Source organism: Enhydra lutris, unplaced genomic scaffold (assembly GCF_002288905.1).
Source record: "Enhydra lutris kenyoni isolate GAN:26980312 unplaced genomic scaffold, ASM228890v2 scaffoldscaffold22, whole genome shotgun sequence".
NCBI classification, from domain to species: domain Eukaryota; kingdom Metazoa; phylum Chordata; class Mammalia; order Carnivora; family Mustelidae; genus Enhydra; species Enhydra lutris.
The window spans coordinates 17,658,453-17,795,888 of record NW_019154106.1 but is presented as its reverse complement, the minus strand read 5'-3'; the positions used below and the strand labels follow the sequence as shown (position 1 = coordinate 17,795,888).

The window sequence follows — 137,436 nt, the reverse complement described above, 5'->3', positions numbered from 1 at the left end:
CTGAACAAAATCCCAGCAATTTTTTTTGTAGAAATTGGCAAGCTGAAGTCAAACTCACTCTTTCTAGATGACATGATACTCTATGTGGAAAACCCAAAAGACCCCACCCTAAAATTGCTAGAGCTCACACAGAAATTCAGAAAAGTGACAGGATATAAAATCAATGCACAGAAATCGGTTGCATTTCCATACACAAACAATAAGACAGAAGAAAGAGAAATTAAGGAGTCAATCCCATTTACAACTGCGTACAAAACTATAAGATACCTAGGAATAAACCTAACCAAAGAGGCAAAGTATCCGTACTCAGAAAACTACAGAACATTCATGAAAGAAACTGAGAAAGACACAAAGAAATGGAAAAAAGTTCCATGCTCATGGATTGGAAGAACAAATATTGTTAAAATGTCTATGCTATCTAGAGCAATCTACACATTCAATGCATTCCCTATCAAAATACCATCAACTTTTTCTACAGAATGGGAACAACTAATCCTAAAATTTGTATGGAATGAGAAAAGACTGCGAATAGCCAAAAGAATGTTGAAAAAGAAAACCAAAGCTGAGGGTATCACAATTCCAGACTTCAAGCTTTATTACAAAGCTATAATCATCAAGACAGTATGGCCCTAGCATAAAATCAGACAATAAATCAATGGAACAGAACTGAGAACCCAGAAATGGACTTTCAACTCTATGGTCAACTAATCCTCGACAAAACAGGAAAGAATATCCAATGGAAAAAAGACAGTCTCTTCAACAAATGGCATTGGACAGCTACATGCAGAAGAATGAAACTGGACCATTTCTACACCATACACAAAAATAGACTCAAAATGGATGAAAGACCTAAATGTGAGATATGAATCCATCAAAATCCTAGGGGAGAACACAGGCACTAACCTGTCAACTGTGGACAAAGCAACTTTTTCCAAGACACACCTCTAAAGTCAAGGGAAACAAAAGTAAAACTGAACCATTGGGATTTCATCAAGATAAAAAGCTTCTGCACAGCAAAGGAAACAATCAACAAAACTAAAAGGCAACCTACGAAATGGGAGAACATATTTGCCAATGACATTACAGATAAAGGGCTAATATCCAAGATCTATAAAGAACTTCCCAAAATCACACCCAAAGAACAAATAATCCAATCAAGAAATGGGCAGAAGACATGAACAGACATTACTGCAAAGAAGACATCCAAATGGCCAACAGACACATGAAAAAGTGCTCCACATCACTCAGTATCAGGGAAATACAAATCAAAACCACAGAGAGAGATACCACCTCACACCAGTCAGAATAGCTAAAATTAGCAAGTCAGGAAAGACAGGTGTTGGCAAGAATGCAGAGAAAAGGGAGCCCTCCTACACTGTTGGCAGGAATGCAAGCTGGTGCAGCCACTCTGGAAAACAGTATGGAGGATCCTCAAAAAGTTGAAAATAGAGCTACCCTACAACCCAGCAATTGCACTACTGGGTATTTACCCTAAAGATACAAATGTAGTGATCTGAAGGGGCACGTGCACCCGAATGTTTATAGCAGCAATGTCCACAATAGCCAAACTATGGAAAGAGTCCAGATGTCTATCGACAGATGAACGTATAAAGAAGATATGGTATACACACACACACACACACACACACACATACACTGGAATATTACAAAGCCATCAAAAAATGAAATCTTGCCATTTGCAACGACAGGGATGGAACTAGAGGGTAATTATGCTACATGAAATAACTCATTCAGAAAAAAACAACTATCATATGATCTCACTGATATGTGGAATTTAAGAAATGAAACAGAGGATCATAGGGGCAAAAAGGAAAAAAATAAGATGAAACCAGAGAGGGAGACAAACCACAAGAGACTGGGTAGCTAGGTGATGGCCATTAAGGAAGGCATGTGATGTAATGAGCACTGGGTGATATATAAGACTGTTAAATCATAGACCTTATCTCTGAAACCAATAGTACATTATATGTTAATTTAAAAAAAAAGAAATTGGCAAGCTAATTCTCAAATTTATATGAGAAAGTAAAGGATATAGCCTAGTCAAACGTTGTTTAAACAGGAGTCAGAATTGGAGGGTTCACAGTGCCTGACTTTAAGATTTAAGATAAAGCTGCAGAAATCAGCTTTATATTATTTATTATAAATATAATAAATTATTATTATTTATGGTGAAAGGATAACCCCCTCCAAACTGGAGACAACCCAGAAGTCCACAACATGACTGTACGATCAAATTATGGCACACGGTCCAACTGTTGATGCAAACAACATGGTAAAAGCATTATGCTAAGTGGAAGTCAGGCACAAAAGGCTATTTATGCTATGATTTCATTTGTGTTCTGGAAAATTCTGGAAAAAAAACTTCTGGAAGAAAACAAAATGATAGGGACAGATATCAGTTCACCAATGACCAGAAGGAACTTTCTGCACATTTGCTACACGAAGTAGTCTCTCGCTTTCAACTGAGCTTTAAGGGAAGAGCAAAATATTTGTATTTATAAGGGGGATAGCTCCTTATTTTTAACCACCTTCCCTCTCCTTCATACTTTTTATATTCTTTATCATGTGTGAATGGAAATCAACTTATCACCGATTTTCTTGCATTTGATAGTAGAATTTTTCTTGTAAAATTCTACAAAAACAGCCATTTTGATTTTAATTGATACCACACAACATGAATAATTCCCAAATTGACATTTTCTTGAAAGATTAATAGTCTAAATGAAATTAAATAACTACAAATTAAATACAGTTCTTAGAAGTTACTTTATTTAATGATAAAAATGCTGTTCTGCCAAACAATTCCATAAAGATTGGAATTATAAAAGATAATTGAAACTCTATTATTCTGCCTATTACTCTTATTTAAATTTGTACAAACATTTACTGGTTCCAAAAGAATGAAAAGTTCCTAAAGTCGCCTAGCTAACACATTGTCTTTTAACATGCATATGAGTCTATTTTCCTACCAGTCTATTTTTTATTTATTTAAATATTTGAAACTTAGCAATTATTTTGCGCCTAAAATTAACATCTTCCAATTATCACTCATCATTGTATTATTTTACCCTAGAATAATACATATATGTGTATTCATGTACTGATTGAGATAAATTCAATATATAAAGCACAATAAAAGATTTTTCAGTTTGAGTTTCTTCCAAAATGTTTACCTATGTTTGAAAATGTTTGACAATTAATAATAAATTCAAATGACCCACCTTGTTTGCATTCCTGATGTAATTACACTGGTTCCGTATGATGTCTGTCTCCTAATCATAGGAACATGGATAGCGCATGGTCTCCCAGATCTCAGGAACCACCCTCAAATAAGATTCAACTAGTTGGCCTTCCAGAGACTGAAGCCCAGATCGGAGAGGAGAGCCTGGCTGAGTCAGAATGCTGAAATGGAACCTGGGTGCATGCTGAGTTACCACAGTTCTCTTCTGGGCTGCGATGTCTCTTACAGGAAATCGACAGGGCACTTGGCTCGCCAGCATACTGGAAACAGATCTACAGCCCGGCAACAAATCTTTATCAAAAGCCACCCCATGCCAAGCTCTGTGCAAGGCGCCAGGGTACCGTGGAAACAAGAGAGCCCGGTTGGAGAGAGAGAAGTCACCTGTTAAAGTGCGGTGTGCAGGATAGACGTGGTGTATCCCGGCCCCAATGTGTGCCACCGGCGTACCAGCCTAAGTTGTCCCATAAATCCTATGGGAACTGAAAAGTGAGCCCAACAGAGGGGAGGGGCCGAAGCCAGGGCTCCTACACAAAGACCATTCAGAAGATGTTTGCTAAATAAACCAATTTCAAATTCCAAGGTAGCCACACGGGCCCACTTCAGCACTGCTGTGTACCCCCTGCTGGGTGGAGCGCAAAGACCCAAAGAAAGAAACCACCCTTGTCTGCATCCGCCTGCAGCACCCTTCTGCAAACATGCCGGTGTTTACACATCCAGTCTATACTTCCTGCTGTCCTGCCCTTTTCCTTTCCCCACCCTGCTCTTGGAACCCCAGCACTTGGGGGGAGAAATGGGATTATGGAAACGAGATTTATTCCCTGGAGCTGGCTGGTTCCTACCCTGACCCCTCTTCTTGGACAGAAGGAAATGCCCACAGTAGCGCTCAGGGTTCTCTGACTACAAGCAACAGATACGGACTCCAGCCAACGTGCATGAAGAGGGCCTTGGAAGACTGCAGGGTCGCTTGCAGAACTGAGGGAAAAGCAGCACGGGGTTGGGAAGGAACAGCGGGCAGGGAGGCTCTGGGGCAGGAAACCAGGCTTTCGGCGGTGGCAACTACCATCCATCCCAGGTAGCCAATTTTAGGTCTTGTGGTGGAGGTGGCTGTTTCTGCGCCAGGCTCCATTTCAAATGAAAAATCAACAGGTTCACTGGCCTGGCCTGTGTTGTGTACCCTTTGGCTGGAGGAAAGCAAGCTTGTGAACTGATGGACTCCCCTCCCCACCAAGAATGCAAAAGCCAGAGGAGGTGGATGCACTTCTAAAGTGAGACCGGGACGTTCTCGCTCAAAAAGAGAATCATTGCCAGTAGTGTATGTCTCTTCGCATCTCAGCGACAGAGGGGAACAGCAGGAGTGCGTGTCAGGGGGATCTTCTCTAACTGGAAGGTCCCCTGTGGAGGTCAGGTCTGCACTGAGTCCTGCAGGAGAAGAACTTAGCCAGGTTTGGGGTGAGTGTGGGAGAGCCCTGAACAAAGCGGAACCACAGGAGCGGAGGAGGGAAGAAATCCACGCAACCTTCCTGATACCCTGTCCCCCATCCAGTCCTGGCGCCGCACTGCGCACCTTGGTCACTTGCCAGCATCCATCTCTCTTCTTCAGACAATACCGCCCAAATTTCAGTTCCAGAGCCATCGTCTCCCCACCCTCACACCACCTCTGTGGGGCCAAGGGCTGGAGCCTGCGATGCCCGGCTTCAGCCAGAGTCTGGGTTTGTTCAACTGACTGCAGTGATTAGTCAAGAGTCATTAGATGACATGAGCCAGACCACTCAGAGTTAACCTCATGGCTTCTGAGAGACGGTGAATTCTTTTTTCCCCACTGGACTAAAACACCTGAATGTCGGGGAAAATGGGAAATCTCTGTACCTTTTGCTCGGTTTTGCTGTGAACCTTAAACTGCTCTTAAAAATAATCTGTTTAGGGCACTGGGAAAATCATTTTTAAAAATAGCCTGGGTGGCTCAGTGGGTTAAGCCGCTGCCTTCGGCTCAGGTCATGATCTCAAGGTCCTGGGATCGAGCCCCGCATCGGGCTCTCTGCTCAGCAGGGAGCCTGCTTCCTCCTCTCTGTCTGCCTGCCTCTCTGCCTGCTTGTGAACTCTCTCTGTCAAATAAATAAATAAATAAATCTTTAAAAAATAAAATAAAATAAAATAAAATAAAATAAAAATAGTCTACTTAAACACAGACAAATAGGGGCACTTGGGTGGCTCAGTCGTTAAGCGTCTGCCTTTGGCTCAGGTCATGATCCCAGTTCCTGGGATCGGGCCCTGTATTGGGCTCCCTGCTCCTCGGGAAGCCTGCTTCTCCCTCTCCCACTGCCCCTGCTTGTGTTCCCTCTCTCACTGTGTCTCTCTCTGTCAAATAAATAAATAAAATCTTTTAAATACATACATACAGACAGACAAATAAACAACAACAACAAAATTCTAAGTGCTGAGGGTGCCCGGGTGGCTCAGCTGTTAAGCGTCTGCCTTCGGCTCAGGTATGATCCCAGGGTCCTAGGATGGAGCCCCACATCAGGTCCCCTGCTCGGTGGGGAGTCTGCTTCTCCCTCTCTCTCCCCACTGTCCCCCCTGCTTATGCTCTCTCAGTCTGTCAAATAAATAAATACATAAATAATCTTAAAAAAAAAACAACAACTCTGAATGCTATAAGCTCTGGAAGGCTTGAAACCATTTTGCCATCACAGGGAGCCTGAAAACAGGCCAATCCTTCGAGAAGGGCCCAGACCAGGATCTATCTGATGACATTTTTGAGCTGCCGGGTCAAGCTGCACTTAAAGCCAGGATTCCCCCTGGACTTTCCAATGACCTGAGCCAGTAAATTCCATTTTGCTTCAACAAGCTCTCCCCTGTCGCTGGAGTGAGAATCAGAGCCTTTTGCCTTTGAAACCAGGGATCCAGGACACCGACCGGAAAACCTGGGCTCAGGATGAGCTGAGTTCATGCAGCAGGACGAACTTGAGCTCAGCCGTCAGACTGGGCTGGGTTCAGACCTGATTCTCACTTCCTTCCTGGGTGGCCTTGGGCTAGTGAATCAACATCTCTGGGTCTCAGTTTCCTCATCTGTAAAATAGGGGTGATAATGAGACAGCCCCTAATAACAGCATTGTAAGAACTGATGTGTTGCATATAAAACAAAGGGACTGACCGTGGTTCTCAATCCCCACAGATAAACTCCTAATCTGGGGGAGACCGCAAGCCTGCTCGTAGATTACACAGATGCATATTACAGGGGCTTTGGAGAGCAACACTTTTGTCTGCTCTAGATCTCACAAAAACAAGAAGGCCAGCACAGTCCAAAGCTAGATGATTTCCAGAAGCCAGAGCAGACATTTTTTCTTAAAGAACAGCTAGCTCTTTGCTAATCCTCTGAAGTTTTCCTGCTTTTTTCCCATGTGAGGACCTCCTTTTTGCTGACAAGCTCTCATCCCTGGCCAGGCACCCCCAAGGTTTGGGATCCGCCTATCCTGATATTGGCTCTTCTGCTCCTCATGCTTCTCCAGCAAATGGGCTCTGTCTTCGGACTTCTCCACCGCACCGCCAGCTCTGCAGGTTGGCTTTACTCCCTGATATTTGTGTCCCCTACATTGTTGGCTCAGACCCAGTACCAGCCAATCCCAAGCCTTTCCGGAACCTTACGCATGCGTTCCAGCAACAATGAATTACACATTAGAGCACTATCGCAATTGGGACTATGGTTGCCTGCCAAAGACTGAGCACCGCGCTGCAACGGCTCGTGTTGATAGCGACGGTTTGTTCATCTTCTACAATAAGGAACAGGCAGCCAAGGGCTGTGATGACAGCTCATCTGCCACCCTTAGCTTTCCTCCTCAGAGCTTTTGTCTCATGGTGACAAGATAGCTGCTGCCCTTCCAGAACTCAGGTGTGCATTAAAGACAGAACACATGGGGCGCCTGGGTGGCTCAGTGGGTTAAGCATCTGCCTCTGGCTCAGGTCATGATCTCAGGGTCCTGGGATGGAGGCCCACGTGGGGTTCTCTGTCCAGCGGGGAGTCTGCTTCTCCCTGTCACTCTCCCTCTGTGCTTTCCCACTCTCTCTCAAATAAACAAAATCTTAAACACACACACACACATACACACACACACACACACACACACACACACAGAACATATAAGAAAAAGAAGCAACAAAGACTATATTTATATCCAAAAAGAAAAGCTTTCCCAGAAATCCTCAACTTATGACTCACTGGCTAAAAGTATCCAGCCTCCCTTGTGGGGAGGTGAACCATGTGACTTAATGGCTGGTAAAAGGAGGTGATACATGCTACTTTCCAGCAAGAAGGACTCTGAAAAGTAGATATTCTTAGGGGGAAACACGACATACAAATAAAATATGGTGACATTACTAGGAAAAAAGGAGAAATTAATATAGGGTAAAATGGGGTCAGCAAACTACAGGCAGTGAACCACATCTGGCCCATGGCCTATCTTTGTAAATAAAGTTTTATTGAAACACAGCCGCACCCATTTATTTACAACACTATGACAGCAGTGTTGATCAGCTGCTACAGAGACTGTATGGATCACAGAGTCTAAAATTTTTACTCTCTGGTCATCTACAGAAAAAGTTTGCCAGCTCCTAGGGTAAATAATTAGTAGTGTCTACATCAAGTACCAGCAAAGGAAAGTTATATTTTTTTCTGGAAAGATTATATTATTTTCCAAAAAAATCCCAATCTTCATAAGAAAAATCAGATATGGAAAGAGCCCGGATGTCCACTGACAGATGAACGGATAATAAAGATGTGGTATGTATATACAGGGGAATATTACTCAGCCCTCAGAAGGAATGAAATTTTACCATTTGCAACAATGTGAATGGAACTAAGGGGTATTATGCTAAGCAAAATAAGTCAGAGAGGGGCGCCTAGGTGGCTCAGGGGGTTAAAGCCTCTGCCTTCAGCTCAGGTCATGATCCCAGGGTCCTGGGATCGAGCCCCACATCAGGCTCTCTGCTCACCGGGGAGCCTGATTCCTCCTCTCTCTCTGCCTGCCTCTCTGCCTACTTGTGATCTCTCTCTGTCAAGTAAATGAACAAAATCTTTAAAAAAAAAAAAAAGTTAAAAAGAATAAGTCAGAGAAAGACAATTATTATATTATTTCACTCCAGTGAAATGGAATTTAAGTATGGAATTTAAGAAACAAAACAGATGAACATAGGGGAATGGAAGGAAAAATAAGATAAAAACAGAAAGGGAAGCAAACCATAAGAGACTGTTAACCACAGTGAACAAACTGAGGGTGGCTGGAGGGGAGGGGAGGGGGTAATTCGATGATGGGTATTAAGGAGGGCACGTGATGTAACACTGGGTGTAACACTGGGTGTTACATACAACTGATGAATCACTAAATTCTACCCCTGAAACCAATAAGACACTACATGTTAACTAAATTGAGTTTAAATTTTAAAAATTTAAAAAAAGGAAAAATCAGAACACTTTTTGCTCTGCTTACATTTATTTTACAGTTTAGCATTAATTTTTAATTTTGAATTACACATAGGATACATGAGGAGCCTCGTCCACTTTCAGGGCTTAGGGACAATAAAGGTCTTAAACTGGCCTTGATTTTCAAGCACTTCTTCTGGTGGTCTGACTTCCATTCATTCCACAAATAGGTACTGAGCAACCACTATGGCAGGTGTGTGCCAGGTTCCAGATAAGGACAGGATGGATGAATGGATGGATGGATGGAGGGAGGGATAGATAATAGACTGAGAGAGAGCAAGAGAGAGAGAGTCAGAGATCATTATAATTATGTCATGCCTTCTCAATTTTGCCTATAGAATATGTATATAAAAAGAAAGGAATACAGACTACAATGGGTATGTGGCTAAAGGCAGAGCTGCTGTAACAGAGATCCCTTTGTAATCACACAGGTGCATAAAGAACATAAGCTGATCTCCCTCTCGTTTAACAGTTTCAGTGTAGGCAGTCCACGCTGGTGAATGTCTCTGCTCTACACAATCAGGGACCCTGGCTTTTTCCATCATATTGCTCCCAGAGCACCCAAGACATTCACCTGGCCTGCATGGTCACAGCTGGACTGTAGACATATTCGGGTCCCATGTTATGGGGAGGGGAGACAAGAGCATGGAAGAGCACACACCTGAAGTCATAGGGCTCAGACCTGGAAAGTAGCATGTATCACCTCCTTTTACCATCCGTTAAGTCACATGGTTCACCTCCCCACAAGGGAGGCTGAGAAATGTAATCTCTGGCTGGGCAACCACGTGATCGGCTACCGTCCAATTATCTGAGTCAAATGGGAGAATGAATTTTGGTAGACAACTCATAGTGTCCACCACCACAAAATAGGCTCATGAGTCCTTGTTCCTTGTTGAACTCAGGGGTGAGATAGTTGACATCTGTGTGTTCCCAGAAACTCTCGGGCCGTACTGATACAGATCCACTGTCCCCTACACCTGGGAGGTTAGTTCCGGTCACTCTGTCTGGAAGAGATTACCTTCTGAGGTCATTAGTGGCTCCCAGCCAAGGCAAGAACTCCCCGCTTAAGGGACCCTCCTTCCTGGATTATTACAGCATTCTGCCTGCCACGCTGATGACCTTGTGTTCTGCCTCACACCAAGTTCACACACTGGGTAATGACTCTTGACGAGACCTAAAACCTCATCCTTGATGAATGGTTTCAACAATTAAGAATCCTTAAGAAAAAATAAAAAGCAAATCAATGGTGCAAAGAGTGTACTTCCCAGGGACTTAGGCCCCCTAAAAAACACACCCCTCTTCCCTTTCCCTCATGAGGAACAGAAAGGATTGGAGTCTGGGAAACTTGCCCTACTGGCATATTACAACCTTAATGCAGGAGACTGAGGCTAATGGTGGAATTTCAGGTAAAATGTAAGGAGAGAGATTGGAGACAGGGATACATGTGGAGACCCCAGGCTGTGCCCCACATACCCAGCAGGGACTGCCCCTGGTCTCTCTCAGTGAAGAGCGTCTGTCCTATATACAGCCTGCATCTCTTCCCTAGGGGCTCAAAGTGGCAACACATTCATCAGATAAATTAATTCTGTTAAATGTGCCAAGGAGAAGGGCCCTTCCAGGAAACCAGGGCCTCTCGCAGACAAGTTTGCCCTGTTTGTCATTAAATTATTTGTCATAGGGACACAGAAGAGCAAAGAGGCATTGATTTGCTCTTAACAAACCGAAGCCCACAGCCTTCAAAGTTTGGCCCTGGAATGAGACTCTTCAAGTAAGATTCTGATGACCAGTCCCTTTCAGTCCTTCCACCCCAGAAATTTGATCCCCAAGGTGACAAATTAACCAGATGGCAATCTTCACCAGGAGACCAGCCCATAACTAGGAATCAGGAAGTTCCAGCTCTGGAGGAAGGGGGAGTAGCACAGCTCCCAGAGAGTAAGGGCCAGAGGCCTGATGATGGAAGAGGGTAGGCCTGGGGCAGAGCTCACTCTGGGGCGTTTGCAACTGCCTTGCGGCTTGCGGATGGTGCTAATTTCCCTGTAACCCCTCCAGTTCGCATAGCCCACCAAGGGCTGTGTTAAACTGGGCCCAGGGTTTATCAGTTAGCACGTGAGACTTTAAATGTATCCCATAGGTTTTATCCTCTTATGGAAATTTTCAAATGTACACAAAAGTGAAATGACTCTTATAAAATTATCGACATTTTGCCTATCTTGTTTTACTTATCTATCCGCGTCGCTCTCGCTCCCTGGTGAGTATTCTGAGTATTTTAAAGCAGATCTAAGACATCTCACCTGTAAATTAAATGGTACTAATTAAATGGTGTTTGAAATACTATGAACAGATGGTAGTCCCTACTTTCAACCAAACCAGCCAGAGTAGCAAGGACGTTGGAACTCCCTGGAATTGTCCTGCCAGCCCCCTCCTTTTTACAACAAAGAGAACTCAGAGGTGAGCCGCCCAACGCTGGTGCTAGAGGAAGAACCAGGGTGAAGTCGGCCCTCCAGGCTGCCAGGTGAGTGACCCACCCGGACTGGTGCAGACTTCCCAGGCCCGGTTCCTGGAGGAGGGCAGAGAACCCTCCGCTTACTAAGAGCAGGAAGCGGTTCCCGCGCGCTCTCCTGTAAGCGCTGGCGGGGCGCGGGGCGCGCGGCAGGCCAGGGATGAAGCCGGGTCCCGGGACGTGGAAGCGGCGGTAATTGGAGTGGGGTATCCCTGGCGGGCCGGGCAAGGGTACTGGGCCTCGGGTGGCCTTAGAAACAGAAGGACCCGTGCTCCCACGACTGGCTGAACAGCCCGGGGTCAAGGTCAGGCTGGGGCCAAGGTCAGGCTGGGGCCCGGGTCTTCCCGCCGCCACCTGCGGGGCCCACATGGGGAGCAGGCGGGGGAGTTTGGCTGGGCGCCCGCGCCCGGGGCGGGGAGCAGGAAGTCTTCTCCCGCGGGAGCGCCCTAGGCGCGGTGCTGCAGGTGTGGCGCTGCAGGTGCAGCGCTCAGCAGTGCCGGCGGGAGGCCAGTGCCTTAGAGGAGGTGAGCGCTGGGTCCCCACGGAGGCCGGGGAACGCCAGCCCTGGGGCCCGAACTAGCGGCTGGGCCCCTCTTGAAGAAAGGGTTTTTTAGAAGGAGGATGGAGCCGGGGGGTGTGTTGCCTCGAGGCTCGCATATGGCTGTTCTCAGATTTGGGGGGGAGGGGCGGAGAGCTAGCGCAGACTGATTGAAGTAAGTCCAGAAGGGGTACTGTGTCCTTCGGCCTCCGGGAGCGCCACGGGGTTGGGGGGGTCGGTCCTCAGGTTTGGAAGAGGGATGGGGGAAGTGAAAGTAAGGGAAAGGAATGGAATGCGACAAGGGAGAGTGAGCTAGGGCTAATAGAGGGATGGGGGGCTGGTAGGGGTTGTCTAGGCGCCCAGGGACGCGAGGCGCTGCCGAGGCTCTGGGGGTGAGGTCGGGCCCGGGATGGGAGAGGGGGCGGCGGACCTGCAGGTGAGCGGAGTCGGGGGTTAGCTTCTGGTGGAGACAGAGCTGGGGTTGGGGGAGGGCTTTCAGGAAGGTGGCCGAGGCTCAAGCACCTATAGGAACCTTCTGCGGAGGCCGATCGTCCCCCACCATCCCCGAGCTAGGGGCGCGCAAGAGCGGAGAGGCGGTTGGGGGCCCACACGCAAGCCTGACTCTGAAGGCTGATTCTCGCGGGCTGTGGCTTTAAGGGTGACGCCAGGCGTGCGGGCCCTTTAAGGAGGGGTCGGGGGCGTGTCAGGAAATGAGTCCTGGGCCCGCCTCGCGGGGGAGCGCGGCCTCGGATGTCCGGAGGCTCCGCCGCTGAACTGGAGCTGGGGATCCGGAGGATTGCCCGCTGCGGGCTTGGGCCGGCCCGGCCTCCTCCTGCGTCCTTCAGACCCGGCCCTGAGCACCTCTGACCTTCCCCGCACCCCTCTTTCCCAACGCCCCCGAACGCCCTCCTTCCATTCAGCTTCCTGCATGCCTCCCCTTTCTCCCTGCAGACGCCCAAGACTCCCTCTCTCCCCCAGGCTGTCCTCCGCCCTTCTTCAGCACCTTCGCCCTGCCTTCCTCCTCCTCCCCTTCTTCCTTCCCTCTCCCCTCCCTTCTTCCTGAGACTCATCCCTACCAGGCACGAGGCCCTTCTCTCCTGACAAGTCTTCTAACCTAGCCCATTCCTCACCCCTCCCCGTGTCTTGTCTCATGCGCCCCCTCAGAGCGGGAGCAGGTTGTGGGGCCCCCCAAAACAGAACCTCTGGATGGGGAGGCCTCTAGGCTACCCCCCATGTGACAGTTGAGGGCTGTGGCTGGCAGATAGCAGGCAGGAGTGGACTGCCCAGTACTCTAGTTCTGGCGGTAGGGTGACCCAGTTCCTCTGCTATCATGAACAGGGCCCCTCTGAAGCGGTCCCGGATCCTGCACATGGCACTAATGGGGACCTCCGACCCCTCGGGCGAGGCAGAGGCCAGCAAGGAGAAGCCCTTCCTGCTGCGGGCACTGCAGATCGCCCTGGTGGTGTCACTCTACTGGGCCACCTCTATCTCCATGGTGTTCCTTAACAAGTACCTGCTGGACAGCCCTTCCCTACAGCTGGACACCCCCATCTTCGTCACCTTCTACCAGTGCCTGGTGACCACAGTGCTATGCAAGAGCCTCAGCACCCTGGCCACACTCTGCCCCGGCACCTTGGACTTTCCCTCCCTGCGCCTGGACCTCAGGGTGGCCCGCAGCGTCCTGCCCCTGTCCGTGGTCTTCATCGGCATGATCACATTCAACAACCTGTGCCTCAAGTACGTCGGGGTGGCCTTCTACAACGTGGGCCGCTCACTTACCACCGTCTTCAACGTGCTGCTTTCCTACTTGCTGCTCAAGCAGACCACCTCCTTCTATGCCTTGCTCACCTGCGGGGTCATCATCGGTGAGTAGCCAGCCGGGGCCACGGGGAGGGAGGGGGGCACAGGGGACCAAAACCCCAAAGAGCAACCCTGCCAAGCATCTTTGGACTTTATCTGTCCCGGTTCCCTTGCCCAGAGTCATGTGAGGAAGAGCCTGGGGCCCAGAGAGAATAAGCTTCCTGAGGTCGCCCAGCAACTTAGGGGCCCAGCATGGGCCCCTCATAACGAGATGGGATTATAATCTACATCGCACAGAGTGGGGGAAAAAACCAAGGTAGAGAGAAGTCCAGTAATCTGTTGAAGATCACACAGCTAATAAGCGGCAGAGCTGGGATTTGACCTCAAGCAGTCTGGCTCTCTATGCTTGACCACTGTGTTGCTTCTCAAGGGTCCAAGTGCCCTGACCGCCCCCCCCATCCAGTGCTATTTCCAGAGGAGAATACATCTTGCACTAAATATACCATCACCCTCTGACCTTGCAGGCTTGTAGTAATGGCTAAGAGAGTAGAAAATAAGCTTTGAAAGGTCTTAGCTGTCTTTTGACACTTGGCCCTGAGAAAGGAAGAATTATCGACGGGGACATTGTGCTGATCATTCCCACAAAGCATCTCCTGTGTTCCCCAGAGGTTCTCTGAGTGGTAACATCACCCTCATCAACTCCAGACCAACAAGGAAACTGAAGCTCAGAGAGGTTAAGTTACTTGTCCAAGGCCATACAGCAAGCAAGTAGCCAGGCAGGGGCATAAACCTGGATTGGCCAGACTCCGAGGCCTATGTTTTTAACCCCTCTGCTCTGTTCTTGTGCCCTAGGATTGCAGCTGCACTAGCCAGCACACTAGCCACTGACCACATGTGACTATTTCAAAGTTCATTCAAATGCAGTGACATTTTTAAAATTCAGTTCTTCAGGGAGGCACCAGGGTAGCTCAGCGGGTTAAGCCTCTGCTCAGGTCATGATCTCAGGGTCCTGGGATCAAGCTCCGCATCGGGCTCTCTGCTCAGCGGGGAGCCTGCTTCCCCCTCACTCTCTGCCTGCCTCTCTGCCTGCTTGTGATCTCTCTCTGTCAAATAAATAAATAAAGATCTTTTTTTAAAAAATAAATAAATAATTAAATAAAATTCAGTTCTTTAGTTGCAGGTGTTATAACCTGATTCCGTAGCCACGTTTCAAGTGCCCAGTAGCCTCATGTGGCCAGTGGCTACTGTATTGGACGGCACGGATGGTAGAATATTTCCATGATCACAGAATGGTTTTTTGCGGCATTCTGGGTAAAGGAGCACCCACTTCCCTCAGAATCCGCCCAGTGCTCTGTCACCCAGGAATGTGGCCTTTTCTTCGAACCTGTTTTTCCTGGTGCTGTAAAGTTCGTGTTGATTGACCTACATATTCTTTGCTGGCATCTCAGAGTCCCAGGCCGAGGGCCCCTCCCCCGCCACCCGTCCTAGAAAATGTCACCCTCATTGAGCAGCTGCTGGGTCTCAGACTCTTCTGTCCAGCCCCAAGATGGGAGAGGGGAGAAGGCTGAGGTTAGAGCAGAAGGAGCTGCTGAGGCCCCTAGCAGATTATCAGCTGCCTGCACTCCCCCCCCCACAACTCCGCAAAGCCGGTCCCTCCAGAGCTGATGCAGAGTTCCAGGCCTCATTTAGCCAAATGCCCCAGGAATCTCCAGTTGAGCCCTAAGGACCTCAGGAGGTGGGGTATGGGGTGTGGGGAATCTGGGATGGGAAGGAAATTTGCATACCGAAAGGTGAAGTCGCTAGGGAAACTGGGCCCAAGTCCTAAAAGTAATCAAAGTAGCTGATGACGTGATAGCTCCTAAGAAAGGTCATATTCGCTGGTCATACCGATGGGGCCGAGCTGGGGCAGCTGGTGCTCCCTGCGGGCCCCAGACCCGGCCCCCTCTCGGCTGGGCTCCCCCTTAAGTTGGGTTTCCAGTGACTATTCCTAGGCCCTTGCTCCTTTCATAGTACTTTTCAGAGCTCCTTCTGGGTGCGAGCCCCTCTAGGATGCAGAAACTTGTGGGTGTCCCTCCTGGACTCGGAAAGTAGTGAGCAGAAGGACGGAGGGTGCCCTGGGCAACCCTCCACACCCCCGGAGCAGGTGTACAGATACTGTTTGCCAAGAAAGAGAGTACCACACATGAGGGCCTACACTGTAGTAGACGCCTGATCTCCTTCAGCCCTCAAAGCCACCTCCGGAACAACCTCTATTCCTGTGGTCACTCAGTCAGTCAACAAACACTAACTGACAGCCGGGCACATGCCAGAGATCATGCCAAACTTTGGGGATACGAATCTGGCAAAGGTGGACGGGCATGGTGGTGATGCCTGGCCATGAGTTCTGCTGCAGGGGTGAGGCTGTGATTGGGGTGTAGAAGAGAACCTGGTGGGGGTGGAAAGGAGGATGGCATCGGGAATGCGGTAATCCAAGCAGGCGTTCTGGAGGAAGTACTAGATGGGTATAAGGAAGGAGTGAGGAGAGAATGTTCTAGACAGAAAAAAGTACCAATGCATTTCTTCCTGTTTGGGCCAGAGTGGGACTCCCCAGACAGGAGGCTGCCCAAGTTAAGTGAGTCTGGAAGGTTTCCTGAGGGTAGTAGGCGAGGAAGGGCTTTAAGCAGATCTATCTGTACTTTAGGAGGATCATTCTGGTTGCAAGTGGGAAGTAGTTTGGTTGGAGGAGGGGGTCAAGAAAATGACCCAGGTCTCTCCAGATGAAGGAAATGGGAGCTTAGAAAACTTTAGCCAACTTTCCTCAGGCCACCCAGCCTCTCAACGGCAGAAGCCGATTAGAGCCCAAATCTCGCTGACACCAGGATTCAGCCCCTGCCTCCCCAGAAGGTGGGGTCTCGCTAAAGAGATGGTATAGTCGTCCCCAAGGGCAGACGCCTAACAGCTCAGGACAGACAAGGGGTCTTGGCAGGGAAGCCCAGGCAGGAAGAGGCCAAAGGGAGGTCTGGCATTAAGAAAGACTTACTCCCTGGAGGGGATGGCTCTGACCTTGACGCTTGAGTAGAATCCCTCAGAAAGAAGGACGAAGGCGTTTCTGGTGCAGGACACAAACAAGGACACTGCGTCCCAGTGTGAGAGGCAGGAAGATGAGAGAGACAACTTGGAACAATCATGGGACAGAGACAGGCAAAGGTCCAGGAAGGCCAGTGTGCCAGGTGGAAGAGTGCAGTCTTGGGGGGCAATGGGGAGCCATGGAGGCTCTGTGAGCAGGAGGTAACACAGACCGAGTGTCCAAAAGAGTGGACTGTCCCCAAAGACCTCAGGCCACAAGTGACTCAAACTCATTACAGGCTCCCATTCTACAGACAAGGAAGCCGAGACTCTGGGACCTGAAGTCACTTGGCCCAAGTCACCTTAACCACGAAGCGCTCAACCCTTTGGAGCTCATTTCCAACGTAACTTTCCAGATGCCTCAAGCCAGCACAGTCGTGGATTATGGGTTCTCAGAGCACACTGCACTGTTTTATGGCCCTCATTACAATTGTAATTAAAGAAATAATTGGGAAATGAATTGTTTTAATGTCTTCCCGCTCTGCTAGAATGGAAGCTCCTGAGAAAGCGTTCGGTCCTGGGCCACTTCCCAGCCCTCGTATGGTGCTTTGCATGTATTCGAGCATTTGGACGCCTCTGTTGCAGACGGCAGGGAGGGATGGGAGCGATGGGAGGGTGAGGACTGCATTACACTCTGTGAACTCCAGTGGCAAAATTCTCTGTCCTTCTTCCTCCCTGTCCTCATCCCCCTTGACCCTCCCCTCTCCCCCCTGCAGGTGGCTTCTGGCTTGGTGTGGACCAGGAGGGGGCAGAGGGTACCCTGTCTTGGACGGGCACCCTCTTCGGCGTGCTGGCCAGCCTCTGTGTCTCGCTCAACGCCATCTACACCAAGAAGGTGCTCCCGGCCGTGGATGGCAGCATCTGGCGCCTGACCTTCTACAACAATGTCAATGCCTGCGTCCTCTTCCTGCCCCTGCTCCTGCTGCTGGGGGAGCTGCAGGCACTCCGCGACTTTTCCCAGCTGGGCAGCGCCCACTTCTGGGGCATGATGACCCTGGGCGGCCTGTTCGGCTTTGCCATCGGCTACGTGACCGGTCTACAGATCAAGTTCACCAGCCCTCTGACCCATAACGTGTCCGGCACGGCCAAAGCCTGTGCCCAGACGGTGCTGGCGGTGCTCTACTACGAGGAGACCAAGAGCTTCCTCTGGTGGACCAGCAACATGATGGTGCTGGGGGGCTCCTCTGCCTACACCTGGGTCCGGGGCTGGGAGATGAAGAAGATTCAGGAGGAGCCCAGCCCCAAAGAGGAGGAGAAGAGCAGCATGGGGGTGTGAGCTGCTCCAGGGACCTGGGGATGGCCCAGTCAGGGAAAAGGCCCAGGGTAGGGCCCAAATAGCCATGAAGACATTTCTCTGGACCCTGAGAAGGGGGTCTGGAGGGGGTATTGTTTACAAACCCGATCACAGTCTGGTGGTTAAAATGAAACCAGTGTTGTCAAGGGATGTCAGAAAGTGGCCAAACCTATCGCAACCCCATGCCTATTTCTGGGTTTTGTCCTCCTCTAGGGAGGATGGGACCCCATGGGAACGGCCACTTGGGTTCTCTGGAAGAACCCTCACTTTCAGGGAGGCAGCACCCCTTCCTGTCCCCCTTCCAGGGCTTTCTACCTCCACGTGACCTTTGGAGTTGGGGACAAGCCACAACCATTTAGGGACAGCAGTAAGTCTTCATTTGCACCCAGGGGAGATGGGGGTGTGACCCCACCACAGACCAACTAAAGGGATTGGGGAAACCTCATCTATCTGAGTCCCAAGACAAGGAGTGAAGTTTTGATCCCACCAATCAGCTGCCTTCTACAGGAAAGTGTGGACAGGGCTGAGGGAGGAAACTGACAAGTGTTCCCTCTTCTCTGCGTCCAGCCCAGCAGGCCCCATGGAAGGGCACAGAGGATCATTTGTCCCCGACCCCGGCCCTGGGCCCCCCAGGGCCTGCTGGGAATAGGCCTGGGAATGAGGTACCTCATGGGAAAGCGCCCTTTTCCCACCATCTGTTCCCTGTGTTCCCAGCTTTTGGACACAGGGGAGCCACACAGCTTGAAGAGGTTAAGCAGGGCCATTAACAACCACCCCAATCCCTGACACAAGGAAGTGTCCTTCCTCCCCTCCGGAGGGGCACCTGGCCCAGGTAAGACCTCCCAGCTTGGCCTTCTCAGAGCTGCATCCCCAAGGGGGCTGCTAGAGCAAGGGTCCTGGCTCTGAGCCCCGCCCCACCCCCGCTCCCCTGCGGTGCTTTGCCATCCCCAGATCCTGATCCCTGTGCAGGGGTTGCAACCTGGCTCTGATGAAGGAGATAAACTACCTTGTTTCTTCCCTGAGGTTAGGGCTGAAAGAAGCTTCTCCTCCCCTCACCCCTGCCCCGTGACCTCATGCCGGCCTTCACAGTCCCTGTCCTTTCTGTTGCACTCTGTTCCATCTCCTTGGGATAATGCCCTCATGTTTTTAGTCGTCACGGGGGAAAAGTTGGGGAGGGCGGGTTTCTAACTCAAGGTGGTTTCTAAGGAAGTGAGTAAGGCCTGATGCCCTGAATGGAAACGGGAGTAAGACACTGTAGAGTAAACCCCCCACCGCTGGGGTCTTTTCTTTTCTGCAAAGCAAGTGCCTGACTTAGCTCTGAGGGCTGAAGCAGCCACAATCAGAGATCGCCAGCCACTGCACAAGACAGAGCCAGGCCGCCTTCCCCATCAGAGGCCCCTTGGTTTTTAAGTTATTGGTTGATTTCAGTAACTGATCATTTGGGCCACTTGTTTGTTTTTTTCTCCTCCTTCGCTTTAAATTTCCACTCCTATGTTTCGAACTCACCAATAAAGAGGGAGCCCACAAAACCCTTGACCCCCCAATAAAAGCAGAACCCCAGGCCTGCGTGTGCTCTCTCATTCTCTCTCCCTGTCCCCCCCACCACCACCACCTCGCTGTGTGGCCCCCGGTGTGCTGTGTGGTTTCCAGATCCTATAAGTAATAAACCTTTATTTTTGCGAAGTTTCTGATGGTTATTGCTGAAGGGTGTCTTGTAATCACAAGAACCGCAGGGGCCAGTCCCATGGCCACATGGCCTGTTGACGGGCTGAGACCACCACAAAACAACCAGTGTGGCTGGCAGGGCTGCGTGATTACCCTTGCAATCAACCAAGGGGAATGCGCTTGTTACCCGTGGCCTGCTTACCAACCACCCAGGTCAGGCAGGTGACACCATCTGGAAAAGGAACACAGCTTGCTGGAGAGTCTGTCACACTGCCAAGGACTGTCTCATACTGCCTCTGCGGTGTGTGGCCTGAGGTAGCCCCACCCAACAGTTCGAGGCTGCCATGATGATCCAATGATCTCCCCAGAGTGGCTTGATCAAGGCCATATGGTCTAATGAGCCGATTAGACCACTAATTGCAAAGGCTTTAACTGGCTATTAATGCTCATAAGGGTCTTGCAGACTCAAGGCCGAGGAGAGCTAAGGAGGGTGGGTTGGATAGCAAGACTACTGTCACTACCTAAAAAAATAATAATAATGGGCTTATAAATGTCCTCAACATCTGTTTCAGTGCCTCCTAAGTGCCCCAAGGAGATACAGCAGCTCCTTGACAAGTGCAGGTCCTCATGGGTGCTGTATGTCGTTCTAGGTGTCATTCAGTGCCCATACCACCAAGCCTAGACTTTGCGATTGGGCTCCAGAGGCCTGGGGGCTTTTCCCAAAGTCCAGGTGTGCACTGCGCTAGTAGAAGGAGATCCTAATCCTGGAGAGGTCGATTGGGACACCCTGGAAAGGAAAGTGGCCGTTTACGAAGAGGGTTCACTGTGACATCATCCAAAATTTTCCAGTAACAACAAGTAAGGTTAAGGTAATAGTTTTAAAAACAAGAAGCAGAGGGTGCCTGGGTGTCTCAGTCACTTAAGCGTCTGGCTTGAGCTCAGGTCATGATCTCAGGGTCCTGAGATCAAGTCCTACATCCGGCGGGGGTGGGGAGGGGGTTGTCCCCTGCTCAGCGGGGAGTCTACTTCTCCCTTAATCCTTCCCCCTGCTCATGATCTCTCTCTCTCTGTCACACATGCTCTCCTTCAAATAAATAAAAATCTTTTTTAAAAAAGGAGAAGCGGAAACTGAGGTCAAAAACTATACCTGAACTGAAATTCAAACCTTTCCTAAAGATTTCATGCCCAAGGAGAGAGGAGAACGAATCCGCTATTGTGGGTTTTCTTGTTCATTTGGAATCAGCTCTGAATTGTTACAGCTGCCAAAAGATGTCAACTGACTGATATCTCCCAAGCCCCCAAATTCATAACTTTCTTAAAGATCCATCTTAGTGGGATGTCTGGATGACTCAGTTGGTTAAGCGTCTGACTTTGGATCAGGTCATGATCCCAGGGTCCTGGGACTGACCCCCACAAGGGACTCCTTGCTCAGCGGGGAGCTTGTTTCTCCCTCTTCCTGCTGCTCCCCCTCTTGTGCTCTCTCTCTCTCTCTCTCTCTCTGAAAAATAAACATAATCTTAAAAAAAAAAAAAAAAGCTTAGCTATGTGCTTGGAAGAGACCCCAGAGATCCTGAGCCCTTTCGGCTTTCCCCTGAACTGGGCAGAACTAAAGGCATGCCTCCTGAGGCTTCCCTGCCACCCCGGGGAAATTTGGCAGGGATATTGGTTTCTTTTTTTTAACCCTATTATCAACATCAACCAGGTGCCACCTCTTTACTGAGTGCTAATCATGCCCCATGCACTAGGGAGACAAGCAGCAACGAAGACATTATAAATAATCAGATCCATGCAGTGCGGTAAGAACAAAGGAGAAGACAAACAAACAAAGAGCCAAAATGGAGACTATCAGAGAGGAAAGTCTTCTGGATAGAATAATCAGAGAAGGCCTCTCAGTGAACACAATTCTTTTTTTTTTTTTTAAGATTTATTTATTTATTTATTTATCTGAGAGAGAGTGAGAGCAGTGGGGAGGGGCAGAGCGAGAGGGAGAGAGAGTTCTAAGCAGACTCCATGCTGTGCGAGGAGCCTGATGCTGGGCTAGATCTCATGAGTCCCTGAGATCATGACCTGCGCAGAAACCAAGACTCAACCTCTGTAACCGACAGGGCCATCCAGGTGCCTCTATGAGCACAACTTTTAACCCCAGACTCAAATGACAGAAAGGAGCCAGTCATACGAAGGGCTAGAGAAATGGTGTTCAGGCAGAGCTTACAGCCCATGCAAAGGTCCTGAGGAGGGCAAAGAGCTGGGCATGGTCAAAGACCAGAGTGAAGACCAGGGTAGCAGGAACAGAGCTAGGGAACCCAATTAGTCATTCCCACTGGGTTCCTCCTCACAGGGAAAGGAAGACAAAATCCCAGACATGGGAAAAGGGGTAGAAGCAGATTTAGCAACTTCCTGACATTACTGGGAAACACTGGTTCCTTTTGGTTCTACTCACCCAGGGGAGGAGTAGAAAGAGAGGAGTCAGAGGCCAAGCTCCGGCCAGAGAGCAGGTTACTGACCACGGTGATGTTACTTTTATTCTCAGTACCATGGACAACCACTGGGGGCGCCATGACTTGATTTACATTTTAAGGCAATCCCAGGTGGGAGAATGGGAGAAATAGGTGAAGGGGGTTAGAGAGGACACATATAGTGATGAGTGCAGAGCAATATATAGAATTGTTGAATCAGTATATTGTACACCGGAAACTACTGTAACACTGTATGCTAACTACACTGGAATTAAAATTTAAAAAGCAAGAAAATGCTAAACAAACAAATAAATAAAACTTTAAAAATAACAAATCCCTCTGGCTGTTATGAAGAGAATGGATGGGCACAAAAGGCAAGGGCTGCAAAGGCACAGTCAAGGACTCAGGGTGACCAGTCGGGAGTCTGCAGTGGTGGCCAGGGATGATGATGATGATGGCCTAGGCCAGGGTGGTGACCCTAGGGAAGGGGAGAGGACAAGTTTGAGATGCGTTTTGGAGGTAAAGCCAATAGACCTTTCAGAGGGATTGGATGTGGAGTTGAGAAATTCAAGGGAGAATTCTTGAATAAAGGGAGAATTCAAGAACAATGCCCAGACCCTGGCTTACAGAACTGGGAAAGCAAGTGCCATTTATTAGACAGGGAAGATGAAGGGTTAGAGGTGGGCTTGGGACCAGAAGTTTATTTGGGGGCATGTTAAGTCCAAGAGGTCAGATGGTTGGTGGGAACAAGACATCATCCAGTGGGGAATGTCAAGTAGAATGTGGGACATTAGTACTCTAGAAGTTTCTGGGAAGCGGAAAGCACCAAAGAAACAACCTATCTCACTTAAGTATTGATCTGCACAGGCCTCTCCAGTGTGGTGGTCTCAGGGTGGTGTGACCCCTTGCTGGTTACTGGCTTCCACCAGAGCTCATGGTCCAAGAAGAGTAGGTAAGATGTTAGCTGGCTTTTTCTGATCCAGCCTTGGAAGTCATGTCATGGCACTTCTGCCTTTCGCTATTGGTTAAAACAATTACAAGCCCACTCAGATCCAAGGGTAGGAGACAGGGTCCCCACTTTCCATGGGAGGAGAGTCCAAGACCACTGGGGATACGCATTACCACCACACAGCCCTTCTTACAGCTGTCCATTGACAACAGTCCCTTGGTAACCTATGAGGTATAGGGAATACAGATGACACACACGTGTTTATTCCTGCAGCTCAGTGAGGAACCCCATTCGATCACAGGTATAATGAACACCCATGCCCCATCCTTCACAGAACTGCCCAGCGCACTCTCAGTCGTAATAACTAGGTGTTTATATCTCACCTTTAGATCTTGAAAGCACTTTGAATACCACTTATAGTCATGGACTAGCAGAACTGGAAAGGGTGAGAGTCATTGAGATTATCCAGCCTTGGTGTGAGCTCCCTGCATCACCTCCTGGAATCATCTGTCATGTCATTTAAGCTGCCTCTCATCACAACTCTTTGCATATTAATAGTATAATGTCTAAAAAGCATGAAATTCATTCTTTCGGTAACTGAGTACTTACCATGAGCCAGGCATATGTCAGAGATCCAGACAGACCACGGGGCTGGCACTCTTGGAGCTTGCTGAGAAAAGAACAATAGTAAACAAAAAGGCAAAAAATAAATAATAGAGAGTAGGTGCCATGAAGAAGATAAGGTCTAATTAGGGCACTGGCAATGTCAGGGGTGGGACTAGTTCAGAGATCAGAAAAGACCTTTCTGAGTAAAGATGTAAGTAAAGATCTAAAAGTAACAAAGGAGCAGTCAGAAGAAGATCTGGGGTCCAGAGGGATCAGCAAGTGCAAAGGCCCTGGGGTGGGAGTGCGGTTGGTGTGAGTGAAGGCAAGGCCCCAGTGGCTGAGAGGTGGTGAGAAATGAAATCAGAGTGCTCTAGGTGGGAATATGTAAATCATAAGATATATTACTTATGTTTCTTTCGTCTGCAACTAAGAAATCCGCTGCAGCTAGTTATGGTTTTTGTCTGCACACCCAACACCTTTTATTCCTCCCACCCACAATGCACACACTGCATCTCCTATCAAGAGTTGGGGTCCATTGAGGGCGCCTGGATGGCTCAGTGGGTTAAGCCGCTGCCTTCGGCTCAGGTCATGATCTCGGGGTCCTGGGATCGAGGCCCGCATCGGGCTCTCTGCTCAGCGGGGAGCCTGGTTCCCTCTCTCTGCCTGCCTCTCTGCCTACTTGTGATCGCTCTCTCTGTGTGTGTCAAATAAATAAATAAATTTTTTTTAAAAAAAAAGAGTTGGGTTCCATTGAGTCCTCAAATCAGGTCCGAACTTGTGACTGGCTCTGACCAAAAGAATACAGGAAAAGCAATATTTTGGGGCTCTCGAGGCCAGGCTTTGACTAGACTTCTGTTTTTGTCCCTGGCAATCCGGAGACCACCCTCGGGAGGCCTAAGCTAGCCATATGGGAAGGTCCCAGGGAAGAGAACTAAGGCACCCCAGCCAACAGCCCTGCCTACTCACCAGGTGAATACAGCCACACGAGTGACCCTAAGGTCAGCCTAAGGGCCACCCAGCCAAAGAGCCACCTAGTCAAACTGAAGAATCTAGAGAAACAAGAAATTGGTATTTTAAGCCTCTAAATCATGGGGTGATTGATTATGTAGCAATAAATAACTGGTAGGGCAGCCTAAGTAAATGGGGGAGAGGTGATATTTGAATTTCGGGAATTCAAGATAGGCCAAGCCTGAGAAATGATAGGAAACATGGGGTGCCCTGGGTGGCTCAGGTCATGATCCCAGGGTCCTGGGATTGAACCCCACATCAGGCTCCCTGCTCAGCCTGCTTTGCCCTCTTCCTCTCCTCCTCACTCTCTGTCTCTCTCTCTCTCAAATAAATAAATAAAATCTCAAAAAAAAAAAAAAAAACCCCGCAGGAACCAGAACCCAACAGCTACCTAAGCAGGAATTCATGACCTTTCTGCCTGAACACTACCCATAATATGACTCAGTCTCCCTTTGGGGTCCGCTTCCGCAATTCCTGGTATGACTGGGTCGGGTAAAGTCACATACATTATCCAGACCATTGCTATGGGGCCCCCGGGCGGGGGGGAATCCACAGGTGCTGGGACAGCAGCCCAGGCAGCATCTTCTACACTGAAATATTCTCCCTGATAGATGGAAATAGATAAGAAGATGTGATCAAAACAGTTTTGATGTTTTTAAAAAAAATGCTGCTCATCGATGAACTTGTCCAAGCTCCTCATTTTGTAGCTAAGGAAACTAAGGCTCAGAAAGTTTAAAGGAGGTCCCTGAGGGCACAGAACAAATTAGTGGCTGAGCCCAAAGTGGAACACGGGTGTCCTGGTCCTGATCTAGAGTGGGTTTGTTTTTTTTTTTACATGCTTGAGCTCTGATTGGCAGGGGAGCTATCTTATTAATTCAGTAATACTTAAATAAATTTTACTAAGTGTCAGGCACTGCTGAGAGTGTTTTTACACATATTAATTTATTTAATCCTCATAACAACTCTGTGTGGGTCCAATTATCATCTCCCATCACACAGATGAGAAAAACTGAGGCACAGAGAGGTTAAGCAATTTGTCTGAGGTCACGTTGCTAATACTCGACAGAACTAGGATTCAAACCCAGGCAGTCTGTCTCTCAACCATAAAACCATGGCTTCTACTTTCCATCTAAAGATAAAAAGGAAAAAAAAATAAGGATAAAAGGAGATTAGACCTGGGGGTTAAAAGATGACTCGAATAAAACACTAGTTGTGTGGGTTGAGCTAAATCACTTAACCTCTCTGAGCGTTTCCTCATAGGAAAGAAGAGAAAGCTATTTTAATTGAAGAGATAACGTGATGATTTAAAAAGTCAACCTACATGAAATTTAGCTGCTAGATAAGAAAACTGAGGCCGATAAGGGTCCAAAGACGTGCCCAAGCCAATGACAAGGTCAAGCGTGGCTCTCAGCCCTCCTGACCCTGCTTACCTCTCACAGCACCAGTCAGGTGGGGAAGCTTCGTCCCCAGACACAGCCCTCACTCTCGCCCTGCCCCCACCACAAACCATGGTTTCCGTGAAAGAGCCAAATTTAGGGTCTGAAACTAGCTGAAATGGGGCCCGCAGAGTCCGCTGAGCTGGAGCACCTGGCGGAGTGCGGGGAGGAAGGCTGTGTGGGTATGGGGGAGGGGAAGCATCGATGGCGATGGGCGACAGCAGGAGCCTCCAGTGGAGAATTTATAATGGAAATGAGAATCCAGCCCTAGATTCCACAGACAAGCCTGTGGCTGGGAGACTGTGACTGGTTTGCCCAAGGTCACAGCAACATGGGACAGAATCCAGACTACTGCCCTTCCATGGAACACCATCATAATAATTTTTCAGTAAGAATTACTATTATTATTATTATTCCTAACATTTGTTGGATACTCACCACATGCCCGGTGCTCTTCTAAACACTTCCCATGTATTAACATCTGAGGCAAGTACTATTAGCATGCCCATTTCACAGATGGGGAAACCGAGGCATGGAGCATCATGGTCATGGAACTGAACCTGAACTTGAACCTGAACTCTAACCATATTCCATTGATCTCTGTCCCCAACTCCCAGAAAGCCTGGTGGGGTGGGGTCGACAAAAGTGAACGCAGACCTCCACATCTGTCCTAGAACCAAGAGCTCTAAGTCATCTGAGCTGGACTCTGCCGGGAGGCTGGAGAACATGGAAAGGACACGAAGGTTGTCATCTTCTCCAGAGGCCAAGAAAGTAACACGCGTAAGGGAAGAGGCCAGGTGCGAATCACAGGTATTGGTGGGACCTGTGGCAAACGGAACCAGGAAGCCCCCAGCAAAGGGCAAAAAGTTCCTTATTTCCAAAAATACTGCTGGCCAAACCAGCATGCCCCCAGCTTTCGACTTCAAGGCTTTGGAGTCGATTGGACCTGAGCTGGAACGCCAGCCCCACCATCTGTTGGCTGGGTGTCCTCAGCTGAGTGAGTTCACCTCACTCGTCTCAGCTTCCTGTCCACTTCCTTGCTGTGTGACCCTAGGCAGGTGATTGATGTCTCTGAGCCTTGCTGGCCTAATATGTGGAGTGAGGACGATAAGAGTTGCTACTCCCAGGGGCTACTACGATAACTGGGTGAAACAGTGCACAGTGCACGCTGAGCACACCATCCAGTACACACACAGCAGGTGTGATCGCTCGCAGCAGAAAGAAGGGTGCAACTCTGTCCCTCTGCCACATGGGCCTGGGATTCAGCTCTGAGGCCCGCCCAGAGCAGCCTTCCAGCCTGCTGGGTGGGAGAGAGCTGCCCTGGCAGGAGCTGGAGAGGCTGGGAACCTGGACTGCCTCTCTCTCTGCTGCCCACATCTTCTCAATGGATCTCTGCTCCTTCCCTCCCGCTGCATTTGCAGGGAAGATGAAAACAACCACTTCTTCTTCTCCTTCTTCTTCTTCTTCTCCTTCTCCTTCTCCTTCTCCTTCTCCTTCTCCTTCTTCTTTTCTTCTCCTTCTCCTTCTCCTTCTTCTTCTTCTTCTTCTTAATCACAGGAGTGAACTCTTCATGAAAGCACCAGCAGGGACAACCAGGAAAACCAGGAATGTAAATGAGAACGGGGAGCTGGCCAGCAGAGGTGGGGAGAGGGGGGCAGGGGGGCACTGTGATGGAGCATTGTAAACAAGGGGCTCACAACACAGTTCCCATCAATTGTTGCCATTGGGGAGTGAGGGCTTGTATCGCTAGAATGTCAACTTTCGCCAAAGAAGGTGGAAATCTGAACCTTTACGTGCAAGCTCCTTTTTTTTAAACAGTGGTTCAAATTTATAAGCTGCCACATGGGCTCTGTGGCTCCTGCTTGCATTGGATTCAGCCTCGGGCCACCTTTCACACCTCTTCCTTAGCGTATAACTTCTTTAGCAGCCTGTCACCCCTGTGAGAGGTTGACAGGACATGGGATCCATGGGCGGAGATGGCGGTATCCCTGTGAACTGGAGCTAACGGCATTGCCCCTTTGCCTGTCCCTGTTAAAGCAGCCTTCTTTCCCATCTCCCCCAACACCAGCTTCCCCAAGGGGGTCTCTCTGGCTGTTTCCACCACTTGCCAGCAGCAATGAATATCATAAACGTTTAGGGGTCTTGGAGCAGGTGAAAGATTTCACCATGCGCCCCCCCCACCCGCCACCCTGTCTTTGCCAAAGGAAAGGGAAGCAGGAGCGCACTTAGTGGGCTCTAGGGGGCTTTGGCTACTACAGATAATAGCAATGGTTACATACCAGTCATAATAGTAACAAAGCCTTCTGCTACTGTAAGGAACTTTTGCATGCAATTTCCTAGTTTATTTTGAGAGATTGCAAGAGTCAGTTCCCTCCCATCAGCTTCCTCCCGAAATTCCTCAGTTTCATAATCATGTTCACAGCAGATGCAAATGGCAGCCACTCCCTGAGTCCATGTCCCAAGGGCGAATTGTGATTGGTCTAAATCATGACAGTAATGGAGTAGTCTGGGCAAGAGCATGTATGTAATTCTGACCAATGAGACCCAGGGGCAGGTCTGGCTGGGTGCTTCCCTAAAGACTTTTCCTCTCTGCTACAAAGGAGCAAGAGGAAGGGTTCCATAAGGTGTGTAGAGCGCTGAAGCCATTTTGCCACCGTGAAGAAAGCAGCCAACATCTGAGGACAGATAAGTGGAAAGATAGGGGGAACCGGCTGCTTGACCTGGAGCTTATTTATCTTAACATCTAATCTTTTAGTTCCTCAAGTGCTCAGTGCTCCCACCCACCTCAGGACCTTAGTACATGTTGTTCCCTCTACCTGCCACACTATTCTTCCTTTCTTCGTAGAGCTGCACCTGCTACCCGCTCTGATCTCAGCTCCAATGTTGTCCAGTACAAATAAAATCTGGGGGCACCTGGGTGGCTCAGTGGGCTAAGCCTCTGCCTTCATTCAGCTCAGGTCATGATCGCAGGGTCCTGGGATCGAGCCCCATGTGAGGCTCCTCACTCAGCAGGGAGGCTGCTTCCCCCCTCTCTCTATCTGCCTGCCTCTCTGCCTACTTGTGATCTCTGTCTGTCAAATAAATAAATAAAATCTTAAAAAAACAAAACAAAACAAAATCTGGACATAGATAGGGAGATACTTTTATTAGAGACTATTGCAAAAGAGAGGGCACATCTGTCTCAGAAATATGTAAGCATCTCAATATCCAGCAGAAAAAAAGTTTTCTTTTATAGGATAAAGGAGGAGGCAAGCAGACTCTCTAGAGGGAAAGACAGGCAGGCAATGAGAAATGACCAGTGGGGTCTGATAGGAGCAGGGTCTTGGCTGTGGTCAGCACATTTCCAGAAGCTGATAAGGGGAGACACATTCTACTATTTTGTGCTTGCTCAGGCTTGGGACAAGCAGAGTTCACGGGCCTGTAGGCAAGAGAGAAGCCTGACTATAGTTTGGTCAACACAACAGAGAGTGAGAAATGCAGAACTGTGAACCCTTGGTCGACATCAGTTCCTCAGAGAAGCCCTCCTTTACCCACCCAACTTGGATGCTGGAACTGGACTGCCTGGATTAAATCCCAGCTCTGCCTCACTGTGTGACCTTACCTGAGTGCCTTAACCTCTCTGTGCACTGGTTTCCTCATCTGTCAAGTAGCAATAACATAATGATCCATCTCACAAACGGTCTTGAGGATCACGTGAGTTGAGCAGGTCTCTGGGACACAGTTAGCACTTAATAATCATTAACTCTTGTGACATGATCTCTGTGTCCCTATGCTCTTCCTCCATGGGGAGGAAAGCGTCTACCCCACTGGACCGTAAGGTCCTTGAAGGCAGCAATGGAGCCTCTCCTGCTCCAGTCTGAATCCCCAGCCCCGGGAACAGGACTAAGGTGGCCCTTCGTAAGTATCATGTAAATAACCCCCAGCCTGCAGGCAGCTGATAGCAACCTAGGAAGAAGATAAGAGAGCCCTGGGGAATTGTTTGCTGTCTCAGGATGTTCCAAGTTTCGCTGAGAAGTTGAGCGGAACCACCTCTCTGACTCCAGCATCTGGGGCCTACAGAAGCTTTTGCCCCTAAGAGAAACTTCACTGACTTTTTTGCTTATTTTTCCGCGGGAAAGGCCAATGCAGTTCCTATAACAAGCCTCTCCCCTGTAGCTTTCACCATATCGTTTAGGGCCCCAAGCGATCATCACCTGGTAGAGAAGGTCACTTCTCCTGTTGAGGGGCTCTGCCTCCTGGCTCCCCAGACATGGGGGCTTGCCTGCACAGCGTTTCTCTTCCTGGCTGGTTGGGAGACTGCTCTCCTCTACAGTTCGGACTCGAGAGTGGTGGCTTTTGTTGATCTGGGCTCTTGGCACCAATTTCTCCTTCTTTTATTCTTTCTCTTTAAGGACGTTTCTCAGCGTAGGTGCCAAAAAATAACAAACAACAACACAACGATGATGACGATAAAACCCAATTTACAACTCAAAATACCTAAATCAGGAGTCTGCAAACTTTTTCTATAAAGGGCTGGATAGTAACCAGTTTTTGTTGTTTTTGTTTTTTTTTTTTAAGATTTTGTTTACTTGAGAGAGAAAGAGAGAATGGGAGAGGAGGGTCAGAAGGAGAAGCAGACATCCCATAGAGCGGGGACCCCCATGTGGGACTCGATCCCAGGACTCCAGGATCATGACCTGAGCCGAAGGCAGTCGCCTAACCAACTGAGCCACCCAGGCACTCCTGGATAGTAACTGTTTTTGGCTTTCCTATCCATAGTGTCTGTGACAACTCTGCCTTTATAACTCAAAGCATGCACTGACCATATGTAAACAAGTGAGCAGGACTGGGTTCTAAGGACATTTTACTTACAAAACAAGTAGCAATGGAGGAAACTTAAAAACTTTATGCTCCATGGGCCGCACCTGGGTGGCTCAGTTGGTTGGGCATTTGACTCTTGATTTTGTCTCAGGTCATGATCTCAGGGTCATGGGGTCAGGCTCTGAGCTCAGTGAGTCTGCTTGAGATTCTCTCTCTCCCTCCCCTTCTACGGCACCCTCCCTCAGATAAATAAATAAATCTTTTTTGAAAAATGATGCTAAATGCAAGAAGTCAGGTATAAAAGTCCACATAATATATGATTCCATTTATATGAAATGTCCAGACCAGGCAAATCTCTTGAGACAGGAAAGAGATCCGTGGCAGCTCAGGGCTAGGGTCAGGGGTAAGGGCACGGGAAATGATATCTAATGGGTTTGGGGGCTTCTTTTAGGAGTCAGTCAGGAAAAATGTTCTAAAATCAGACTATGGTATGGGGCGCCTGGGTGGCTCAGTAGGTTAAGTGTCTGCCTTCAGCTCAGGTCACGATCCTGGTGTCCTGGGATTGTGTGTATGTATGAGGCTGAGTATTACTCAGCCTTGAACAGGAATACAATTCTGATATACGCTTCAGTGTGGCTGAACCTTGAAAACATTACGCTAAGTGAAATAAACCAGACACAAAAGTATAAATATGGCATGATTCCACTCAAATGAGGTTCTTAGAAAAGGCAAATTGAGAGAGGGAGAGAGAATAGAATATGGGCAACCAGGGACTGGTGATGGGGAGTGAGTTATTGCTCATGGGTACAGAGTTTCTGTTTGAGATGATTTTTAAAGTTCTAGAAAGGGATCACGCTGATGGTCACACAATATCATAGATGTACCTAATGGCTGTGAATTTTATACTTAAAAATCAAAAAATGGTATATTTATATGAAGTATATTTTAACCCCAATTAAAAAAAAAACTAGGAAAAAAAAAAAAGGAAAGGACAATGAAACAGTAAAAAACACTAGAGTGGCTCGTGGCAAGAGAAGGACGAGGGCCTGGGACAGTGCAAGCAAAGCCCCCCAGATGGAGAGAAATGGGCAGATTCCAGAAAGATCCAGGAGAAGGAGCCAGGGTCAGGATGCTGCACAGATCCTCCAAGGCAGGGGCCGCAGAAGAGAGGCCAACAGCCAGTCCCCACCTGCCCGGCCCACACAGACACTCCCAGAACCACCAGCACCCAGACAGGGCCTGCATCCACTGAGCACCCAATAAACATTTCTGAATGAAGAGAACAAATGAGGACTTCAGACTGGGAGGTGCTGGGATGACAGGAGATCTTCATTTTCTGGAAAGTGCCCTTTCCTGAATCGTCTAAGAGAAACTTGTACTACTGGGACAACTGGAAAAACAAAATTCCACTAAACAAAGAAATAAAAACCCAGATGCTGCTGTTGGCTGTACCATCTCCAGGGGCTTGTGGCCCCTTCTAGCTCGGAGCCCACCCCTTCTCGGCTCAGCTGGGATCTCCCAGCTTGACTCTGTTCCTACACCCTGAGCACACACCCTTTCCTTCTGTTTCCACCCCCTAACCCCCACCACGTCAGGCCCCTCATTTGGCCCAGATGTTTTGGATCAACCTCCAGGATTGCTCCCTTTGAAGACATTCTCATGCCTTTACCCTCTGTTCACGGGCTCTCAGCTTGGGGTTGGGGGGGAGTACTGCCTCACAGGGGCCATGAGGGTGTCAGGACTGAGGGATTGTTGAAACATCCTACAGTGTTCAGAACACTCCCCACGACAAAGAATTATCTGACCCAAAACACCAAGGTTGAGACAAGCACGTGCCTGGGCCAATCATGATAACACCAGTAGTCCCAGTCCCAATCACAATTTCGTGTGCCAGGCACTGTGCAGGGTACATTACAGGATTTAGGGGACAAAATCCTTGCAATCACCCTGAGAGGGAGGGAAGAGTATTGTATGTTTTGTAGACAAGGAAACTGCAGCCTAGAGAAGTTAAGTAACTCGTCCGAGGCCACACAGCAGGTATCAGAGTTGGGATTTGAATCCAGGTCTACCTGACTCCAAATCCCATTAAAGGCCCCTGAGGGATCTAGGCCCATCCCATGAGACCTCCCTGCCAGAAAACGATCCTATCACACTCTGGTTGGGCTAGGATCTCCCTGACAGCTGAAGAAGACAGATTATAATAATGATCGCCAACATGCGTATAACATCTTCTTCAGGGGCTGGAACCCTTATGACAAATAGACAAGAGCCTGGAACCCCAGCTGCTGGGGGACCACGGGAGCCCCTACAGCCCGGGCTCCTGCAGTGCTCCCTGCGTTGTAACCAAGCTTCTCCCACTGCGCTCTTACACTCACATTGGGCAATCCTTTTTGAAAACCACACTGACCCGTCGAGTGACCCTTGTGAGGATCAGTGTCAGCCCTGTGGTTCATTTCTCTGGTTCAGCCAGATTCAGGTTCAATTCCTGGCTCTGCCCCTGGGTGACCCTGGGCAAATTATTCCATCTTTCTGAGCCCCAACCTCCTCCTATGTAAGGAAAAGATAATAATACCAACCTCATTGGTTTTTTTCTAAGAATAAGATCTTAAGTATATTCACATCCGTTTCGTAGTAGAGGAATTGTCATAGAACGAGCCCCATATGTTATTATGAGTTCTCATTACTACGGTCATCTTTGCCAGCCACACCCCAAGCCAGAGAGGGCTCTCGTGGGTGCTGGCTTCCTCTCCCTCCCCCAGCCAGTGTTCCCAAAGCCCCAGGGTGTTTCCCTGAGTCTCAGGGTAGTGGAGGCAGGGTGGTATAGGGATTAAAAGAAGCTCTGGGACACACGATAATGGTAGGCCTTGCCCTAGCTCGGCGGGATTTGCTTGTCTCCCTTGACTTGACAGAGGGGCCTCAGAGCTTTGGGGACACGGAATGCCCCACCCATGGCTTAAAGCAGTATTTCCAGAATGTGGTCCATGCAGAACCCTCTGCATCTTAGTTGCCCCATGTATGGTTCAAAATACAAATTCCCAGGCTCTGCCCCAGACCTCCTGAGTCAGACTCTGCAGGGAATCTGCATTTTGAACACCTAGGAAAGCTTGCATTTAAGAACCTCCACTAGAGAAACTAGAATCTTGTTCCTGGACCCCACCCAATTGCTGGTAGAAGGGCCTCATCACCTCCCTCTCTCTCCTCCCTCTGCAAAAGAAGGCAGGGCTACGGGGCTTCTGGGAGTGAGATGGTAGGGAGCAGGGGAAGGCAAAGTCCTCATCCCTTGACAAGAAGTCCCTCGCCATGGATGGCCATGTTAACTTTGCAGGAGGCCTAAGCAAGGTCATTATGTCTGACATTTCTTTTTGCTTTTTTTGAGCTAATTTGTTAATCTGATATCTTTTGAAAAAATGTATTAATTAACCACAAATTGAACAATGCACATTTTCAAAACTCAAACAGTACAGAAATGTATAGGGTCAACTGTCCCTCTGCCCCATCCCTCCCCAACCTCAGTAACCCAAGCCTGAAAAAAAGTTATGTGACCCTCTCCAGTGCTGACTCTTATTACCTTTTTTTTTTAATAGTAACAGCAATTTTTTTTAAGAGTATATTTATTTATTTGACAGACGGAGATCACAAGTAGGCAGAGAGGCAGGCGGTGGGGAGGGGAGCAGGCTCCCTGCACAGCAGAGAGCCCGATGCGGGGCTCGATCCCAGGACCCTGGGACCATGACCTGAGCCGAAGGCAGAGGCTTTAACCCACTGAGCCACCCAGGTGCCCCATTAACTTTTTTTTTTTAAGATTTTATTTATTTATTTGCCAGAGAGAGAGAGAGAGAGAGCGAGCACAGGCAGGCCGAGTGGCAGCAGAGGCAGAGGGAGAAGCAGGCTCCCCACCGAGCAAGGAGCCTGATGTGGGACTCGATCCCAGGACGCTGGGATCATGACCTGAGCCAAAGGCAGCTGCTTAACCAACTGAGCCACCCAGGCGTCCCACCCCATTACCTTTTTTTAAAAAAGATTTATTTATCTGAGACAGAGAAAGAGAGCACCAGAGGTGGGGGGAGGGGCAGAGGGGGAGAGAGAAAGAGAAACCCAGGCAGACTCCATGCTGAGTACAGAGCTCTACAGGGAGCTCGATCTCATGACCCTGAGATCAGAACCTGAGCCAAAACCAAGAGTTGGACACTGAATCAACTGTGCCACCCAGGTGCCCCAGACTCCTTTTACATTTTAAAATGTATTTATGATTCATTATCTTATTTTTATAAATTTAGAGACCCATGTAACCTTTTTCTTTCTTTCTTTTTTTTTTAAAGATTTTTATTTATTTATTTGACAGAGAGAGAGATCACAAGTAGGCAGAGAAGCAGGTGGGGGGGTGGGTGGGAAGCACCGAGCAGATAGCCTGATATGGGGCTCCATCCCAGGACCCTGAGATCATGACCTGAGCCGAAGGCAGAGGCTTAACCCACTGAGCCACCCAGGCGCCCTATCCTTTTTCTATACATATATCCTATACATACTATTTCATAGTTCTTTAAAAAATTAATTAATTAATTAATTTAGTTTTATCCTCTTTACTTTTTTTTTTAAGATTTTTAAAAAATTTGTTTTAGAGGGGCGCCTGGGTGGCTCAGTGGGTTAAGCCGCTGCCTTCGGCTCAGGTCATGATCCCAGGTCCTGGGTTCAAGCCCCACATCGGGCTTTCTGCTCAACAGGGAGCCTGCTTCCTCCTCTCTCTCTGCCTGCCTCTCTGCCTACTTGTGATTTCTCTCTGTCAAATAAATAAATAAAATCTTAAAAAAAAAATTTGTTTTAGAGATAGAGGGCACATGAGCAGGGGGAAGGGCAGAGGGGGAGGGAGAGAGAATGTCAAGCAGACTTCCCAGCTGAGTGCAGAATCCAACGTCGGACTCAATCCCAGGACCCCAAGATCAGGACCTGAGCAGAAACTAAGAGTCAGTAGGGTCACTTAACTGACTGAGCCACCCGGGAGCCCCTATCCTCTGTATTTTTTTTTTATTGAAATATAAATGACCTATAATTTCTTTAAAATCTCCATTGCTGAAGTGGGAAGACCTTAGGCTTTACACTCAGACAGACCTGCATTGGAATCCCTGCTCCCGGCTTCCTAGCTGTCACTTGGAGGATGCTCAGTCGCTCCACCCTGTGTCCTCAGTGAATGGAGGTCATGGCTAGCATAAGAGTGACAACAACAGACCCTACTTTGTAGGTGCTGAGCAAAGTTCAACCAATATTCACTATTAATGTTCCTCTGTGATCTTATGATCTCAGTTTGCACAAAACTCTATTATTGTACTTCTCATGAAGCACATAACAGAAAAAAATGTTAATACATTTGCTTCCTTCACTCTAAGTTTCTCAAAGGGCAAGAATTATGTCTAACCCAACCCTGTATCTTCAAGAACCTTCTTGGAGCCTGACCCAGGAGGCACTTGGTCATAATACCCTCATAAGCAAGGGCAATGATAATTAATGTCCACTCAGCACCCAAACCTTCATCTCCCACACCTTCCTCGCTCATGGGAGTGTATCCTCACTCCACATTTGGACCACAGCCTCCCGTCCCTTGCCCCTGCTGACTGGACCAGTGTCCTAGGCCACCCACTGTTCCTGAATCGGGACCTGAAAGATCCTGGCAGTCTTCTCCTAGTAGTAGCCGGAAGTTATGGCGCAGCCATATCTGGCCTTGTTCACAGAGCAGGCCGAGAAAACACAACTTCAGGGTGGGGAAAGAAAGTGGAGAAAGTTGCAAGAAGAAGCAAACAGGAGACCATAGGCTCTCAGAGAAAGAGAAACAGAGGGAGGATGGCTGTCCCGTATCCAGAGGCTTTAATGATTCCTGCTTTCAGTTCTGGTAAAGCAAGAAGCATGTTAGGCCCTGGGGTCCCGCAGGATGTTCCTGTGTCCTCTCAACGTATGTTTGCTTTTCGCTTTAGCTAGCTCGAACGTTTTGGTTACCTGACACCAGAAGGATTTGGGCGAAGGTCACACACACACACGGTTTCCATCTTAACTCAGGGGCCTGAGGGGTCTGGGGTACATAATGGCAGCTCCGTGAGCTCCCTCCACCAGCCTGCGTCCCACCCCTCTGGAAAGTCTATCCCACCACACAAAAGGCAAGCAGTCAATCTCCAGTGTCCTTGAGAAGGAAAGTTCATTTCTCGCACCTTATTCTTCTAAATTAAAAAATGGAGGGGAGGGAGGGTCGACAAATGCTAATAACTCAGAGAAGACCACGGTTCTGTGTTAGTGACCAAAGCCCAGTCTCGGGCGTGTCACTGCCTGGGGCTCTACTCCTCCAGCAGAGGCTTGTCATTAAGCGCAGGCTGAGGCAAGTGTCTCACGAATCTGTCACCTCAAATACGTCACCTGGGCCTCAGAGACAGATGAGCAGAGAAAGGCTCAGCAGCGAGGTCCTTTTCCTGGTGGCTGAGAGGTTCACACATGTCACTCACGCCCTTTGTCTCTCTCATCCCTGTCACATGTAGACCCGCTAACACACACACCGCACTTCCCTCCCTTGAGCCCGAAGAGTAGTTGCCGTTCTCTTGAGCAAGAACCTTGAAATTTCAGTGTTGAAATTAAACAAGTTCCATAGCCCTATTATCTTGGCTGGAGCCCCTCCTCCTGGTTTTTCTTTCTCGGGTTTGCTCTTTCTTACTGGGTGGTCCAACATCTAGGCTGGAACCTTGCCTCTCGGGGTGGGGAGAATGGAGTGCAGCTTTTCTGAGTGTTGGGGGTGACTGAGGTCTCAGTCCCGGGAGATCGGAGCACAGTTGCCTGACCATCCCCCCTGGCCACGGGTCCCTGTCCCAAGGTCTGATGGTCACACCAGAATTGGGGGGGGGTGGTAAGGAACATCCTGTATGTTCTTGGTCTACTGTGGCAAAGGTCAGAAAAGCACTCGTTTCCCCATTTCCTTGGTCCTCTGTTCAAGGCTACAAGTTTCTGGGATGGCTAGCAGGCCCAACTTGTCCCTGGGTAGCTGACCGATAGTGAGGTTTCCGTAGGACCCAACAAAGCAATAATACGGGTGGCTTCCTGCTCGGGTGGAAACTCAGGTGTGTCTGTAAGAACGCAGATCCTGTCTGTCCAGCTTCTGGCCAGCAGTAGAGTCTGGGAAGGGTCCGAGGGAAATAGAATAGAACATTATCAGCACCCCCGAAACTCCCCTAGGTGCCCCATCTCTATCCATCCATCCTGGTCCATAGTCGCCATCATCCTGGCATGTGATGTATAGCACCGTGGATTAGGTTAGCTTTTGGTTTTGTTTCTAATTTATGAGCTGAAGATTTTTTTTTTAATATTTTATTTAATTATTTGACAAGAGAGCGACAGGGAGAGAGGGACCACAAGTAGGGAGAGTGGAAGAGGGAGAAGCAGGCTTCCTGCTGAGCAGGGAGCCCAATGCAGGGCTCGATTCCAGTACCCTGGGATCATGACCTGAGCCGAAGGCAGACGCTTAACGACTGAGCCATCCAGGAGCCCCAAGCTGAAAATCTTTTTTTTTTTTAATTCTTTTTTTTTTAAAGATTTTATCCATTTTATTTGTCAGAGAGAGTGAGCACAAGCAGACAGAGTGGCAGGCAGAGGCAGAGGGAAAAGCAGGTTCCCCACTGAGCAAGGAGCCCTATGTGGGACTCGATCCCAGGATGCTGGGATCATGACCTGAGCCGAAGGCAGCCGCTTAACCAACTGAACCACCCAGGCGTCCCTGAAGATTTTTAAAATATGGACACCAACACACTCATCTGTTTAAAACACTATACATCTTAATCCAATGCGTGTATTCAGATAAATAAAAGACCCCTAACATCAATAAAAAACTAGAACTTATACATGCAAATTTGATATAAACAACATTTTTTTACTTTGGCATTTCTGAACAGAAGACCTGTCTTTTTAAAAGTCCCACTCTGCTGCTAAGGCTTACTTTACTTTTTTTTTTTTTTTTAATAATGCCCTCAATATATTTTTTAAATAATAGCTTTATAGAAATCCGTTTCACATACCATACAATTCACCCGTTGTTGAATTCAGATGAGGGACCATCATCATAATCAGTTTTAGAACATTTTCCTTACTCCCCACCAAATTCAGTATCCATTGGCTGTTGCTCCCCATTTCTCCCCAGCCCTTCCTGCCCTAGGAAATCATTTTCTGTCTTAATGGACTTGCCTGTTCTGGACTTTTCATATAAGTGGAATCCTACTATATGTGGTAATTTGCAACAGGCATCTTTCACTTAGCAAATGTTTTCAAGGTTCAAGGATGGTGAAACGTCTGCTGGTATTCCCTTCTTACTTATCACTAAGTGGAATTTCACTGTATGGATCTACCACATTTGTTTATGCATCCATCAGAGGACATTTAGGTTGTTTCTACTTCTTTGGCTCTTAACACCAAACGTTAGTTTTGCCACATTGTGAACGCTATATGGTGGATCCGTGCATATATCAATGTTTGCTTTTATGTCCAACTTCTTTTGTTCAATATTAAATTTGTGAGATTGGGGTCGCCTGGCTGGCTCATTCCGTGGAGAGTGTGACTCTTGGTCTGGGGGTTGTAAGTTTCAGCCCCACATTGGATGTAAAGATTACTTAGAAATAAGATCTTTTTTTAAAAAATTGTGAGTTTCATCCCTGAATGTATGAATGTAACTATGGTTTGTGCATTCTTTTTAAAGATTTTATTTATTTGACAGACGGAGATCACAAGTAGGCAGAGAGGCAGGCAGAGAGAGAGGAGGAAGCAGGCTCCCTCCTGAGCAAAGAGCTCGATGCGGGGCTCAATCCCAGGCCCCTGGGATCATGACCTGAGCCGAAGGCAGAGGCTTTAACCCACTGAGCCACCCAGGCACCCCTGGTTTGTACATTTTAATTGTTGTATAGTATTCCTTTGTTTGAAAGCGCCTTAATTTATTTATCCACTCCACTGCTTAGAGACATTTGAGCTGTTTCTGGTTTAAGACTATTCCTAAGAACATCACGCTGTGGATATTTCCATACAAGTTGTTAAAGTCAAGGACAGACAGAAGCTAGCCTTGAAAGCTCCCTGAGCAGACAGCCCCAATTATAGGCATGCACACAAAACTTAATTTATCTTTTTTGCATTAACTTGACCTGAATTGCTTCTTGCTTCTGCTCTGGAAAGGATAAGCAAAACTTAAACTGTTTCCCAAGGTTAATATGGGGTAACCACTGAAAACGGTAATATTGTAACCAATCTTAATAGTCACTGCTTTCTGGCTGTAAACTGCTTTATAACAATACCTCCCAAACCTCATTCCATGTTCTCTTCTGACTGCTCTGGTTTGCAAGCTGCCTTTTTGGTGTGTGCACAAAAATTTTTACTAATTACTGCTTCCATGATTCGTTGGTTTTACTTTGGCTATTTTGAAATTTTGACAATGTCTTTTGTGTACATGTAGACAAATTTCTGCTAGGTACGTGCTAGGAATTCAGTTGATAGGTCAGAGGGTATATGGTTTGCAATCTATAAAGGTATTTGGTTTTTCAAATGTAATATATAACACCAGACAGTTTTCTAAAGTGATTGTATCAGTTTACACTCTCAACAGCAGTGTGTGTGTTTCAAATGCCCACATCTTCCCCAAAACGTGATTTTGTCCATTCTTTTAACTTTATCCATGTTAGTGGGTTTATAGTGGTATCTTGTAGTTTTTATTTGTATTCCCCCATGAACTAACTAATGCAAGTGGGCACCTTTTCCTGTGTTCATTGGCATCTTGCATATCTATCCTTCGTTGGGGAGAAGGTGTCTGTTCGAGTCTTAGTTTCATACTGGGTTGCCTTGTCTCTTTTTGGTTTTTTATCTGGATCTGAGCTCTTTAAGAATTATAGGGGTTACAACGATCTTGTCTCATTCTGTGGTTTGCTTTTTCACTCTCTAAATAATGTTTTTTGATAAACAGAAGTTCATAGCAAAGCAAACGAGCAAAACCAGAAACAGACTCATAATTACAGGGAACAAACTCTGATTACCAGAGGGTGGGTGTGGGTGAACAAAACAAGTGAAGGAAATTAAGAGGTACAAACTTCCAGTTATAAAATAAATAAGTCATGAAGGTGAAAAGTACAGCGTAGGGATAAAAGTCAATAATATTGTAATAACTTGGTATGCTGACAGATGGTGACAACATTTACTGTGGTGAGCAATGTATCATATAGAGAATTGTTGGGTCACTGTGCCTTATACCGAAACTAATATAATATTGTATGTCGACTATCCTTCAACTAAAAAAAAAAAGACCAAAAAAGAAGTTCATAATTTTAATGTAGTTCAGTTTATCAATCTTTTCATTTATGGTTAATACGTCCCATGTCTTATTTAAGAATTCTTTGGCTACCCTCAAGGTCATAAGGATTTTCTCCTACATAATCTTCCCAAAACTTTATTTACTGTTTTACTTTTCACATTTACGTATATAATCTACCTGGAGTTGATTTATGGGTATGTTCGGAGATAGGGGTCAAGTCCCCCCCCCTTTTTTTTACATGGGGATATCTATCTGATTGATTGCCATTTCAAGAAAAACCACCTTACCTCAATTCTGTATAAAGACATCTTTGTTCTTAATGAATACCCAGATATGGGCAAGTCTGTTCCTGGTCTCTCAATTCTGAGACTTTTGCCTATTTATCATGCTCCAATTCCATGCTGCACGTGTGTCACCATCATCATCATCATTCCCATTTTCCAGATGAGGAAAATGAAGCACAGAAAGGCTAAGTAACTTGCCCAGGTAATTTGCTAGTTGATGGCAGAGCTGGACATGGAACAAGGAGTCTGGCTTTTCGGTCCATATGTCCCTATAAGTTTTACAGGTTTTCAAGCTGAAGGGTTCAAAGAACATCAAAGTAGGCTTTGTGCGAAATCTTGGGAATAGGAATGCCACGGCTGCACACTGTGGGTTGACATAACAAAAGGGAGGAGGGTAGGACCGGATGCTGGGTGCTCAGCCCCACACGGAACGGCCGCTTCTTTCCCAGTTCCACCACTAGAGGGCGCGGGTAACTTAAACTCGCCAGGGACGTCCCTCCCTCCCGCCCCTAGTTACCTTTCAACCAATCATCAAATATTTACCCAAAGCGCTGCTCAGAGGGAATGTAAAAAGTTGCCCAATCCAGTCTCCACGCTAGGCTATGACAACAAAAGCATGGAGGACTGATCTCTGTCTTCTCAATATCCTCAGCGAAGAAAGAGATCTCCCACTACCTAATTTATCTCGTTCCTAAACCACCGAATACGAAGTTTCTCCTTAAATCTCCTTCTCTTCTTAGCGTAAACTAGATTTTTTTTTTCCTCAAACTAGATTCTTTGGCTTTACCCCTAATGGAAACAAGGAGCAACTGTTTGGCATCCTCATGGCAAACACTCTTCAGAGACGCCTGTAAATTACGAGGTATACAGCTATGAGATCAAACCTCCTTCTTACTGCTCTCAAAGATACAATAGTACTCGATTACATTTCACCTCCCTAGCAATGTACAGGTTTCTTTGGTCTCTCGGTAATTTCTCTATGTACCCCCCCCTTTTTAAGATTTATTTATTTGAGAGAGAGAGAGAGAGAGAGAGAGAGAGAAAGGAGGGGCCGAGGGAGAGGGAGAGAAGCAGACTCTCCACTCAGCACAGAGCCAAAGCCAGGCTGGATCTCATGACCATGAGATCATGACCGGAACCAAAATCAAGAGTTTGCTGCTTAACTGGCTGAGCCACCCGGGTACCCCTCCCTAGGTCCCTTTTAAAGTGTAAAGTTCAAAAGTGAACTTTGCACTCCAGTATTCTGTCCAGGGGGAGATTCACTTCCTGATTGATTCTTGAATGTTACCCTCTTATACTTAAACTATATGCAATCATTCAATAAAATAATTCTTCCTTATCAACATGATAAAGGACTATATAGTCATTGAAATAACAAACACAACAACACAGCAATATAGAATATACTTAATATTTTCTTTAAAAATGCATGCAACACTGCAGTGGTTTGGGGGATTGTTGTTATTTTTCATTACTGGTATAATTTTGAGGTCTTTGAAAACCTGATTAAAATCTTTTATTCACCAACAACTTATGGATTGCCCATTACATGTAAGACCAAGAACAAGATGTTGCAAGGAAGACAAATGCAGACACAGATCCTGCTGTTCAGAATAATAGCAGCTGACTCATAAAATGCTTACTATGTCCTTGTTACTATGGTCATTCCTATTGTATAGCTTAAGAAAGTGGGGGACAAGGAGGTCACTAGTTTATTAAGGTCACACGGAGTAAAAGCAGAAGTAGAATTTGAATCCAGCCACTCCAGACATGCAAGATGTTGGGCTTAACCATTGTACTACACACTGCCTCTCATCATAACCCAATAAGATAGGGATAAATGGCATTCAATCATTCATCACATATTTATTGAGCAACTACTACATGTCAAGTACCAAACTGGAGCTGGGAATACATTGACAAGCAAGATAAGCACAGCCCCTGCCCTCATGGACCCACAGTCTACACAGAAAGCATTACAGGAGTTTAGCAGTGAAAGAGTACCCATCTTTGAGGCTAGGGGAAAGAACCACATCCTTACACTCTCTGTTCCATCCCTCCTCAACCTTGTGGAGAGAAAAGGGGATAGGAGAGGGGGAAACACAAAGTTTCAAGAGAAAAGTAATGAGAGGTGGCATCTATTCTTCCAGCAAGCATTTGGGATTCAAAAACAAGGACAGAGTTGGGACTGGATAGACCTTTAAGGTTCCTGCTGACCTAAGACTAGTTTCTCTGTTCACCTTTTGCTCAAGGAATCCTCAATCAGTAAGTGCCAAGCGCTGAGCTAAACCCTGAAAATTCATCTGTGAATAAGCCAGGGCCCTGCCCTCCAGGAGTTTATAGTCTAATGGCACAGAGAGATGAGTAAGAAATGCCAGTACCATGTACTAAAGCCAGTGATAAGAAACAACACAGAATGAGATGGGCACTATGGGGGCTGGGACCAGATACCAAAAAAGTGACATCTGTACTGAGTGACACAGAACAAACTGGACACGGAACAAACTGGAGTTAAAAAGGGGACAGGGTGGGGACGCCTGGGTGGCGCAGTCAGTTAAGCATCTGCCTTTGGGTCAGGTCATGATCCTGGGACCCTGGGATCCAGCCACACCTTAGGCTCCCTGCTCGGCCAGGAGCCTGCTTCTCCCTCTCCTTCTCCCTGCTTGTGTGTGCACATGCTCCCCCTCTCTCTGCCAAATAAATACATTCTTTTTAAAAAGAGAGAAAAATAAAAAAAAATTTAAAGGGGAGGAACAGGGTGAAGAGTGGTTCAGGCTTGAAGGAAAGACTTACACATATGAGAGAGAACCTGGGATTGAGAATGACTCTGTGGTTTAGAGAGCTGTGCCAAATAATGTCACTAATTTGCTAAATTCCTTCCTCACTCATTTCCAAATTCAGGAAGGGATGTGAGTATGGGCACAACCTAGGTCCAAATTCAATAACCGCATTTCGATAACCACAGAGCTGCAGTCTAATTAGGCTATCTTAGCTCACCATCAACACTTCATCGCAGGCGCTCATATGCTTCTCTTGCCATTCAGTCTATCAGCAAGGCCAGTGCTAGGCTCCAGAAGAATAACAGGGCTCCTCTTGGCTCCCCAGAGGAGTAGTGGAGACAGTGTTTTCCATATCTCTGAATCCCACACAGAATCCAGTTCAGGGCTTCGGGAGCACAGAGGTACCATTGTTCTATATTCTACTAAACAAACAAAAAGAGAGAGAGAGAGAGAGAGAGAGAGAGAGAAAGAAAGAAAAATTCATCTGATGGCATAATTACTGTCTTGACCCACATCCTCTGCATTGCCCATTCCTACTCCCAGTCCCTCCAGTGTCGTGCATCAGGGCACTCCTCCCTCTTTAGACTTTGCCACTTTGAAATGCCAAGGAGCTCTATGCAGATAAGAGTATAGCTTTGTGGATAAAAGCAGAAGTTTCAGATTCTGACTAGTCGGTGGGATCCTCTTATTAGCTTTCTGATACAGAACAAGTTACTCAAGCTGTGGCAGCCTCAGATTCCTCTGTATCTAAAATGAGAATAATAACAGTTCTTTCGCTGGGATCTGTTGAGTGAACATAACCAGGTTAAGAATAGTAAGTGAGATAGTCTATGTAAGGATATTATCCCGTTGCTTGCTATATAAAATGCACTGAATAAATAGTAGCCGTAGTAGAGGATGTCCCAGCCTAGAGGCAGAAATGGATGATGCTGGTTAGGTCACTGGCTGGAGTCGCAGCAACCCCCACCAGCCCAGACAGCTTCCAGTGACAGGCTTAGGACAGGACGCCTGTAAGAGATCCTCCGTCCCTTGAGACTCCTTCCACGCCCAGACCGCGGAAGGGATAGGCAACTTGCGTCACCAGCCCAGGCCGCCGCCTCCTCTCCCGCCGACCGACACATGGTGGGAACGTGAGGGGGCGGGGCCGGACTCCGCGTTGCTGGGCCAATCGCCCGGTGGGAGGCTCCCAGCCAATGGCAGGAGCGCTCCAGGGCTTTGGGGGCGGGGCCACAGAGAGGAGCGGCGTCGTCGTAGGTCACTGGGCGGGCCGGGAGCGGGGTACGCGAGGCCGACGGGGGCGGAGCGGCGGAGGCCTGAGCAGTCAGAGCGGTGATGGCGGCGGCTGTGGTGACGGCGGCAGCGGCGGCCCCGACACCGGCTCCGGCAGCCGGAGTGGATGGCGCCTCTTCGGTGCACTGGTTCCGCAAAGGGCTGCGGCTCCACGACAACCCTGCGCTGCTGGCGGCCGTGCGTGGGGCGCGCTGCGTGCGCTGCGTTTACATCCTGGACCCGTGGTTCGCGGCCTCCTCCTCAGTGGGGATCAACCGATGGAGGTAAGGGGGCCCGGAGCGGGGTCGTGGGCCCAAGGGGAGCGGCCTGGCCTCGAGGGCGCCCGCCGAATAACCCGGGTCGCCCCCGCCCAACAGAGAGCGAAGCTCTGCCCCCTCCACCCCCTTAGGTCCCAAGGCCGGAAAATCCCGGCCTGAAGCGGTGAGCCAGGGAGACGGAGCCGGGCCTCCAGAGGGGAGAAGCCAGGACGAGGGAAGCGGTTAGTCATATTAGTAATGGCCTGGGTGGTCCTGGGCCAGGGCTCCACCTCTGACAGAGCGCGTTCGCACTGTGTATTAGTCCCTTGGGGGCCTCACAGCATTCCTATGGGATGATCAGAGATCATACTCCCCATTGTACAGGTGGAACTCCTGAGGCCTAGAGACGCAGAGCGGGCCTGCCCGAGGACTTGAAGTCAGGGAGTGGCAGAGCAGGGACTCCTGATCTAGGGCTCTTCGGGGTGTGCTCAAGGAGCCGAAGAAAGGAGATCCTGGGATGGGAGGGCAGGGACGGGTTTCTGGGTTTCTGAGTTGGTAGCACAGCGGGTGCTTCTGGCATTCTTCGAGAAAAGAGCCTGTTTCTGGGCTCCCGAAGGTCGTCTGTAAGCTTCTGGTTTGAATCCATCTTTTCCATCTTTCTGTTTGAATCCATCTTTTCACCCATCCTGGTTTCCTTCTACCAAGACCTTCCTGCCTTTGGAGGTGTCTAGAGACCTGAATTAGCATTAGACAAGGCAGCCCTCTGCCCTTTTATTATGAAGACCCCAAGGGCTTGTCCAGTTAGAGGCACTTTGTGTCCTGAGCTAGAAAGTAGTACTTAAACCCATTTTGAAGAATTCCCTCAACTGCTAGCTATGAGCTCGCTAGTTAAAAAAAGAGAGAGAGAGAGAGAGAAAGAAGGGTAAAGAAACCAAAGTATCACTTCCTTCCTCCTCTTCTCATGAGATTGATTTTAAAGGACAGTTGAGCCACTAGGGATTACACTTCCTGAGGTTAGGGAGCAGGAGAGCTGTGATAATCAAGGAGATCCTTCTTTGATGATTCCCAGGAGATGCAGTCAACAGAATCATGGGAAAGGATTAACAGATAGGTAGCTGATGTCCTTTCTCTGTAATCAGTGTGTTTAAAACCAAGGCGTTTTGAAACATCCTGTACCCTTCTCGCTTTAAAACACCTCGCAGCTGTCCTTTGATTTGTTTGCATTGTTCTGGGTGATGTTTGCCGGTGTCCCTGTTGCACTGATGGGCAGTGTTATTTCCAGGATATGGTAGCTATCAATACGCCATTCTTTTCCTCCCCGAGGTGTGTGCCCTGCTAGGAAAGTGAGTGCCCCTAGCAGTGGGTCTATTAAATGCCCCCTCCTGCCCCATTTATGTAGCGAGAACAACTAAAGATAGTCCTGTGGAGAGCCTGCCCACACAGTTTTCGGGCTGCTCTATTGCTCTGCCTGTGCTCCAGTTTCTATAGATAGGAGGTTGGGTTTGACAAACATCTTCAAAATGGCCATCCCTAGCATGGATATTAAACCAAGCCTTAGACTTTGCCCTCTGTTTATGGCAGTGTGCCAATTAGAGCAGAGTAAATAAATCTGACTCCTTGCTAGTTACATTCTCATGAAAGAGGTTTGGTTTTGTTTTACCAGGGTTGGGGGGACATTGCATAGGCCTGCCTGCACCTTTGTGGTAGTGGAGATTGAAAATGAACAACAAGGGGCGCCTGGGTGGCTCAGTGGGTTAAAGCCTCTGCCTTTGGCTCGGGTCATATGGGATCAAGCCCTGCATCGAGCCCTGCATCGGGCTCTCTGCTCAGCAGGGAGCCTGCTTCCCTTCCTCTCTCTGCCTGCCTCTCTGCCTACTTGTGATCTCTGTCTGTCAAATAAATAAATAAAATCTTAAAAAAAAAAAAGAACAATAAAACCTCTGTTGCTGATTAAACTCAGGTTTGCTAGGAGCTAGGTGTTTATGGATTTTTATGGGTCTCTCTTTTGTGACTGTGCCTTTGAGCAAGTGAAGGAGACAAAGGAATGTGACAGCTCAGATGCCTTAGTCAAATCCTAAAGTCAGAGGCCATGTAGGAATGTAGATATTAATTGAACAATGATTTAATGGGTGCCTAGTATCTGCCAGTCACTGATCTGGGCGTTGCTAGGGACACAGCAGTGAACAAGCAGTTGTGTCCAGAGCTCCTAGAGCCTACGTTTTAGTAGAGGGAGACAAGTAAACAACCATAATTTAGTAGAACTAAATGCCATGAAATAAATAAAATAGGGGGACGGACTAGAGCAGCATCATAGGAATCGCTAAAGGATCTTTAAAAAATGCCTGACTCCATCCTCCCCCAATTTTGATTTAATGGGTCTAGGCTACGGATTTTTTCTTTAAAAAATGCCTGACTCCATCCTCCCCCAATTTTGATTTAATGGGTCTAGGCTACGGATTTTTCAAGCTCTCATGTGCGATGAAGCCTGAGAAGCATTGGACTGGAGAACCACAGACTTGAGCCTGACAGCTTGGGAAATGTGTTTCAGTGCTCGCCAGGGAGGCTAATTAGCTTTGGCATTCAGAAGAAAGGGGTGGAAAAACATAAAACAGATCGAATCTGATAACTGCTCCTGGGCCTGGAAACAGACCCACTGCTGACCCCCACCATAGTCTTTGCTCCCACGATCAGATTCAGGGCAGAGCTGCGACTGTTTGACACGCATTTGGGGGTTGCAGGAGTGACGGAGCGAGCTGTACCTCCCATAACTACAGTCTTTGTAATCTTTAGTGGCTGTGTGTGAAGCTGGGAGTAATCTGAGATAAGTGTGCTGTAGCATAACATCCTAGCTCTGCAGATACGCCAGTTGCTGCCTCTGAGAAGTCTCCCTAGAAAGGGTGGGTCATGGGCCATCTGCAAGAGGTGAGGGGTAATCAAGATCTCAGATGTCTTCCCCCTGCACTTCTTACACTAGCTCCTGCACAGCATTTTTCAGCAGATGAATCAGATTAAAATAACCATGCATAGCACTTTCCAAAGTCAAAGAGGACAGAGAAAGGCAACCAAGAAATATGTATATTAGCAGAGCAGAAAGGCTGGCATACCCCTTGCCTTGGTGGTAGTGGGAAGCTGATGGGCTAATTGTAGCTCAGTGAGCCTCGGGACTTTTTTGTCAAGCACTAGTTGGCTAAGGCCTCTGCCATTTTTCCCAGCCCCACCTTCCCCAAATGTGCTCTATGTGGAAGGAGGTACTGCAGTAAGAACCACCCGAAAGGCGGGGGGAGGGGGGATCAGCTTCTAGATTTAAAAATGGTACTCGCTGTGGGTTTTCATTGCCTTCCTCTTGCTCCTGCAACTTTGGTCGCAGTAAAAGTTACTGCACCCTTCATTTACATCATTTTCTCCCTAGCTCTGTGCTGCCCGTGCATTCAGGAGCTTCCAGGACAGGGGGAATTGGTAGAAATATCAGGCCATATAGCTCAGAGTTGATAAATGAGGTGAACTAGGAACTCCAAGATGCCTGGTGAGAACAATGTGTCCCTCATCCCAGTGCTGGGAGCTAGTCACTGTGAGAATGTCGATTTGGTCGGTTCGTCCCTGGGTCTCGGTCAGCAAGCAGGGGATTGAGAACTGTAGTCTGTTGGGGAAGAAATCGAAGTTTCTCTGAGCTGTTCGCACGGGTACTCAAGAGAGTCATTTCGCTGTTCTGCTGCTGAGGAACATTTCCATGTGCTGAAAGGGGAGAAAATCTTCATCTTTTTCTTTGAAATTAGGAAAGAATAAATCTGTTTTTAAGTGAGTGATACTTAGAGATCAGTCCCTGCTATGGATTGTGAGTTTAAGCCATCCTTTTCCATGGGGCTTATGCTCTCTTACTTAGAAAAATTAATTACTATTAATATCCTACGTAGCCAGTCTGGGCCAGCCTATGACATCATCATATAGTTAGATAATCTTGGCTTGATACAGAGAAACTTGGTCAAGGGCAATCTGGATCCAAAAAGAGTTCACTAGTGTCCTCCCTCCTCCTATGAACAGCAAAACATTCCTCAACACAGAATCTGCCATCTCTAGGGAGGATCTTCTCTACAGATCTGCCTGTCTTATTCTAAAGGGCTAGCTAGCCCCGTGGAGTGCCTGAATGACAGAGTCTTTTCTGTATTTTTGGAAATACCTGTTTGGTCTTCTCCAGTGCTGTGTGCCTCTAGCTCCAGAGCACTTACATAATGTAATTCAGTTGCACATGTCTAATCCTAAGGGTGAGCTTTAACTGCTCGCACAGGACCGTGTGCTCTGAATTTTGGCCATGTGAGCTCAGCTTGGAGCTGCCAAGTGTGCGCTGCCAGCTCTAAATGCCACCATCTCCAATGCCCAGGCCAGTTTTCTTTAGAGTCTACCCTCACTGGAGTAAAGAGAAACTGGCCATGTGGAGCAGAGGGCTCTAAAGGAGGGCAAAAGGCCCACGATTCTCTCTAGTGAAAGAATGCACCCACCTGCCCCAGCAAGCATTGACCCCATAGCAGCGCTGCTTCTGTTCCTTGGTGTTATGCCGACCTGTCACCTGGCAGGCGAGGCACCATAGCAGTGGCTTCTCTTTCTCTGGCTGCCTGGGGATGGGGCTCCCGGGGGCCTGTTGCCTTTTAGGGGGGTCATCCGTAAGCCTCCTTCCTGAAAAAGCCCTGTAGGGCTGGACTCAAATGGGAAGTTGGAAGTAACAGATCATATCTAGAGCACCAAAGAAGAGGCAGAAACCAGAATCTCAAAGAGAGAAAGTTTAGTAGAAACAAATTAGAAGCAAAGAAAAGCAATTTATAAACAGAAGCTAGACGTGAAGTGAAGCTTTCTAGAATAGTGCTTGTGAAACTTTAGTATGCAACGAAATCACCAGGTTGCTAAAAGGCAGATTCCTATCCTGGAGGTCTGAAATTCTGCATTTCAACAAGCTTCTGGGTGATTTACGGCTGTTGAGCCTCAGAGGAGCAAGGATCTGGGGGCAAAGGTGTTGGCTGCGGTTCTCTTTGATGGCTGCGTACTGGACAGCACAGCCTCAGTGCTCAGGCAATAAGTTCTGGTCAAGCAGTGGAGCCTGGTGGTTAAGAATGCAGACACTGAGCCACACTGCCTGGTTTGAATAGTGGCCACTTACTAGCAAATTACTTGATAACTCTGTGCCTTCGTCTCCACATCTGTGAAATGGGAATAATCATCTATCTATGTCCCAGATCTATTTGAGAAGGAAATGAGATAACATATATAAAATAAGTAGACTAGTGTTCAGTTCATTGCAAATGCTGATTAAATGTTAGTTGTTGGGGCGCCTGGATTGCTCAGTGGGTTAAAGCCTCTGCCTTCGGCTCAGGTCATGATCCCATCAAGCCTCGCATCAGGCTCTCTGCTCAGCAAGGAGCCTGCTTCTTCTTCTCTTTCTCTCTCTCTCTGCCTACATGTGATCTCTCTCTCTCTCAAATAAATAAATAAATAATCTTTAAAAAAAAATGTTAGTTGTTGCTGTTATCATTACTGTTATTTGGTTGCAGAGTTCAGAGTTGGGCCTTTTGCTTCCTGCCTCAGCTATAGGCTTTGAGAAGTCAAAGAAGAAAAGGGCTCTCTTGGGGTTATCTTACTTATACTTCAGAGACGCTTACTTCGGAATTTCTCCTTTTAGTAAATGAGGTCTAGAAATAAAGCTCTGGGGAGGCAGCTGGAGCCTAGCTCTCGTGTGCATGTCAGTCTTATTTATAGCTTCAGACTGAAAACCTGTGCAGCCTGCTGGCCTGTGAGGGAGGAGACCACCAACGTGCACGGCAGGGACGTTCCTGAGAGCCTTGGACAGAGGACCCGGTGCCCTGAATTTAAGTTGGGATTTAAGTTGCCAATTACATCCAGGCATTCTCCCTGGCAGAACCCAGATTTCAGGTGGAAGGAGGCTGTTCACAGAGGTCTCTCCTCTTTTCCTCTGGAGAAGAACAGTGTGGCCTGGGAGGAGGCCAACACAGGTGCAAGTGCGTCACTCCCGTCACTCCCAGCTTCACTTTCCTTTTCTGATGGTGTCAGTTTCTCAAAAACAAAGTCACAGAGGCGGAGCTGGGGGTTTCAGAAAGCCACAGTCTCCCATCTCCGCCTCTCCTGGAGAGTCTGTGCAGGCCAGCAGGATGCTTTGGGCTGAGCGTGGGACTCAGCTCCTGCTGGAATGTGGGTCTGTGGCATTCGCTGCCGTGGGAGTGTCCTGTTGTTGACGTCAGAGACAGCAGCAGGGACTGGTTCTAGGTGCAGCCTGGGAACAGGAGCTGCTCCTGTAAGCCTGCGGCAGTCAGGGGTGCGATGTGCTGCAGAGGTGGCTCAGGCTTCATTGTGCTCAAAATAAAATCTAGTGATTTCCATCATTGACGGAGATGGGTGGGAGATGGCGAAGTGTAGATAGCAGGGGTATCTATGAACCAGGCCGACCTGTCAGGGCTTAGTTCCTGCAGAAGTTCCAAATGTGCATGGATTATCTATACTCAGGTTTGTGTTGGTCAGAGAGGGGTTCCAAACACTTGAGGTCTGGTGGAATCTCAGCCCCTGAGTCCTGTCTGGTGTGCCACTAAAAGGCTTTAGAGGTGGGGGCACCTGGGTGGCTCAGTGGGTTAAAGCCTCTCTGCCTTCGGCTCAGGTCATGGTCTCAGGGTCCTGGGATCGATCAGCGCATCGGGCTCTCTGATCAGCGGGGACCCTGCTTCCTCCTCTCTCCCTGCCTGCCTCTCTGACTACTTGTAATCTCTGTCTATCAAATAAATAAATAAAATCTTAAAAAAAAAAGGGCTTTAGAGGTGGGGCACAGCTTCTGATCACAGCTTTGTCGCTTAATAATTATGTCCTTAAGCAAATTAATCATCCTCTCCGTGTTTCATTTTCCTCATCTATAAAATGAAGACAGCATTTCCCTTCGAAATGTATTGAAAGAATTAAAAAGAAAACATGCTTAAAAAGCGTAAGCAGATAGATAATAACATTGATGACATTGTTTGCCTCTGGGGAGGGGAATTACATTCCTGATGGATAAAGGGGAGACTTTTCACCATGTACCTTTTTATAACTTGAATTTGAATTACATAATTATCTTTTTAAAATGCTAATTTCATTTAATTTAAAAATTTTAAAAATAAAACACATGTTGGAGTGCCCGGCTGGCTTAGTGGGTAGAGCACGCAACTTTTTTTTTTTTTTTTTTAGAGAGTAGGGGGGAGTGAAGAGGGGCAAAGGAAGAAAGACAGAGAATCTTTTTTTTTTTTTTTTTAAGATTTTATTTATGTGAGAGCGATCGCGAGGGAGAGCACAAGAGAGAGCATGATGGGGGGAAGCGGAGGTGCTGAGGGAAAGGCAGAAACAGACTCCCTGGTAGGCAGGGAGCCCAGCACAGGGCTTTGGGTCCATGCATGAAGCAGAGCTAAAGATAGACATTTGACTGAGCCACCCAGGCGCCCCGAGAGAGAGAGAATCTTAAACAGGCTCTGCGCAGGGCATGGGGCTCAACCTCACAGCCCTGAGATCATGACCTGAGCCAAAATCAAGAGTCAGACACATAACTGACTCAGCCATTCAGGCACCCTGAGCATGTGACGCTTGATTCAGGGTTGTAAGTTTGAGCCCCACATTGGGTGTAAAGATTACTTAAAAGTAAAATCTTTTCAAACAAACCAACAAATAAACACATGTCAGGGGCACCTGGCTAGCTCAATCAGTAGGGCCTGTGACTCTTAATCTTGGGGTTGTGAGTTCGAGCCTCACATTGGGTATAGAGATTACTTAAAAAAAAATAAATAAACTTAAAAAAATTTTTAAATAAAGCACATGTCACAAAAAAGTACTGATAGATTTCTCAGAGAGGTGGTTGTGCCTAACTGAACAGTAGATAAATGTTTGTGGTCAAATATAAATAAAACACCAAAGCCACTCAGCAAATGCTATTTTCTTTTCCACAGTGATCCAGTTCTCAAGGCTAGGTCTCTTGAGTACCTTGGGGTGCCCACCCCAGCCCCCCACCCCTCAAAGCATGTGAGGCTATCCTATAGAGATGTACCTTCTAAGGTTTTCTCTCTCTTGGGATGAGAATCTGGTGGCCAGAGCCCTGGAGAATGAGCGCCCCCCGCCCCCAGCCCGCCAAACGAAACCCTGGGACCTGGGGACCCAGCCCAGGCTGTGGGGCTGCGGCAGTAGAAGTCTGTGCAGCCCAAAGCAGGGATACAGAGAGGCAGGGTGGACCAAGGTAGGTGGGCTTTGGCGGGGCTGTTGCAGTCCTGTTCCTCCCTAGCAGGACCTCAGGCTACTGTGCCACGGTATTGCTCTTCTTGTTTATCAGATGACTTTCCCCCCAGTTCTCCCTTTTGAGTTTCACAACAGCCGTGTGATGGGTGGATATTAGCACACACGGCCTGGGGCTGAGATGGAAGAAGTGTCTTGCCTCAGATCAAAGAAAACCAGAGTAGGAGCAGCCCACTTTCCTCCCAGGTTTTCTATATGTCAGGCACTGCACTAAATGTTTTTCATGCATTGTTTGATTGTCCTTTCTTAGCAATTCTAGTAGATAGGTGCTAACATCGACTCCATGTTACAGATTAGGGAAAAAAAAAAGAAAGAAAGAAAGAAAGAAAGAAAGGCTAAATAGGTTAAGTAACTGCCCAAAGTCGCGCAGCTAGGAAGTGGCCAAGCCAGGATTTCAGTGGAGGCAGTGCTGATCCCCCACCATGTCCTGGCTGGAGGACAGTACTAATGATGCACCAGCATCTCCCTGCTCTGGCAGGAAAAAGACTGCCTCTTCTAACGTTATCACTAAAAGGCCTGTGTGGGCTCCGCAGGTTCTTACTTCAGTCTCTGGAAGATTTGGATACAAGTTTAAGGAAACTGAACTCTCGCCTGTTTGTAGTCCGGGGACAGCCGGCCGATGTATTCCCAAGACTATTCAAGGTAAGTGTGCCTAGAGAAGACGGGGAGATTCTGTTCTCTGGACTTTCCCCCACAGACTGAATGAGGTGATGTTCTGACTCAAAATGGAACCGGGCAGCGCTGGTCTGTAGGGAAGTTGGGAGCGAACCCCATCAGTTTGCCCACTTAGAATGGAAACTGGGTTAAGGAAGAAATTCTCTGAAACCAGTGTCTTGTTGGAAGGTTCCCAGCTCAGTCTAGACAGGGGATGTGGCAAGTTACTCCACCCCGGATGCCACTGGCTTCCTCAGATGTTTCTTGGCTCGAGCCAATGAGATTTGTTAGGGCTCTTCCTATGCCAGGAGTTTGAGGACGAATTTTCCTTTTTAGCACGGGGCGTTTCCTGTCTTGCTATGCTGTTTATTGGGGGGGAAAAAATCAACCTTTTTGAGAGAGCTCCCTGCTTCCCCCCCACAACCCTGGGGCAAATGTTGATAAAATCTTCACTTGGGTACCATGTAGGCCTCTGTCTGTCCTACCAGGTAGCCAGCCCACCCCCCGCCCAAACTCTTGCTCCAGCCCTTTTCTTGATAAAGCACACCTTAAGACCCAAAGGCAAAAGTACTCGTGGACAGAGGGCTGTCAGACAGTCTCTCCTCCTCCTCAGCAGTGCGGGATCATTTTCATGCCCCTTTCCGCCCCAGCTCCTTTCCCTGCCTTTCCTGGGGGAAAAGACCAGAGGGAAGGTCTGATGTCAAGGCAAGCAGCTTAGGAAATATTTCATCATTCACTTCACCTCCCCAAGCTCCCCACACAGACACACACATTCAAATCACACAGTGCTGAAAATAGCCAGTGTTCACTGAGGACAGACTAGGAGTCAAGAGCCGTTCTGAGTGAGTGCTTTACATACATGAATTCTCACAGCAGCCCGCAGAGGTATGTGCTGCTCTCCCTGTTCTACAGATGAAGGAACAGTAACTCCGTGGTCCTGAAGCTGAGGTGATGGTCTAAGATTCAAGCCTGGGCTCTCTGGCTCCAGATTTGTGTTCTTAAAACCATTAAACACATTTGCCTGTCTTCACCCTCTGCTTTGTCTTTCCTCTCTCCTCCTAGCACCTCAGAGGCCAACAGTAACAGCCCAGAGGTACAGATCGATCATTTATTCAGTCGTTCAGCATATAACGACTCTCTCCCCGTATCTTTCTGTGGGTTCCATTATCCGCTGTCACCTGGAGTCTGGTAGCAGATGATCCCCCTCCTGACATAGAGTCAGAAGGTCCTCATTAGCATCACACTATGTCCTAACACCTGTGTCCCTCTCGCTTCCTCTCATCACACAGGCAATTTATCATCTGACATCATCCCAAGAAGAAGGAACAGTACAGTATAAGGTGCAAGAATGGGTGTTTTAAGAGAGTGACCACATTCACATAACTTTTATTACAGTGTGTTTTATAATTGTTCTATATTATTATTAGTCTTGTTAATCTACTGTGCCTAACTTATAAATTAATTTTATCATAAGTAAGTATGTGTAGGAAAAAACATAGCACTCTGTGTGGGGTTCAGTACTGTCTGCAGCTGTAGGCCTCCCTGGCGGTCTTGCAGCGCGTCCCTGCAGATACGACTACCGTGTATTTATTGAGCTTCTACTATGTCCTAGGCCCCCAGTGAGGTACTAGGGTAATGATGAGACAACATGGTTTCTGCGCTGACAGTTCACACTCTTAATGGGGGAAACAGGCAAGTAATGGGCAACTTTACTGCCATATGGTAAATGCAGTGGTGGGAAAAGGGCAAGGTGCAGGAGAATCCTATTGAAAGCGAAGGTCAAGGGAAGCTACTTGGAGAAGATGGCATCTAATAATATTTTTATTATTATTCACCGATTTATGAGTTTCTGACCATATCATCTATATGAATTTCTAAGTATGGAACTTGGCTCTTAGGGCTCAATAAATGCTTAGTCCCATTATCCAGGATGAGGGATAGCCAGCTCTGCTCAAGACCAACAGCATAGGCAGGACTGAGTTAGGTCCCACATGACCAGGACATGTGCCCTAGGGGTTTAGAGAATTAAGGGACCATGACCAGAGACTTTGGTTGGAATGTGGTTTTCTTCTTGCTAGTCATGTTCTAGGGCTTTCTGTGGGTTATCTGTACCTTTTATTAGGCCAGCTCTCTCCCAGCATTGCAAGGAAATCTAAAAAATTCTACTAGAAAAGACTAATGGCTTGGAAAAGAATTCCCTTCTTCTTTAACATGTGGCCCTTCTGGTCTGATTTCTCTGACCTCTGGACTAAGGATTGCATCTCCTTCCCCAACTTTTCTGAGAGCTAGAGCCTGTTAGCTCTGTTTGCTACTGGCCTCAGGAGTGTTTCTATGGAAACCATTAGGACACTTCACATAGCACAAGTCTGCCAAGAAAACTAAGCCAGAAGTGTGTAGGGCTCTGAGGAGCTCTGGGAAAGGCATGCTGGGCAGGAGGGAGGCAGTGATCATTTCCCCCACTGTCTCTGCCAGTGACTCAGTGCTGCTTTCTGGGACTAGCGGCTCCCCTGGGAGCATTGTATTTATAGTCTTCTGCTGCATTCTCCTACCCCAGGGACACAGCAAATGTACGGGGCTACCCACCTCTCTCTTGATTCCTCTAGCCTCAGGCTCCACTCTTGCCATGCTGGGGGCCTCACCTCAAAGGCCCGCGCTTCCTCAACCCTTGGGAATCTCAGATTGTTTGCTTTCTAGTTCAAATCTCTGTCACTAGGGATCGGTGGGGGAAAAAAAGAAATCTCTGTCACTAGTTTGTTCTGCAGCCCGTTCTGACTTGTCTCTAGACTCCTTTCTTCCCAGGAAGGAACTGAGTCCTCAGCTGCATTCTCCTCCCCAGACAGTGCTTAGCATAATAGATTCTCTCCCCACAGGAATGGGGGGTGACCCGCTTGACCTTTGAATATGACTCCGAACCCTTTGGGAAAGAACGGGATGCAGCCATCATGAAGATGGCCAAGGAGGCGGGCGTGGAGGTGGTGACTGAGAACTCTCATACTCTCTATGACCTGGACAAGTAAGATTTGGGTCCCAGGGGTCAGGTTGCCAATTGTGGGAGTTGGTGGTTTCAGCCCCTGCTGAACAGAACTCTGGGAGATTTACCAACAGAGCCACCTGGCACATGAAGTATGGCATTTTCTAGAAGCTGGAGGGGAATGGGCCAGAGTTGGGCGCCTGTGGAACAGATCGTAAAGAGCTTTCCCTGGTTTGGGTGCGAAGAGGCTTCCTAGGGCCGAGGGATGAAAGTGAGAATCCCCCCACAGGATCCTCATAGATCTGCTCCTAATCTGCAGTCCTAGCCCCTCCTCATGCTCCCACTTCTGTCCTGCTCCTGGAAGGCTGCCCTGTCACCTCAGTGGACCCTGCCTGTTAGCCCCTTCCCAACAGAGCTCTGTTCTCATAGGTGCCGTTTCTGTACTTAATACGAGCTCCCTGGGCTCCCTGGCTATCTGGGTTTCCAGGCCATGCATTCAGATGTCGTGCAGGAGGCTCTAGAGCTCCCTGCAGGAGCCAGTAGCTACAGAGTAGCCTTGTTCCCTAGAGATTGGCCTCTGCTTTCAGAGCAGAGGGAACGCTCTCCTCCCCTTCCCCTGCTGCTGCTGTTGCTGCTGCTGCCGCCGCCAAGCCAGCAGCCGTCACTGTTCCTTGCCCCCCTCTCCCGGACCCAGCGGCTGCCAGGGGGCCAGGCACACATCTCTGCACGTGAGCTAGTTCTCAGGAGAAGCCGCTGGATATGGAGCTCCTCCTCCAGCCACGTGCCAGAGGACTTGGCGGGTGGGGGGAGGTGCTGCAGAGGCTGCAGCCGGCCTTATATCCGCACAGTGAACTCACCCAGCCGGCCAGCTCTTGCGTAAGCTGCCCGTTGGCCCACAGGAAGAGCCCTGGGAATCTGGCTCCAGACCACCCCAATGCATTCTGTAGAAACGGCCTCGATTCTCCTCCTCAGTCCTATATCTTCTTTTCTTACCTGAATGCAGCTCTGTTCCCCTTGATTGTGAAAACAGATTTTGTAAACTGCCAAACACCCATTAAATAGTTGTTGCTATTAACCCCAGCCCCAGTCTCTGATCCAGGAAGGATAGGCTGTTCGCCACCTCTCTGTTCTAATAAATTGGGGCCAAGAAGGCAATGACTTTTCAACAAAAGAACATGCTTGCAGCTTTTATCAAAGAACTTCCTGAAGGCTTACCCTGGGTCAGAGAGAAAGGCGCCATGGGGATTCCCATGACTTGGACACACAGGCTGAGTACCAAGAAGACTAGTGGGGACTTTCCTGTGATTAGAGAGATACGGTCAGTCTCTGTCTTTAGGAGGCTCCACGTCGACACCAGGGAACCTGGAATTGAGTCCCAGCTTTGGCCCTGCCTTGCTCCATTACCTGAGGCATCTGCTCCTGCTCTCTGGGCTTCATTTTCCCTCTCGGTAAAATGGAGATGTGGCCTCCCTTGCCCCTTCCTTTCCACTTAGGGGTGGGACCCGTAAGTGGATGAGGAAAGCCACCCTCTAAGCCTTCAGAGTCTGGGCTCGTTTCTGGGTGGGCAGGGACCTGAAATGAGGGCCTTGTGCATGACGGGAGTTGTGCTTTGGGATTCCCAGGATCATTGAGCTGAATGGGCAGAAGCCACCCCTTACCTACAAGCGCTTTCAGGCCATCATCAGCCGCATGGAGCTGCCCAAGAAGCCCGTGGGCTCCGTGACGAGCCAGCAGATGGAGAGCTGCAGGGCCGACATCCAGGAGAACCACGATGACACCTATGGCGTGCCCTCCCTCGAGGAGCTGGGTGCGTACTTCCTGCCCAGAGCCCCTTTGTTTGTAAAACAACTGACCAGATTTTTTTGTCTTTGTCAAAGTGATGCATGTTATCCATGGCGTAGAAGATATAGTGAAACCAGAATGGAAATAACAGTCACTAGGACCCCACCACCCAGAGATAGCCACTACTCATTTTGGAGCATGTCTCTCTAGTCTTTTCTGTTCCTACTCATATATGTAATGTTACGTTTCTAATTTCTGCTCCTGTTTTTGTACTTTTCTCACTCAGAAGAGATAGGCACGGTCTAGTGCTGGCATCCGTGGGCTCCTCAATACTAAATTAAGTAATGTTGCTTGCACTGGAAGGGGGGGGTCTGTCAGCCCCTCAGGTTACTGACTATACCCTTTCTCCCCTTCCTCCCCTAGTCCCCATTTTTTGACCCAAATAAACTTATCCTTTCTCACCTGAAAGCACCAGTCATTGCCAGCCAACCTGATAGGGCAGGCAGTACAGGATTGTTCTCCTGTGCTTGGAATGAGGAGTGGCTGGGATAGGGAAGGCAAGGGAAAGGACAGGAAAAAAAGTCACAGTGGAAAGAGAACCAGGATGGCCTGGCAGACGCTGAAGTGTTAGGGCAATCTCAGCCCCAGCAGCACCAAGAACACACGGTTCAGTTCCCACAAAGCTCAAAGACCGTACCGATGTGCCAAGACTTGCTGAGCTATCACTGAAATGGCCTGACCTCTGGTCCTGTGACCTTCTCCTCCTCCCGTAGGGTTCCCTACTGAAGGACTGGGCCCCGCTGTTTGGCAAGGAGGAGAGACAGAAGCTCTGGCCCGCCTGGATAAGCATTTGGAACGGAAGGTATGGCCCCCACTTCTGGGACACAGAACTTCGGGGGCTAGCACCCAGGAAGCAGGGGATGTGAGGGTCAGCTTCATGGCCTTTAGTGCCTCTTAGCTCGGAGTGCTTAAAAGTGAAAAACATTCCTGGGGCAGGAACAGCAGTAATGGTAGCTACCATTCAGTGAGTGCTTACCACATGCTGGTCACTGCCTGAGGTACCTACTTGCATGATTTCCTGTTGTCTTCTCAACATCCCTGCAAGGTAGGTGTTAAGCCCTTTGTTTGACAGGTTAAGACATTAAGGTTTAGAGAAGGTAGTAACTTGCCTGAGATCACACTGTTAGGAAGTAGTAGACTGAGATCTTGTTCTGTGTGATTCTAGAACTTACACTAGATTGCAGGTTCCCCTTACTAGGACGGTAGTTGGTCAGTGAAGCCCATAAGATTAATTTCTTTGTGTTTATGTGTCCCCTCCTCACCTTTTGCTTGGTCCCCACCAAGGCATTGATTTCCATTTGTTTGGACACAGAGAACAGATGGTCCACCTCCCAGCGAAGTGGGGATTGGCAGGGGGAAGGAAAGAGACTGAGGACCCAAAGGCACTCCTGAACAGTGTCACATGGCTTCCATGACCCTGGGAATAGAGGACCAGAGAAGGTTCTAGTGACTTGAGTTAGCTGCTGGTTTCCTGCCCACTGTTGCTGGTTTGAAGACTGGTTCACAACCTTTCATACTCTCAGATAGGTAGGCATTTGGCCCAGCAGCCAGGTGATACCTATGGAACAAGGAAAAATAGGCAGATACATAGGAAAAATGCTTCCCAGCCCTGGAGGTGCCTCACCGGCAGTGAAAACGTGCCACAAGCCCCACCTCCCTTAGGCACAGAGGCCTTGATGCCCCTATCTAGATGTTACCTTCAGCCAGCCCCACCGACTGAGAAGGATGAGACTGATGTCCAAGGGCTATGGGCAGGACCAGCTTTCCTTGTCCATATCAGTTTGAGGACACAGGCCAGGCCAGGGGGCAGAGTGGTGGAGGTGACAAACGAAATGCAGGAATAGAGTAAGACAAGTATAAAGAACTAACTTAGAGCCTTGTGGGTTATCATCCCATTAAAAGCGCTCCGTGGAGGGCTGCCCCTTCGATCCCCAGTCAGGGTCTCCTTTTCCATGTACCCCTGGAGGGTCTGCTTTGTCATGGGGCCCTGTGTCAGGATCCTTCAGACTCTCTGGTGGCCAGTGGGAACATTGTGTCCTACACAGCCAGGAGAAGCCAAGGGGGCTGTGAGCAGGAGTGTACGCTGCTCTGAGGAGGTTTATTTTAGTCTTCCGTTTTCTTACTCTGAAGTGAGCATCTATCTACTCATGTCAAGATGGCTTAGCTGTTGGAAAGACTGCTCGGTGAGGCGGGTTTGGAGTCTGTCTCTAGGAGAGTGGGTTATTACAGATGATAGGCATGAAACAAGGAATTACAATGTACTCTGGGTCAGGAGAAGAGCAGTTCAAAGGGTTAGGAGAGCAAAGAGCAAGAAAATTCTATTAATCAGTTCATATTTGCAAGCTGACTTTTGAAAAGGGTGTTTTTGAACTCACGTAAGTAAGAGTCTAAATGTAGCCTTTAGGCGCTGCTGGACCCAGATGTCTGAAGAATGCTACCGGGGATGCACTCTCCATCTCTCGAGCTCTGCTTCCCTCTCACTTAGTTCATTCTCAGGTAGGCTTTCCTTCAACAGTGGCAAAGTGGTCCCCGGCAGCTTATTTTCCATCTGCTTAGTGCACCAGAGGAAGTGGTGTGCCTCTTTCCCAAAAGCTCCTGGAAAAGTCCCGAGGAGTGTTTTCACTGGCCTGACTCAGTCACCATGGGCAGGGAAGGGGGTGCTCTCCCTGGCCAGACTTGCATCCTGAGCCTGCTCCCAGAGTCCGAAGGGGAGCTTAGCTCCACTTCACCCACTTGGGCTGAGATTAGGGAAGGCTGGATCACTGCAAGAAAATTCGGTGCTATCACCGAAAAGGGGAGACAAACCATGTGATCTTTACTACTGGGTTACCCAAGATAGTAGAGGGCAAGCATCTCTTTTTAAAGTATCCCCATTTTGGGGGACACCTGGGTGGCTCAGTGGATTAAGCCTCTGCCTTGGGCTCAGGTCATGACCTCAGAGTCCTGGGATTGGACCGCATCCGGCTCTCTGCTCAGTGGGGAGCCTACTTCCTCCTCTCCCTCTCTGCCTGCCTCTCTGCCTACTTGTGATCTCTGTCTGTCAAATAAATAAATAAAATCATTAAAAAATAAAATAAAATATCCCCATTTTTAAAATATTTATTTGACAGACAGAGATCACAAGTAGGCAGAGAGGCAAACAGAGAGAGGTGGGGAAGGGGGAAGCAGGCTCCCCACTGAGCAGAGAGCCTGATGCCAGGCTCTATCCCAGAACCCTGAGATCATGACCTGAGCTGAAGGCAGAGGTTTTAACCCACTGAGCCACCCAGGCGCCCAAGTATCCCCATTTTTAAATGAAAATGGAATGATAGAACAGCAGCATTTTGCAGCCTTCAATGATGCCGCGTTGTACATTAATGACTGCTGACCCCATAAAGAGCTCTGGGCAGGCATTCTGTCCCCCCACAGCCTTGTGGAATCAAACGTGAGTCCATTCCTGTCTCTGGTACCAGCCACCAATTTGCAGGCAGTATACCATGAGTGTGCAAATAGCAAAATGCAGACTGTGAGAATCAGTACAAGTCAAATGGCCTGGATTCTTCCCCCAAAAAACTGCAAGGGAAAGGAAGAAATGACCGAAATATGTAGACTAAAAGAAACTTAAATAACACACCATAGTCCCATAGATGGCCAGGGCTACACGGTAGTGCCTACAGATGCATGTGCAGTTGAAAAAAACCCACTTAAAAATGCAAGGAACAGGGGCACCCAGGTGCCTCAGTTGGTTAAGTGTCCGAGTCAGGCTCCTTGCTGGGCATGGAGCCTGCTTAAGATTCTTCCTCTCCCTCTGCTCCTCTACCCCTCTAAAAAATGCAAGGAAAAACTGAAAAGATAAAGCCCTCCCTCCAAATGTGCTTTGCCAAACTAGAAAAATGTTAACATTTTTACATGCAAAGAAGTGATTATTATAAAAGTTGGGTGAGCGGTCACTTGTGAGGCCGGGAAGGGACCATGACGGATGGGTTTCTGGGGCGGCCGGCAGAGGTCTAGTCCTTGAACTGCTGTGATGGTTGCACGAGTGTTTGCCTTAGAATAATTTGTTAAGCCACACATCGTGTTACTTCCGTATCTGTATTTTACTTAACATAAAAAGGCTTTCGGAGGGAGGTGCGGAAGGGCGTGAGCAGGCAAATATACCTAGTGTTTGGCAGAGGCACTTAACCCAACACCTGAGGGGCTACCTGAAGAGGAAGGGACTGTTAGGTTGAGACTTGCAGGGAGAGTCAGAGTTAACCAGGGGAAGGTGAGTGAAAAGCAGGACAACATTCCGGGCCGAGGGAGCTGCGTGCAGAGGGCCACGAGAGCATGGTGCTTACAGAGAGTGACGAGAGATGAAGCTAGAAAGACAGGCTCACCCAGTCGGTTACTTATAAGTCATGTTTAAGATTGGGGCTCTGATTTGCAACGACATGGATGGAACTAGAGGGTATTATGCTTAGCGAAATAAGTCAATCGGAGAAAGACAACTATCATATCTCCCTGATACGAGGAAGTGGAGATGCAGCGTGGGGGCGTTGGGGGGAAGGAAAAGAATAAATGAAACAAGATGGGATTGGGAGGGAGACAAACCATAGGAGACTCTTAATCTCACAAAACAAACTGAGGGGGCCCGGGGGGAGGGGGGTAGGGAGAGGGTGGTTGGGTTATGGACTTTGGGGAAGGTGTGTGCTATGGTGAGTGCTGTGAAGTGTGTAAACCTGGCGATTCACAGACCTGTACCCCTGGGGCTAATAATACATTACATGTTTATAAAAAAATTTTTTTAATTTAAAAAAAAAAAAAAGATTGGGGCTCTGTCCTAAGAGCAACAGGAAGCCCAGTGCAGGACGGTGTTCTTGAGCCATTGCCCTGCTCCTGGTATGGAGATGGAATTAGAGGGGGCTGAGAAGAGAGGCGGGAAGGTCTTGCTGGGAGGCTGTCACAGTTGTCTAGTCTACATTTTAGCCTGAGCCAGGTTAGTAGCAAGAGGGCTGGGAAGAAAAGGACAGATGGGAGGAGAATTTGAACAGTAGAATTGACAGGGTTTGGTGACAAGGAAGTCAAAGGTGATTGCCAGGCCTCTGGCTTGGGCATCCAAGTGGACGACCATGTACTTTCTGAGATAGGAATGCCCATGGAAGGGTGGTCTGAAGACAAAAGCTCTTATTTTGAGGGGCCTGGATGGCAGTCAGGCAGAGCTGCTGGCAGGGAGCTGGCTGGAGAGATCTGGGAGTCTAGCGAAGCAGGAGGCGAGCAGTTCGAGCTGGAGCCACCAACGTGTTGATCCCCTGCACAGAGGTAGTGTTGGGAGCCATGGCGCTTGGACATGCCTCCCCAGGAACACAGTTGAGTCGGGGCCCAGCACAGAGCCCTGAGATGCCAACGCTGAAGGGGTTGGGAGGGGAAGCAGCCAGCCACGTGGAGGCAGCCAGGAACGTGTGGAGACCAGAGGCCAAGGGAACGAGGGTGTGGAGGCTGGAGTAGGGTGAGGTGTGCTGAGAGGTCCACAAATATGCCAGGCAGGCGCCTGCAGGACTCAGTGGCATGGAGATCACCGAGACTCTGGTGGGAGCCAGCCTGGGGGAGGGAGCAGTGAAGGCAGAAGCCAAGAAGTGCCTCTGGCTGTGGGACATGGTCCACAGGCTTCCTAAAGGGCCTTTTTTTTTTTTTCTTTTGTTTTCAAAGAAACAACATGATTTGCCCAATGTTATTGGAGTGGAAACGAGAGAGAGAGAGAGAGAGAGAGAGAGAGAGAGAGATGGAAGGTGCAGGGGAAGGAAGAGGGGAGAGATTTAGAGCCAGGGGAGGCCTTGGCCTTGGGCAGAATCACTGGAGAGGGAGAGGCGGTGGGGAGGGGGAGGCGTGGACATAGTTGAGTTTGCAGATTTGGTGGCTAAGAGTTGAGGAGTTTTTCAGCTGAAGGTTTGCATTTCAGCAAAAAGCAAAGTTGTCTATTGAGGGGTGGTGGGGAAGTGTGGAGGAGGAGGCCTGCAGAGTTGTAAAGTTTGTGAAGGAGGCATCACAAATCACAAGGAGAAAGAGGGTGTGAGGAGTTACGGAAGAAAAAGTTTTCAGCTGGAGATGGAATCTGGAGTTGGCAGCTATGTCCCCCCATCCCTGGTTCTTAGCACCTCTGTAACCCCAGAAGAGCCACATAACCCTTCGAGCTTCGTGGTTCATTTTCAAGAGGAGGTACTGATAAGTGCTGCCCCAGTGGGTTGTTCAGACCCCACGGGAGAAGCCATGTAGCCATGAGCCGCGAAGCAAAGCGCCAAGTACGCCAGCACCTCGGGGTTGTTCTCTGCAATGTCCAGGCCTTTCCTTTCTTCACCTTCTCCTCCCGCTGTAGGCCTGGGTTGCCAACTACGAGAGACCCCGAATGAATGCCAACTCCCTGCTGGCCAGCCCCACGGGCCTCAGCCCCTACCTGCGCTTCGGCTGCCTCTCGTGCCGCCTCTTCTACTACCGCCTGTGGGACCTGTATAAAAAGGTGAGGGGGCGGCGAGGCCAGCACACCCTGCCCCCGCTCGCAGCCCCGCGGACCAGCCTTCTGGGCCAGTCAGACACCCTGCAGAGGGTTGGTGGGGACCGGGTTGTGGATTCTAGGGGTTCTTACGTGTGTGTATGGTCCAGAGAAGGTCGGGGGGGGGTCCACATTCAAACGTGGCAGAGCCCAGCACCACCCAAACAGCTGATCTAAGTAATCTCCAGGTTATCAAGAAGAGCAGGACAGGCCGAAAAGCTGAGCTCAGGGTGTGACCCTCGAGGTGGCAGATCCACTGGGAGCAGGTGCATGGGGGGCAAGCACTCGGGCTGGGAGGCAGGGAGGGCAGGACTGGAGCCAGTGCTGAGCAGAAGAGCACAGCAGTCCTCTGTGGGGCTGGTCCGCAGCATGTAATGGGGGAGTCCGGGAGCAGCTGCTGTCTACCACTGACAAGGAAATGACCTGGGCTGAAGGCAGGGCTGTCCTCTATGGACTGTAGGCAAATAACCCTAAGGTGGTGCGCCTGCCCCCAGAAGGAAAAGAGGGGGACACATCCACCTGTCCACCTTCAGCAGGTCGACCTTCCATCCGTGTCGTTTCATGCTGTTTCCCTGTCCTTGCCTAGAGCAGGATTGGGTGGCATGGGGTGGCTGTGCCAGTTTGAAATCTTGGGATTTCAGGAAAGTCGCTATTTGCAGGGAGGCCTGGGCTGATCTTTCAATTCCCTCAGACCCCAGGTCCAGGCTGTCATAATCTCTTATTTAACCAGAATCTAAAGTGAGCATTTTTTATGCATGCTGATGGGAAAACTCGCTTTGACTCTGTAGAAAGTGGAGCCAAGCAGGGACCCTTGAGGACAAGGGTGGGCCAGGCCTGAGGAGTTGGGTTCCCGGTGCCCACAGCCAGGGTCTGGGGTTTCAGACTGCGGGCACGCTGGGCCACTGCGAGGACGTAGCCCCTTCACGTGTCTATGCCACCACATTCATTGAGGCTCCAGACTGCTCTGGGGAGAGGTCTGAGTGACCCGGCGCCGAGGGCTGGGCGAGTGTTACATCCCTGTGCTACCCCACCCCCCAGGTGAAGCGGAACAGCACGCCCCCCCTCTCCCTGTTTGGGCAACTCCTGTGGCGAGAGTTCTTCTACACGGCAGCCACCAACAACCCCAGGTTTGACCGCATGGAAGGGAACCCCATCTGCATCCAGATCCCCTGGGACCGCAACCCCGAGGCCCTGGCCAAGTGGGCCGAGGGCAAGACAGGCTTCCCTTGGATTGACGCCATCATGACCCAGCTGAGGCAGGAGGGCTGGATCCACCATCTGGCCCGGCACGCCGTGGCCTGCTTCCTCACCCGCGGGGACCTCTGGGTCAGCTGGGAGAGCGGGGTCCGGGTGAGTCTCTCTCAGGGGAAGCTGGCCCATACCCTCTCATCAGGCCCAGCAAGGGTAGCCCTCTTCTGGCCTGGGGCATGGGGCGGGATCCCTGGACCCAGGGGATCCCCTCCAGATCCTTCTTGGCTTGCCGTCAGCAGGAGGGCTTTGGCTCTCTTTCTTCCATGGGGCGTGTGGTAACTTGGGAAGAACCCTAGCAGTAGGTCCCCATCGAGGCTGACTGTCCCACCCTCTCCCCATCTAGGTATTTGATGAGCTGCTCCTCGATGCGGATTTCAGCGTGAACGCAGGCAGCTGGATGTGGCTGTCCTGCAGTGCTTTCTTCCAGCAGTTCTTTCACTGCTACTGCCCTGTGGGCTTCGGCCGCCGCACGGACCCCAGTGGGGACTACATCAGGTAAGGATGCAGTCCAGGCTGTCTGGCTCCTGGCTGCGGGGACCGGCTCCTAAGATAAGATAGCCTTGGCCGGGGGCGCCTGGGTGGCTCAGTCCTTAAGTGTCTGCCTTCGGCTCAGGTCATGATCCCAGGGTCCTGGGATCGACTCAGCAGGAAGCCTGCCTCTCCCTCTCCCACTCCCCGTGCTTGTGTTCCCTCTCTCTCTGTCTCTTTCTGTCTCTGTCAAATAAATAAATAAAATCTTTAAAAAGTAAAATGTAGATACCCTTGGTCCTTCGAAGGAAAGTCGCAGCATGCTGACCCGCTGTCCGATGTGTGTTTCAGGCGCTACCTGCCCGTATTGAAAGGGTTCCCCTCTCGATACATCTACGAGCCCTGGAATGCCCCCGAGTCCATTCAGAAGGCAGCCAAGTGCATCATCGGTGTGGACTACCCCCGGCCCATCGTCAACCACGCTGAGACCAGCCGGCTCAACATCGAGCGAATGAAGCAGATTTACCAGCAGCTGTCCCGCTACCGGGGACTCTGTAAGGAGCCACTACTCCCATCCCCATCCCCTCACTCACTTAAGGGACGCCCCTGTGGGCTCAGCAGGGATTTCCATGTCCTTCCTGCAGAGGGAGACCAAGTACTCTCTTCTCAGCTATTAAGTTGACTTGACTTCCCGGAGCACAGGGCGCTCCAGGCTGGGCTGGATCAGGCCTCTCTGAAGTGTGGCGGGTGGGAAGAAGTGGAACCTCAGTGTCATGGCCCAGCACCCCCTGTCCCCCGCCGCCCATCCTGTCTTCAGCTGTGGCTCTCTGCATTCCCGTGAGATGACATTCTGATTGCTCCCCTGCCTCTCCCCCAGGTCTGCTGGCATCTGTCCCTTCCTGTGTGGAAGACCTCAGCAACCCGGTGGCAGAGCCCAGCTCGAGCCAGACTGGGAGCGTGAGCAGTGCGGGTGAGTAGCAGCTGGCCTCCTGTGGCCTGTGTCCGTCCAGAGACCACCGCAGAACTAGAGTCACGGGGGGCTGAAGACAAAGGCCGGAATGAGTCTATGCCCCATGTGCAGAGCTTATAGTCCACTTGGGAGAGACAAATAATAAAGGAACCATGCAAGATCGTTTCCAATAACAAGTGCTTTGGGGGAAATAAAATTGAACGATCTGACGTGAGAGGCGCTGGGGAAGGGGAACTCCCTCAGCTACTTCAGATCAGAGCGGTCGGGAATGCCCGTCTCAGCAGGGACCCAAGTGCCGAGCAGAACCCGGCTTTCCGGGAACTAGGAGAAGAGCATTCCAGGCAAAGGGAATAGCAAGAAAAGACCAGAGACATGCAAGGAACAGAAAGGGAAGCCAGGGTGGCCGGCATGTCTCAAGGGAGGAGTCAGAGTGAGACGAGGACAAGCTGTGGCAGGAGTGGCGTCCCCAGGCTCTGCATGGGTGAGGGGAGGAGTCTGTCGTCAGTGCTCTGAGAAGGCACAGCCGGGTGGTCAGCAGGGTGGAGGTGCGGGGTTCTGATCTAGGTTTTCAGAAGCTCACTCTGCCTGCTGTGTGGAGGGGACAGTGTGGGCAGGAGCAAGGACAGGGAGGCTAGAAAGGAGGCAGCCATGCTTGTCCAGGCAGGAGGTGGTGGCACAGCCTGGTGATGGTGCTGAATTCTTAGCCTCCCTCCCCCCCCCCCCCCCGCCCCGCACCCCGTCCCTGGGCTCTGGGCTAAGTATCAGTAAGGTGAGACCAGGAAGACCTCCAGGGTTTCCGCAGCTTGCCCGGCCAGGCCGGCTCCGCAGAGGAGGTGCTGCCTCAGGAGGCTGAGCCAGTGTCCCCGGGGCAATGCCTGACCTTGGAAGCAAGGGCTGCAGACAAGCCAAATCCGTCTCTGGCCTGGAGCCCGTGGGGCTTGGGCCCCAGAACTGGCCCTACTGCCAGCCTGCTGGGTTATGCTCTCCTTAGACATTTTCAGGGCAAGGTCACTGCCGAAAGGAAGGCTGAGGGGCAGGCCTGTGAAGCAACATGTGGGCACGGCTTCGGTGCAGGCTCCCCGCTCGGAAAAGAGCTGCCACTGCCCAGTTTTGGGTCATCTTGGCTTTAGTCACAGTCCGTGTGACACTTTGACCTGCTTCTCTACAGGCCCAAGACCACTCCCCAGTGGCCCAGCGTCCCCCAAACGCAAGCTGGAAGCAGCCGAGGAACCACCGGGTGAAGAACTCAGCAAACGGGCCAGGGTGGCAGAGTTGCGCGCCCCAGAGCTGCCGAGCAGGGATGTCTGAGAGTGAGTGACAACAGCGTAGAGGCACCTTTGGGAAGGAAGGTGGGAACGGGTTTGGAGCTGAAGGTTAAAACCCAGCAAATTAGATTAAAACCTGGTAGGGATTGCATGATTTTTTCCTTTGGATTTCAACTTTAAATTTCTACCATTCTGACTTGCATACTTTTAAATTTTAAAAGGACGTTTGAAAGAAAAGCCTTTTTATTTTTTTTACCAACTAAGGGAAAGAGAATAGTTTTTGACTCTTTCTACTTATCAAAGTGAGTCAGATCCAACAAAAAGAAAGCAGAGCCCAGGAGGTGAAGCTGTGGGAGAATCGGCCCCTTGGCAGGGTCTGAGGAGGCTCCCGGGCCCACTGCCACCACAGACAGGCTGCGTCCCATAGACAGGCCAGCGGAGGGCGGCACTCCCCTTCGGAAGAAAGAAAGGCAGAGGGCTCTGCGCTGGGGGGAGGCCCAGCCCCAGCTGAGGACCAGTAGGGTCTGGCTGCCCATCGTCGTCAGTGCCTCTTAAAGCCACTCCTTCATTCTCACCTTCCACATGGCCTTGGCTCTGGGCTTCCGTGTCAGCACTCAGCTTTCTTGGAAGCCCCCTGAGTGTCATGAAAAAACAAAAATAAAAACTGGCTCCTTCCACAGAGCAGGAAGGGACTTTCTTGCCTCTCTTGGGGAAGTATAAATTCCTCTTCTCGTTGAGTCATCATCTCAGGTGTTCCTTATGCACCGTGCCTGTGTCATTAGACTGGAGAGTGATTTTTTTTCTCTGTGGAACCAATTAATTCTTTTTTCCCAACCCTTCCATTTCGGGGCCAGGCGGGGCCATCTGGTTTGAGTATCTGTGCTCAAGTGCTGTGTTTGACGCTCGTGCCCTTTACCCTGCTAGGCTCTGTGTCATAGACGTTGCTGACTGATTTGTCCTGGCTTGTTCTAGAAGCACTGGCAGCCTTAGATACTACTTAGATACTACCAGTATCTAAGTATCTCAGATGCTACTCTCTTCGTTATCTCTTAGCTCTGTGATACTAAGCAAAGTTTATTCTCTCTTATAAATCTGGAGCTTGCCAGGCTGGTACTCCGACTTTCAGGTGAGAAGATCAAAGAATAGAGAGGGTAAACGTCTGGGTCAGGGTTGCTCAGGAAGCTAACGGCATCCAAGTCAGAATGAAATTGTCGCCAGCAGGTGTGTGAGGAGGGAACATGAGCATATAAGATGTGTTAGGATCCCCATCCACAAGCATTTAACAGTCTCCTTAGAAAAGAATACAAATAATTTATGATTCCTAGACTGATGATCTAGACGGCACACACTTCCCACAGGCCGGCTGTTGGTAGGTTGGGGTGATCACGGAACAGGACACAGACCTTTACACTTGGGGCTGAAAGGTGAGTTGGATTTAAGCCACAAGGAGGGCATTTCGGAGAAGAAAAATAGCTTCAGGATCACATGATCTTGCATAAATTCCTTAACTGCTATGAGATTTCATTTCCTCACCTCTAAATTCCGTTGTCATCGAGGTTCAATTATTGAATAGATCTGTCAGGTAGGATGCGTGGGGCCATTAGGAGTAGGAGAGCTGCCTACTGTGGCTCAAGCAAGTAGGGATTTATTTTTCTTCCTAACAAGAGGCCCTGAGGTGGGCATTGCTTGGTTGCTCAGCAATGTCAGAGCCCGTTTTTCTGCGCTTCTCTTGCTTCATGGTCTCAAGGTGGCTGCCACAGCCTCAGCCATCAGTACCTCAAGAAAGAAAGAGGAAGCAAGAAAGAAAAGGAATAGCAGAAATAGCTGCATTCATTCATCAGTAAACACATACCTGGTTTTTTAGCACAGTTTGCTGGACACTGTCATGCTTATCGGGATATTGGGACATGCCGAAGAAGGCGGACAAGGGCCTTCCGTCTTGGGTGCATCTTGGTGGAGGAGATAGACAAGGAACAAAGTCAAGAGGCTCTACGTGATATGAAAAAAATTAAAGTTGGTAAGAAGATAGGAAGTAAAGGTTGGGGCATAGTGAGGGTTGCAATTTTATATTAAGAAGATTATCAGGAGATGCCTCTCTTCCTCTTTATGAAGAAATTAAAAGCTTTCCCAGAGGGGCGCCTGGGTGGCTCAGTGAGTTAAGCCTCTGCGTTTGGCTCAGGTCATGATCTCAGGGTCCTGGGATCGAGCCCCACATCAGGCTCTCTGCTCAGCAGGGAGCCTGCTTCCTCCTCTCTCTCTCTCTCTCTCTCTCTCTGCCGGCCTCTCTCCCTACTTGTAATCTCTCTGTGTCAAAAAAAAAAAAAAAAAATTAAAAAAAAAAAAAAAGAAAAAAAAAAAGAAAAGGAAAGCTTTCCCAGAATACTGCTCCCCCAGGTTTTCACATTGGTCTCATGACTCCAGACTAAGAAATCCACGCCCAGTGTGGGAAGTGGGCATCTGGATTGTCAGGATTGGTTTACACCATTGGTTTTCCAACTTGAGTGAGCCGTAGAATCCCCTAGAGGATTTGTTAAACCACAGATTGCTGGGCCCCACTCCCAGAGCTTCTGATTCAGTAGGTCTGGAGTGAGGCCTGAGAATTTGCATTTCTAACAAGTTCCCAGCAGCTGATGATGCTGCCGTTCTGGGACTGAACTCTGAGAATCACTGACTTAGACCAATCATGATTCATTGTCTGTGTCAGGCCCATGAGCCACTGAATAAAATCTAGGTTTTGGTAGTGATGAAGTGTGGGTACTGGTAGACCGCTAACAGTGTCTAGTTAACATACAAGGCAGTTAGCCCAATGCCTGGCTCATAAACTCACAAGTATCCACTATTACTATTATAGTTACTGTTACCATTATTTTAGAAGAACAGAAGACTACTGTTGGGTTGGATCAGGAAGGGTCCTAAATGTCAGGCACGTGAATCCTCGGTGTACTCTGGACGCCAGGGGACATTTTGGAACAGGAGAGTGAAGTGATCAAACTGGCATTTTTGGAGGCATTAGTCTGGGGCCTGCAGAGGAAACGGTGGCAGTGTGGGAGCCAGCTGATCAGCGGGGATAGCCGTGACCCCAGATGAAAACGTTACAAGGGTGCAGAAGTCAGCCTGTCTCTGGCCTTGCCCTCCAGGAAATTATTCTTTGGCCTATTAGGATCTTAAGGACTGATTCTCAAGGTTTACTATGCCCTTTGTCATGGCTCATGGCTCAGAAGTGGGAGCTAGGAGGCCAGAGGACAAGACAGACTAGAGAGGAAGGCACGTGTTCTTTGGAAACCCTCCAAGAGGAGAGGACACTGGGTCTCACTGTCCGCAGCTGTAGTGCCTGGTCCTCGGCGCCCAGCATCCCCATCCGCAAAACAGTGATGATAGCACCTCGTCAGGGCGCCTGGGTGGCTCAGTGGGTTAAGCCTCTGTCTTCAGCTCAGGTCATGATCTCAGGATCCTGGGATCAAGTCCCACATCAGGCTCTCTGCTCAGCAGGGAGCCTGCTTCCCCCTCTCTCTCTGCCTGCCTCTCTGCCTACTTGGTGATCTCTCTGTCAAGAGCACCTTGTCACCTTTCCTGCCCATCGAGCATACCCGGCAGGGGAAGAAAGTGTAAAACCACACATTCAAAGCCTTTGAACAAGTAAAATGCACCAGGGAAATAAAATCATGTTCCCATCTTGCCCACGTTTCTCAGGGCGTCTTGGATTGTATTATTGTTAATGTCAGTCAGAGGCAGCCCTCTGGGCTGAGTGGGCCACATAGCTGTGCCCACATGGCCTACGCTGACACCACGTTATACCGAGAAGACTTGCCCTCTTTCCCCTCTTCTCTTGGTCACTTTTAGTTGTGTGTCCTGGAGCACGGCACGTAGCCTTTCAAAGAGACGCTGTCCGGTATCTGTAAAGTGGGACTACTCAATCTTGACCAGCCTGAAGGCTCCGTCCTGAACCTTCTGAGGCCCCGTTCAGCTCTGAGCTCTATCGTTTTGTGGTTCTGTTATTTCTAATGCTTCAGACCTGTGGCAGTTCGCAGGGCAGACCATGATTTACAGTGTAAAACACGCCCTGATATCAGTAGGTTTCATGTTTACCTAAAACCCACACCAATGTCTGTTCTGCATCTGGTTTTATTGTACAATGTTCACTAAACTGAAAAATAAGCCAGCCCCCAAATAGCTGTTTCAGAGGCTTTCCCATAAGCCCCAAAGCTGCTGACTGCCCAGGATTCCATTAGCCTCCAATTGTGTCCAGATTTTTCTTATTGGTCCAAACATTTTACCATGGGGAACCGGCTCACGTGAGCCATTTACCCATCGGCTGGTGCACAGCGATCTGTTGAGAGAAGCCCCAGTGAATACAAAAGGCTCCTGACAGAGAATCGCCCCTCCCTTCCCCTCCCCTGCCCACGGTTCACCAGAGCTGGGTTAGCCCTGGAGCTTCACTGCCGAAAGCCTGACCCCTGCACTCTCCTCCTCGTCGTTTTGGCACTTCTTCCGTTGTGTGGCCATCCTCACAGGAAGCGGTGTGTGTGAAAGGCAGCGGGGCAGTCTGAAACAAGACACAGTGCAATGGCCGGGCTTCCCGCCCAGACCAGCCGGTGCATGGCGGTCCTGCTGCTCACTTCCCGGGAGGCTTTGCCTGCCGAGTTTTCGCCCCTCTGCTTCTCACCCTGGAAACGAGAAGTTGGGATACACTCCCCACCTCCATCCCCCCAGTGGCTGCTGGTTGACTGCCGTCCCCCCCCCCCCATTGCTGTAGGATTTGTATGGTGTGGGGAGGGATAGTGTGTCATTGACATGAGGAATGAGACGGAGCTGAGAGCCCAGCTTTGTACCCCATCCTGGCCCATCTGGGCCCAGCTGCACCTCTGTTCTTCCCCATTCCTAACTTGGGAGTCTGTAGCAAGCCTTCTGCCCCTGTCAAGCTCCTGGACACTGAGACTTGGTTACAGGCTCCAAACGAAGTTTCCGCCCCCTTATCTGCTGAGGCAGTCTCCTGCGTGCGCTTCACACACACCCGTCCCGGGCTAGGATCGGGGGCAGGGCGGCCTCACAGACTGGGCTTTCTTGTTCACATCTGGCACACGGGTGGGGGGGGTGTAGTCCTAACACTGGGTACACCGAGGGGGGCACCGTTAAGTCACTTTGTGTTCCAGCAGCTGCTTCTGGGGTTGCTGTATTTAATGACAGGTTGAAAGAGTCGGACAATTGAGAGATTGATTTTTCAGCACATGTTTTATGAGTTGATTTTTCCCTTGGTGCCTCCCCCAAGCTGTTCTTCCCTTTCTCTTAGTGCTGCTGTCATCACTTTCCTACAGGGCCTCATTTGCCTTCCCCAGCCCCTTTTTTCTGCAGACTTATGCTCTGGCTTGAGAACGAGAGCACAGGAACTGTCTAGTTATCTGCCGATCAAGCAGCTTGAGGAACTAGTTGACTGGGCCTTTGACTAACTTTGTGGACCAGAACAAGCTGGTTCTTCCAAACCATGGTGTTCTGTATTTGTGGTTTTGAACCCATCACAGAGGGACTTGGATCACTGGGCCTTATCTGTGGCCACACACTGCCAGCTCCCTTCCTGAGCCTGCCGCATAGCACAATTTTGCCCAAGTCAACATGGGTCTGAAGTGTTAGCCTTAGAGCCACCTGGCTGCTTAAATTCCCAGTTTTTTTTTTTTTTTGAAGATTTTATTTATTTATTTGATAGAACACACAAACCGGAGGGACAGGGAGAGCAGACTCCCTGCTGAGCAGAGAGCCCGATGTGGGGCGGACTCTGAGACCATGACCGGAGCTGAAGGCAGAGGCTTAACTGACTGAGTCACCCAGGTGCCCCATGTTCTCAGTTCAGGCGTTTGTTGTTATCCTTTGGGAAATGTTGGAATTGTGATGCAGAATAATTGAGCTGACAAATGCATTGCTCGGGTTTTAGATGTGGGGGCGACAGGGTACATCTTAGGCTCTCGTAGTGACTGGAGTACCCGCCCGTTACCAGTGTATGCCAGATGGAAAAGGGAAGCGTTGCACATGAAAGAACATAGCCTCTTGATTATCATACTTTAAAGTACATGAGAATCATTATAAGCCCAATTCGAATTCAGCGAACGCCATCAACAGATTGTGTGCTGGGTCATTTTCACTGTGGGGTGTAAAAAAAAATCACCAAGACAGTTGACAGGCAAAGCATATTAGAAAATAATCTTATAAATTTGATTAAAGATGCTCACAAAGTCACCTGATTCACAGACAGTGTTTTCTATACATTTAGTGGCCTGGGAAGTCTTGGGCCATCCCCCGAGAAAACATAATGAAAACGAGCAGTTAAGAAGAGATAGGATTTTTGATGCTTTTTGGTAAAAAGACCATCTAAGTATTTGAATTAAACCAGTCCCTGAAAAGGGCATTTTTAACCAAAAGCAAGCCACCACTGTTAGCAAGCACGTGGATCCATTATTCATGTGATCTCAGGAGTGAAGGCAGGGCTCTTATCCTCTCTTCCACAAAGGCCCCGCAGACCCTGGACAGCCACCATAGAGAGCCATTGCCCAATGAAGTAAGTGCGCGTCTCCTCCCTTGTAGGGTCAAGAGGGAGAGGGAGCCTGGAAATCAGTCCTTTAACACATACCCAGTGTCACCTTCTGTTGCCAAGCCCTGGCTCCATAAGCAACAATCAGAAGCACTTAGAGGCAAGTTTTCCAGAAGCTATGAAGACCACTGGCTACAGTTAAACAGTTTGCCTGCACAATTAGGCCACCAGGTGTTTGATCAGAGAATCTGGGAAAGAGAAGGCTTTCTCTCTCCTTAGTTACAAGGACGTCATTGCTTCAAATTCTGGATCAGTCCTGTCAGATCTACCATGGATGCCACAAGTATAATTTTAAATTTCTAGTAACTACATTGGGAAATAAGTGAAATTAATTTAGTAATACATTTTTTCCAGCCATACATAGGCATTGGTTTGCAAACCATATTGGGGTTACCTGTGCTTGGGAGAGTCAGATAAAGGATAGAAGCCCCCCCAGAAAGTGGTAGCTACTCACACAGGAGAATGTGCGCCGACCTTCAAGGCCCTCATGGATCGCCCCTTAAGCCTATCCTTGGACCCAAAAAAAGTCCAAGAACCCCAGAGTAAGAGCTAGTGTTCTAAGGAATTTGTATGCACTCTATCTTCCCCTATCCCAAAAGGTGGAGAAAACACAAGAAACAGAGGTATCGGGAAGAGGACCCTCTCCAGTCCTGAAATTTGCAGTTTCAGAAGCAAAGTCATCTCTGGCTTAACGGGTCAGAGCGAGACCTGTGTGTAAAATATATATCACATCCTGTCTCAGTAAACATATGTATGCTTTAGAAACTGACACATTTATTTATAGGTAAAACATGGCTAGCTGATTATTATGGTACAAGCTTAAAGGAAAAATTTATTGAAAATAATACATACATTAGGGGCCCCTGGGTGGCTCAGTGGGTTAAGCCTCTGCCTTCAACTTAGGTCATGATCCCAGGGTCCTGGGATCGAGCCCCGCGTCAGGCTCTCTGCTCAGTGGGGAGCCTGCTTCCCCCTCTCTCTGCCTGCCTCTCTGCCTACTTGTGATCTCTCTCTGTCAAATAAATAAAATCTTTAAAAAAAAAGAAAACAATACATATATTAATGAGGCTCTCAGTACTAACCCATTCAGGTACCTGCCCTTAAGTTTGCTCTTCGTTTTCTTTCCCTAGCTTCCAGATAACTTACCATCATCCAGATACAGTCTGCTTCAGAATCGCATTTGTCTTCAAAGAGTTGCACGTGTCCGGAGACTGATTTTGAATCTCTGGCTCCAGTGTCTGTGACCGTGCGGAGCGCGTTCCCTCTTCTGTTAAATTCCGAACTTCCATTCATGTTGCTCGGTTGTGTATTAGCCTTCATGCCACCAGGCAAAGTTCCCTTTTGTGTCCTCTGGAAGTCTGGATGAGGAGTGCCGTGATAGAGAGATTGCTTCGTGGTGAAAATACGAGTGTTGGTGTCTGTCCTGGGTTTCCTGGCTTGGCTTGGTGACTTTTGATGCTGTCATCCTGGGCCACTTGTCCTGTCTACCTTCTGTTTTCTCATCTGTACAGCTAGAGGCCATGTCTTCAGGATTAACAGGATCACGAACTGTTTTAGTTTGCGAGCGTGGTCAGAATAAGGTGCCACTGACTGGGGGACTTCAACAACAGAAGTCTGTTCTCTCGCAGTTCTGAGGGCTCGGCATCTGAGAGCAAGGCGCTGGCTCGACGCTTCCTCTGAGGCCTCTTTCCTTGGCTTGCAGATGGTTGCCTTCTTCCTGTGTATGCCTGTGTCCTAATCCCCTCTTGTTATAAGGTCGCCAGTCATATGGGATTGGGGCCTACCCTAATCACCTCACTTAACTTAATTACCTCATTAAAGACCCTTTCTCCAAATACAGTCACATTATGTGGCACTGGGGGTTAGGCCTTTAACATACGAATTCGGGGAAGGACACAGTTCAGCCATAATACAACTGTATAGGGGCGCCTGGGGGGCTCAGTCGGTTAAGTGTCTGCCTTCGACTCAGGTCATGATCCCAGGGTCCTGGGATCGAGCCCTGCATCAGGCTCCCTGCTCAGCTTCTCCCTTTCCCTCTGCTGTTCCCCCTGTTTGTGCTCTGTCTCCCTCTCTCTCTGTCAAATATATTAATAAAATCCTTTTTAAAAATACAACTGTATAGTGCCTGACTGCATTAGGAAAAGTGAGCCTTAGTATCATCTGCCTCACATCATTTAAACGTACAGACCTTTACTGGAACCCCTCAGGTCTCTGTACCCTCCGAGATACACTAGACCTATTTAAACAGGCAACCCAGCATTGTGAGTGGCCTGCCCTGTCCTCTGTTCTCCGACATGAGGCCATTTCTTCCCTCTGCTCCAAATTCAGGATGTTATAAATATTTAAAATGACTCCTCCTTGTGTCTCCGTGATACCCACCCCCCAGGTATTCTCTCACAGCGCCCAGGATTCTTTTATCTCTGTGTGGAAATTTGCTTACCTGCTGATTCTAAACTCGGTCATTGCCTTCATCTTCCAATTCCTGGCCCCCGCTGGCTTCTCTTCTGCTGTTTGTTTTCTGTGTCTATGGCAGCAGCCACTGTGCCTTGATTTGAAAACAGCCCTTGTCCTGTCAGAGTGCCCATCACCCAAGGCCTGCGGGGAGTCCCTGTGGCCTCCTCCTCCTCCTCCTCTCCTGCCCTGAGCCCTGGAGCCAAGGAGGCGCCCAGGGTCTGCAGGGAGAGCTTGTCCTGTGCACTGCCTCCGAGGGGCAGCGCTCAGACCTGTGCCGCTCACGCCAGGCTCTTCCTGGTTCGCGGTCTGAGTGTCCTCAGAGAAGCAGCCAGAGGAGTTTGTGTCCCCGGGCCACCGAGCAGCGCCCTTAACGCTCCCTTTTGCACTTGTTTTTGTCTTTCAGCGGCAGCGCTGTAGCTCTGTGAGCGAAGCCTGGGAGCCCGAGCAGCCTCCGGGGCAGCAGAGTGCGACCTGCAGAAAAGCTGATCACCGGCGGAGACTAGACTGAGCGAACATGTGTGCTTGTGTGTACGCGTGTGCGGGGAAGGAGTGGTGTGCGTGTTTGCGTGTGCATGCATCTGTTTACACTCTCGTGATTCTGAGCACGGCTCGGGCTGGGGGAGCACGTGTAGCAGCTTTACCTCAGCCTCCAGACGCCAGGCTGGAGGTCATGGCAGTGACTTTCAGCCAAACCTGTCCCTGGGAGCCAGCCACCTTGTCTGAATAGGAGAGTAGTAGGACCCTAGCTGGGACTCTGGCGCCTGCTCCACCCACCCTGACCCTGAGCCCTTCCTCCCTCTCTCATCACATCAGACTGAGGAGCAGGAGGACGACATTGCTGGCTTTTGTCCAGAGCATGGGATTCTAGAAGCAGCCAGGGCCCTGCTGAGTTCCTGCTTTATGATGCGGGAGGCTGGGCAGGCTGGAGGGGACAGATGCTCTCCAGATACAGTCACCTGGCTTCTTTCTCATCTGAAAATTTCCTGCCACCGGGTCCTCCAGAGCCCTCCTCGGGCATCTGGCACTGAACCTGAGGCTGTAAATAGATCTGAAAACATGCCGCCATCACAGGGAGGTACACCCAGATACCGGACTCATGTGCCATACCCACGGTACTGTAGACGCTAGCCCAAAAAGTGCCCGCCTTTCTGGAGCTGAAAACCTAAAGTTAGGAATTGAATTGCAGCTTTTACTATTCCTGCCTCAGAAGCTGAGAGCCAGCCTCAGCACTGACTGTGGAGGCTCGGTGCCTCCACAAGGAAGAAGCCAGGTTCCTGGTGCCAGAAAGCCCCCTGGTTCCTCTAGCCACACCACAGTGCTGCACTGAGGTCAGCTGACACCCAGCCAGGAGAGCCATTCTGTCCCGTGGTCTGTAGGCTTCTGGGGAATGCCTGGGACTGGTCAGCATCGAAGCTCTTATGTCCGCTCTGCCAGTGGCCGGATACCAAGGACCCCGGCAGGTGGACTCAGGGGGGAACTGCCAGAGACAGCTGGGAGATGTCCGAGCAGAGCTCTCAGCCAGCACATCGACCCTTCCAGATGCAGCCGGTGGGAGGTTTGACCCAGAGAAGCCAAGGCCTTGCATTCCGGGACTGGCCTGGCCTCCCACCTCAGCCCTCCCACTGTTAAAGGCCTGTGTTGAGAAGGACATAATGAAAAGGACTGTGTGGTCAGCTACAGCCAGTCTTCCTTCCACCCTGTGGCCTGCACGTGAGCCACAATGTGTGTGTGTGTGTGTGTGTGTGTGTGTGTGTACAGGTGCGTGTGTAACTGAGAGGCTGATTTCTCTTTGGATTTTGTCCTCATGTGTAACATTAAGCTGGCCTCTGGGCCTTTTCCTCTCTACCTCCCTGTGACCTTTCCCAGCCTCATAGCTGTTAACTCCCTTGGCCCTTGCCCTGTCCCTCATTGTCTTCCTCTGTCCTCGGACCAGAACCCTGGGGTCAGGCCTCTGTTCCCTCAGCTGTGCAGCACGTTGACAGGCTCCTTCCTGAGATGTCCTCAGGCTTTCTCAGCCGGAGAGATGCCTTCCGAGTCCCCCTGTTGTATGTGTGTCACCCTCACTAGAAATGTCCCGTAATCGTGGGGGAAGCAGGGCCCAGGTGATGGTGTGTATTCAGAGCGTTGAGTTGGGATCTTCTCTGTTCCCCCAGCCCCAGCCTGGAGGAAGGAGAATTGGGGGCTGTTGCCAGAAGGGGAGTAGAGCGAGCCTGGAAGGGCTGTTCTGAGGGATCGGGAACGCCAGAGGGCTTGGGCCCAGAGTCAGGATTTGTTCAGCAGCGCCTTCAGATACCAGGATGTTTCCCTTCTCCTGCCAGTGAGATGACAGCTCTCTTCCCCAAGGTACAAGTTGGCGGGACCACCTCCCCCTGCTTCACCATCCCTGGCAAGCTGGCGCATTCCCAGCGGAACAGAGTGGTCCCCTCCCAGGGCTGGGAGGGCCGGGCTGAGGGAGGGTGCATCCACTGGCCCAGAGCTCCACCACGGCTTCGTGCCTCCCCTCTTCTAGCCCAAGTGTCCCCGGGGCTGCTACAGAACGTTGACCCAAATCCTAATCCAAGGGCCAGCATGGGGAAGAGATGGTCGCAGGCAAAATGCACTTTATACAGAGATTTCTTATTACTGGGAAGGTGCGTTTCTCCCACAGTGTGTGAATATTCACGTGTTTCATAAATGTCTGATCCTGTCTGAGCAAAGCTGTGTTGTTGTCAATCTGTGGGAGATCTGGGGACCAGAAGTCAGTAAGGCTGAGCCTGAGTGAAGCCTTAATACCAGACCATCTTGCTTCTGCTGGAACCAGGAGCTTCTCACCCCTCCTCAGACTTGGCAGGGAGGGGAGGGATGGGTAGAGATGGGGGAAGCTGGAGGCCCCTAGGTGAGCAGGCAGGGCAGACTAGTGGCAGCTCCAGAGCTTAGCCGGAGTTGGGGTGGGGGTGGTGGGGGTGTTCAGTCAGCCAGAATGGTACAGAGCACTCCAGGCCCGGGATGAGGTTTCTGAGTTCTGTCCTGCAGTGACTCAGCCTCTCAGGCCACCTAAAGCCCCAGGGCCAAGGTTCAGTGAGTGGCAGGGTTCTCTCCAGGCCCCCAAGCCACCCTTTATCTCAACTCAGCCGCTTAAGCACTGTGTGGTGCGGCGGGCATGCAAGCGGCCAGTGCTGAGTCTAGGTGGTGGAGCTCTGCCCACAGCCAAGCCCAGGGCCCGGATGCTGGCGTTGTCTCATGCCATCTGGCTGGAGAGTGGCCTCTTTGCAGTGTATGTGGGCTTTTCTACGGTAGTTTCTAGGCTTGGACCCCTGGAAGAGTTTTGGTAGCTCACACCACACTCCAACTTCATGTGGGCAGCGGCTCAGACAGGGCCCAAGAATACACAAATTGCCCTACACAGAGTGAGAAGTGGGGAAAGGGAGGAACTTATCCCTGGGATTCATCTCATTCTTAGCTCTGCTTTGAAGTTCCTTCCCACCAAGACCTGGACCTGTCCTTCCCTCTCTCCCTTCTGGCTTCTCTCTAATGTGGTTTTGGCTTCGCCTCAGGAGCTACAATGGCTTTGTTCTTGAGCAGAAGATTCTAGAAAATGGAGTTGTCCTACACACACACACACAATTCTCACCTAAGGATGCTCCTAGTTGAGGCAAGCACACACTCTTAAGCAACAATTATTAGCCACAATGGCAAGATTGCTTTCCTGGGAGCAAAAGCCAGGCATCTGAGCAGAAGGTGGTTACTGTTTGGTCCTAGTGAAAGGTGGCGGAGCCAAGATAGCAGGAAAGGTAAAGGGGTCACTCCTCTGGGCCCACCAGGGAGACAAGGCTTTGGCACTAGGTAGTATGATGTTCTTGGGGCTGGAGGTAGGGAGCTGTTTCCTGCAGGGCAGGTGCCTGCAGCTCCTTTCTGGGTGCTATGCTGAAGGAAGAGGGGGTGACATGACCAGTAAGTGGTCCAGATTTGCAAATGGGATCCCAAAAGCTGTGAAACAGTTTGTTCTGCCCCTTCTTCAGAGAGAGGTAAGGACAAGGCCTCTGTGGTTCTCAGGAGGCCAGAGAGACTCATAAGGTTTGGTCAGAGGCTCTTGACCCACCAAAGCTGGGGCCCTAGCCCTGGCCAGCAGTTTGAGTGTCCAACAGTCTGTGCTCTGTAGAAGAACTCATGGGCTTAGCCCACCTAGGGGAGAGATCAGAAGGGAACCATGGCCCAGAACTGGCAGGGGTAGAAGTGCTGGAGGGAGCAGAAAAACCACGAGAAGAAATTTCAAGAAGTCAACTATAGCAGCAGGAGGAAAGGCTGGCTCCTAGTCTTAGAACGTGAGAAGTCAGCCATGGGGTGTCTGTGGCTGCAAAAGAGAGGTGCTCTGCAAGAAATGCAACTGAGGTGCTAAGTGAGAAGTAAGAGAAATCCGGGAAAGTTCTGGTGTGAGGGAGGAGAAACTGAGAAGCCAAGAGGAAGGGTTCAGTTCATCATTGATAGGTGTTTGGGGCTGTAGAGTCAATCTGTAGAGAGAAGACCCTCTAGGGGGAGCCCATGAGAGGGTCTTCTCAAGATAAGGGGGACAAGGGGACACCTGGGTGGCTCAGTGGGTTAAGCCGCTGCCTTCGGCTCAGGTCATGATCCTAGCGTCCTGGGATCGAGTCCCACATCGGGCTCCTTGCTCAGCAGGGAGCCTGCTTCTCCCTCTGCCTCTGCCTGCCACTCTATCTGCTTGTGCTCACTCTCGCGCTCTCTCTCTCTCTCTCTGACAAATAAATAAATAAAATCTTAAAAAAAAAAAAAAGATAAGGGGGACAGGATTGGGTGAGACCTGGATCCTAGCAGGAGGTGGGGTGTTCCCTGCCTCTGCTGACAACATACTTGTATCACTTTTCATCCTCAACAACAACCATGAGAGGGACCGTTATTGTCCCCATTTCACAGATAAGAAAACCAAACTTAGGCCTGAGAAGTCACTAATGCAGGGCCACACCACCTATTCGCTTGGGAAGCCAGGCTGTGAGTTCACACGACCTGACTCCAAACCTGGCTTGCTCTAGGAGCCCACTCCTGACACCATCTCTCTCGCCTTTCTCTGCTTTCCTCCAACGGCCCTACTTTCCCTGTCCGTCTTCTTTGTCTGCTGCTGGGGACCAACTAGGAGCCTGGGGACCAGGGTCCCGACATTAGTTACCTCTTACCCAGGCGCTAGGCCCACCCGAGGAGCAGAACCCCCACGGCGCGAAGGCGCTACGGGAGGGGGAAGAGGGCAGAGGAGTCAGTGTGCGACTCAGAGCCGGGCTCGTTCGAGCCTAGGGGCCGCGGGGGCCGCCACTTCAGCACCTCGGAGAGCGCTGGAGGGGCGGGGCGGGCGGGGCGGGGCCGGGGGCGGGGCGGGGGCGGAGCTCACGAGACCCCGGCGAGGGCCCGGGGGCGCGCGGCAGAGCTCGCGCCAGTCCCGAGAGCGGCGCGCGGTCCGGAGCCGCGCCCTGCCCTGCGCAGGTGCGCCCGCCGCACCCGCCCGAGCCGTACCCCGCGGCGGCGGTGGTCTCTCGCCGCGCCCCCGCCTCCTTCCCCTCCGCCGCCGCCGCCTTCGCCGCCGCCGCCTCTGCGCCGCGCTCCGCCCGGATGGCCAGGGCTGTGCCGGAGAATGGCGGAGCGAGAGAGCGGCGGCCTGGGCGGGGGGGCCGCGTCCCCGCCTGCCGCCTCCCCGTTCCTGGGGCTGCACATCGCGTCGCCGCCCAATTTCAGGTGAGAGTCCCCGGCCGCTGCGCCCCGCCCTTCAGCCCAGGCTGATCTGCCCCGGCTTCCGCGCCCCCCCCCCCCCCCCCCGCAACGGACCCCAGCCCCCAACACACACACCCCGATCCCGGGAACGAGGGGGCGGCATGGGGATGGGGTCTCTCCCCTGGACAGAGTCCCCAGAAACCCCCCTCAGCCTCAAGTCCAGGCTGATAGCCGCTGCATAGCCAGTGGTGCAGCTCCCTCCGCCATTCCATGTCCTAGGCTGGGAGATTCAGAGCTGGAATTGGAGGAGGGGGCGCGGAGGCCGCCTTCTCCCCCACTTTGGGACTGCGGCAGGGCCTGGGGTCTGGACTGAGATCCCAGAGGAGGCAGGCAGGCTAAGGCTTCGCTTATGCCCAGTCCGAAAGCTTCTGAATAGAGATGGGAGCAGGCTGGGGTGCCTCGTGGGTTCCAGTTTCTCAGGGCAACTGACAACCTTGGTGCTAGAAGGAGGAAGTCGGGGCCCCTCCCCCAGCCCTGTCTGGTTAGAGGGGCCTAACTCCCAGGACTGGTATGGCCAGGACCCTCTGTTTGGGCAAGCACGGACCTGGTCAGGTGTGTGCAGGTGCAGAAGGCTCAGATTCAACCAGGAGACTGCCCGCCCAGCTCTGGTTGGGGAAGTCTGGTTTGGACAGCCCAGGAGTAGCCAAGGACATTGGGTGGAAGGTTTTCTGCTGGAGCAAGTACCCGGGACCACACTCTGAGCTCCCCTTCACCCCTCTCTCTGCCCACTCTCTGGTATTGGGAGGTGGATTTTGGAAACATGGACAGTGGATGTTGTGGGGAAGGGATGGATATCTCTCCATCATAATCCTGGCCCCATTTGGAGAGAAGGAAGAGGAGGGTATAACTGCTCCAGAGCCTAGGAGGAGGCCTACACTCCATTGTTTCTTCATCTAAGGAGCTGGCGCCTTCCCCTCTCCTGGGCCCCTCACCCCAGCCAGGCCCCAGCTGGGCTCTGGCGCCAGCCCCTCTCTGACCAAGGGGTTGCTGGCTCCCTGGCCCTCAGGTGGGTAGGGACCCCTGGGGATCTCTAATGGCATCATCAGCTCTAGAAACCTCCCTGGAGGCCCTGAGCTGAGGAGTCAGGAGGACCAGAGGGAGGGGACCAGATGGAGGAGGCCAAGCGTGAGGGCTCCGGGCTGGGGCCTTTGTGGTTGGTGCCTCCGAGTCATGAGGCTGAAGCCTGAGACAAGTTCCCCCTGGCATGACATGCACTGCCAAGAGGCAAATACTGCCTGCCTACAGGAGGCCCTTCTGCAGTGGCACAGCATAGAGGAACCTGGGTTCAAATTTGAGCTCCACCACTTTCTAGCTAGCAAAGTGACCCAACAGTCCCATCTGTCAGGCGAGCTAATGATTATTGATTCCTGAGTGTGCATCAAGTCGGTGTTCAACAAGTGTCCGCCCTCCATGCTGGTGACCGCTTCTGTAGCTCGTGACTGTTCAAAGCATTCCCAGTGCAGGTTCCTTTACCCCCACGGGCGTGGGCACCAGTCTGCCCATTTTGTAGATGACAAGATTGAGGCTCAGTAAGGCAGTGGCTTGCCTGAGGACCCCCAGTCAGAGCCTGGGGCCATCTGTGTGTGTTCAGTGCACTCAGCTTCCAGGCCCTGCCTCTGGCCCAGAGGATAGCTTTGCCTCGCTCTACCCGCTTCCAGATCCCCAGGAGACAGTGCCCTCCACCCCACCCCATCCCTGACTAGCAGGTTCTCATGGATGCTTTAGTGAGAGGAACTGATGAGGTGGGCGCCAGCCAGAGAGAGTGCTCTGTCCGGGCCAGGTGGGCGAGACCAGCAGTGCTCCAAGGCTAAGGCGTGGGCCGGCCCTCCAGGACACCGTGGCCTGGCTGTGGAGACAAGGCCAGCTTCTGGGAATAATAAGGGCAGTGTTTCCAGCCCCACGTGGCGTTCCCTGCCTGCTCCAGCAGCCCCCGCTGACCTTTCCCTTGTCCTGCCTCACAGAGCCCTGCGCCCAGTTCGGGTTAACCCTGGGGGTTAAGGCTCTCCCACCGCTCTTTGGTGGGGCCGTGGATCCAACTGGCCTGAGTTTGCCGTCTGGCTCTGCCTTCCTACTTCTGTGCCCCAAGACAGGGCCCTTAACCCTGGAGCCCCTGTTTCTTCTCTATGATGCCAGCGTTGGCTCCCACTCAGGATGGTCCCGGGACGGCACGTGTTGGCTGTTTCAAGGGCTGTGGAGAGCTGTGTTCCTGCAAGGCTGCTGTTGTTAACTCTGTATGCCCCCAGCCCCACTGTCAGGTTCCAGAAGGCAGAAGAGCTGATACCTAAACTTGGGTCTGCACAGTGCCCAGCCCAGAGTTGGTGCTCAGTAATGCCTCCCTGGGTGATGACGCAGATCAGGTGTGCACGGGCCTCCTGGAGCTCGGAGGGTAACAGACTGACTCTGCTATCAGAGAGGATAAGGACGGGGTGCGCTGGCCCCCGGGAGGCGCTTACTTTGCCCAGCGCCCCTCGAAGGGCTTTCTGTGCAAGAGCGTCTCCTTCTCACCAGATCCGTGTAAACTGAGCATTGCCATTGTGCCCACTTTGCAGATAAGGAGACTGAGGCCTCCAGAGGCTAGGTGAATGGCAGAGCTGGGGTTCGGATGCAGGCGGTCTGACTCCAGAGCCACCCTGAAAAGAGAGCCCGGGACTAGCAGGGGAGAGTGCGTGCAGGGAGTGAGCGCGCCGGGACACGCGCGGAGGCTGGAGAGAGAGCAACTGCTTGTTGCTGGTTGGTTTCAATAGATGGGTGGGTTGTTTGTGTTTTCTTTTTTTGGGTTTTTTTGTTTTGTTTTGTTTTTTCCCTTCTGATGATAGAAATGCTCCAGCCAGTTTCCTGTAGTTGTTGATGGGGAACTGGGGAAGGGATTTCACTTATTTGATGCGCCGCTGTTATGATTTGACTTCTTCTCCAAGGAGCATGGGTTACTTCTGTAACTTACACAGTTAGAAAAGAGAATTTAAAATTCAAGTGGTACGTGTTCATTAGAAGGAAAACTCTAGAAAAGAGACTTTAGAAACATAGCTTTTGACTACACTGAGCTGGGTGGGTGGGATAAAGGGGAGGGAGGGTGGACGGGCCATGGAGGATGCAGATGAGGGGACCCCAGAAATCAGCTCGTCCTGACCGCCCCACCTTTTACGGAGGAGGAGACAGGAGAGGGTGAGTGTCATCCCCCAGAACACACAGCATGTGAGTAGCCAACCCCAGGCCCCCTGACTGGCCGGATGGTGTGGTTTCGACCTCCCCGTACTGCCTTGTGGATGAGAGATGTGGCCCCTGAGAGGCGCAGAGACCTCCTCATTTCTCTCTTCACACGACGGCACGCACGTGGCTGTTCCTTCCCTTCACTCAACAAATATTTGCACTTTGGAGGGCTCCCTGGACAGAGGCTCCAGAGAGAGTCATGGGCCTAACGTCGTGCAGTCTGTATAGAGGGGAGACAGACAGACAGACAGACGAGGCCTTAGCAGACAAGGTGACAGTGACTGAGGTTCAGGGCCCAGGGGAGCCCAGGCCCGCGGGTCGGTGGCAAGCAGCAAAGGTTCAGCAGGAACGGCAGCATCGGCTCGCTGTCTTGGGAAGGTCCCGCGAGCCACTAGGTACAGTGGACGGGGAGGCAGGGAGACCCCTGGAGGCTGGTCATCCTGCGTGTGACAAGCAGGGGCGGGAGAGGACGGGAGGAGGACTTTGGGGGTGGAAGGGATTAGCCCCGTGGGTGAGGTATCTGGTTTTAGGGGTTGGGGAGGCTGGCGTCCAGGATGGTGCTGGAGATGGGTTGCGCTGGGGGAGAGGAGGAGCTTGGCAGGCAGGGAGGGGAACTTAGTAGGAGACCTCCTGAGTCTGAGGTTGGTGACCACTGGGGTACCCAACTGGAGCATTCAGGCTAGGGGCTGGTCTGGGGCCTGGGGTCACTGGAGAGGATGGGGCTGGGGCCAGAGCCCCTGGGAGGAGTCTCAGCTTAGAGAGGTCCCCCCACCCCAAAGCCTCAGAGAGGACATTGCTACCCAGGGGGCAGCAGAGAGCAGGGCGATGGGAGAGAACTGGGGCCAGGCTGGTTCCAGCAGCCACGTTTCAGCAGGGGGAGGGGTTCCAGAAATGCCATTGCTGCTGGAGCCACCTTCCCCCCACCCCCGAGCCCTGGGTGCCCCGGTTCCTAGCGAACCCCCAATCTGGGGCCAGAGTGTTGACTTGGCTCACTTGCCAGGACGTGGCCACGCAGGGTCTGCGCCCCCCACCTCTTTGATGTCCATATCCTTGAAGTCAGTCTCTGGATTCTTGGCTTGGGGCCCCATGGATCCTACAAAATGGGGTCACTGCCACCATCCCCACTTAGGGGATCTTAGCCGTTCTAGGATGTTATCTCTGCCCCCTGGCCCTCCTCCTGTGTCTTCTCCCAGCCCTGACCATGGGCCTTGCCTTGCTCGGGCCCCCAGAGCGGCCAGCGCCGCCCTTCTTCCTCTCCCTCGTGGTCCTTTCCTACCTGGGGTATCCCATGGGACGTCCCAGGGCCCGGGCTCTGTGCGTGCGTTCGCACGAGGGTAGGGAGTCGGTGCCAAGCGGAACACGAGGGCCCCCTGCCCTCAGGAAGGCACTCCGCGACAGGGCCAGCGGCCCCAGAACCCAAGTGGGAGCCTGGTGCACCCTGTCCAGAAAGCTTCTGGGGGATTGGGAAACAGAGGAGAAGAGATCTCCCTGGGTCCCACCATGTCTCCTAGCTGCATCCCTGTTCGTGCTTCTGGGTGCGCGTGATTCCGCACGTGAGACCACGGGCTCGTGCGTTCCCTTCGCTCCTTAATGCCAGTCGTCATTTTCCACGTTCCCTCCAGAATTTGTAACATTCGTCCAGGAGCCTATGTGATGTTCCTTCCCTGGACACCCAATCGCACCATCCCGCGCTGAGCTATTTCGTTGTTTTCTGTCTGCGGTTATGCAAAATACGCATTCTCGGGTATGAAGGTATAAAGCTTTCTGAGTATGGGACTGCTTCCCATCGCAGCTTTCCAAAAGCCAGAGTGCTGGGTTTCAGACTTCCGGCTCTATATCAGCCCCGGGCTCTGTAAAACCATCAGACACATTATAACCCCAAGCAGGGATTGGCCCTGAGGACTTATTTCTGGGGTTGGCCTCGGTGTTTCACTGGCAGTGACCCTGGTGTGGATATGGTCGGGGAGGGACGGATTAGAGGAATAAAGCTCATCTGAGCCCGGCGTCCACTCAGAGCCAAGGGCTCCCCCAACCCCACCATCTCAGCCAGCGCCTCCTTGCAGAGGGCTGCACATTCTACCCCGGGTTCTGACGTAGGTGGGGACTCAGAAAGTTGAGTTGGAAGGGCAACTGACTTAGGGAGTTTTAAGGGGAAAAATCTAGAAAGACCTGTGGTTCACTCAGTCAACATTTATTAAGTAGCTCCCAGGCACTGCTTTGTTGATCAAGACAGACATGGTGCTGCCTCTGAGGGGAGCCCCCCACTGGGGGCAGAACCCAGAGGTGCAGTCACAGCAATCCAGGAACCCAGCAAGTGGGCCTAAGAGAGCGAGTAGCAGGGCCGTGTGCCAGTTCAGGGAAATCAGGGAAGGCTTTGAGGGAGCCAGTGGGGCAGGAGGGGGGGGGTCGGGGGGGGGGGGGGGGGAGGTGGTGATGACACCCGAGACTGGGGGAGGCCCTCCTGGGCCTTCAGGCCACAGGGAATTTGGACCCCTTTCCCTAAGGGCCAGGGGAAGCTACTAAGGGACTCTGAGCTGAGGCGGGGTGACTAGACCAGATTTGCATGTCAGATGTTGCCTTTGGTGGCCTGGTGGAGAATGGCCTATAGGGGAGCCAGCAGGCAGTGGGAACCTGCCTCTCTGCGAGCGCACTGGGGGCCAGCTGTCTGTTCAGCACTCACAGGACAGCAGAGGGACAAGCTGGACACTTGAACCACAGATGCTCTCAGCCATGAGAGGGGCCCATGGGGCACCATGGCCAGGACCCAAGGTCGCTCAGCTGGCATCCTTACCTGGCTTCCAGAGAGCCGGGAACGGGGAGACAGGAATGGCCTCTGGACAGCCAAATGCCTGGCTCAGGTTTGGCCCTGCTCAGCTAAAGCCTCAGCACTTTGCCACTCAACCCTTCCGCTGCCTGCTCTCCTAACCCAGCCCACTCCTGGGAGGAGGAATTGGCGAGGGCTAGGCTGCCATCGGGGGACCGAGGATGCCAGGGAGGCGGGACGGCATGTGGAAGGGAAATGGGCACGTAATAAACATCAGAGCACAAAGGCATGTTTGTTCATTTTGGAGGGCTCATGGCAGGAGGAGGTGGGGAGCACGGGGGAGGGGCGGGGGACAGCACGTTTAGAACGCAGCGAGGAGGCTGCTTGGCCAGAAGACAGGACTGGGGCGCGCTGGAGTAAGAGGTAGGTTTGTGCAGGAAGAGGGGGCCTCGAACAGAAACATAGACTCCAGAGGTCCTGGAGGTCCCGGGAGAGCAAACTCATGACACAGAGCCTCCAAATGTCAACCTGATGAGACCTTGGGAGGCATCTCACCCGGACGGGCAAGCAGGTCTGACTGATGGACGGGCTGCCTCCGAGGCCTCCAGGCCGGGAGGTGAGGGAGCCGTCCTCACGAGGTCGTGTGATTTGGCTGGAGGTGAACCCCTGGTGCTCGGGGCTCCAGTTTCCAGGGGAAATGTGGGCACCCTCCCATCAGAAGGGGACACCCTCCCTCCTTCCTCCTCCTCCTCCGTCCTCCCCCCAGCTTTTCCTTCTTCTTCCCTTCCTCCCCACAGTTGCCTTTCTTGAGCTTGGAGGGCCCAAGGGTCTGTTCAGCTTTTCCTCCACGAAGGACCCAGAACATCTGGGGCCTTCGAAGCAGGAGCTAAGGGCAGGGACAGCGCAGGTGGGGGGTGACTTGCAAAGGAGACTGCCTGACCGGTCCCTCCCCTTGTCCCTTGGTCGTGACCCCCTCACAGCACTCCAGCTTGCCGCCGCTCCGCTCTGTGAACCCCCAGTAGCGCCCTTGGGGGGCAGGTATAAATAACCTCACGGCACCTTCTGTCAGGGCCTTAGGGCTCCTCATCTGGATAACAGGCCGAGTCAGACCCTCTCCCCGGGTGGTGGAGAGGATTGAAGGAGACGCAGAGCGCGAGGGCGCTTTGGTGTCCAGGGTGCGACAGCTGCTCAGGTGGTGGTGCGGCCAGTCCTGCTAAGTGAGGGCGTCCGTATCTGGTCCCGTGCGTCCTGTCCCCAAGCCTGCCGTGGTGATCCCTCTGCCATCCTGCCTCGCGTAGGAGAAAAAAGTCAGATAAGAAACTCCCTTCACCTTCCCCACTGGAGCCAGAGCCCGGTGCGGGCTTTCAAGCCCCGCGCTCCCCCCCACCGCCCCGTTCACCCCCGTGCCCTTCATTGCAAGAGGCCAAGGCTGTCCCCGCCTGCCCCCAGACCTGCCGTCCCGGGCCGTGGGTGTGCAGAGATGAGCCAAGAAGGCTCCCCCGCAGGCATGCCCTGAATGCTTGGGTTGGGGAGGAGCACGTGGATGCTGAGAATGTCCCTTGGCAAACACCTGCCAGGCGTGTTCCGAGAGCCTGGTGTGTGTGAGACGGCCTCCCCAGCTCTGGCCTCCAGAAACATGCAGTCCAGCTGGAGCTGGGCGAGCGGGGGCCTGCCTGCCTCCCCTGCTGGGTATGAGGGTGGGCGACGTGAGCTCCATCTGCCTTTGGGGCAGCCTGGTGGGGTGTCTGATGGAGGCCTGGCTCTGTCTGTCCCCCACACTGCCTTGCATCCATGCAGATGGTGACACAGCTACAAGTAAGGGAATGCCCGGGGACCGGCGAGCATTGCCAGGAGGGCTGTAAGGCACGGCACAGGCGGGCTAGGAGGGCTTCCTGGAGGAGTGGGCTTAAATGAGCCTTCTTCCAGCAGGCACAGGTTGAAAAGCCTGCCAGGGGCTCCATCTGAGCCCTGGACTAGACCCCGGGAAGGCAGGCGTGGGAGGCGTGGGCAGTCACACCCAGAGCTGGAGACCTTGAATGCCAAACCAAGGAGTCCGCCACTAGCAGGGAACCTTAGGGAGTTTGGAGTGGGGGCAGAAGGGTGGTGTTTCTGGCAGCTTTGCGGGGTGGCGAATGGGGTGGAGTGCTTCCAGCATGGGGGCACTGAGGGGAGCAGGCTGGTGTTTGCGGGGCGGGCGGGTGGGGGTCTGGGTCTGCAGAGACAGGAGCTGAGCCGGGACCCGGCAGAGAAGAGAAGGAGAGAGGTGTGCAGGGATTCCTGGCAGAGTAAGGGGCACCCGAGGGCACCTCTGGATCAGATGCCCAATGGCCCTGCAGCTCCCTGATGCTGGCAGAGTTCCAGCTGTCCCGGCAGCTGGGGTGTGCTGACCACTTACTTAGTGCCAGCCACTGGCTTCTCATCTCCAGGCCCGAGATGCTGGGCCGTGCTGGCCAGAGGGTAGGGCTGCTCTGGTTTCTGGGCCAGCCCAGCCCCTCCCCAGCCTCCCCCAACTTCCACACCACACCCTCCCCAGCCCTGGGAGCCTACCAGCCTTGGGCTCGTCTGTCCAGCTCCCTCGTCCTGGTCAGAATCCCTCTCTGCTCTTCCCTCCGGCTTCTGTGGGTGGCACTCCGCAGTGACAGGAAGCTCTTTGCCTTCCAGCCCTGCCCCGAGGGGTCCACACCCAGGTCCAGACCCAAGGGGTCTGCCCTTAGCCCTGGCTGTGGAGCCCCCTGAGCCCATAGGCACGTCCTGGGTGCTGAAGGATGAAACTCTGGGGGATGCCAGGGTTCTGTCCCGCGTCCAGCTTGTCCGTGGAGGCAATCCAGACCCTCCTCGGTCACCCGCTGCTGTGTGGATGCTGCCCGGGCCCACAGAAGCCTCCGTGAGGGGGTGTGAGGGCTGAGCACATTGTCGTGTGGATGGGGGCATCCGTTCGTGGAGAATTTCAGAAGCCCCCCATCTTACCGCCAGGCGCCCTGAATGTGGTGCTGGCCCTTTAAAGCAGATCAGGGCTGGCTTTTGGGGGGAGACATCCCCGATTTCTGCCATCTGCCCACGAGCCTGGGCCAGGAAGAAGGGCCACCGCAGCCCCTGACAGGGGCATTAGAAGGGCAGGTGGAGCCGGTGGCATCGATCGGATCGCAGTAACCCGATCCTGAGGGGGAGGTGGCAGCCACGGCAGCTTCAGCGCCAATGCTGGCCTGGCTGGGAAGGCAGCGGCCTGCAGCGGAGGGCTGGGCTGGGAAGCGCTGGGGCTGGGGCCCGGGTGGGCAGCCACTGCCTCTTCTGCTGGCACATCTATTTTTAATGAGCTCCCCGGGCTTCTGCAGCGGGCAGGACGCAGACAGGGAGGCCCAGGCAGTGGAGGCCCGAGGCCCCAGCCCTGCCCTGAGCCCTGGCCTCCCAACCTTTCTGGGCATGAGAGGGCGGCCCTGGGGCCCTGCAGCCCCCCAGCCGGGCAGGGCTCTCCATGAAGCTGGTGCTGAAGATGGATTCAAGCCCAGACAATGACAGCTGGTTGGAGGATCAGTGGGAGCGCTGGTAGGGGGTATAGGGATTGGTGTTGGGCTGGGGGTGGGGGGGGGATTTGGGGGGCAGCTCCATGGAGCTCTGGGTCTCTGTTTGGTCTAAGGCAAGAGGCAGGGAGTGTGGGCCTCCTAGGTCCCCCTGGGGGCTGGACCACCACCTCTCCCCAGTGACCTTGGACTCCTGGGTGTCCCTTGCTCTGTGCCTCAATCTCCTTATCTTATTTGGGAGAAGAGGCTCAGAATTGGCCCCAACTTCCCCCAACAGAATTCTCCCAAACATCCCACCCACACCAAACCAGGTGGAGTGCCTGGGGCTGGTGGTGAATCAGGTCTAGGGGACAAGCAGACAGTCGCTGCAGTGGGGTGGGGGCATACAGCGGACCTAGGGGACAGGGGGAGAGGGTTCTAGCACAGCCAGAGTCATGGTGGTGACGTTCTTTGGTTTGTCCTCCGAGTGCACAACCCCTCTAGCCCCAACCCCAGGCCTCCCTTGACCCCTCTGCTGTCTTCTGTTTAGGGTCTGTGCGCTGGGCAAGCGATTATGTGGTTGGAGAGATGAAATGGGGGTGTAACCTCTCCTGGGATAGGCAGCAACTCGCCACGTTGACACCAGATTTCCCTTCACTTGCTCCCAGGGCTCAAGAGGCATTGGTCTTCCGGGGGGGGGGGGGGCACAGAGCACTCTCCTGAGGCTGGGGAGGGGCCTCTGCCAGCTCCTTGGGTTTTTTCACTGCAGGGTTTGCACCGGGAACCCCCCTACTCCAGCCATCCCTTGGAGTCGCTTCTCAACTCTGCATCCTCCATGGGTGAACTGGCCTCGGCACCTGCCTTGACTCCAGGAGGCATTTCTCTGGCAGAGCCTAGGCTCTGACCAGCTGGGCCTTCTAGGCACTGCCTCCTGGTTGGCAATAGAGCGGATAGCTCCCAGCTGGGAGGAGCGGGAGTAACCTGGACCTCCCCTTTCCCTGCCTGTTACCCCTGGCCTCGGCGCAGGCGGACACCAAGTCCCACCCTCTGGGGGCTGTGATCTGCCTTCGAGGGGCCACCCCTTGGAAGAGGTACTAGGAAGACTTCAGTGGGCTACATAGTGCCCCTGGGTTGTTAACTTCGACTTCCTGTGCTCACCAGGCTCACCCATGACATCAGCTTGGAGGAGTTTGAGGATGAAGACCTCTCAGAGATCACCGAGGAGTGTGGCATCAGCCTGCAGTGCAAAGATACTCTGTCCTTGCGGGTAAGAGTGGTCTCGCAGGAGCCCAGGGGGCAGGGGGGTAAGGGGGACAGGGTGGGTCGGGACAGGAGTGACGGCACCCCCGTATCTCTATAGGGCATCCTCAGAAAATGAAATGACATCCAAAAAACACATCCAGTTTAGTGTTTGACACATCTTGCGGTGCTCAAGCAGGATTTTTTGGCTGTTTTTGCCAGGGGGGCTAAAGCAAGAGGCAGCACCCCCAACTGCCCACCAGAAGGGCGAGGGCAGGTCGTCTTCAGGTGTAGGGTTAAAGGAAGGATCAGGCCTACTCTAAACCCTTTCCTGGGCGGCCTTGGCAGAGGGCCTGAGGCAGAGCAAGGGTGGAGTCCGGTGGAATCCGCAGTGCTCCGGGGCTGGAAGAAAAGAGCCAAGGCGCTCCCTCAGCTGCCATTGCACCAACCCATGCCACACAGCCCCGCAGACCCTCCCTGGCCCGCTGTTCTGAGGGCCCCTCTAGAGGGTTAATCCAGCATTGCTGCTGCTTTTGGCCTCCTGGCTTTGTCATGTAGAACAGATAGCTCTCTCCATTCCCTAAGTTCTGAATCCTGCCAGGAGGTCCTCAGCATCTGGGGAGCTTGGGTCAGACAGGCGTCCCCCTGTGTCTTTTCAGAACAGGAAGAAGGGGCCACTGGCCAGGACATGGGAGGCAAAGCATGGGACTAGGTTGCAGAACCCAGAGCTTCTGGCAGTCTCCAGCAGGGGGTGGGTGACCACCCTGGTGGTATTAGAATAGTTAGTTAGTAAAGGAGAGCTGCCGTGTGAGCTGGGGTGGGGGGGCCAGCCTCCAGGTGACCTCCTGCCTGTCACAGAGATTCTGTAAGCTCTGCCAGGCAAGAGGAAACCAAGGGGTGAGGATGACCCTGCAGTACCACATGCCCCAACCCTCCCCACTCTGGTTAGGCCAGCCAGGGCGGGAATGGTCACAGGGCCCTGACGTAGCTTCTCTAAGGTCACACACCTGTTCCGGAATTCCACACCACCCTTTCACCCAACACAGCGGCACAGTTTTAGAGAGGGTGGTCCCTACGACAGCCAGGGCCCTGAGGCAGTACTAGCTGGAGGTGTACCTTGTGGGGCCTTAGACAAGCTCTGGGGGGCTCTCACACCCTGTTGCCCATGAGTCCTCACCTCCCTGGGAAGCTGGGAGGCAGTTAACTGGGGAGGGAATCCGAGGGTCAGGGGATCTGTCCAGGGTGCCCAGGCGTTAGCGGCAGAGCTGAAACTCCACAGTTACCGAGGTTTAGGATGGCCTGAGGGAACACCCCAGGTTGGAGGGCCTTCAGACTGTGGACAGGTGCCGCGTCCAGGTGCCCCCACTCGCCCCTCCCCCCCGCACCCCGGCCGCGCTTAGGGCCTCCTGTTCACCCTGCGGCCCTCCACCACCCTCCGCCTGGCTGAGGCTGTTTTCCCAGTTTTCCTCACTTCCCCGTTCAAATACTAACCTCCCCCCTCCATCCCTTGTGGAGCCCCGAACTCCTTGGCGACCCTGTGTCCCCATAGCAACAGCGGTGACCTCACTCTGGGCTCGGCTTACAACCTCGGTGAGGTCACTGGCCGTTGCCAAGGGAACGGGAGGGTGCAGAGAGTCAGGAAGGCTGGCACCGTGGGGAGGGGGCGTGTGGACCGCCAAAGGCGCCGACTAGATTGGGGAGCAGTCGGTCTCGAGCATCTTCGCTGGGGGCGGGAGGGCGCGGCCCCCTGTCGCCAGGCCCCTGCCTCTCTCCCGTGCCCTCCCCCTTTGCGGCCGCAGAATGGACTCGCCCGGGCGGGGGGCGGTGCGCGGCGGAGTCGGCCCCGCCCCGGCCTCGGCCCCGCCCCTGCCCCGCCCCCTGACGCCCCTCCGTCCGCGCCGCGCAGCCCCCGCGCGCCGGGCTGCTGTCTGGGGGTGGCGGCGGCGCGGGGAGCCGACTGCAGGCCGAGATGCTGCAGATGGACCTGATCGACGCGGCGGGGGATACTCCCGGCGCCGAGGACGACGACGACGACGAGGAGGATCGCGCGGCGCGGCGGCCGGGAGCGGGGCCGCCGGAGGCCGAACCCCGCCAGGAGCCGGCGCCCCGCGGCCAGGGCCAAGGCCAGGGCCAGGGCGGCGGGGACACTTATCGACCCAAGCGGCCCACCACGCTCAACCTCTTCCCGCAGGTGCCGCGGTCTCAGGTGAGGCGCCAGCGGCGTGGGGCGGGGCTGAAGGGGCGGTGCCCGGAGGCCGGGCACGCGAGGCGTGGGGGGCGCCGGGCAGCTCGCTGCCCACCCCTGGCCCGAGGGCTGGAGGAGCGAGGAGGGGCTGTGTCAGAGTGACCTGCGGGCCAGGGCAGGGAGAAGTCGGCCTGGTGCGACTTCCCAAGGGGGCCGGCCCAGGGGAGGTGGTCTGGGGTGGGGGGTGGCAGTGGAATCTGCCTTAAGGGAGAGGGACCAGTTCCGGCCAACAGGATTTGGAGCCTTGAGTTTGAAGGAGTGAAGGGACCGAGAGGGACAGTGGAAGGATCTGGGTAAGGAGAGCAGTGGGGGCTTAAGGAGGACAGAACAGAGCTTTGAGGGCTAGTTGCAAGGGTTTGGAGATTGGGACCTAAGGCTGGGGCAGGGTTTCCCCTTTAGGGTGTGGGGCTCCTGGAGAAGGGCAGAAGAGTCTAAAGTGGTCATTGCTGGGGGAAGGTCATGGGAAATTGTGAAGAGGTGGGGACGGGGGAGCTCAGAGGCAGCAGGCAGGTGGAAATGTGGGCAGCTGGGAATTCCCAGAAGGCGGGGAAGAGGCATCGGAGGCGGAGCTGCTTGGCTGAGTTGGGGGCCCAGGGCCCCTGGGCTGGATGGCTGGATGCCAAGGAGGGTTGAATAGGGTGGAGGAGAGCCTACTGTGGCCCTTTGTCTTCCAGGCCCAGTCAGGAGAGGTACAGAAGAGGGGCTCAGGGAGCTGGGGCTGTTGGTGGAGGGTGCAGGTCCTGCAGGCAAAGGACTGGTGCCTTTCCCAGAATCGTCTGGGGTGGATTTTGGCAGCCAAACTCCCGTGAGGGCCTATGAGGGTGTTCCCCGGGGAGGGGACCTGAACAGTTTGTGGGGAGCCTTGTTTGTAGGCATGGTGGAGAGGGGTCCCAGGGTACCAGCCCAAGAGATCCAGGAGGAAGGCTACTGACAACTACATCTGTCATTCCTCAGTCATTGCTCCTGCAGGGGCGGGAGAGCCATGCTATTGATTCATCATTTGGGTGATTCATCCCGGTCCCCCAGGCCAGCTGCTGAGAGACCCTTCCTCATCCATTTTTCATCTTCTAGAATGTCCCTGCCCCCTAGGCCATAGCGCTCCAGGACTTGGCTGGCAGTGAGCACCTACTGTGTAAAGCCTCTGTGTCTGGGACTGGGGGTCCGGCTGTCTCCCCAGATGGCTCCTGCTTCTCCCCCACTTCTCCCCCATTTACCACCACACATATTGGTCATCACCGCCTTTGAGGAGGCTGATAAGAGCATCTCCCCAACCAAGGGTTGGCCAGCTTCCCTGAGTCAGGATGGAGAGCCATCTAGAGCTAATAGGTCGGGCTGGGAGGGCTGTGACTTGCCACCCCTCCTGCCTGTTCGAGGAGGGTTGGGGGTGAGGCCCTGGTTGGGGGGTGGGGTATGCAGCAAATGGCCTAGGGATGGCCTGATGGGGGCAGGGCCAGGGCCTCCCTGTGCCCGGTACTGTTGACGCCTTCTGTCACAAGGGCCTTTTGTTTTCTGCACAGGACACATTGAATAATAATTCTCTGGGCAAGAAGCACAGTTGGCAGGATCGGGTGTCTCGGTCATCCTCACCCCTGAAGACTGGTAAGTCAGGACCGTTTCCTTTACCTGGCCCTACACCTGCCTCAGTTTCCTCAGCAGAGAGCAACCCTGGCAGCCTCCATCTTGCTGAGCTGAGGTAAACTGCCCATCCCACAGCCTTGAGCAGGCCCATCTGAAGTCAGCTGGGGCGGGAGGGAGAGAGCACTGGTCCCAGAGCCCCCCGGGGCCCAGGAGCCCTCGCCTGGGTTTCTGTGTCCCACATGCTGAGTGGAGAGGGCAGGTGGCCTGGGAGGCAGGGGTGAGGCCACCCTCCTTGAGCAGCGACCTGCCTGCCCTCCAGGGGAGCAGACGCCGCCACATGAGCACATCTGCCTGAGCGATGAGCTGCCACCCCCAAGCAGCCCCACGGCCACCAAGGACCGAGGCACCTCCACTGACAGCCCTTGCCGCCGCAGCACCGCCACACAGATGGCCCCTCCCGGCGGCCCCACCGCTGCCCCACCGAACAGCCGGGGCCACTCGCATCGAGACCGCATCCACTACCAGGCCGACGTGCGGCTAGAGGCCACCGAGGAGATCTACCTGACGCCGGTGCAGAGGCCGCCGGACCCCCCGGAGCCCAGTTCTGCCTTTCTGCCCCCGGCAGAGAGCCGGATGTCTGTCAGCTCCGATCCAGACCCTGCCGCCTACCCCTCTGCGGCGGGCCGGCCGCACCCCTCCATCAGCGAGGAGGACGAGGGCTTCGACTGCTTGTCGTCCCCGGAGCGGCCCGAGCTGCAGGGTGGAGGCTGGCGGGGCAGCCTGGGGGAGCCGCCGCCGCCCCCACGGGCCTCGCTGAGCTCGGACACCAGCGCGCTGTCCTACGACTCGGTCAAGTACACGCTGGTGGTGGACGAGCACGCGCAGCTGGAGCTGGTGAGCCTGCGGCCGTGCTTCGGGGACTACAGCGACGAGAGCGACTCGGCCACCGTCTACGACAACTGCGCCTCCGCCTCCTCACCCTACGAGTCGGCCATCGGGGAGGAGTACGAGGAGGCCCCCCGGCCGAGGCCCCCCGCCTGCCTCTCCGAGGACTCCACGCCAGATGAGCCCGACGTCCACTTCTCCAAGAAGTTCCTGAACGTCTTCATGAGCGGCCGCTCGCGCTCCTCCAGTGAGTCTGCGGCCGGCGTGCTGGGGCACCTGGGAGGGGAGGGCACCGAATCGAGGCTGCTCCTGGAAGGGGGCCCCGCCCGTCTGCTTCGATGTGTCAGGACTGAGAGCTTGCTGCCTGCACCCCCCACCCTCAAGCGGAGTGGGTCCGTTCTCCAGCTCGGCCCCTCGCTTCCAGGTGCCGAGTCCTTCGGGCTCTTCTCCTGTGTCATCAACGGGGAGGAGCAGGAGCAGACTCACCGGGCCATTTTCAGGTAAGAGCCGCAGTGTTGGGCCGGCCAGGCAACCGTGGGGCCACCCCTCCCTGCCTCTGCCCTCACTATGGGGCCTAGACCCAGCCTTCACGCTGGCACTTGTGTCTCCACCAGCGCCAGGGGCACAGGGCGCACCCGGGTGGGACTCCAGGTGGATGGATTCAGGCCATGCTACCTGTGATGCGCCGCCAGGGCCCAGGACCGAGCAGCCCATCTGGCGGGGCAGGGGTGGGGGTCCAGAGCCCGGGAGGGGGTCCGGCAGAGATGCTGCCCAACCCCATACAAGGCATAGCTATAGCCCTCCCTGCCCTCCACAGGGAAGGGCTCACTTCCTGTTACCTCTGTGTTTTCCGAGTGGCTCTGGGCACTTCCTCCCTGAGCCCCCGAGTTCCTGGATGGCAGGGGCCCGTCTGTGTGATCTTGAACTTCCCCAGGAACTAGCAGGCCCAGGCCCAGGATACTCTGTGGAGGTGTATTGAACTGGTCCCGCTTCGGCGGCAGCCTGCCCCCAGAGAGAGGGGGAGCCGACAGATAGCCAGGCTGGGGAGGGCCCGGTGGTGAATTCCTCCCATGCCCTTGCGGGGGACAGGTTTGTGCCTCGACACGAGGACGAGCTGGAGCTGGAGGTGGACGATCCCTTGCTGGTGGAGCTGCAGGCCGAGGACTACTGGTATGAGGCCTACAACATGCGCACGGGCGCCCGGGGCGTCTTCCCCGCCTACTACGCCATCGAGGTCACCAAGGAGCCCGAGCACATGGCAGGTAGCGTCCTTTCCCCTCCTCGGCGCCACTGGGCCCCACTTTTGCCCAGACATGCTGCCAAGTGACTCTAAAGCCACAGGGAGGGCCCTCACAGGACAACATTAGGTCCAACTCCGTCGGAGAGAAGGGAGGCCCGGCCGAGTTGGGACATCTGTGGGCGGCGGGCCCCTCTGCTGCCCCACCACCCCTCACTTCATGCTTGTTTTCCAGCCCTGACCAAAAACAGCGACTGGGTGGACCAGTTCCGGGTGAAGTTCCTGGGCTCCGTCCAGGTTCCCTACCACAAGGGCAACGACGTGCTCTGTGCTGCTATGCAAAAGGTACCCGGTCCCCGCCCCCCGCCTAGGCCCCCTCCTCTCCTGGGGAGACAAGACACCCAGTGCCTGATTCCCGTCCCTCACCCACAGATCGCCACCACCCGCCGGCTCACCGTGCACTTTAACCCGCCGTCCAGCTGCGTCCTGGAGATCAGCGTGCGGGGCGTGAAGATTGGCGTCAAGGCTGATGATTCCCAGGAGGCCAAGGTGACCGCCTCTGCCCCCCGGGTCCCCACCAGATCTCCCACCTGTGGCCCCTGCGGGCTGATGACACCCTGCCTCTCATCTCCCTCCTGTAGGGGAATAAATGTAGCCACTTTTTCCAGTTAAAAAACATCTCTTTCTGTGGATACCATCCAAAGAACAACAAGTAAGTGGGAGGGGCACCATGAGGTGTGAGGGGGCAGCCTGGGGCCGTTACGGTCGGGTGCGGGTCTGCGAGTATGTCTGAGGGGTCTGCGCCCCTGTCCCGCTCTAAGACAGATGGCGGTCCTCCCGCAGGTACTTTGGGTTCATCACCAAGCACCCTGCTGACCACCGGTTTGCCTGCCATGTCTTTGTGTCCGAGGAATCCACCAAAGCCCTGGCAGAGTCTGTGGGGTACGGCCCTGTGTCTGTGTGTCTGTGTGTCTCCTGCCGAGCGCCCGGCCCCAGAGTGAGCCCTGGGCCCCCTCCCAGCTCTGCGGGCCTCATGGCCTTGAGCCCAGGCGGGGCGGTCCTGAGGACTAGCTCCCCGCCGGGTCAGGCCCTTCCTTCGGCGGCAGTCTGACCCAAGAAGGGCAACAAGCAGAGAGCGGAGCCGAGCCCCTCCGTCTGGGGGAGCCTGAGCCCTGCCCAGGGAGCCCCAGGCTCCAGGTGAAAAACCAGGGGTGGAGATGGTGTTCTCCCCATCACCTGTGTGTCTGCCTGCCTTCTAGGAGAGCGTTCCAGCAGTTCTACAAGCAGTTCGTGGAGTACACCTGTCCCACGGAAGACATCTACCTGGAATAGCCGCGTGGCCCCGCTCTCTCCACACCCGGGGCCCGCGCCGGAACAGTTGGCTGCCAACAGGACGCAGCACGCTAGCAGAGGGGCGCCCGTCACCCCCAGAGGACGGGGAAGTCGGGGCCTCTGGCCAAGGGTGGGGGAGGGCGGGGTTTTGGGGAGAGGCAAATGCAGTTTATTGTAATATATGGGACTAGATTCATCTATGAAGGACAAAGCAGGCTGCCCAGGGATTGGGAGGGGGCGGGCCTGGGGGGGATAGCGTCAGGCCTCTGGCCAGGAAGGATGCCCAGAGCAGAGGGCTCTGGCCCATCCTAGGCATCGCTTTCTCTGCCAGGGCCTCTGGCTCTCCGGCTGTGGCTCCTGCTTTGACAAAGCCCATGCCACTTGCCAGCGTCCCCTCTGCTCCATCCCCAACTCCCAACCCCAACTGAAGTCCCTGAGCTCACGCTGAGCCCAGCCACCTCCCAAGGACTTCGCAGCAGGTGGGGGGGGTGCAGTCCCTGTTCCCGGCTCTGTCACCTGGGTGGCCTCTGGCTGGCCGTCATGCTGGCCCCTGGCACGTGTGGGGCCTCACCAGGGAAGGAGAGCACTGCGGCAGGGCCCCATCCCGGCAGGAAAAGGCGGCTCCCGGATTGGCCCAGGCCAGCCAGGGCCTCTCGGCTGCTTGGGCTGTAGCCCCAGCTTGGTCCTGTCATCCTGGCCACAGCTATTAAAGTGCCATTTCCTGTCTGGACTGCAGTTGCTGTGTCTCCCGCCCCCACCCCCCGGCCCCAGCTGGCGTCCGTGTCAGGAAGGCCCAAGCCATGGCTGCACAGAACAGCTTTATAAGGGGCGCCAGTCACAGGTGTGCGTCGTAGTAATACTCAGCCATGTCTGGCCCATCCCGCTTGCGCTGCTGGGCCTGGGAGAGGAGGGGTCGAGGCCCTCGTGGCCAGGGGTGCTTGGGTCGAACCCCATAGTCTGAGGAGAGAAGAGGGTGTGGGTGGCAGGGGGAATCCACCAAGATCACCCCAGAATGGTGCCATTTGGGATGAAAAGCCCCGGAGGCTGGGTGTGGGTGCCCTCCCCTAGGGCATGTGTCCCCGGGGGGCATGCAGGGCGTGGGGACAGGGCGGCTGGGCAGGGCAGGGCTGAGATACTACCATCCACTAGGCCGGAAAGTGGCTGCGAGAGTTCCAGAGGGGCTGAAAATTCTTCAGGAACAGATCGCTGAGGCCTGCGGGAGGTGTTGGGGTGCTCAGCCCGGGCCCTTACAGGCCATTAACCACCTCCCTGTGAGGGCTCAGGGTGGGGGACTGCGTGAGCCGCGACACCCAGGACTATGGCACCAGCCAGTCCTCCGGGAAGAGGAGCGGGAGGCAGCACGACAGAGCCTCACCTTTGGGCCCCTGAGCCTGTGCCCCCAGTTGTTACCTCAGTGGCTGGGGGCGGAGGAGTGCAGCTGCCAGGAGGAGGTAGAGGAGGAAGAGGCTCAGCCCAGCCCTGGGACGCAGAGCCCCCAGCATGGCGAGAACCATCTCCTATTCAGGTCCCTGTCCTCTGGCTTCTGCCTGCCCCTCCCCCGGCGGAAGGACGGGAGTGCCCACTCCCGGGCCACCTCACAAAGGGCGGGGTTCCAGGGCTCGGCCAGGCCAGAAACGTCCAGCGGAGCTTTGGTCTTCGCTTCGTGTTGTCGATGCTGTTGGCCAACAGGTGCCAAACAGCTTCTTGCTCTAGTGTCACTGCCCGAGGGTTAAGGGCATAGAATTTTGGCATCTGATCTCCATTCATAGCTCCACCTTGTCTCCTGCGAGGCGGCCATGTCACAGTCGTGGGCCGCCTTCTCGTCTCTGAGGTAAGGTGCATACCTAGGTGCCCAAGGAGTGGCACGCAGGAGAGGTCACGTGGAGAGCCCCAGCCGTTCCCACTCCGCCGCCCCCTGCCTCCTGCTGCCACCGCCCTGTTTCCCCCCCACCCCCCAGTGATGCCGGGACCGTCCTCCAGCCAGAGAGCATCAGGCAGGCCATTCAGCCCTGGCCCGCGGGTCGGGCTGCTCTAAGAGACACCCCCCAGTTCCCCGGAGCTTCCAACAGCCCGGGCCCCGGGGCTCCCCAGGCCCTGCCACCACCCCTGAGGCTGGACAGAGGGATTTTGAGTCGATGGCAAAGCCTGCTCCCTAGAGTGGAAGCTTCCCGAGGGTAGAGACTGGTTTCGTTTGAGGCAGGATCCCCAGCCACAGCCGGTGGATGCTCAATAAAGATTTGTTGAATAATAAATGCAACTCGCTAGCACGGAGCCGGGCTCCTCCCGCCCGGGGTGGGGCTGCGGGCCCCTCCCTGGCTTCCTGCCCAGCCCAGAGCGCGCAGCCCAAGCTCACCTCCGAACCCCCGGCCCACTCCAGACCTGTGCACTCAGAACCCGAGGGCTGAGCAGGGCTCTGCACTTCGGGAACCCCATCGCTTCTTAGCAGACCTTCCGGGGGTCCAGCCCCACACCCGTAACTGCCCACGTGCCCAGGGCTGGGAGAGGGACATCCCTGACTCCTGGTCCTCAGTAACCCCCAGGGTGACAAGTGCTGGCATCTCCTTCAGACTGTCCCTGTGTGCTCTGAGCCCACATGCTAACTGCTCAGTGGTCATCTCCCTGTGTCCTGGACACAGCTGTCCCTCAACAAACTCGGGTCCCCATCTTCTGTTCTCACCGCGGCCGGGAACCCACAGTTCTGGACACTCTGCCCAACTCAGTCCCTCATCCCTCACCCTCCTTGCCTCTAAGATGCCACCATCTCCCTCTCTAGCCACACCCACTCCCGAGCCTGCCTGAATCCAGGCCCATCCACTGCTGGAGGATTCTGCCACTGTGTCCCTGTGCTCAGCCTCCAGCACCGCCCCATGGGAACCCCTGCACCAGGCTGCTTGGGTGAGGTGTATTTTTTTAGCAAGTTTTTATTTGAGAGAGAGCACAAGCAAGGTGAGGGGCAGAGGGAGAGGCAGACCCCTGCTGAGCAGGGAGCCAACTTGATCCCGATGTGGGATTGGATTCCGGAACTCCGGCAACAGGACCTGAGCCGAAGGCAGCAGACCCATTACCGACTGAGCCACCCAGGCGTCCCGGGGATGAGGTTTAAAATGCTCCCCTCCCCGCTGCCTTCCGGAGGCAGGTCTGAGTTTCTTGTGATTTGCTGTGCACGTCATCTTCCAGCCGAGGCCTGCAGGGCACTGACGCGGGGTCACCCCCACTAGAACAGAGGCCTCCCTGACGGGTGTGCCCTCCACAGGCATCTGTCCTCTGCTCTCCCACCTCGGACCCGGCCTTCCTCAGGGACCCGCTCCTACCTGTTCTCACGCCCCGTGTGCCTCATTTCCGTGTCTCCGCTGGCGGGTGAGTGCCCGGCGGGGAGGCCTGCTCCCCTCCCGCTGCACGGACAGCCCCGGGCCAGACCCCACTTATAGGGCACATGCCCGGCTACAGTCAGGGCTCCAAGCTGTGACCTCCCTGAAGGGCTTGTCCCTTCACCCTCCAGTCCTGGACCTGGATGTGCCTTCAGGGCGGGGGGCAGGGAAAGGCTGCCCCCCTCCCCACAGTTCCCCCCAGAGTGACGGAGGAAGTGAGGCAGGGTAGAAGCTGGTGCGGATGGAGCCCTTGGAACTCAGAGGGCGGCTCATTGGGCTAGACACTGCAGCAGGAGAGGACAGTCTGTTCACAGGGGCCAGGGGTGGCGGCTGAGAAGGGGACGGGCCAGGCAGATCAGTCAGACTGCAGCTGCTCGGTCTGCGCACTCGCACCTTCCCCAACAGCGTGCGTGTGCGTGTGTGCGTGTGTAGCTCTGGGAGACGTGGTCTCCAGGGAGCTGGCAGGGAGCGTGCATGGAGACCCCAGCTCACACTCCCGAACCTGCACCCGCTCAGGATCTGAGTCCCTCTGACACCCGCCCCCAGCATTGGCCCCATGGCTGGCTGGTGCCTATGGGAGAAAACCTTCCGCCATCAAATGGGGGCTGGGGGCTCCAGGGGTCACCAAACCAAGCTGGGCCCACCAGTCACCAGGCTCCGGCACAGAGAGTCTGGCAGGCTGGAGTGACAGGGCCCTGCAGGGAGGGGGCAGAGGCTCTGGCCAGAGGCCACACAGGCAGCTGTCACTGCCTGCCCAGCTGGGCCTTGTCTGTTGTCACCAGGATCGGGGACAGAGGTGTGGGATTAACCTCCGCAGCTGCCATGGCCAGCAGCTTCCCACGCTGGCAGAGACCAGATCCCAGCTCTCTGTGGCCGGAGAAGCCCAGGCCCCTGTCCCAACCGAGGCTTCTCAGCCCAGGGATGAGGGGCAGGAGGCAGTGGCTCCGTGGCCAGAGATGTTCGGGAGGTGCTCGGGTGGCCCGGCTGCTGGGTGGGGGTGCCAGGAGCGCCGGGCAGCGGGATGGAGACGCCACAGGCGGGCTCGCTGCCAGAGTCGGTTTATTAGGGTGACCGAGCGGCTGGGGCACCCCTGCCCCTCCCTGCACCCACTCCTGGGATAGGTCAGCCCCAACTGTAGAAATAAATTTTCTGCCAGGCAGGCAGGTAATCCATGAGCGGCCCTGCAACGAGAGGGAGTTCGGAGCTGAGGGCCGGACTCCAACCTGGCCCCAACCTGACTCCGCTCTACCTGAGGCCCTTCTCAGCTGCAGCGGCCCCAGCCCGGCTGCTCGCATCTGCTGGGCCACCAGCCCCACAGACTCTCCCACCTGCCTGCCCCTAGGAGAGCAGCAGCAGCAGTGACCTTTGCCCCCTTTGCAAAAAGACCCTCAGGCTTCAAGAAGCCACAGGGCTGGTCCCACTGTGGACACTGATGGCCTCTATGCTGAGGGGAGAGCTCCAAACAGCCTGGTGGGCGCCAGAAAGCCCCAGAGAAGCCAGCGGTATACGGCTCCGGGGTCCCGGGGCAGCTAAGGCTGACAGCCCAGGGCGGCCCTACACTTCTCCCAGGACAGGACACCCCCTTCCAGCCACCCCTGAGGCTCTATGGGCCAGCCTGACCCTGCCTAGGAGCTGTCACCCGCCCAACCTGACCTCTGGGCTCCCTCTCCTGACTGTGTCAAGAATCAAATGACAAGGAGATAAAGAGACAATAGTCAAGAACACGGGCCACTGGACAGACCCGTGACACTCCGTAATCATCGCACCCTGTCCCGCACTTACTTGCCACCAGGCCAACGCCCGGAACGTGGTCTGCCAGCAGCCGGAGCAGGAAGAGAATCCTCGCCCTGCAGAGACATGAGCAGGAAGCAGGCTGAGGAGGGGGTCTGGGTGCCTATGACCCCGGCCATTGGCCTGGACCGCCCACAGCTCAGCTCCGGACTTGGCCTTACTCGCGGCACCACACAACACACCTCCCTCGTCCTGCCCTTCCTTCTCCTGAGCCAACGCATTCCTGGGGCACCGCACGTGGGCCAGTCCCAGCACAGGGCTGGTGAGGGCCCAGAAGGACAGCCCCACCTTCGAGAAGCCCCGTGAACCAGAAGAACTGAGCCACACTGAAACCTCATGAGCCAATGTTGAGTGACCAGGCCCCCTGAGGGGGGCACACTCAGAGGAAGGGGCCAGGGCCAAAGCCTTATTTTTTGTCTTTTTTTAAGAGATGGCACTTTCCCATGGGAGGACCTGGGGTGACACGACAGTGCCGGGGAGGGTAACAAGAGAAATGACGACAAGACTCGGCATCTGCTGGGTGATTCTGTGCCAAGCACCCCCGTACGTCCGAGGTCACAGAAGGCCTCCCACAACCCTTTGAGGCGGGCACGATCACATCCCCGTCATTCAGATGAGGCACAGAGAGGTTCAGCAACTTGCCCAAGGTCACACAACTGGAAGGCAGCCCGGCCCCAGAGATGACACTCGGTCTCTGACAGGAAGGACAGGGGTCTCCCCGCACAGCCTGCGCCCCAGAGCCACTCAGCAGCCCACTCCCTGTCCTCTGGGGAAACAGGAATTTCTCTGGCAGGTTTCTAGACCTTTCTCAGTCTGAGCCACTGCTGTAAGGGTACTAGGCTGGTCTGCTCGGCAGGAGCCACACTAGAGGCTCGCCGCCTATGGGGCCACCTCTGCCGGTATGGTCGCCTCAAAATGCCTCAGTTCCGAGATCCTGGGGCTACGCTTCCTCTGCAAAGGGCAGACCGTTTGTGGGGGGAGCTCATATGGTCCACGTAAGTCTCTGGAATATTCCTTCAGAGCAGGGAATAGGATTTGGCTTTAGTAGCTTGTGAGCTTGCAAACTTAGCTGGAAACAGGGACAGCCAGGCCCGGCTGTTCTCACAATGAGGTGGCATTAAGCACGGCCCAAACTCACTTCCTACTGCCTCAGAAACAAAGCAAACCAAACCCAAACAGAGGCTGTGCAGTCCTAGCAGGAAATGTGATTCCGGGTACGACTGCAATCTTCCAGCAGAGGACTTACTAAGACAGGAGCCTCCGGTCTGTCTCCTGGTCCCTGTCGCCGTACAGGGACCCCCACCTCAGATCGCAGTCACATCTCAGGCAGTCACCCGGCAGACCTTGGGGCACTTGGTCCCAGGCCACCCCCCACTTGCCGCCAGTGGGCCCTCTGAGCCTGGCTAAGGCCGGAAGTTCTGGGCCCTCAAAGAAGACAGAGCAGGGGCTGGGCAAGGTAGGGACAGGCTAAGAGAGAGCATGGTGGTGGCCCCTGGCTCTGCCACAGGCCAGCTGGGCGGTTTGGTTTAAGGCGCCCAGTTTCTGTGAACTTCAAGGGCCTCTCTGCAAGGTGCAGCTCCAAACCACTCAGCAGGAAGAAAGTACCCCCCCTCCCCCCGCACCATCCCCATGGCCCTGCCCTCAGCACGCCCAGGGCTGGGCCAGGGGCCTGAACACCCCAAGGCAGTGGGTGCAGCCGGGCCAGGCCGAAGGTGGGCCTCGCCCCTCCTGGGGCCTGTCCTCACTCGGAGAAGCGGTCGTAGAACGGGGAGCGCAGCAGGTAGTAGAGCAGCAAGATGGTCCGTCGCCGCAGCTCCAGCCGCTCCCTCCGACTCAGGCCCTTCCTGTCGCTCAGGAGGCTCAGGCTGGGGGCAGGAGGGAACGCGGTCAGGGCCAGCAACGGGGGAGGGGGGCCCCCCCATCTGCTCCGGTGGAGACAGGTCTGCAGCACAAAACCCAGCAGAGGGAGTGGTCTCCCCAGGCAGCCCCAGGCTCACCTGGTCACATCCACGACCCCAGAGAGGAGCCAGGGTGTCCACGACCGCTGACCCCACAGGCCCAGGCTGAGCACTGACGGCCACGGTGTCAAGGAGGTCTCCAGCACATGGCCCACCCCGCCCCCCGCTCCCCATGGGCCCCCCCCTGCAGGGCTGGCCAGCCGTGGGCTGAGGATACAGTGCAGCAGCGGCCGGGCGATGTACAAGGACTCTGCGATGGTCTCCTGCAGGCCCAGAGGGGTGGGGGTGACACTCAGCTCCTCGCGCTGCTGCTGTTGCTGCCGTCGCTGCCGTCCCTCCCGCTGCTGGGGGGCTCCCCAGTGCCTCGAGTGCAGGGATGGGGCTAGAAACACAAGGGCCGCGGCTGAGCAGTCAGGCCCGGGCTGACCTCAGCCCTAAGGCGCCCGGACCACAACATCCTACACTTACTGCTCTGGAGGGTTCGTACCACTCGGTTTGACCGTTTCCCCACGTACGACTGCTCCTGGCTGCCAGTGCTCTGGTCACCATCTAGCAGGGACAGACAGAAGGCCATGCTGTCAGAGGGCCACGTTTCCAGCAGAGCCTGTGGAGAACACGCGTGCCGTGAACGCTCCTGGGGGCTGAGGGGAGAACAGGTGAGCATGGACAAGCCTGGACCAAGGCAGCAGCTGAGGCAGGACGCAGTCGCGAGTGACGTGGGGTCAGCACCCTCCCCGGCCTGGGGAAAGTGCAGCATCACCGGTGGCTGCCAGGGGAGCCAGCCAAGAAGCCAGACCTTCCCGGGGACTGGAGGGAGGGAGGGAAGAGGGAAAGCCCAGGCCTTCTCAGGTCTTTGCATTCAATATGACCAGGAGGAGAAGCAAAGAATGGTCCCCATGGAGGGCCAGAAGCATCAGGCCAACCGGTAAGGAGTAGGAAGCCCCGAAGGGACAGATCTCCCGGGTACCCAGCCTCACACAACTGTGGCACTTGAGATACAGAACAAAGCCCATGCTTGGCAGGACCTCTGTCTCCACCTCATGCTGTCCCTCGTTCCTGCCACCCGCAAAAAAGAATGAAGACTCTGGTGCCAGGAGTCCTGAGTTCAAGTTCTGATTATGCCTCTAGCCTCATCCTTCTTTTTTCCCTCTGTACAATACAGGGGAATGAGAGCAAACAGAAGTGTTGGGGATAGATGTGCTCCCCGAACAGATAACACGCCACTCCCGCCGGCCCTCTCGAAACCCACGAATTAGTTCCATGTGCCAGGCCGCTCCAGAGAGTGGCAACAGCTTACCAGGGGGCCGTGCCTGGGTCTCCCTGTCCAGCGGAACAATGGGGGGTGAGGTCTGGAGGCCAGCCTTGAACCAGATCAGCAGGAACATCCGCAGGACAGCCCTGGGTTGGGAGTATGACAGGGCTGCGGGGGCGATGGCTAGCCAGCAGGGGGTCAGGGGTGCTCTGGTGTACCCCATCCGAACTGCTGGCCTGAGTCCCCTCCACCCAGGACCTGCCCCCCTCAGTCCCGACGTACTTGGCCAGCTGGATGAGGGCGATGACGAGCCAACGGCCCACTTCACCCCACACCTTGGCGGCCCCCATCTCCATGAACACTTCCACACACTCCAGCACGCTCAGCCATGTCAGCAGCTTCTGCTGGGACAGCGACTGCAAGGACCCCAGGCCAAGACGTCAGGGCTGGGGGGACCAGTCCCAGGCCTTCCCCCTAGGGGAGGTAGATTTTCCCCTAGAACTATCCGTGTAGGCCTGAGTTCTCCAGGGGGCAGAGGCTACCCTACGCCTCTGAAACTCAGTCTCTTCATCTGAGACAGGGGCACTAACAACTCGACCCTTCCCCTGATGAGACGGCCTGAACTTCAGCAGACGTGGGCATGTCTCACACTGAGACGGTAACACTTGCTACACACGCAGTCCCAAAGCTTCCCGCCCTCAGCTCCTGCCAGAATTCTCACCACAGGCAACTTTTTCCGGAGCGCTCTCCGCAGGATCCCATCATTAAGCAGCACGAGCAGGTTAGAGGCAGAATACACTGAGAGGGAGAGGTGTGGCCTTCAGGGGCTGGTCCTGCAGCCTCGCCACTCTCCCATTCTCCCCAGAGCTGCAGGGATCACCTGTTACCGGCTCTCCTCCTCCTGTCCCAGACTGTGTGGAAACCAACCCGCCTCCCCACCCACTTCCTCAGAGCTCCGCGCTCCCCGGTAAGATCTCGTGTGGGTGGCTGGAACACGAAGGGATGGTTTGATCTCTGTGACAAAGCAGTGACTGCCCTGCCCCAGAGCCCTGGTTGGCCGGCTGCCCAGAACTGCCCCTCGCGCTCACAGCCATGGATGGGCGGTCTTGCCTCCTGGCCGCCTCTCTCTGCAGCCTGCCCCCGCCCCCCCGCTGGCCCAGAGGCAGCTCCAGTTCCACCTCCCGTGCTCCCTGTGCAAACACGACTGAGGCCGTTACAGTCTGAGGCTCCTCGAATGTGAGAAATCTGGGCTTGAATCCTGCCTCTGGGATCATCAGTAGCTGTCCCCTAACCTCACTGAACTGCCCCTTTAACTGGACACTGAGGACAGTTACACTATCCACCTCCTATGACTACAGGGAGGATTAACTGGGCAAAGGCAGGCAAGGTACTTGGGTCAGTGGCCCGACCAGTCAAGGTCCCCAGATTTGTCTCTGGTCTATTCGGGGGGTGGAGGGGAGATGTCAAGACAGTGGACTCTGGAGCTGTGTCCGATTCAGCACAGGACCATGTAACGGAAAACCTAGGACTGCGGACCGGGGTGGTCCCCGCTCTGGGAAGCCTCGCCGCCCCCCACCCACCCCAGAGGCCCACTCACCCAGCTCTGACAGCTCGTGAGAATCGGAGAAGCGACCTGGGGAGAAGGCACAGGAGGCGGGTGAGCATTCGCCTCAGCCTGCGGCTTCGGGCGCAGACGTCCCCTCCCTATGCCCGACGGGAACCTGGACGGAACTTCTCAAGCACAGCGATCACTACCCTGACTCGGAAGGGAAGGGGCCAGTGGGGGTCAGGGGTCAGAGCCCCTAAGGGCTGGGGCAAAGGTCAGGGTAGCACCTGCCAGCAGGTAACTGAGGCCCCGCACTGCAGTCTCCAGCTGGGCCGTGGCGGCCGGGTGACGAGTCACGTACTCCTGGTAGCGGAGGCTCAGAAGCCGCAGTTTCTCCATCCTGCCCTCGGGACGGATAGACTCACTGACCGACGGCACGACCAGCTGCAACACCCTGCTTCCTGCGCCCTCCTTCCTGCTTCCGGTCGTAGGTCCGCCTCTTCGTTGCTTAACTTCCGAGGGCCAGAAGGATATTGACGTGAAGGGCCATCGAACCACCCTTCACCCCATTGCCTAAATCACCTCCCTCCAGGGTAGCGCTTAGCAACTGCGGGCCCGATCCCGCCCTCCCTGCTCCTTCAGGTCATTGGTTAACACACTCTCCGCCCCCGACCCTCCCAACGGCGTCGGGACCTGGTTCTTCCGCCTTCCGGGTGGGCGGCCTTTGCGCCTGCGCAGTTAGCAGTTCCAGGAAAGCTCCCGCGGTAGTCTGAGCAGTTCATTCTAGAGAATGGACTGGGACCCTGGAGTCTTTCCAATAGAACGCCGAGAGGCTCGAACGGGAGGACCGTATTTTAAGGGGCGGGGAGGTAGCTTGCTAAAGGAATTTCGATCAGACTTGAGGAGGCGCGGGGACAGTCCTGGCAGGCGCCCTTTTGGCCACTTGCCTCGTCTCCCGACCCCCACCAGAGGTAGTACTCGGGAAACCGAGGCAAGGAAGAATCCAGCCCTCCACGCAGTCTCGATCCCTGGTCAGCCACTGTTAGTGTTGGGCTTCGGCCACAGCTCCCGCATGCACTGTGCGGGCGTGCAGTCCCATCCTCGCGGAGAAGACTCTGTTTCCGCCTTCGGTTCTTGGCTTGGGGTGACTTGGTCGAGTGGTTCCCTTCTCTGGGTCTCGAGTTTTCCTATCTGTAAAATGGTTTGAGGGGAGCCTTGGTCCTTGAACTCCGGCTCAGTCTCAGAGCGCTTTTCGGCCCTCGGATGCACCTTCCGGTCCTCAGCTGCTCCCCAAGGGACGGGCGAGAATACCGGGAATCTTCCCAAACCGGGCGGCCTCCCTGAAAGAGGCTGTGGCGGGACAGGAGCCGCCAGAGGCAGGGCATCTGATGCCCCGGGGAGGCCGCCACTGATTGGCTGTGGGGAAAGGGGCGGGGCCTGGGTGGGGTCAAGGATCTGATCCTTTGGGGACCTGGCTCGCTGGTTCAGGGAACTCTGAAAGTAGTAACACGTTGTTTTACCTGATTCCCTCTACGGAATATTATCAGCAGGTGTGAAAAGGATCTGCTTAAGAACGCCCAGCCACATTCGAATCTTGCTGTAGTCTGACCACAGAGCCTAGGCTGCTTCAACAACACGCCTCACTAGGAAGCCACAGCCCCTCCTAGACCTCCCCACTCCCTCACCCTCCTCTCCAGCTTAGTTTTCTTCTATATCAGGTGGGGAAACACAGCTGCCCTCCCTACTCATGCCAAGCAATGATGACCCAGGGAGATGTGTCCAGGGGCCTCGGGAGAGGCTAAAGTTCTTGGAGAACAGAGGGGGCAGTCGTGGGTATCATCAACACGGTTTCTCACCACCTCCCCGATGCCAGGCTTACTCCTAGACCACTCTTTCTGGCAACCTTGCCAGCTAGGTGTGAACTCTTTTTCACAGATGGGGAATAAGAGGCTGCAGTAGGCGAAAAGGACTTGTTCCAGGTCATGTGGCGTGGCAATGGCCAAATGGACCACAATGTGCATCTCCCACAGCAGTGCCCTCTCTCCCACTGCCCACAGCCCAGCAAGGGCAGTGACACAGTGAGGCCATGTGGTCGTGAGTCTAGCTAGCAGATGGGGTTAAGACCAGGGCTCAGGGCATTCAGTGTGGGGCTCTTTCTCCTTTCCTCCCTGTACCCCACCATTTTAATGAACCTGTTCTCGAACCTCACCAGTGAGCACTCCTCCAGTCTCTCCCTCTGCAGCCGTGGAGAAAGTGAGGACAGGACGGGGAGTGTGAAGTTTCTGTGATACTCGCAGGGCTGACGGGCCTGTGGTTCTGGGGATAAAAGGTGTGGAGGACAGAGCAGCAGTGTCCCCCAGACACAGTGAGGGGCACTGGCCTCTGTTTCTCCACCTTCCCTGCAGGACTGGGAGAGGAGAGCTGACCCAGCCACTTTGGAAGCAGCAGGGTTGCCTGAATTTCCTCTCCAGATCTCAGGCCTGATTAGGTCCCAGAAACAAAGAGTGGCCATGTGTGGAGGAGGTACTCAGCAAAGCCCCTCCCTGCTGGGTCCCTCTACCTGGCATTGGTCACCTGGCTGAGATGGAAGGGCCTCTGGGCAAGTTGGGCCAGAACCACCCATCGGTTGGCCCTGAGCCACAGGAGAAGACAGCTAGACCAGTCTAACCAGTACAGAGGAGGTCACTGAGGCCCAGAGAGGGGGCCTGACCCAGCTAAGGTCACACAGCAAAGTCCTGGGCAGAGCTGGGTCAAACGAGGTTTCAGGCCTAGAAGACTGCCCTTTCATATGGCCACACCTGTCTCCCACTCCCCCTGCCCCAGAGCAACCTGTCGGAGGCCCAGGAAGGGTCTCAGCAAGCAGCTTCCCTTGAGTGGTAAGGTTAAGTGAGGGCTGGGGCCAGTCCCGGTTAAGTTCTGCCGCCCCAGCTCCTGTCGCACTCCCTGGCCAGGCCCTGACTGTGTGTTCTACCCTCTCACTCACATTACCCACCCCCCACTCCCATCCCCAGTCTTTGTTGAGGGGCCTGGGGAGGAATTCATCCACCTGTACTCCAGCTCCAGGCTAGAGATGAGGGCCAGAAGGGCTGAAGGCTCAAAGTTCCAAGCACCAGGACAGCCTCTGCATCCCCGTCTCCTTTTAATTCCCAGATGTGCAGGGAGCCACCATCAGTCTCCATGGCAACCGTGACCCTGGCCTCCCAAACTGGACCTTCCTGGAAAAACCCCATCTCCCAGAGAAAGGTATCCTGGCGTCTTGAAGGAGGAGACTTGAGAGGGTCTCATGCTGGACTGCTTTCCACAGCTTCTTTTGGGTTAGGATCTCCCAGGCCCTCATTTTCATAGGTGAAGTTGCGCTAACCCGGCTGGCAGAGAGGCCTGGTGTATTCCGTCCACTTTCAGCACCGACTTTGTGCTCCGTGGGTGCTGGACCCTGGCTGGGCTCCTGGGCCCAGTACAGGACAAGAGAGACAAGGCTCCAGGCCCAGGATTAGCCGCCTTCTAGGCGGGGAGACCTGCTATAAACAGGTCCACGAGGTCAACTTCCAGGAGGGCTAGGAATAAAATAAACCAAGGGAGGTGGAAGGAGGAGCACGCCTTTGGGAAGGTGGGGGTAGGCAACCTGGTGGAATCCAGGCAGAAGGAACATCAGGGGCAAGCCCCGGGGCAGGAAGCCTTAGAGTAGAGCAGCGGGACACTTTGCCTTCAGGGAAGAGCCTAGGAAGGGGTCTGGGTGTTGGAACAGGTCACTTCCCTCCTCACAGGACCGAAGGGAGGGTTAACCGAGACGAGGGGCGGGTTAACCGAGACGAGGGGAGGGTGAACCGAGACGAGGCTTGGCAAACCTCAGCACCGGGCCTGGCACGAATGTGCGCTCAGCCAGCCGTGACTGTTCTCCTTCACGGGCCATAGCGCCCACCGCTCCCTCCAGGGCCGGGGCCGGGCTGCGGTCGGCTGCGGGGTGCGAGGTGGGGCCGAGTCAGAGATCCAGTCCCAGCCCCAGTCACAAGGCGCAGGTCTAGGCAAGGGTGGGGAATCCCGGTCCCCGCGTCAGGGAGGCCCCTCGCCAGCTCCCGGGCAGGAGTCGATCTTCGCAAGGCGGCTTTGTCCGTGTTGCCAGAAATGAATGGGGGTGGGGCGGCCCGGGAGCTCCAGGTGCTCCGCGGCGCTAGGGCAGGGCTCGGCCAGCCCCGCCTCCAGTGCCCGGAGCAGGTGTCCCGGACCCTCGAGGCCCCGCATTCCACTCCTTCCTCCTTAACCCGGCCGTCCCTTTGATCCCGGGCCCGGGGTCACGGGCCCCTCCCCCGATGGGAGGTTAAGGGAAGGAGATGGGGCCTCAGAGCTGGAAGAGGGGGATGGGCTTAGGGCAGGTGGCGGGGACGGTGGCTTCTTGGGTGGCTGCCCCCGCTCCCTCCAGCCAGCCTGGGGGTTCCCCGGGTTCCTCCCGGGCTTTGGGGGGAGCGTCGGATGCCTGGGCGGAGGGCGGGGCCAGCCACCCCACAACCCCCGGGGTCTCCCCGCCCCTTTGGGCTCAGCGGAGCGGAGGTGAAACCTGAACCCAGGTTGGGGGCGGGGCTGGCTCCTGCTCTGGACGGGCCTGGCCTGCGCCTCCACCCCGTTCCCCTGCACCCCGGCCGCCTTCGGGAAGAGGAAGGTCGGGGTTCCCGAGCCGCTGGAGCAGGTGAGGTGGCTACTGAGAGCGGGACGGAAGACCAGGCGGCCGTCGGGCCTCGTCGCCCAAGGCTGATCCTCCTGCCTCCCTCCCCGATCCTCAGGGACCGCGATGGAGGCCACAGCCCGGGGTCGCGCCCCGCCCTGAGCGCCCTCGCCGGCAGCTATGCTGCCCCGAGGGCGCCCCAGGGCGCTGGGGGCCGCGGCGCTGCTGCTCCTGCTGCTTCTGATCGGATTCCTCCTGTTCGGCGGGGACTTGGAGTGTGAGCGCGGCGAGCGCGGAGGCGAGCGGAGGGGCCCGGGATCCTTCCCCTGCCCGCTGACGCCACGTGTCTCTGCAGACGGGCGGCCGCCGGGCGCTGGTACCCTAGACGGAGACCGGTCTGCGGACCGCGGGGGCCACAACCACTCGGACTGCGTCCCGCCGCCGCCGCCGCTGCCGAGGTGTGAGGTAGGTGCGCGCGGCCCCTGGCGGCGGAAATCTCAGGGGCGCCGCGCCCCCAGCCGGGCCTCCCTGGCACCTGTGGGAATGGCGACACCTGGCGAGGCTCCGCCAGGTGGCTCTGACACTGACCAGCCGGCCGGGGACGACTCCCCTGCTCCCGGCCTTAATTTTCCCTTTTGTGAAATAGGGGTGAACTCCTGCTCCGCGTGCCCCCACCCCAGTCTTCCTTAGCTCTGTTGCCGGGCGGGGCTCCGCTGCCCTAGGCCTGGCCAGCCCCGTCGTGGGCTCCGGTGGGGGAGGGGCTGCTGCTCACCTTGTCATCCCCTCCCCAGCTATTGCACGTGGCCATCGTGTGTGCGGGACACAACTCCAGCCGAGACCTCGTCACCCTGGTGAAGTCTGTGCTCTTCTACAGGTATAACCAGGTGTCCGGGTCGGAGGTGGGGAGTCAGCCAGTGGGGAAGGGAACACAGGCTTGGGCGGGATCTGGGAGCTCCAGTGACCCCACCTGCACCACAGGGACAGTGTCCCTTCCTCCCTTGAAGGTGGTTCTAACAGCATCCGAAACTGGGGATGGAAAAGCTCTGCAGAAGCTTGTGCTTCCACTTCTGAGCCCCTCCGGTGGGTCTTGTCCTGAGTTCTTCTTTCTTGGGCCTATCAGCTTTCCTCACCTGTCCTTCCCAAAGGAAAAATCCACTGCACTTCCATCTGGTGACTGATGCCGTGGCCAGGAACATTCTGGAGATGCTCTTCTATACGTGGATGGTGCCCGCTGTCCGGGTCAGCTTCTATGACGCAGAGGAGCTCAAGGCAGGGGCCCTGGCCCTTCTGGACTTCTTTCTGGCGGTGCCCAGTCCTTTCCTTCCTCCCAGGGCATCGGGGGTGGGGCGTGGGGGAGAGGTTAGAGCTGCCTTGGACCCCCCAATCCCATCACACCCACAGAAGCTCAAATTCCTCATCCTCCCTGGGGCCCATGCCTTCTTCCCCTCGTGTCACCCCTGGCGTATGTTCTGGCCCTCATAGGCCCTTCTCTGCCAGGTTCAAGCCCTGTCCTTCCCAACCCCCCTCCCACACAGCCCCACGTCTCCTGGATCCCCAACAAGCACTACTCTGGCCTGTACGGCCTCATGAAGCTAGTGCTGCCTGCTGCCCTGCCCCCTGACCTGGCCCGTGTCATTGTCCTGGACACAGATGTCACCTTCGCCTCTGATATCGCAGAGCTCTGGGCACTCTTTGCTCACTTTTCTGGTGAGAGGCCTGGGACCCAGCCCCAGCCAGTACCCCCTCCCTGGCCTGTCCAGGCCCAGCTGTGGCCTAGCCCTGAGCCGAGGGCCAGTGGCAGCCTCAGGCAGCTCCCTCATGCCCTCCCCTCCCAGACGAGCAGGTGATCGGTCTTGTGGAGAATCAGAGCGACTGGTACCTGGGCAACCTCTGGAGGAACCACAGGCCTTGGCCTGCCTTGGGCCGGGGATTTAACACAGGTGGGACAGTGGTCGGGGGAAGCGGGAGGGGTGACCACTGGTCAGGACACAGAATGCTAGGGACCCCCCCCACACACACACACACAAAGATAGTGCTATGGACACCAGGAGAAGAGCTGGAAAACCGTTCCAACCTTGGCTGTGCTGGATGACTTTGGCCAAGCTACCTGGTCCCCCGGGCCTCTTGATTTCTCATCCATGAAATGGGGATGATGTTGCCAGCCGTGGGATCACTTGAGTGGGAGAAGATGGCTGTGGAGGTGCTCTGTAAGCTGGGCGGTGCCCCCTTTCACCCCCAAAAGGAATGATGGTTGACTGAAGTGGTCCATGCTCCTGTCTGAACAGTCAGAAAATACCAATAAGTCAAAAAGTAGACATTCAAAAGACATCTTCATAAACCCTGACCCCAGGAGCAGGCTTAGCCCAGGTGGGCATGACGACCCCTTCCCCCGGGGCAGGTGTGATCCTCCTGCGGCTGGACCGGCTCCGGCAGGCTGGCTGGGGGCAGATGTGGAAGCTGACGGCCACACGGGAGCTCCTCACCCTGCCAGCCACCTCCCTGGCGGACCAGGTCTGGGGGGGACCTCTGACAGGGAGCAGTGGGAGGGTGAGGGGGGCAGGCTCTGGGCCACGACACAATGGCTGTCTCTGCCCAGGACATCTTCAATGCTGTAATCAAGGAACACCCGGGGTTGGTGCAGCCCCTGCCCTGCATCTGGAACGTTCAGCTGTCAGACCACACGCTGGCTGAGCGCTGCTACTCGGAGGCGTCTGATCTCAAGGTCAGTGGGGTTGGGGCTGAGCGGTGGGCTTCTGGTCCCTGCGCCCATCCCCCGAACACCACCCTCCTGGGTCCCAGGTAATCCACTGGAACTCACCCAAGAAGCTTCGCGTGAAGAACAAGCACGTGGGATACTTCCGCAACCTCCACCTGACCTTCCTGGGGTATGACGGCAGCCTCCTGCGGAGAGAGCTCTTCGGCTGCCCCAGCCCACCCCCGTCCGGGGCCGAGCAGGTGAGAGGGAGCTGCCTTCCCTCACCTTAGGGAGGCTCTGCCCCCTCCCTGTTCTGATGGGACCCGGCCTTGTCTGGGGACTTGCCCTCCCGCCCCAGCCCCGGCACTCGTCTCCCCGAAACACCCTCAGGTGCAGCGGGCCCTGGCGCACCTGGACGAGGAAGATGCCTGCTTCGAGTTCCGGCAGCAGCAGCTCACTGTGCACCGCGTGCATCTGACCTTCCTGCCCCATGAGCCACTGCCCCCCCGGCCTCACGACGTCACACTAGTGGCCCAGCTCTCTATGGACCGGTGAGAGTACCGGGGAGCAAGGCAGGGGCTGGGATGGGGGATTCCGAGAGGACGGTTTCAGTGGGTGGGAGGAAGAGCTCTTGTTCGCTGCCTGAGGATTGAGGAGTTCCCGGATCCGGAGACATGGGCTGTGGTTAAGAGCTTGGGTGCCTGGGCACCAACGTCCATAGCTGGGGGACCATGGGCAAGTCTGCATATCTCTAGCCTTTGCTGTTCTTACCTGTTCCCTGGGAAGGGGCCCCCTTGTGGGGTCGTTGTGCAGGTCAGGTAAGACTGGCTTAGAAAGGCCCGGGAAGGTGCTCAGTCATCCATGGGAAGGGGTGTCTGCGGCAGCTGCCCCGGGGAGCTGCCCCAGCGGGCTGACCACCCCCCTCGCCCCAGGCTGCAGATGCTGGAAGCCCTGTGCAGACACTGGCCGGGCCCCATGAGCCTGGCCTTATACCTCACAGACGCAGAGGCCCAGCAGTTCCTACGTTTCGTCGAGGCCTCAGCAGTGCTCTCTGCCCGGCAGAACGTGGCCTACCACGTGGTATACCGCGAGGGTCCCCTCTACCCTGTCAACCAGCTGCGGAACGTGGCATTGGCCCAGTCCCTCACGCCTTATGTCTTCCTCAGCGACATTGACTTCCTGCCTGCCTATTCCCTCTACGACTACCTCAGGTGGGCCCGGGGAGGAGGGAGTGGAGCGGCAGACGGGTATGTGTGGACTGGGACCCTAGGCAAGTGTGTGGTGGCTCCTTTGTGGGCTTCCATGTCCCCTGTAAGATGGGGTTCGTAGCAGGGTGGAGGGGCTGTATCAGCTCTCCGGGCTGCCTTCGGAGAGGAGGGGAGGCTGGGAGCTGCTTCCCGCAGCAGCCCCCCACTTGTCTGTCTCCTGCGGGTGGTCGGGCCAGCTAGCCTTGGGTCCTGCGGCAAAGGAAAGGGAATCGCTGGGCCCGGAGCCTTCCTCGCCTCCGGCGCTCATGGGCGCTCCCCGCTCAGGGCCTCCATCGAGCAGCTGAAGCTGGGCAGCGAGCGGAAAGCGGCCCTGGTGGTGCCAGCGTTCGAGACCCTGCACTACCGCTTCCGCTTTCCCAGTTCCAAGGCCGAGCTGCTGGCCTTGCTGGACTCCGGCTCTCTCTACACCTTCAGGTAGGGGAGGCCCCTGCTCGGCTCTACTCCCAGGCCCATACGGCTCCCCCCACCCTCTCACCGAGGCCCATCCTGTTCCACAGGTACCACGAGTGGCCCCGGGGTCACGCGCCCACAGACTATGCCCGCTGGCGGGAGGCTCAGACCCCATACCGGGTACAGTGGGCCGCTGACTACGAGCCCTATGTGGTGGTGCCTCGTGATTGTCCCCGCTATGACCCCCGATTTGTAGGCTTTGGCTGGAACAAGGTGGCCCACATCGTGGAGCTGGATGCACAGGTGAGGATGTGCCTCACCGCCTCCAGTTTCAATTTGGATACCTCCAGGCCCAGGGAGCTCACTACACCTCGGCTCGGCACACGGCACCCTTAAGCAGTACTATTAGAAATTTCACTGGTGTAGAACTAAAATCTGCCCTTTGACCCTTACTTTGGGTATTAGAGGCGATCAGATAAGCCTGCTCCCCATCCCCCGGAGCTGCAGCCCTCCCCCCAGCACAGACAGTGGATGTCCGTCTGCTTCTGTCCTATAGGAATACGAGCTCCTGGTGCTGCCCGAGGCCTTCGCCATCCACCTGCCGCATGCCCCGAGCCTTGACATCTCTCGCTTCCGCTCCAGCCCCACCTATCGTGACTGCCTCCAGGTCCTCAAGGATGAGTTCCACCAGGACTTGTCCCGTCACTACGGGGCTGCTGCCCTCAAATACCTCACTGCCCTGCAGCCGCCCCGAGGCCCCACCTGACCTCCCGGAGGCTGGGCCTTGCATGGCTCACCCCTGCGCTTCCCCTTGGCTCTCACGGGCTCCCTGTAGACACTGGAGCGACCTGGCCACCCTCCCTACCCTCCCGCTACTTAAATTATTGAAGGTCTAGGTGGAAAGGGCTTCCGTTGGAGCACCTGTGGGGCGGGTCCTGGGGGCCTCCCCTTGCTGCTACAGCTGGGGTCTACTCTCCTGCTGCCCCAGCTGTTTGGGGCTGGTTCCCCACCTTCATCTGTACATCCCTTTTTTGTAGTTAAAGTTCTCTTTTTCATGTTCCATCTGGTTTGGGGCATGAGGGTGTGGGTCAGCCGGGAAGGGGCTGAGTCTCCCCGGAGTTGCAGGAAGGCCGGGACCCGAGTGTGTCTTGCCCACCCTCCCCTGCCCCAAACCCAACACCATGAGGCTGAGAGACTTTATTTGGCTTTATTTAGTAAAATGTTAAAATAAATAAATACAAATTGATCAGCTGCTCTGGATCCCCCCCACCCCCTCAAAACAAAAATGAAACAAACAAAAACAAAAACTTTGAAGCACAAAACTCCAAATACAAGTTCTACCAAGACTGAAATCACAAAGGGCGTGGACAAGAGACAGGATTGGGGGCTGGCTGGCTCTTTTCTGCTCGGAGCTCGCTGACCTCTGGCTGCCCGTCCTGTCCTGCCTGACTGCAGCTTCCCCTGGGCTGAGGACCCAACGACACAGAGGCGCAGAGGCCAAAGGCTGCTGTGGGGGGTGGGGGGAGTCCTCAGGGAGGAAGGGCCCTGTGGGAGGGGGGAGCAAAGCGGAATTTGTGAGCCCTGTCCTTCCTCTGCGAGGGCGATTTTTCAGTTCTTCCCTGGCTCTCCGGAGGGGGCGACCTGGTGGCCTCCCCTTCACTAATGCCGGAGGGCCAGGGCTGTATTCCCGGGGGCCACCCCCTCCCTTGGAGAGGAGCGGACACCGAGGATGGCTGTAAGCCAGGGTGCGAACGGGTCTCCTGTTTCCCACCAGGGGTGCCCAGCCGAGGGGTGGGGGTGAGGCCCACAGTCCTTTACACTGAGCAAAGTTGCCCCTATCCAACAGAAGCCATGGAACCTGGAGAACCCAGGGCCTGGAGAATACCTGGGCCACCATCCGCCCTACTACCCAGAAGAGCCTTTTACCCCTGGGGTAAAAGTCTCCTAAATTAAGCCCTTTGGATAAATAAGAAAGATCACACCCTAAAAGGGAGTGAAGGGAGGAAACCGCTTAGAGCGTGTCCTGCGACTTGGGAGTGAGAGCCCCGAGGGGCTCTGCTGGCCCCAAGAGGAAGTCTCAGAGATGGCTGGAGGGCCAACGGTACGTGCAGACTCAGTGCGCGGGAGACGGTCCCCCTCACGGAGAGAAGCGCGGGGGCAGCCGCTGTGCCGGTTCGCACCGCCTGTCGGGCCGAGCCAGGAAGAAGCTGGGACAGGCAGGCCCCGCGGGGAAACGGGCACCCAGCTGCTACAGCCGGAGGTGGCCGGGGTGCAGCCCCACACGGGAACGCCCCACCGGGGCTGCCCCGAGCCTGGTCGCCCCAAGGGGCCTGATCAGGATGGGAGAAAGCACAACTCGGGATGAGCTCAGCAGCGATGAGACAAGACCCAGCAGGCTCCGGGAGAGAAGAAGGACCTGCGGGCGGCATTGGCAAGAACGCGAGAGGCGGGAAGATGACAGTAACATGAGCTCACCGGCTCCAGGGTGCGGTGCCTGCACCACTGGCCTCCTGATCAAGGGCCCGGGGGGGGGGGGGCAGCCAGCTCCTCGTCCCAGATCAGCCACTCCCCAGCCTCTGACGCGACTGCCAAGCCAGCTGGTCTGAGATGGCCTGTGAGCAGCTGGGCCTGGCATGGCGGAAGAGCAGCAGAGGAGAGGAGAGGAGAGGAGAGGAGAGGAGAGGAGGGCGGTGGAGACAGCCCAGGTGAGGCAGTCCCGAATGTGTGTCTCAGGGGGTCACAAGCACCCAAGGTCTAGGGCACAGAGAGACGGTCTTCTCCTGGCAGGACAGTAGAGGAAAAGGAGACAGGGTGACCAGGGCCTTTTCTCGGCAGTAAGTAGAGTTTGGGAATTTGAGGCCAGAATGTGCGGGCCTGGAGGCAGGGCTGCATTTCGTACTCCATGCCGGCCGGCTCACAGAACACCTTGCGTCCGCACTTTAGGAACAATCCATATCCCAACCTCAGGCAAGGCCAGAGTGTGAGTTCTCACAGCAGCAGGCGAGATACCGGTCAATGCCTAGCTCTACCCACCCCCGCCCCCGTCTCCGCCGACACCCCAAGAATTCTCAGGCAGCTCCTCTCTGAGCAAAGGCTTCTAGTGATGATCGCTTCCTAACTTCTTTCAAGAAAAGATAGGTATCATATGGCAACTCCCAGTCCCTGGGCCCAGACAAGTCTAGTGGGAGAGCTTAAGACCGGGCGCACAGCCTGCTGCTGGGCTCCGAACCTCTGCCAGCTATGCCTCCGACCAGTCCAGGCATCTCCAAAGCCCCCTGACTAGACGTAGCACCTTGGTTTCTGCAGGAGAAAAGGGGAGCTCCCCGTCCCCCTCAGGCAACCTCGCAGCCAGGGCCTGACTCTGAGGCCTGTGCAGCCACTCTTAATCCCCTAACCTTCCTGGGAAGGTGAAATGGCCAGTAGAGATGAGGCATATTTGACCTAAGAAGTGTCCCTTTCTCTTGGATTTGCTTTCAGGTTTCTAATGGGGATCTCTGGGACTTACCGGGCAAAGGAGAAACTAACGGGACCTTTTCTGCCCCTTCTAGACTCTGGCCATTATGCAGTACGGGGCGGGCTTGGGAGAGCTGTCCCAGGAGAGCTGGGGTGAGGAGCGCCTGCCTCCCTTCTATTGGCCACACAACATCGGGCCAAGGTCTCCGACGACAGCACACACCTGACAAAATTTACTTCCCACGAGGCAAGATGAGAGAAATGTTCCGAGCCTTTCAGAACCCTGGTTTTTTCAAGAAGGAGACGGGTCACGCCAAGGCAAGCACAGCGATTCTAGCCAAAGGTTGCCCAGGAAGCTTGTGGATGGGCAAAGGGCAGTAAACTCTATCTCGGGTACCTGGAGCCAGCAGGCAGAAAAAGCGGCTGCAGAGTCAGACCTCTTCAAAGGCAAGACAGACACAAAGGCCACGCCGGGGCTCTTTGTCTCAGAGACACCATGTACCCTCAAGACATCTCACTCCTTCATCCTTTCTCAGCACCAAGGGCTGATGCAGCCAGCCTGCCCCTTGCACCCTCCCACCAAGGCCAGGGTGCACGGGCACCAATGAGTGTCACTGGCCATGTCCTTCAAAGCTGTCCCCCAGGCACTCACAATGCTGGTGGCTGAAAGACGGAGAGCAGCACCAAAGGAAGGGATCTTATTTAGGCACCAGCCTTTTGCTCTAGCAAAATCCGAGGAGACAATGGGTAGGGTAGGGCCCTGATACCAACCACACTCCACGTGGGCTTCAAGAACAGAAGCCCAGATCCCTGCGCCAAGAAGAGAGGACAGTCCTTTCCGAGGAGAGGAGAGTGGTGGGAGGGCTCGGCTGCTGCCCGTCAGGGCTGCAGCCGTCCAGAGCACAGCAATCATGGACACTAGCCCGCCAGTCTTGAGACACCAAACACAGCAAAATGTTATCATGATCAGCAGGTTCTGTGCTAAAAAATTATAACTACACAGCATTTTCTCCAGTTCTGACACCTTTTTAATAGAAATCACTGTTTTTAGGAAACAAATAGCACTTTTGTAATTTTTTTTTTACAATGTTTCTTACCTTGATCTTAATTTAAGTAACACTAGGAAGACCTCAATATCTTTTATTTTCCTTTTTAATTTAAAAAAAAGTTGTTGTTGTTGTTTTCCCCAGATACAAAGATTTTTGCCCTTGCATAAAAAACAGTGCCCGGACGATGACACAAGGACTCACACGGACTCACTGGACCTCACTGACACTATGACTCCTACCCTACCATGCACGGCCTCGACTACCCTTAATTGACTGTCAGCCTGAAAAACAGCTTTTCTATTCCTTATTTTAGTTTTTGTTACCAAAAAAGTAAAATAAACAACAAAATAAAACTTTTCTTAAAGAAAAACAAAACAAAACAAAAATTTAAAAAAAAAAAAAGAGAAAAGAAACATCTCCATTCAGTTCACACACACCTGGGTCGCGTGCTGCTTCGCTCAGAATCTTCTCTTCTTATAAATATAGAAAAGGGATGGAGCTTGTTTTCAAGTAAAAATCACTGATCCACCTTTTTTTCCTTCCTGGACACACACACCCTTCTTCCCTGCCCCGGGCAATGGCCCGCTAGGGCGGCCTCTTGCCTGTTCTCGGAGAGGAAAGGTAACCGGACCATTCACGGGACGCACGCCAATTTGCCAAAGCGGGGAAGGAGCGCGGGGAGTGGCGGGGGTACCCAGGGCGGGAGGTGGGGTGTGCGGGAGAAGGACCCCGTGGCTGCCCTCGGTGTCCCCCTCTCCGTGCACTGGGCCCCACCCCAGACAATAGGAAATACTGCTTATTTGATAGACTTTTCCCACCCCGGCTCCCCCCCATTCCCTCCCATCCCTCCTCTGGGCACTGGGGTTGGTTAAATCTCAATTTCCTTTTTTTGGTTTTATAGTAGTGAAGGTTTAGAAACAGGAAAGCCCACACACTCTTTGGACTTGTCTTCTCTACCTAAACAAACGGCTCGGCAAATAAGGATCTGAAACCTGCTCTCCTCCCTCCGCCCGTCCCTGCTCCCCACCCGACAAAACAAAAACAAACCCATGGTGGCTGTGGAGGCTGCTGCAGGCACACACTGGTGTATAATAGAGAGAGTAAATATATTATTTCACTTGGCATGGTGCTGGCAAAGGACCTCCAGCTGGCACTATTTCATGTAACATGGTCCAATCTTTGCATGTACACACAGAATAAGAAGGATCGATTGGCAAACTCTGGTGCCGCCTGGCACAAGCATCTTCTCTCTCTCTGGAACCAAAGAACCAAAAGAATTCTGTACTTTCCAGAAGAAATCCGGCTTTGCTTTTCTAGAGTCTTCAGTGTTTTTGCTCTCCTGGCTGCCGGGATCCCGTGGCTTCTCCTCGCGGGGCTCTGTTATTTAGTCTCGTCCCCCTGGGTACAGTTCGCTGTGCAGCTCTGGGAGGAGGGGGAGTGGGCCGGCGTGGAGGTGGCGGCGTTGGCAGGGGGGGTGCAGTCCGGGCCGTTGGAGATGGCCCCCACAGTGGCCTCAGAGTCTACAGGTTTGGAGAGGTCGATGCCGTGGATGAGGCGGATCAGCTGCTTTACCTTCTCCAGGGAGCTGTGCATCTCCTTCTGCCGGGCCAAGATGGTGTTCTTCATTTCCATGCATTTCTGCAGCAAATGAGAAGGGCAGTGGCACTGAGCCTCCGTGGCTTTTCTGGCAGGCCTGGCGGCCCTCTCCAGGGAAAAGAACCCTGCTGGCTGGTGTGCAGCCCCTAGACCTTGCTCTGCTCTGCACTGGAGGCGGCGCTACTGCCCAGCGGAAGGAGGAGGCCCGACAGTAGGAGGGAGAGTGCAAGTGAGTGCTTTAAAAGCCAAGCCTGCTGGACACTAGGACTTAAAACCAAATGTGAATTACCACTCCAACACTACAAAAGAAAAGCAATTTAAAAACAACATTCCCAGAGCTGTGCTGAGGCTGCTGGGACAGGTTTCGGTATGCTTCTGCCGTGCAAATGGGTGCTAACGTGCTCAGGACTGGGGCCGAGCTTTCGAGGATAGAAAATGAGCCAGTGGCACCTGGGTCCCATCTGAGGGCTACTGAGGATCACTGGTTGGCAAGAATTTAGAGCAGCCTGGGGCAGCACAGTGATATTTGGGAGAATCAAACACTGCAGCCAACAGAAACCCTTCTGCTCGGTCATGGACTCGGAGTCTTTTGCCCTTTTGCTCAAGGTCTCCCACAGCTGCTGGCTTCTGTTCTAGGCAGGAAGAGATGCAAAACCCGCATGCCATGGGGAGTATGGTGATGAGGAGAAGGCAGCCGAGTGGGACAGCCCAACTGCCACCAAGTCCAGGGTCCCACCTGCTGTCCACGAGGGCTGAGGCCACCCGGCTCCAACAAGGGGAGGGGCACCCACTCAACGAGAAGTAAAACTTGCTCTGGAAGGGGCCTCAGAATCTCTGCTGCAAATACAATCTGATCTCCACCTGGACAGGCCAGGCTGGGCAGTATTTACTTCCAATACTTGTCTCCAGGAACCTCTCTTCCTCAGGCTGGTCAGGAAAACCTGGATAGATGCCATCAGCAGGGTGTGGAAGAAAGGACGGGAACGAGAGGCCATGCAGACAGACCACTAACTAGGACGATGAGAAAGCTTCTATGCAGGGGCCTGATCTGTGTTTCCCTGGCACGGGGAGAGGCTTCACACTCCTCCCAAACCCACCGAGGAACACACAGGGGTATGGCCGTCCTGCTGTAGCTGCTATGGCATCTCTTCAGCCTGGAGACTGAAAATCCTCTCTCAGACCAAAAGCCAGTGGGAGGTTCCAGAGCTTGGCGAAGGCACCATATACCAACTGGCCACCTGTCCTGAGGGCCAGACTGTAACTGGAGGCAAACTCTGCGTCCACCCCAAGTCTCCTGTGTTAGTAAGCTGATGGACCTGAACCCGCCCCGGGAGCCACACGGACGACTGTGGCCAAGCAAGGGCCCCGGTCTGTAGCCACAGCTGAAGGCATGAGCTCTACTTACACTTATAGAACTGCTGAGCTGTTTCACCTTCTGCTCTAGCTGTTCTCGTTCTTGTTTTAAGTCTGAACTCCATTTAAGTAATTTCTGTTTCTCTTCTTCTTTTGCTGGAAAAAAAAAAAAAAAGAAACTGTTTTTAACAATAAATTCTTTGAAAAGGCTATTGTGTTCAGAATGCTGGCCAAAGAAGGTATTTTGCCCAAAGTTCTCCTGCGCTCCAGCTGGCGTGCAGATCATGCCCACCTAGAGCTTCCCATATTCTGTGTGCGGCCAGGTACGCTAAGGAGACTGGCGGTGGTGTGGGCCTGGCTCTAAGTAGGACTTCCGCCCCAGGAAAATACTACACAATCTTTTTGTTTAAGAAAAGCTATTCATTTTTAACTTTAAATTTCCTTTTGAAAGCAAAACAAATGCAAACTTCCAATTTTTTTTTTTTTTTTTTTTTTTTTTTAAAGCAAGGGGAAGCTAAAAGGGGATGAGGATGATTCTTTACCTGCTTTGTAGGCGATATAGGAATGAACAATTGCTAAAGTTCCAGGCCATGGAATTGCTTCTTCCTTCTTCAGCATCTGAAACGAAGGTTAGAATTTTACTTGAAAGGTGGTATAAACACATCCCCTGTGTAGTGACAAGCAACACTGTCTGTAGCTATTGGCAGACACAATCCAGGAAGGATTTATGGTGGCAGGGTTGCAAAACCCTGGTCTATACTTTCTAGACTATGAAGTTCCAGATACTCCTGACAGGATGAGGTTCAATGACAGGAAAAGCCAAGGCACTTGAGCCCCAGCTTGGGAGGAGGCTGGGACTTGGCTGGGCATTCCCAGCTCCTCATCTATGCCACATATAAGGCCTAACTGCTCTGACAGCCAGGACCACCGGCAGACAAGCCACAGGCCTGCAGGACAGCAGCAACCACTGGTAGTTTTATCCTTGATCGGCATGTCTCAATTTTAGTTTTTCATGACCCTCAAAGATAGCCTGACCAAGAAAATTAAATATTAGTTCCACATACTAAAGCATAATCTAGACCTTGTATAGAAAATTATCAGATGGTCACAGAGCAGCATCAGGAGAGAACACAGAGAGAATGGTCTCTACTACCTCTCGAAGACAGTAGGATGAAGACCAGGATTAAAAGGGGAAAACTGGGGTGCCTGGGGGGCTCAGTCAGTTAAGAGGCTGCCTTTGGCTCAGGTCATGATCCCTGGGTCTTGGGATCAAGTCCCATTGTCAGGCTCCTTGCTCAGCAGGGAGCCTGCTTCTCCCCTGCCAGCCATTCCCCGCTTGTGCTTGCTCTCTCTCTCTCACTTGCTGTCAAATAAATAAAATCTTAAAAAAATAAAAATAAAAAAATAAAAGGGTAAAACCAGAATTCTCTCAAACAGGATTCCAAAGAACTGAGCAGCATCCCAAAGCTTGCTAAGCTACTTGGTCTATTTATTATTTATACTTCGCCTACTTCCAAAAAACGCTGAGAGAGCTTATCATAAAAACATAAAGGTACGTGGCTAGCTGAGAAAAAGAAACCAGAAACTAAACAGAGAAGAAGGGAAGAGGCTAGGACAGTTAATGTTTGCCTTTCAAGTCCACGAAATAGCAAGATGGCCACTTTACAGTTAGTTCTCTGATCCCGGCGACAACACAGGTTAAAGGGGAAACTGTTGTTTATTTGAATTAAACAGTCAATTGAGCACTTTCCTTTGAGGGTTTTTATGTCCAAAAGAAGAGTCTCAAAACCACCTACTGGGTTTGGACCATTCTTAGAGAAAGAGGCAGAAAGTCTTATGGCTTTGAAAGAGCAAGGTCAGGAGAAGATAAGTCATTTTAAACAAAGGGAAGCAGTTAAGAGTCTTTCCACCTATACACAGACTCACCACCTCAGTAATAGGACAGAGAAGCTTGAGAGGATGGACACTACGTGGCCGAGTGTGGTGCCAGGAACAGACCAGAGGCGGCCAGGGGAATTATCAGGAGAGGGAAGAGACTCGCCATGCCCCCAGATCTGAGGGGAAAGGAGGTGCCCCTGACCGCACGTCTCCTCCTGAGCCCACCACTCTGTCTGACCCACCCAGAGTACCTGGTCCTGACATCTGGGACAGATCCACATGCCCTTGGGAATCGTTTTCAGAGGAGGGTCTAAGCAGTCCAGATGATACACACGGGAACACGTGTCACACATGAGCAACTGGCCACTTTTTCTGCAAACGCTGCAAAAATCCTCATGGATATCACCCTAGGAAATGGAGAGGAAAGGTAAGAGAAAGGACAAAAAAGGTGAAATGTGAGTGCTGACATGCACATTCTGGACATGTATGTTTCAGGACAACCAGCTGTGCCCCCTCCAACATGTTACAAAAGTATTCGAGGAAAGTAGGAAATAGCAGTGGCACAGCCCCCACTCACTCCACAGAGCTGACCCTGGGCAGGGGCAGTATCCTTAAACTAGAGTTTCCAGAAAAGCCGTGTAATCACCGTGGCCCTAATTCACTTTATAGCACTTATGTTTTGGTAGAGTCCAACCCACAAATCATCAAGTTTGAACCACTGAAATCCATTCATCAAAGTGTTCCACAATATGATACAAACAATTCTCGTTACCCATCATTTTTAGGGGAGTGCAGGATTGGGAAAAGAAGACAGATAAGAAATGGAATTTTTTTAAAAAATGAAATTTCACTAAATTCTTTGCTTGCTCAGGGAGAAAAAAATACAGTGCGCGTACAAATAGTAAAAGATTAAGTCAGGAACAAATTAAACTCACATGAGCTTTCTAACATGAAGAATTTAAAAGCCAGAGCAACAGCTGACAATGTTCTCTTAAAACCACTATTTGGCATTTGCTGTTCAACGGACCATTCTATGCTGGGAGGCTTTTTATTCCTCCCCATAAAATACATCACCAGACGGAAAAAGATGAGCAGCCCCAGTGTCCCCTGCCTGTCTCCCAGCCCCCAGCACTGACAGTGCTGCCGCTCTAAGTCTGCTGGAGCCTTCTGAACAGAAGGAGAACGCTGGAACAACAACAAAAAAAGGTATTTAGGGAAAAGGTATTTTTCAGCAGGTTCATCCCCGGCCTGTTCTGGGAAGAGGACTGATAAAGGCACACAGGAAGGAAGACTGAAGGGACATGCCAGACGCTGGCCGGCAACGCAGGGCCATGTCCTGGAGCCCGTCTTCGCGTCCCCTGTGTTGTTTTACATTTCTAGGCTGTCCTGCCAGAAGGCCTGATACACAAACTCTGCACAGACAGCAATGCTCGAGTCTTCCTTCCCATGCTGTTAACCCCTCAGCCACCACTGCTGGAGGAACTCCTCCCAGACCTACAGTTTCTCTCTAAAGAAAAGGAAACTTTCTCTGTAATTCAATGAGGTATCCAGAGCCTAGAAAACTGGCTGCAAAAAGTTGTAAGATAATCAGAGTGTGGACCAATTTTAGTCTTTCTTAGTAAGAAAATGTCATCTCTGGGCAATAAAAAGTAGTATACGAGCAAAAATACTGCATGAGTGTGCGGCCTCAAGGTTCAGCTCTGAGGCAGCTAAAGAGGTGAAGGTTTCATGCCTCGATTAACTGAACTTTCTTCTTTCGTTCTTAAAATCAGGCTGAACGGCACTCTTCTCTAGAGAAACAGTCTTTCTTGAACCTGAGTGAGTCTGCGTCTTTATGAAGTTTATACAAATTTTAAGGTTTCAGAGATCTTGTCAGATGAACTCAAGATAAATTACTAGTGATGAAGTAAAACAAAGCAAAACAAAACAAAAAAAATGGACATCTTGTTCCGTTGGCTCAAGAGTTCTGCTCACTTTCTTTTGCTCCTGAGAGGAGCACTGCAAGAACTGGAGGCCAGACAGTATGTAAATAAAGGCTAAATAATTTCTTTCAAGTTTCTAAAGAGAAGAAGACGTCCTATCCTATTTCCACGTTCGAGAGCAACAGTTCTGTCTGTTCGGTGTCAGACCCCTTTATAAATCTTAAAACTTATATTTATTTACATATATTTATATATTTTATATATAAAAATAATATATGCTTATATATTATTTATATATTATTTGAGTTAGACTTAGAAGTTTCAAGTTTTCATTTCTGAAGTAATTACAGAATTACAGGAAGTTACAAGAACAGTGTACTGAAAAACCGTCAGACCCCAGAACACACTAAGGGCACATTCCATGAGCCCTCAGGGTTATGACGTCGTTACAGGTCAGGTAATATCTGGAAAACTCTACTGGTTACTCTTGAGAGAAAGAGAATGAAAATGGCAAAGAATATTTTAGTATTACCACGAAAATAGTTTTGCTTTTACGGACCCTGAAGAGTCTCAGGGACCACACCTGGACAATGACTGCCCAAAGAAATGAATAATACAATGACCAGGTACAGATGTTATCTACCCAGAACGGGTTCTCTGCTTAGCTTTTTAAGAGAGCAGAGAAGTCCCGTGGAGGTGCTGCTCCCGGTCAAAAGGCTCCGGCTTTGGTGACTGCTTTGCAACCATAAACCAAATGTTAAACTGAAAGATGGTGACCCATGATTCTCTGATAGGAGCCAAGTGTGTATGTTTTTTGCAAACACCCTGGCTATATCAACCGCAACTTCATCATCCGCTGAAAGAATTGTATAACTGTGTCAACGTATCTTCCCTTCTCACAAAGTGCGAGGGCAACAAGGTATGTGCTGAGGATTAGTGTCTGGCTGGGTTTTGCATTACCAAGTCCTTCTAGACAGTTATTGATCCCCAGGAAATGCTTGCTGCTCAGCTGTGATTATTTAATTAATGTTGTTGGGGCTTGTTCTACCCAGCAGCAAACATACAGAGTCCTGTGTGCTGATTTTAATCACTGCTACTGTTGGGATACTGTAAAAGTAGAAGTCAATTATCTTAAAAAAAAAAAAAAAATCCATTCCACTAGGTTTAACTCAGAAAGTTCTAACGTATTTAGTGGTTTTTGAAAAGCCTTCTTTTACTTTTAGATTTCTGAAAAGTGCAGTGTTTGCATTTTAAGACAAAACCTGGCAGAAGCTTTTGTTATTTGATCTGAATAGATCCTTGGGGTTCAGTCTCTCAAAGAAAGCCACAGATCCCCATCAGGGGTCAACACTTTGGAAAGAGACTCACGCACAGAACCACAGAATCACCTGTTCCCCCGCATTTGTATCCCACTCTGTGGGAGACCCCTACCAAGAGGTCAGAGGCCACCAATTCTTCCAGCAATGCTTCAGCTGCAGAGAAGTTGGGACAATCTTTTGTGCCAGCAAACAAGGTTTCTGACAAGGACTCCTGGTCCTCATTACTTCGGACAGGTAGAAAACCTGCATCAATTACTCATGCCAAAAGTCAGGTGGGCTGGATGAAATTCTGAATTTCAAGAGCAGAGCTGAGTCTGTAGTCACCAGTTATGTCCAAGAAGGAAGGCCGCCAGAGAACAGAACTCCACTATGACCTGGTCCTCCAAAGAGGACACTTTCTTTGCTGCTTCTAGAATTTAAACTCAGAATGTGCATATGGTATTCTTTTGTTCTTTGGAAAAGGGTAGTTCATTAGTAAGCACTAAGAACCTTCCAGTTCAAGGGACCTTTTACCTGAAAGTGATCCTGAAGACAAACTCTGTAATTCACAAAAGAAATGGGACAAGTATAAAATGAAACTCTCGGTTTCCCTCCTCAAACCCACTCCTCTTGCCATCTCGAGGAAAGGACAGTTTTATCCTACTAGTTGCTTAGGCTGAAAACTCTGGATTCACCCTTGACTATTCTCTTTTTCTCATACCTCATATCTACTCCTGCTGGCTCTTCAAAATATACGCAGACCTGGTCACTCTCCTCCAGCCCTAGGTCTACCACGCTACCAGGCCAAGTCATCCTCAGCTCTTGCCTCCTAACTGGTCTTCCTGCTCCCATCCTATCCTCTCCACAGTCTCTTCTGCAGATTTCAGACACAGTAGTCCTTTTAAAATCCACGTTGATTCTGTAAACACCTTAAAAATAGTAAGAACCACCAAAAGATGCTAAAACCACTGGGTAACAGCTTGCTGGGGAACTGGATATTTATACAGCTCAAAACTATCTCTGCCAGAGAAAGAGGCACCTTTACAAGTGGAGAAATTTCACACAATCTATGTTAAAAGATGAAAGCTAACATCACCAACGACAGGACAGACTGACCGACGGCACGCGGTACCTGTCATGAAAAGGACTCACCATCACGCACTCAGTGTTCCCACAAAATGCAAACCCTGAGTGTACTGAGGAGACAACGAGATCATACAAACGGAGGGACACACTATGCAGCAACCGGCCTACCTTTTAAGGACTGTCAATGTCATGAACGACAGAGAAAGGCTGAGAACCCGCTCTAGAGTAAGGAGACGGAAGAGAGATGCCATGACAACAGTTATCAAGAGTGATCTTAACCTGGATTCTGGAGCAAAAAAACCCAAAGTGTGCTAAGGCAATTACTGAGACAACCAGAGAAACCTGAATACGGAATGTATATTACAGAATCATATCTACTCAATATTAAGTGTCCTCAATTTGATAACTGCCTTGTGACTCTATCAGAGAACACCTCTGTTCTTGGAAGAAGAAATACGCTGAAGGGTTTTGGGTAAAGATTCATGGTGTTTGCAACTCCTTAACTAGTTTACCAAAGAGCATGCGTGTGTGCGTGTGTGTAGCGGGGAGCATATGGCAAAATGGTAACAATCAGTGAATCTGGGTGAAACGTATATATTTGTTCTTTGTATTTTCTTGCAACTACTCTGCAGGTCTGAAATTTTTCAAAATAAAAAGTTGAAAAATTACATCACTCCTCTCCTCAAAACCCTCCAGCACTCCCTACCTCTCCCTCCAAGCAAAAGACCCAAGGCCCTGCGCCCTGGGCCCCGCCACCTCTGGAGTGTCATCTCCCACTGTCTCATTGCTCCCTCGGCCCTGCTGTCCTGGCCTTCTAGCTTTTCTTCCACCCCATGTAGGGGCCTATCTCACGGCTTCCACACTGCTTCTCCCTCTGCATGGAATGGTCTCCCCCTGACACACTCTCACACCCTCCACCTCCCACCAGAGAGGCTCTCTCTTCCCTCCCCTCATAAAACAGAGGAGCCTGCTGCCCTCCTTCTTCATTCCCACTAATTCTGTCCCTGTTTTCTCGACAGCACTTCCCACTACCTTTTATGTGTTCATTTGCTTATCGCCTGCCTCTGGCCCTGTAAAAGGAGCTCGCGGAGGGCAGGCAGCTGGTTTTGTTCCCCGTTCTGTCCCCAGCCTCCAGAACAGCACCTTCCCAGCAGAGTAGTGCTGGGGAAGTATTTGCTGACTAAACTCACGGCTACGTAAATGCTCATTTAAGTTCTTAGTGCACTTGTGAGAGGACACACTGACGGTCAGCAGAGGGGCGGGGCTGGGAGGATGGGGGAGATAGGTGAAGGGGACTCAAGAGCACACCTAACATGGCGAGCCTTGAGTAGCGCAACCAACTGCTGCATCACTGTACTGTACTCCTGAACCTAATAACCGTGCTGTATGATAACTAGACTGGGATTAAAATTAGAAACTTCAAAATAAGTAAAATAAAAACAAAAAACACAAAATCTCAGGGTACTAGCTTCGAATCCTGCAGCTTCCACGTGCAGGCTACTAAGTATCTGACACTTTCCAGGAACCTGTTTGGTCGGCTCTGCTGAATAAAGTGACTTGAAAGAAAAGTTTTCCACCTCTGGAATTCTGCTTGAAGCAGGAAGCAAGGACGCTGCACCATCACGTGCCTTGCTCCTTTCCCTCACCCCAAAACACGGACAATGGAAACCTGGGCACCTTTCAACTACATGAGCTGACTTCCCACCCCATCTGTCTTCCTGAGAGCTCATTCACAGTAGACCAAATGCAGATCTTAAGGACTCTGACTGAGCCTCCTGATGTTGTAGGTGATTCTCAAGGACATGCGGGACCTGGGGCCCCAGCACGAGGCTGCCTTCTGTGGTCTAGTGTCCTGTAGGGATTACTGCTGTTCCAGGGTTAGTCAAGGAGATGCAGCTGGTAAGGACACAACACATGATAACGGTTTCCCCAGTTTAAGCTCTCAGAAAGAGAGCGTGCTTTTCCCAAGTTACTTACGTCTGTGGAGGTGGGGCTGGGCAGGGACACAGGCTGAACAGGTGCAGGGAAAGTGAATGTGGTCTCTGTCTTTTCATTTTCAGGGGAGTCAGGATGACTGGATGGGGGGGGATGTTGGGGT

The 137,436-nt window shown here is 53.0% G+C and overlaps 7 protein-coding genes across 13 annotated transcripts in view; 4 read left to right on the top strand and 3 right to left on the bottom strand.

The window, feature by feature from the left end:
- The first annotated feature begins 12,661 nt into the window (after nucleotides 1-12,661).
- LOC111149701 (solute carrier family 35 member C1) lies at nucleotides 12,662-19,564 on the top strand. Its single transcript, XM_022506922.1, has 2 exons — nucleotides 12,662-13,638; nucleotides 17,395-19,564. The coding sequence occupies exons 1-2, from the start codon at nucleotides 13,104-13,106 to the stop codon at nucleotides 17,952-17,954; spliced, it is 1,095 nt and encodes a 364-aa protein (XP_022362630.1). The 5' UTR covers nucleotides 12,662-13,103; the 3' UTR covers nucleotides 17,955-19,564.
- Nucleotides 19,565-45,594: 26,030 nt separating this feature from the next.
- LOC111149583 (cryptochrome circadian clock 2) lies at nucleotides 45,595-81,734 on the top strand. The gene is made up of 12 exons (XM_022506701.1): nucleotides 45,595-45,815; nucleotides 54,623-54,731; nucleotides 57,614-57,756; nucleotides 59,337-59,521; nucleotides 60,270-60,358; nucleotides 65,885-66,025; nucleotides 67,097-67,408; nucleotides 67,653-67,804; nucleotides 68,129-68,331; nucleotides 68,655-68,747; nucleotides 69,916-70,057; nucleotides 79,447-81,734. The coding sequence occupies exons 1-11, from the start codon at nucleotides 45,595-45,597 to the stop codon at nucleotides 70,053-70,055; spliced, it is 1,788 nt and encodes a 595-aa protein (XP_022362409.1). The 3' UTR covers nucleotides 70,056-70,057; nucleotides 79,447-81,734.
- A 2,922-nt stretch (nucleotides 81,735-84,656) lies between these two features.
- On the top strand, nucleotides 84,657-103,484 carry LOC111149582 (mitogen-activated protein kinase 8 interacting protein 1). The gene is made up of 12 exons (XM_022506700.1): nucleotides 84,657-84,758; nucleotides 95,424-95,529; nucleotides 97,408-97,707; nucleotides 99,264-99,345; nucleotides 99,644-100,456; nucleotides 100,634-100,709; nucleotides 101,299-101,471; nucleotides 101,682-101,791; nucleotides 101,879-101,995; nucleotides 102,088-102,158; nucleotides 102,290-102,388; nucleotides 102,706-103,484. Exons 1-12 carry the CDS (start codon nucleotides 84,658-84,660, stop codon nucleotides 102,776-102,778), a joined length of 2,121 nt encoding a protein of 706 aa, XP_022362408.1. The 5' UTR covers nucleotide 84,657; the 3' UTR covers nucleotides 102,779-103,484.
- Nucleotides 103,485-103,613: 129 nt separating this feature from the next.
- On the bottom strand, nucleotides 103,614-104,292 carry LOC111149397 (chromosome unknown C11orf94 homolog). The gene is made up of 3 exons (XM_022506423.1): nucleotides 104,189-104,292; nucleotides 103,918-103,991; nucleotides 103,614-103,735 (listed from the first exon to the last, which is right to left on the bottom strand). The coding sequence occupies exons 1-3, from the start codon at nucleotides 104,290-104,292 to the stop codon at nucleotides 103,614-103,616; spliced, it is 300 nt and encodes a 99-aa protein (XP_022362131.1).
- Nucleotides 104,293-107,188: 2,896 nt separating this feature from the next.
- Nucleotides 107,189-114,028, bottom strand: LOC111150033 (peroxisomal biogenesis factor 16). 4 transcript variants are annotated; one of them, XM_022507353.1, is made up of 11 exons: nucleotides 112,981-114,028; nucleotides 112,745-112,780; nucleotides 111,869-111,945; nucleotides 111,430-111,563; nucleotides 111,193-111,293; nucleotides 110,364-110,444; nucleotides 110,113-110,277; nucleotides 109,935-110,007; nucleotides 109,683-109,802; nucleotides 107,929-107,993; nucleotides 107,189-107,327 (listed from the first exon to the last, which is right to left on the bottom strand). In XM_022507353.1, exons 1-11 carry the CDS (start codon nucleotides 113,090-113,092, stop codon nucleotides 107,269-107,271), a joined length of 1,023 nt encoding a protein of 340 aa, XP_022363061.1. In that variant the 5' UTR covers nucleotides 113,093-114,028; the 3' UTR covers nucleotides 107,189-107,268. The 4 variants fall into 4 exon arrangements, 3 of the variants coding, with proteins under 3 accessions (XP_022363061.1, XP_022363060.1, XP_022363059.1); XM_022507352.1 differs by having other exon boundaries at nucleotides 107,189-107,993; nucleotides 112,981-113,205; nucleotides 113,387-114,028; XM_022507351.1 differs by having other exon boundaries at nucleotides 107,189-107,993.
- Nucleotides 114,029-117,243: 3,215 nt separating this feature from the next.
- Nucleotides 117,244-122,949, top strand: LOC111150150 (LARGE xylosyl- and glucuronyltransferase 2). Of its 4 annotated transcripts, none has more exons than XM_022507543.1 (15): nucleotides 117,245-117,374; nucleotides 117,469-117,627; nucleotides 117,706-117,815; nucleotides 118,142-118,224; nucleotides 118,496-118,589; nucleotides 118,886-119,057; nucleotides 119,186-119,290; nucleotides 119,749-119,861; nucleotides 119,947-120,072; nucleotides 120,150-120,305; nucleotides 120,436-120,596; nucleotides 120,978-121,256; nucleotides 121,578-121,727; nucleotides 121,811-122,006; nucleotides 122,260-122,949. In XM_022507543.1, the coding sequence occupies exons 2-15, from the start codon at nucleotides 117,531-117,533 to the stop codon at nucleotides 122,467-122,469; spliced, it is 2,052 nt and encodes a 683-aa protein (XP_022363251.1). In that variant the 5' UTR covers nucleotides 117,245-117,374; nucleotides 117,469-117,530; the 3' UTR covers nucleotides 122,470-122,949. The 4 variants fall into 4 exon arrangements, with proteins under 4 accessions (XP_022363252.1, XP_022363249.1, XP_022363251.1 ...); XM_022507542.1 differs by having other exon boundaries at nucleotides 118,496-118,619; XM_022507544.1 differs by lacking the exon at nucleotides 121,811-122,006 and having other exon boundaries at nucleotides 117,244-117,374; nucleotides 118,496-118,619.
- A 38-nt stretch (nucleotides 122,950-122,987) lies between these two features.
- The window catches only part of LOC111149723 (PHD finger protein 21A), a 194,435-nt gene continuing 179,986 nt past the window's right edge, over nucleotides 122,988-137,436 (bottom strand). Inside the window, 6 exon segments of the mRNA XM_022506959.1 lie at nucleotides 122,988-127,843; nucleotides 129,207-129,310; nucleotides 129,697-129,772; nucleotides 131,284-131,439; nucleotides 137,316-137,423; nucleotides 137,425-137,436. The exon segment at nucleotides 137,425-137,436 is cut by the window's right edge and continues 44 nt beyond it. Of these exon segments, the coding sequence (XP_022362667.1) occupies nucleotides 127,586-127,843; nucleotides 129,207-129,310; nucleotides 129,697-129,772; nucleotides 131,284-131,439; nucleotides 137,316-137,423; nucleotides 137,425-137,436 (714 nt within the window). The 3' untranslated portion in view covers nucleotides 122,988-127,585.

Excerpts from the sequence above, each read along its gene's own strand:
- LOC111149701 (XM_022506922.1), top strand. The coding sequence starts at position 13,104 with ATGAACAGGGCCCCTCTGAAGCGGTCCCGGATCCTGCACATGGCACTA. Across the intron at positions 13,639-17,394 it reads CACCTGCGGGGTCATCATCG|GTGGCTTCTGGCTTGGTGTG; the intron begins GTGAGTAGCCAG and ends TCCCCCCTGCAG.
- LOC111149583 (XM_022506701.1), top strand. The coding sequence starts at position 45,595 with ATGGCGGCGGCTGTGGTGACGGCGGCAGCGGCGGCCCCGACACCGGCT. Across the intron at positions 45,816-54,622 it reads GTGGGGATCAACCGATGGAG|GTTCTTACTTCAGTCTCTGG; the intron begins GTAAGGGGGCCC and ends TGGGCTCCGCAG. Across the intron at positions 66,026-67,096 it reads TGTGGGACCTGTATAAAAAG|GTGAAGCGGAACAGCACGCC; the intron begins GTGAGGGGGCGG and ends CCCACCCCCCAG.
- LOC111149582 (XM_022506700.1), top strand. The coding sequence starts at position 84,658 with ATGGCGGAGCGAGAGAGCGGCGGCCTGGGCGGGGGGGCCGCGTCCCCG. Across the intron at positions 84,759-95,423 it reads GCGTCGCCGCCCAATTTCAG|GCTCACCCATGACATCAGCT; the intron begins GTGAGAGTCCCC and ends TGTGCTCACCAG. Across the intron at positions 99,346-99,643 it reads ATCCTCACCCCTGAAGACTG|GGGAGCAGACGCCGCCACAT; the intron begins GTAAGTCAGGAC and ends CCTGCCCTCCAG.
- LOC111149397 (XM_022506423.1), bottom strand. The coding sequence starts at position 104,292 with ATGGTTCTCGCCATGCTGGGGGCTCTGCGTCCCAGGGCTGGGCTGAGC. Across the intron at positions 103,992-104,188 it reads CTCCGCCCCCAGCCACTGAG|GCCTCAGCGATCTGTTCCTG; the intron begins GTAACAACTGGG and ends CACCTCCCGCAG. Across the intron at positions 103,736-103,917 it reads ACTTTCCGGCCTAGTGGATG|ACTATGGGGTTCGACCCAAG; the intron begins GTAGTATCTCAG and ends TTCTCTCCTCAG.
- LOC111150033 (XM_022507351.1), bottom strand. The coding sequence starts at position 113,092 with ATGGAGAAACTGCGGCTTCTGAGCCTCCGCTACCAGGAGTACGTGACT. Across the intron at positions 112,781-112,980 it reads CCTCAGTTACCTGCTGGCAG|GTCGCTTCTCCGATTCTCAC; the intron begins GTGCTACCCTGA and ends CCTTCTCCCCAG. Across the intron at positions 110,445-111,192 it reads GACCCAGGCACGGCCCCCTG|ATGGTGACCAGAGCACTGGC; the intron begins GTAAGCTGTTGC and ends TGTCCCTGCTAG.
- LOC111150150 (XM_022507541.1), top strand. The coding sequence starts at position 117,531 with ATGCTGCCCCGAGGGCGCCCCAGGGCGCTGGGGGCCGCGGCGCTGCTG. Across the intron at positions 119,291-119,748 it reads GGGCCGGGGATTTAACACAG|GTGTGATCCTCCTGCGGCTG; the intron begins GTGGGACAGTGG and ends CCCCCGGGGCAG. Across the intron at positions 121,257-121,577 it reads TCCCTCTACGACTACCTCAG|GGCCTCCATCGAGCAGCTGA; the intron begins GTGGGCCCGGGG and ends CTCCCCGCTCAG.